At 38.7% G+C, this 119216-nt stretch overlaps 3 protein-coding genes across 6 annotated transcripts; 1 reads left to right on the plus strand and 2 right to left on the minus strand.

Moving 5' to 3' along the window:
• Positions 1-5210: 5210 nt before the first annotated feature.
• Positions 5211-12767, minus strand: ntpcr (nucleoside-triphosphatase, cancer-related). Its single transcript, XM_079473712.1, has 6 exons — positions 12543-12767; positions 8511-8646; positions 7939-8101; positions 7752-7848; positions 7398-7598; positions 5211-6912 (listed from the first exon to the last, which is right to left on the minus strand). Exons 2-6 carry the CDS (start codon positions 8539-8541, stop codon positions 6844-6846), a joined length of 561 nt encoding a protein of 186 aa, XP_079329838.1. The 5' UTR covers positions 8542-8646; positions 12543-12767; the 3' UTR covers positions 5211-6843.
• map10 (microtubule associated protein 10) lies at positions 9171-12097 on the minus strand. Its single transcript, XM_079473711.1, has one exon. The coding sequence runs from the start codon at positions 11964-11966 to the stop codon at positions 9558-9560; it is 2409 nt and encodes an 802-aa protein (XP_079329837.1). The 5' UTR covers positions 11967-12097; the 3' UTR covers positions 9171-9557.
• Positions 12768-12859: 92 nt separating the features above from the next.
• Positions 12860-93138, plus strand: LOC306903728 (signal-induced proliferation-associated 1-like protein 2). Of its 4 annotated transcripts, none has more exons than XM_079473153.1 (21): positions 12860-13002; positions 42107-43873; positions 49179-49312; positions 50921-51109; positions 55740-55914; positions 56375-56478; positions 57408-57565; positions 58202-58778; positions 65732-66006; positions 70517-70762; positions 72740-72892; positions 73782-73891; positions 74027-74109; positions 75785-76191; positions 77948-78097; positions 81572-81722; positions 85997-86216; positions 88981-89112; positions 90266-90383; positions 91040-91121; positions 91915-93138. In XM_079473153.1, the coding sequence occupies exons 2-21, from the start codon at positions 42496-42498 to the stop codon at positions 92059-92061; spliced, it is 4989 nt and encodes a 1662-aa protein (XP_079329279.1). In that variant the 5' UTR covers positions 12860-13002; positions 42107-42495; the 3' UTR covers positions 92062-93138. The 4 variants fall into 4 exon arrangements, with proteins under 4 accessions (XP_079329279.1, XP_079329280.1, XP_079329281.1 ...); XM_079473154.1 differs by having other exon boundaries at positions 75788-76191; XM_079473155.1 differs by lacking the exon at positions 77948-78097.
• The last annotated feature ends 26078 nt before the right edge of the window (positions 93139-119216 follow it).

Here is a 119216-nt window from a genome sequence, read left to right on the forward strand (position 1 = left end):
CTGCTACAAATCAATGACTGCAACGGTGAAGAAATAAACTGCTTGTGTTTGATGTTTGTTTCAATGATCCGGAGGTCAGGGTCACCTCCAGATGACTTTCTCTGCCTCTCAGACGGGATTTCAGAAGCGCTGATACAGCAACTGAAGATAAACTTCCATAATAATCATTAAAGCCCAGAGGAGGAGATCTGAGCTCAAATCCTGTGGGGTTTGTGCTTTTGCATATGAAAAGCTGGAAGCGAGATGCTCCTCCAATCCCTTTAAGCTTTCAAAGAGTCTGTGCATACGTAATTGGTGGATGTTTCGTGTTGAAGAGATAATAAGATGCTGTACAGTCGCTACTCAAATGAACCGAGGCAAAACAAAAGAGAATCCCTGATAAATCCTAATGCTCCGGACCAGCTTCAATTCAAAAGAGCTGATGCCAGGGGGTGAAAGGGTGCTAAACAATAGCATACACCACATAGTGCGTGTAGGATTAGTATGAGTGAAGCACTCAAAATGTGCCGAGTCCTGAGGGACAGACTGACTTTATTACGACTGCGATATACCAAAATCGAATTTCTGCAGGTCTGTGTTCATGCCATCTCTACAGATCACTTGAAATAAAATAAGATTCTGATACAAAAAGAGTTTAATGAAATGTATTAATGCAGCATCTTTAATATACGTATATTGTACGTGTAAGCTAATTTTATTGTAACTTAATGTAAGTAGGCTAATGTACGAACATGCTGGCATGACTTATTGATCACATCAGACTCATTTTTACATTGATCTTATGCACAAGATTAGATTTTTGTCTTGAGGTTGGACGTGATGGACCGTTGACAGGACCGATGGAGGGTACAGGGTCAGGTCATGACCTCCGTGATTCAAGCACTGGAAGTGACACGTTTGGCCCACCATCGACCATTGACACCATTCAGACCACCAGAACCTTGTGAGAGAGAAAGAACCGATTGTTCATTTTCATTGGCGTAATTGACTCGTGACTCGACCCGATGACGTTTTGAAACACGCTTGCCTCATTTATCAATGTCATGATGTGAGTCATTAGAAAAAGACCACCGGAGAGAAGAACTACTTCATGTGGAGAGCAGAGATCACATCATCTGCTTCTGAAAGAGTTTCATGTGCATGTTTTGATATATTGGTGAATCGTTGAGATCTGTTGAGTAAAACAACAACAGAGAAACAACAATTTCATCTCATTTCTGTGGACACTGTAAATAAATCCTGTAAAAAACAGAAATATACTATAAAATAATGTTTTCCATGGGTTTTCTTGTAAATTTGCAGTTTTCCATTGTTTTTCAAAAGATATGTGAAAAGTCTGTAAAAAACTGTAAATTTACTGTTTTTTCGCGGAGAAGCATTTGAAAGAGTTCTCATGTGTGATTTGTCATGAGCACAGACAAATGATGTGTTGCTTGAGAAACTCAACAGTGTTTTTCATTAATTCATCATGAAATCCTGGAAAATCAAACTGGGGTGAGACGTGACATTGAGTGAGTGTTATAAATGTTCTGTCTCACTGCTTAAAATGTATGTCTTAAGACAACTTAATACATTACGTTGTTTGTATGTGTTGTAAATGAAGTGAATGCCAACTTTCAAAAGATTCCTCTTTCAATGTTCATGTGTTCTTGTTTTCTAGCTCCGAGCTGAAGGATGTGACCCCGTGTCATGGGAATTTCTCTTTCCAAATGTGTCCCCGAGGGGTGTCTCTAACAATCCCTTTGTTATTGTCAGCTCTGACCATCAGCCTTAGGTTATGACCTCTCTCAGTATTCATAGATCCTGTTACAGGGCAATGGGGATGTGTTTGTAAGATGGAAGAGAGAGAGTTGGAAATGACCTGAGATGAATGACGGCCTTGGGCTGAATATCTGCCTTCATGTCTGTCCTCTACACACGAGCAGGTGAGATTCACGATGAACAACAAAAGCACTTTGTTAAAGCTTTAACATATAAATAGCACATGATTAAAACTATTTAAACTCAATGGCAGCATATGTGTAATACAGATTTTAGTTTTTACAGTTTTACTGTATTATGTATTTTTAAAATGTAAAATTACAGGAAAAGACTGCAAATTTACAACACACATGGAAAAAAACGTTATTTTGCTGTTTATTACTGGCACCCCTCCTGCCAGAACATTTCCATTTCTTTATAAATAGGATTTTACTTTTTACAGTTTCTTTTTGAAATACATCAAAAACTGTAAAATTACAGAAAAATACAGCAAATCTACAAGAAAACTAGGAAAACAATATATCCTTACATACTGTAATTTTACAGGAAAATAACTATTATTATACGGTATATTTCTGTCGCTCCAGTAGCTTCACAGTGTATAGCGCAAAATAATCCAGACGGTTTAAATGCAAAATTATTGACTATATGGAAAACAGCTTTGTAGTGCCGTTAACAAGATGGCCACCAATTGAACTTTGTTTGGTCTTCTTTTGCGAAGTTACTTCACATTTACCTGCTCATAGCATGATTTAAGAAGATAACAGACAACCTCATGTTAACAAATAATGCTTAAATCTAGTTTGTGTGTATTTGAGTCTTATATGTCCTTGGCTGTAGACGTTTATTGTAAATGCATGCGAGACAAACGGAAATATTTGTCCTTCAAACCCTCTTTCATAATCTTACAGCTTTAATGTATTGAATTGATGTATTAGTTGCGTGTGTATGGAGTGTGTCTGAACTCATGAACAGGTGTCTGAAATAAAGATGAATGTGTGTTTGTTTGGTCTCTATCTCTTATCTGTGATGCGATGTGTGGTCTACATCAGCAGCTTTGATCCGTCACGCTTCAAAGCTGAAACCTTACACGTCTGTTTTTCAAGGATGTCATGATGTAAACTCTGCTTGAGTCACCGCTGTATTTCAAAAGCGATGTTCTGTTCGTGTGTGCAGTGTAATATATCTTTGATCTAAAAACTTTTATGGCCACTTATTTCTACAGATACGTGTAGCTAATAAAGCTCAATGTCATGCGTTCTTCATTCTCAATGTTAACCCACGGATGGATCAATTGAAATAAAATAGAATGTAGGGCGGTGCCAGTTTTTGTTAAGCCTTTTTATTAAGGGCAGTTTTTGTCCCATGAATGGACTTTATCAAAGGCCAAAGGCTTAAGAACTGAATATTATGAAATATATCAAACTTCATAAAAAGGGAAAATAAAATAATTAGAGGAAATAACCTGATGTGGTTTATTTCTGATGTAGAATGTGATGAAATAATATAACCTCCAAAGTGATTTAATCTGATCGGTCAGCCCCTGACTTCTATCTCTTTTCTACTCTTTCTATCCTTCAGAAAAACATATGTATACTGTGGTAGGCTATATATGAGACCAGCTCTACTGCACTTATGCTTTTTGTTATTCCAATTGCTTCTAACTAATTTGTAAATTGCTTTGGATAAAAGCGTCCGCTAAATGACTAAATGTCTATATGACAGTAAGTCGGAGAAGTCGGGTGAAAGAAACTGTGACATCAGAAAAACAGGAAAGTCGTTTCAGAAATGTTTTTTTCATTTCAAAAAGAGACATGCATTAATAAATAGTTGACATTAGACCATAACGTTGACTCTAGAAGTCTCTTTATTTATGCATTCGTACTGATTTAAATACAGTGTCTCAGACTAATGCATGCAGTCTGTCTGAACGCTGTCGTGTGTTGTGCGCTTGTCAGCTGTGATTCATCTCCATGAGCAGAGAAGCTTGTTGTGGTGTTTATTGTACAGACAAAAGATTTTCCTCTCCTTCTCCACATGGCTCAGACTGTATAAGCCCCCCCGGGGCTTTATTTACATGTTTGTAAAGAGGGGTCGGACACTAAGCGTCTGTCCATGAATGCATGTCAGCTATATTGACATGAAAGCCATTTCAAAGGCGTCCAAATGTTCTTCAGTAAGAATCTGTACTGCTGCTTTGATAAGAACGATCCGGCTGTATGTGTGTGCTGGGAGCTCTTATTGGATACATGACGGGTTATACAAACGTTCAGTGAGCTATAAGATAACATAGACTCGTGGAAATCGAAGTGAATCTCCAGTGCACTCATGGGTTATGCCACTGAAAACAGTTCTGTGGGGGTTAATAACTTTTTTAGTTTAAGAAAGGAATGACCAATTCAAATGGACATCTAGTGATCTTCGTCAAAAGGTACAATAAGAATCACAGTTACCATCACTGATCACATCCTAGTATACTAATATTAGTGTACTAGTATTTGTAAGTGTACTATTTTGATGTTTCTAAATTGGCCCGCTTCTTATAAAAAGTATACTACCGTACATACTAACTTAAGATAACAGTAGTAAACGTGGAATACACTTGTTTACAACTAAATTTTTCATTTTTCTGTAACTACAGTATACTAAAAGTGAACATAAAGGTATGCTGATCAATGCAGCATGTTTTTTGTAGGGCCTATATGAAAGTACACTTTGAAGTACTCTCAGACAGTAGTTTTAAAAGTTGACTAAAAGACTAGTTTGTATGATTTTATGCTGGAAGTACACTTGTATGTTGTGAATGAATATTTAGGTATTAATTTTTAAACTTAATATACCGTAACTGTACTTTTTTATAGTTGACTCGTGATAACAAAATGTTGAGATGTTATAAATTGTAAATATTAGGATCGCTTTTACATATTAACAATGATAATGATAATAATAAGAGAGGGAAAGAAAAGAAGATATAAAATAAATTAAAAAAGCAAAAGTAGTTTGTTTTATTTAAAGTATGTTTGAAGTACATTCTTGTTATCACTGCGTACAAAGATCAGCTTCAGTTCCACACATGTTTTATTTACTCAAAGTTCTTAAGAATGCAAAACTACGAGAAAAAGTGTTTAACAGCTGCTCGATTCAAAGAATGAACGCATCTACAAGCCATGTATACTTAAGATATGCTTGAAAGTATAATGATGTATTTTAAGATACTTCAAAATATTGTTGCTTTGGATAAAAGAGTCTGCTAAATGACTAAATGTAAATGATAAGTACACAAAAACTAGACTTATACCGAGTTATAATAATAAGTAATATCCTAACCATATGGTCACATGCTGACAACATCTCAGACCACTGTTAGCACATAGCAACCCCTCAAAACTGCCCAGCATTGCCATTTTGTTCAGAAAAATATACAAATAAACAAGACCAAAACATCCTTTAAAAAGAAACTTTTTTTATTGCACCAAATTCAGTTGTAATGGAATTGACAGAAACATTTCCAAAGGCAAATGTCGTTCATCCTTTAGTTATAGAAGATGACATGAGATGTACAGTCTTGAAGGACAAACACATAAATGTCATCTTCAAGCGATGACGTAATCTGGAGGGTTTGGCAAGCCTGCTGGACAGAGATCCCCGCCACAGTTGGTGGGACAGGAGTTGGCCTGGCCCCCGTCATCACTGTTATGTAATCCATCTGTTTTGGCGCCGCGGGCCCCTGGCAGCACCTTTAAGAGAACAGCAGCAGGGTGACCCACAACAGTCCCCTGACAGACACAGCTCTACCCACAATCCTCTTCACAATCTGTGCTGCTCGACACCTTCAAATGACCCGGAACAAACACACACACAATGTGACTACAGACACACGAAAAGCCATAAACGTGACTTCATTTCTACACATGATTTTGATTCTTGACATGTCATTCACTTGGTGGAACACAAAAGAAGATATTTTGAGAAATGAATTGTGTTCATAAAACGGAAGTCGATGTAGGTCAGTGTTGTTTGGTCACCTACGTTCTGCAAAGGGAAGAAGGTCATACATGTTTGGAATGACATGAGGATGGATAAATGATAAAAGTATCATTGCTCTACATGTTGAGATTGATTCAGTTACTCGTTTTTTATCTGCTTTGGATGGTGCAGAGATGTAGAGGTAAACCATACGTTCCAAACTCAAAGGAAGGAGAATGTTACAGTGTCAGGCATAATATGCATCACAGGATTCTGAGCCAAATCTGCTATGGATGGACAATCTGTGGAAGCTTTAAATCAAGTCTTTTTGTCTTTGTAAACATAGTTTAGTTCTTTCATCATCTACTCACAGATGACAGCGTTTTGATTTTTGGGTCGCGTTAACTCTAAACACAGCATATTCCATGACTTGCATAAACACAGATCAAATATCATTTAGATGTTTTAATATGTTGACAAACAAGCGTAAAACAGGATGAACATTATAGAGAACATGTGGAACATTCAGGAGGCTTCTGTAAACACAGCTGTCGAGTTTAGATTAACAGCACTGCATCTGCCATCTGGATGCATGACAAATCATTTTTTTAGACTTAAACATTGTGCATTGTGCGTTCATGTGTTTATGTATAGCGACTCGCACCAAAAAAAGCTACGTATTCAATCTGATGTGACCTTAAATAGCCTACGGTACAAATATAAAACATTAAAGTCCAATTTTCCATATTTATGGTGACAAAATAAAACATCTGGAAGCCTGTCAGCATTGTCTCTTTAAATCTGAATGTATTTTCTGCCAGTGAGAACTGTACACACAGGAAACACTTGTCACTGCGAACGGAACAGTCGACAAACTCACAGACTATTTGTCCAACTAAAGACGGATGAAAACATTTAAGGTTCTCAGTCATTTCTCCAGGATATCTTTATCCACATGGCCCTCGCGCTCTCTTTCTCCAATGATCTCGCTCTGAATCAATAATGTTGAGGTCGATTCATCGGAAGCAACATTTTACCGTGTGAGGGAATGAACAGATGTGGTTTACTGAACAAAAAACTGAAACATATGTTAAGAGTTCTGTTTTGTTTTCTTGTTTATTTGAGGCACTCCTGAAGAGCAGAAACAATGTCATCGCACAGCGAGTCTCTGTTTTCTTTTGTGACCTGTGAATGAACAGACGACAGCACATTTCAGATTTGTTGTTCTTGCCTATGCATGAGGCACCACAATGATGATTGAATGTTGTGAAAGGTTGCCTGAATGTTGATATGCGGTTGCTAAAGTTTGAGTCCGTTCTAATGTGAGATTTTTTTCTATCGGCTTTACAGTCCACCTTCAAGCACCACATCCGCATTGAGCTCCACATGGACTCCAACAGAACTCTAAACTTACACTCATGCCTTAAAGCAGACGTCTGTGTTCATCACATGCTGGTCTAGACATACCATCTGAGTCATGGACCAAAGGCCAAATGCATATTGCTTCCTATTTCTGTGGAGCCCAGCGTGAATCATATTTGAAGGGCACTGCATTTATGGTGAAAAAATTCATTGATAAGCAAAAAGCATCCAAATGTAAAGCTAATAGAACGTGTCATTGTTTTCAACAGTAAAAAGTATTTGTGCGTGTAGTATGTATGTTTTATTACCATAAAGATCATGACATCTTGTCGGCCACGCACTTCTTCCACCAGCGCCAGAGGTTTTCCTTTAGGAACAGGGATGGTGCCCAGGATAGAACAGCTGGAGGCGTCTAGAGTCTGTCTCACTGCCCGGATAAACGCTTGACTGAACAGCTCCATCTTTCCGATCTCATCGATGACAAACACCCTTCTGCTTCCCTCCCGTGTCTGTCATGATAAAGACACCTGATGAGAAAACTCTGAGTCAAGATGAGTTTTTTAAGCAGGATGATTCATCTGTATACCTGTCATGTACCAGAACTACACAAACCATACGCTGCTTAAAATAGTAAAAATATGACTGAATTGTGGTTGTCATACATCTCTGAAAAGAGGGAGCACAAGACTTTCAAATGACTGAAGATCAACGGCGTACTGGCCGACTCTGTATTCATGTCTTCCAGCGGCCGGTTCAGAGCTACGATCAAAGAGAGAGAGAGCTTGTGATTTACAGGAAGAGCATAAGAACACGAGCGATGACTGATTCGTCGAGAGACAGAGACGATACCTGACCCTGGACAGACGTCCTCTATCACCTGTGACCGTGACCACATCAAAGCCCACTCTCCTCCCTCTCTCTCTCACCTCCTCTGTGAAAAAGCCATTCACCGTGACCCCAGAGGAGACCAAAGCTTCACACACTTTCTTCACCAGGGTCGTCTTACCCACACCTTATTCACAAAACAGAGGTGGGGTGTGTTTCCATCTTGCAACATGGTTACCAATTCACACAAAATGCCCCCAAACACAATACAATATAAAGTGAAATATTGTGGCATATTTGACAGCCATGTCTGTGCCAACAACTTCCCTAAATATACACTTGTAATATACTAGACCATTTATTTTTCATACTTTGTTATTACTTATTTCACAATTTGAAGTCTCTAAAGAAACCGTTTCACACATGTCAATCACACAACATCACGGTATTATTATCCGATTCTATTATGATGCTGTTTTGTAACGATTGACAACACAAGATCCCGTTGATTTACTTTACGATTCGTCCTGGAAACCAATAGAATGACATTTAAAGTAGTAAACGCTTTAATAATGTGTGTATTTTGCGAAATTTACCAGGTGGGCCTGTCAAAAACACGTGCTTCATGGTTAAAGGTGATGCTTGTTGTTGCTGTACGTCAGGATGCCAGCATGTGCACTGCGTAGAATTACTTCCGGCAGCGGGATGATGACGCAACGCGGAAGGCGTGACCTGTAGACGCAACATAAATAAACATGATAACGCCAAAAGATTATTTAAGGAAAGAACAGCCCACATTCACTGTATTTTTCCACCACAAGGAATGATGATGAAATGTATTTAACACAAAATAATTTGAGTGAATAGAATATTTAAATGGTTAAAAAACATGTGATATAATTAGCTACTAATTATTTTGTTTATATGGATTTATATATTTGTTTATGTATTACTTTTTTTCTGGTGACGTACACATAATAAATGTGACATAGTCACTGAAATCTCAGCTCAGGTCATTTTTGTGATATAAAATCATTTAATATAGAAGAGCATAAAGAACATTCTAGGAAATATAATATTGATATTATTTATATTGACTGAGTAAGCCCATTAAAAGTAGGGTAATTAATGGTTTATATCAATCTTTTTTTGTTGTTTGCTTGTTGTTCCAGAATAATAAATAAACAAATAAAGGGGGAAAAGGGAAAACAGATACTGTTTAACTTACATTGAAGGTAGTGCGGTCAGTTGTATCAAGAATGATGTTTTTATTTGAACTAGACAGAACAGACAGCTGCTATGCAACAGAACAAAAGCAGATGTTCTTACTGAATGATAATGTTTATTTTCTACCGGATATACAACAGAACACTTGCTTCTGTCAAACTCAGCGTTCTCATTGTATGCACAGCATAGTTTTAGATCTAAATTAGACTTATGTTAAAAAAACATTTATTTTACATTAAAAAAGGTAATGAACATTGCTATGCTGTTATTATTATATACGCAAAAACAAAATTGTTGCTAATTGTAGTCCTGTCAAAATTCAACAAATTCACATTTCAATTGTACATATGTGGTTTTAACAACATTTGCTGGTTTTCCTGTGAATCTATAAATATTTTTAGATGAACATCATCTACTCATAGTGTATATCCTGGAAGCTTATTGATCATCAGTTCTGAAACATGCTGGTAATTCTTGTCCAAACCCAAAGAACCAAGTTCATCCCGTTCCTCGGCAGACTGATCTAAAGATGAGACAGACTCCAGCACAGAGTTATTGTTGGGCCCAACCGAGTCCGAAGAAACCCGACTTAGAGTCATGTCCCCATCAGCGGGGTCAGTGTCAACGCTCTCCGACCTCCCAAACGTCCGGCGGACAGATGGAGTTTTTCGTCCACTGCTCTGAGATACAGATCTCTGCTTACTGGAGGACGCTGTGGGAGATCCGTCCTCGCTATCATCTGAAGATAGACTTAAAGCAGAGGTCTGGGGTCGTGGACGGATGACGTGTGTGCTTTTGAGAGAACGATGTGGTAAGCTCTCGGCTTTGAGAGGAACAGGTAGAACTTTACCTTTATTGGATCCATCTGAGTTGGAATGCTGACTTGAACCTCTGTTTCTCTGACGTTTGTACGGCTCCGGACTGCTCAGTGGCTCGGGTGAGAAACTGTCTAGGCTTGTGAAATCATCCTTGTACTCTTGTTCGGGGGAACTTTTTCTATTTTCTCTGCTTTCTGCCCGGCCACATTCACTGTATTTCTGAGCAGCATTGGTTTTATGTGAACTGTGGTGGACGCTCCGGTCAGATGAGGCTGAACGCTGGTCACTGCGGTCTGAGTAATGACTGAGTACACTTGGAATACGGACTCGAATTCTTCTGCCTGGTTCAGTAGCCAAAATGTTGTCTTTTGTCATGGATGTCACGTTTTTTGTACGGCTTTCATATATGGACTTTATTTGTGATTTTGATGATGTGCTTTGAATAGGTGTTTTGTCCATGTCAACAATGCTCAGTAACGTTTCAACAGTTTCATCTAAGTGAACACTTCTGCTTACTGACTTACCAGCATGTTTGTGCTCAGGTAATGTTTGTCTTTGTGACGTGACCTGTTGTACATCCTGGTATGCGATGCAGTGGCGTTTCGTACCGGCGGTTTTAGCGCGCTGGAGTCTGAGACGAAACGTATGTGTTAATCCATATTGAAGTTTCTTCTTCGACTGCAACTTTTCTTGGCATATCTTTGCACTACTTCCCTTCTTTCCTGAAGGAGACATGGGCGGTATTATGCATCCCCTTATCTTAGACTGACCAGATCTACGTTTAGGGCTCACATGTTGGAACGTTTTCTTACACTTAGATTTGTGGTTTTCCCCTGCGTCTGGTGCTCTATGAGGTTCTGTTGCTGATGTATACAACCAGGCCAGGTTTGGATGAACGGAGACTGGCTGCTGGTGTTGTGTCTGGCTAGTAAGCTGCGTAAGTTCAATAAGTAAAGCATTCAGCAGGGGAAGCTGTCTCAAAACATCTCCAGGTGGAGCTGGGTCAGCCATTCCTTGCTGTTGCTTTGCTGCTGTGATCTCTGGAACATCATGCATGTCAGCTGATCCTTCTTTATTATTTTCCTCCGCTGGGTCTTCGATATTAAGACTCTCCAATTCCACGTTTAGCATTCCGCATGTCTCAGCAAACCTCTCCCGTTGGTTCTTCACACTGGAACTGTAAAACAGCGGCGGAGGGCAGAACGTTGTATTTTCCTGTGCGTCATTACCCTCGGACACAGACCATGAGACTTTCTGTTTTGTGGGTTCGGTTTGAGTAGAAGCAGCGATGCCTGGTTGCTTGGCTTCAGATTTTACTACATCAGCAGGTTGTACATCAGGGCTGACTGGAGAGAGGACATCCGCGTGGTGCATTTCAGTCTTATCTGTATCAATATTTAGCACACCTGCGCATTCTGTATGTTGTCCTTTTCTATGAGTCATACCGACTTTAAAGACTCTGTCACAAGGGATATGTGGAATTAAATTTGCTCCTAGACTTATGATTTTATATGCAAGTGAAACAGTACCTATGTTGTTGCCCATCAAATTGCAGAGTGGGTTGACCGTTTTCTCCCCATAAGAACTTAGGGTGCCTATACCGTGTTCGTCCACATCAATCTTTATTTTTTCGGTCACATTAGCAAGAGATATAACGGCGCTCCCTATAAGTCTGGGAACCTCGTCTTTCATATCCATCACCATGGCGTACAAAGGGGTGTTTGACAGATGGTTGTGAAGGGAATCCAAGTTCATTTTAAAAAGACACGACTTGCCTTTGTGGAAGAAATACTTGTCTCGTTCATCTGCATAAGATGAAGATTCAGCTGGTAGATCAGCAAATGCTGAATGCAATAAAACATCTTCTTTTCTTGATATCAGCAGTGTTGGGAAGTCCAAGAAGCGCAAACCTACTGCTGGATTCAAAACGTTTCCACGCGCACAGTTAAAGCGAACATAATCGATTACGAGCTCCAACGAAAAGAGAGTTTCGTGCGTAGACGACATCGTCCTTAATGTAAGATTACAGTTTTATTAATTCAGCTGTAACATATGTAAAGAAAAACGGTTAAAAATACTGGATGCAGCGAAGATCGAGAGGTGGAGCGTCGCGTCACCTAGCAACGACACGGTCGCTTGTTTCTGACGTCACGATCGCCCGTGGGTTTTTGGGAGTTGTGGTAGATTTGTCTTTCGGTTATTTACTTTTATTTTAAGCGCTATTTTACAGTCTTTTGATGATTGCAAGATGTTATTTCAGCGTGTGGTGTTATGACTAAGTACAAAATTGATAAAAATATTCACTATTTTAACTGCGTTTTCTTTATTTTTTAGCATTATTAGGCCATCGTATTGTTTTATTATAAGACAGTATTAATAGAGAAACAACAACATTCATGCTAAAATAAAAAGGGCCACCATATTAATTCATTTAAATTATTTGATTCCCATAACTACACTTCACAAGACAATTGTAAATGTACAATTGCTATGCACAATACATTTAAAGCACCTTATCAAGCTTTACGTGAACTTAAATATGTCGTTTTAATTTGTAATAAAGTTACGTTTGTCTTTCCTCACCTTTCCAGCTGGGGCCACTCTTACTCTAGGTTCGCATTTTCTCAACCGTGCTAAAATAATAGCCACCTGCAATAACACTTCGTGGTTAAATATACCAAAGCTCCATTCTCTGGTTTTAAATGACCTATTGTAAAAACAATGAAGATATGTGATAAAACTTCGTAAAAACGTAACGTCTATTTATGGCTGTTTGTTCGTGCACGACCTCCCCGTGAACAAGTGAGCGGGCGGGGTTTGGAAGCCCACCGACCAATCATCTGTTCCCGTGGGCGGAGCCACAGACCGGCTTGAAAGCAGCAGATGAAACGGCAGTATTTGGAGGCAGTGAGAGGATGAGGAGGACTGTGAGGAATCCTTTTATATTTTATTAACGGAATATAATCATCTACAAGCTGTATTTTTGAGATTAACTGTCACATCTGCGCATTATGGGACTTTCTCTTTCTTCTGGACGCTGAGGGTAAGATTGTGTTCGTTCACTTTTGAGATAAACACTTTTTTTGCTTGCATCCCGACAGAGCTGGTTTTGTGCAGTGATTTTTGTCAAATAAAAACAGTTAAGATTGTCAAATAATAAAATAAAGTGAACATTTTCAGATTTTAGTCACGTACCGTGTCCGTACCTCAGTTTTCTCTACATAGACATTGTTGTTATTTTACCTCAGTCGCGTGCTGCGGTCTCAGACATCCTATGTGTGACATTTTAGGGTCCTTTTGAAGCGCTTTTGATTTACTTTTATATAGGTAGATTGTAAAATGATTATATGTTTACAGAGCATTATTGCTGTGTAGCTTTGTTATTTGCTCACCTTAAGGTCCTTCACACACCCGTCTGGTTTATGACCTCAGTGGGGACAGTCCATAGGCGCAATGCTTTTTGTACCGTACAAACTGGATATTTTATCCCACACCACCATCATAGAAAACTTTTAGCAATTGTATTGTTTTATATGATTTATAAGCTTTTTTTGCCCATTGGGACCTCAATTTTGGCACGACTCCCCATGAGTTGGTGTGTTGTCAGGTTTAGGTCCCCATCGGGATATAAAAACAAGGCCACATACACGTCACACCACACAGTCACATCTCTTTTTGTATATTTTTTACTTTTTTAACCTTTGTGTAAATTTAAGATGTAGCCTAAGGGGCTGGTAGAACTGTACAGTCCAAAAATACATCCACCAGAGGGCTCTTTCATATTCGTATTGAGTAGCAACCCACTTAAATGTAGATCTGACAAACCAGGAGGAACCAAGGTTATTTCAAGCAGTTGTTTTATTTCTTAAATGTGTTAGATGACCTTATTTGTGATGGTAGCTCTTTTAAGACAACATTAAAAAAAATTATTTTCATCCATCTGGCATTTTGGCTTTCCTCTTAAAGACAAAGCACATAACAAAAGCTTCCACCGTATTGTTTTGAATTACATTGGAGAATCATGTAAATGATATATGGATATGGCTGTCATTCAGTACAATAGGAAAGGTTAAATATTTGATACCATCAATATATTGCTGTCGTGTCTTATGCTTATATAGGAAGGATGTAGACCTACATATTGGTATTATTACAGACATCTGTGTCATTCATGAGTTGATGGATCTCACTAAACAGATCCGATTCTTGTTATAAATGCACATGTGGTGGGACATGTTACACAATCTAGTCTATGTGAATACATAAGGTCCTTTCTTTAATGCAGCGGCGTTTTGCTGGAAAAAGTCATTATTTAATAATCTCATATTCAAGAAATGCACGATGGACAGGGTAAAAAAGCAGTCCTTAGTCATTTCATGATGGTGAATTAAATTGCATCACTTTCTTCAAGGCTGTTAAACGAAAAACACCTGCATACAGCATTTAAAGGAGACTTGAGAAGACTATTTAAACGATAAGCCTACATACATGTGTTTAATAGAGCTGTTGTCTTTTGTTTTAGATTGCTTATTGGAGAGTTTTTATTATTTCTGCTATTATAGTGTATACGTTTCTCTGGGAAAGACGACGAGTTTAGATGGCACAGTCAAAGTAGAAGGATGTTTCTCTTACATAACGTTGCACAACAGATTCATAACATAATGACAGGAAAAAAAAAATCTTGTGAAGTCTGATCTTGAAAATAACAGCTGTTACGACAGGTGGACCGCCATGCAGAGGGCTTCCCGTCAAAGCAAGGAATTGTTTAATGTTACTTTAGCAAAGATCATCCGAGCGACACGTTAGTCACTCAAACATATGAACCAAAAAAGGTTCTGATCTGTTCGATGTAGAAGATCTTGAGATGTTATGATAGCTGGACCAAAGAATGTTAAGACATCACGGTTATTACTGTTGTTACTCTCAATGAGCGCTATTACAAAGAACGGTAACAGTAACTACAGAAGACGAAATCGACATTAGTTTATTGTGATTTACTTTTAAACAAACTTTTGTTCCATGTATGTCTCTACATTTTAAGGACTGGCAATATTAAAAACCTTGTTCTTGTATGTGTATTGTTCAGATTTATCCATTTAAAATATGCTTATTTTGAAATCAGTGTCCAGTCTGTGTCATTCTGATGGTATTTGTTGAGCGAGAACAGTTGTAACTGGCATCATCGGAGAGAATCTTTGCCAAGGGACAGTATAACACGCTGCTCTGTTTATTTGAACTGTATTTGTGTCATCATTGGCTTGGTTTTGGTTTTGTAAAAGTCTACAAAACATCTAAATTCACCCTGTTGACTTTTCTATACACATTTTTGCTCTTATTGTTCATGGATAATGAGTTAAAAGTGATTTTGTTTTAAACAAATTTGGTATCGCCAGATGTCACTTAGGCTGCATATTGAATAATGTCAGCCGAAGAGCAATCACATGGATTACAAATGCCATTTCAATAGATTTTGTTGTTTTTACGAACAGAAAGAAATCTAAGGAAAAAGAAAAATCAAATGCAGCTTGCCGCCAATGGTCTCTTAAGATTTAGTTTGACACTGCTGTTTATGCAGAAAATGCTTTGAATCCTTTTGTTAAAGGATCATTTTGTCTGCTTTTGCTGTTTATCATTCAGATTCAATAATGATTTAGTAAATAGTTCCATGTCGGATTTAGTCTTTTGAAATGTAGGTGAATTTTGGTTGCTGTTCGCCGTTTTAAATTTCACTTTGTTTGTGCATTGGTGTTTTTGTTTACCACATTTAAAAGCGTTTGAGTGATAGCACTGGGATTCGCTTTCCGTGCGTTATGTAGCTTTTGTGTTGTTCGCTCTGCTGGGATGTGTGTTTTATTTGTCTTTAACAGCATCTCTGACCTTTGGCTGAATTCTGCATTCTGTTCTTGGACTTGTGACATTGTTTTGAGCTGAAGAAGGTGAATATACACATGAAATTTGAGCAGCAGAAATGAATCAATCATTCAGTGAATTATTTTTGGACACACACACACACGTTCACTCCAAACACAATGTAATCTTGCTCTTGGGTAAAAAAAGACGCCCTGGTAGAGTTACTTAAGGATTCTTGTATTTCACGCAGTCGTGCTTCTGCATTGATATCAGTAAAATAATGTTTCGCATCCAGGCGATGTCTGTTTGCTTCTAATTTTGCTGTTGTCACTGAAGATGATCGACCCTTTTGGGTATAGCTGGGTATTTGCAGTATAGTATGTGAAGTTGGATACTAGTGTGGATTCAGTCCCACGATGCATCTGTGTGGTATGCAGTGTTGATGGACTTGTGTATTGTGTACGTAAGAGAAGTAAAACCTTATTTTGTGGACATGCAGTTGACTAAAAGATTGAATCTCACAAATTGTGTGTTTGTTCCTGTAACATCTGAAAGGAAAGTGTATATTTATCAATGGCATGGGCCCTGTGATGGAATGGCGTCCTGTCCAGTGTATTTCCCACCTCGGCTCAAGATTGTTGGGATGAGCTCCAGCACTCCCTGTGACCCCAGTTCGGACACGGATTAATTGGATTGTGTAGATGGCATAATTACAATACAGCCTCATGTAAAGATTAGGGATGCAGTGATATGTCATTTAGAGCGATAACCAGTAATCCTTTAACATTGGATGCCGATAACCGATCTATAGGCCGATATATATAGTACCTAAATATAACATTTTTTGAGGCTGAAACAAAAGGCAAAAAGTGGACATCTGCTTTCTTTTGAAAACATTCACTGCAGAAAACAAGGTAACCATTCTTTCTCTATTTTTCTAACAAGCTTTACACTAGTTAAAGGCGGGTGTCCGATTTATTTTAGCCATTGTTGATGTTCAAATCACCAAAACAAACACACCCCTACCCCTATCTTTCACTTTAGTCAGCGCTCAACTAATGTCCGTCCTGTGCGGCTTATTGCTGATCGGCTACAAGTTTGTTTTGGTACTTGGCCCGACTTTGTCTAAACAATCGTAATTCGGAAATCGGACACCACGCCTTTAAAGGTTCTTTAAACTTTTAAACTTTTCTGATATCATTTTTATTTAATAAACAAATTAAAGATGGTCTTCCAGAGCAACCCAGAAAAAGTGTTCTCAAAAGCCACAAGTCTAACAGGTCTCAAGTCAGAAAGCATTCAGACAGCACAGCAGTCGGCTTCAAACAATATGCCTTTTTTTGATTCTATAATTTACACATTCATAAATATCTACATCATGTACCTACATCAACAATGCTATGCTAATAGCGGTAAGTGAATAATCATGACTGAAAGTCAAGTCAAAGTTTAACTGTGACAAGCGTGCACCTGAAATTCATAATTAATCGGCTACAATTTACAGGCCTGATTTTCTTAATGACCATTTATCGGCTGATACCGATTTAGCCAGTAATTTACCATGCATCCCTAGTAAAGATCATATTGCCATTCATACTATACAGTACATCACATTGTATCTGTAATTGAATAAGAAAAGCTTCATCAAAGAAGTTTAAGTCATCCGACCTCAAACTCTGTCTGGTAAATGTAGTGCCACAGTTCAGAGGATGATGTGATGTATTTATGATTTACTAGCAATTCACCTTGTACTGCACTCTATATAGTGAACTGTGGAACTAAAGGAATGTGTCATTGAAAACATCACAATCTTTAGTCTGTTTTGGCCTTAGAGAGTCTGATAAATGCATAATTGTAAAATGTTCTTTGTAAATGTCTGTATTTGTGTCCTGTATCTTGGTTGATTTGTATTATTTTGAGCTCATTGTGTCTGCCAGTCTTGTAAGTTTATGTGCCTGCATGTATCTGCTGCAGTATTTGTGTAAACTGATGTAATCCTTCCACTGACGCATGTTATCTGGTGTAGGTTGATGGGTGGATGATGTGACTGCTGGGGTTCAGTATTATGAGTAAGTGTGCTACGCTATTCTCCTTATGTATGAGGTGCAGTGAGATGCTTCTTTGTTCTTTGTCTGACAGTAGATTTAGGTACATTGTTTATACCGTAGTAGTGAATTTGTTTCCGAACAGGAATGATTCATGTTGCCTAAATGTAAAATCTAAACTACTTCTTTGTAGTTCTTACTGTACACGTAAAATAGATTTGTAAGAAAATACACAGTGGGACGATCCCTAAACAAGCTAAGGTGAGGAAGAGCTTGCCTGCATTTGCCTGATGTGTTTCAAATCCAAACATCATTTACAACACACATCACTTTATAATTTTAGCTTCATTGTTACTAGTTTTTGGTGTTTACGTTAGTTTTAATTGCCACATGTAATTTGTAAGTATTCATTTTTACCATTTATGGTTTTGCATCCATCTAAAAAGAGAATATAACTATAAAAATATAAATATAGCATTTTTTTGAGGCTGAAACAAAAGGCAAAAAGTGGACATCTGCTTTTATTTGGAAACATTCACTGCAGAAAACAAGGAAACCATTCGTTCTCTATTTTTCTAACAAGCTTTACACTAGTTAAAGGCGGGGTGTCCGATTTCTCTTAGCCGTTGTTGATGTTAAAATCACCAAAACACACACACCCCTACCCCTATGTTTCGCTTTCGTCAGCGCTCGGCTCGACTAATGTCCGTCCTGTGCACTATGCACCTTACTGCTGATCGGCTACAAGTTTGTTTTGGTACTCGGCCTTACTTTGTCTAAACAATCGTAATTCGGAAATCGAACACCACGCCTTTAAATAGTCTTAAGAAATGTCTTGAATAAAATGAGATAACGCACCTTGCAGTGCAAAGGTTGTTAGTTGATTCCCGGAATCTCAGGGGACACACACTGATAGCAGTACCTTGAATTAAACTTACAGTGCCGCTTCGGATAAAAACGTCTGCCAAATGATTCACTGTAAACGACATTTTTGTTTCTCTCAGTAAGGTTAAAATTCATTTAATCCCGTGCTGTTTAGCACAGATTGCTTCAAGCAGAGAGGATTTTTTCCGGAATTAGGTTTTGGCAAAAAGGAGCGATGTTACTATTTTTCGTTTACAAAATACAGTAACTATAGATCATATCTGTGTGTGAAGTAAATAATATTTCATGACAGTAATGTATAAAAACATTAATATTATTAATGGCTATTTATTAAAGAGCATCATATCATTTATTTATTGTTGCTGTATATGCGTTGCTAGGGTGATCTGGGTGGTTGCTACGTTGTTGTTTGATGCCCTAAGATAAATGAGCCCAATCCCAGGTCTGACATATTGGCAACTTGTTATGGCTTTTATATTATGACTCTTTTCCAATCTAAGTTTTAATGTACACATGGGATCACTAATGTCTAGAAGCTGTGCTGTAGCCTATTCACACAGCTTGCTGCCTCAGTCAAATTGTTCTGACGTAACAATTTGCAGTCACAGGGACATCATATCTTCTGGTTATAGCACCTTTGAATGTTGCTCATTCAGAGTTTAGACCTGGATATAATCTTTCTCATCTGAAGACTTCACTGAATCCACTGGATGGATCTGAGTGTTCAGTGTAAGAATAATAAAGTTTGAGTTAAGATGGAGCGAGTCGCAGGTTTGACTGTTGACTCACAGTAGACGCAGTAAAAGTGGATCAATATTTGACCTAGGGCTGGGTATTGATTCTGATGTTCTGATTCGATTCGAGTCAATGATTATAGATTCAATTCAATTCAGAACAGTAGATATTTAGAACAGTAAATATTAATTAAAAAATGAAATGGAGAGCCACAAAGCTGTATATTAAACTTTAAACACACTTGGGTATATTGAAACCTAACAGGTTAGTTTACATTGAAGATACAGTATAACAAACAAAATTTTACAAAATTAGCTGTAAAGAGGGGCTGCAATCGTATGAACCGCTGCCTTTTGTGTGAAGGTGATTTTAAAATCGACCCGCATCTGCCATGTTCACCCTGTTGGACGTTGGCTCAGGGGCTGTGGACGTCCAGGGGTTAACCCGCTCTGATTACTCCAGTGGCTCCAGATATTTCAGACACTGACCCTGATGTTGTTGACCTCAGATTTGAGATAAGAGTGGATTTAGAGCGCATACCTCTGCTCTATTGTGACAAGCAGAAGAGAGAGAAAGGGTTATCTGGCTGTTCATTTTAACTGCCATCAGTCTTCCAATTTTCACAGTCGATATAAGATATGGTAAACTGTATGTACAGTTGGTAAAATCCACCGAAGAGAAACCCACGAGATTTGGGAATTGTGTTTCATCTATTTATGCCTGTTTATCCTTTTGGGATTCCAATTTTCCTTAACCACTGCCAGCTAATAAGAATGCACAATACCATCTTAGATATTTATTCTGTAATGCCTTTGCAGCCATTATGTTGGGAATTCTGTTATTTATTAATATTTACTCATGTGAACAGCGTACATTATCATGATGATACCAGTTTAATACTTATTGAATATTTCCCATAATATTCGTATTAATTTTAAAATATGTTCATCATCGAGTACTGTCTCACGTCATCACTGAATGCTGTCACGGTACTTTTTGTAAGACACACAAAAGCCCAGTATTTGCTTATAGTGGAATAAAAGACTCAATAACTCAATGAAACTGCTGACGTGCTGTTGTTTTTTTTCAGCACACAGCAATTTATTCTAAGTATAGCTTAATTGCTTAAACATGTATCACAAAAAGACAGACATTGTACTATGGGAAATGTCATTCTCGGCTAAAGATGTTGAATATTTCTTTCTAAAATTGGCATAGTAAACCTCTGTTTGATTTTCAGCAAATGGCCATGTAGCCATACGCAAAAAAACATTTACACGGTCACACACTTGTAGTAAAATGTTTAAGGCTGTCGTCGGTTTCATTTACTGCTGTTTCTGTTCTTTGTAGGGTTGTTTTCACAAGCGTTTGTTTCCCTTTTCCTGTTCAACTAATAAAAGCCAATTAACCCTCATTAGAGAGTCACTTATCAAACAGTCCTCCTGTATTTAACCTTCTCTGTCAGAAGAGCGACTATTTAGCATCTATCAGTGTCTCAGGTCAAACTTGATTTACAGATGCATGAAGAATAGACATACAGTACAACTTGTTAGGCAGGTTTACATTTGCTCTTGCGATCTATGGTCTATGATCCTGATTTTTCCTTGGCAACAGGATTTTTATTATTTTCTTTTGTGCAGTGCTTCTAGCTTTATTGCTGTTCCCACTTGTAATCATAGCTTTGTGATTTTTATGCTGCTTATATTGTTGGTTCTTAAGACAAAATGTTTCCTCATTTGCAAGTTATTTAAGAAAAAAGCATCTGCCAAATGAGTAAATGTAAATGTGTCTTCAAACAACTTTTTAGAGAACAGCGCTCGTTCTGCTCCGAAGGCTAATCTTATCTTCTCCTGCCCCAGAAGTTTCCTGAAGTCCTGTGTAATTGCTGACGACCGTTTCGTGAATACAAGTCTTTTGATAAAGTCTGTAGTTTTTGCTTCCAACTTCTTTTCCTCCGGTTTGGACTAAAAGTGACTGTTCCAACTTTGTGATGTGCGGTTGTGTGATTTGCGTTTCCAGTTCTTGCAGAGATGTTGGCAACTCGCAAGTGCTTTGATAATCTTTCTCGAAGTAGGCTATGGTTTTGGTAAAGAGGATATCTGAACGCGACAGTGCTCGGTGCTTTGATGTAAAAGAATAAAAATAAATCCTCTTCTTGAATGTGGATTAGAGAAGGCTCCGCCTGAGCTTGGCAATACATTATTTCACACTTTTAAGATCTTACAGGCTGTGAAGTTATAATATATATTGTATTTTTTTCTATATTCAACTGGCTCAGTTGAATTTTTTTAAATTGAAAGTATTTTTTGCCTTAAGTGATTCATTTATGAAACCTCAAAGAGGTTTAGATCAGTCACTTGATGATATTGCGTTGAGCTCTGGTTTTGGTTGGATTGTTGTGTTTTTTTATATTAATTTCAAAATATGTTTTTTTATTTTATTAATGTTTTCCCAGACTGCCTCTTTCTGACATCACCGGTGGCACTTGTTTACAGGATACAAGCCATTTAACAGGAAGAATCTGTCGCTCTGTGAAACGGCCTTTTATCTGTCGTGTGAAGGAAATTGGCCTTTATTTCCTGTTGCCTTGTTCCTCTGTATTGTTCTCACATAACTTCTGCTTATGGGCACATAATGTTATTGTAATGCAACATGCACAAAACAAATAATTTTTTTACATTAAATTGAAAATGTAAAGCAACTATACATTTACACATTCACAGCTGGAGCATTTGATCCGAAGTCAATATGTCAGCTAGATGCTGTTATTTACATCACATTAATCGCTGTCGATGTCATGTACATTGTTTCCTTCCATGAAGTATTAATGTATTAATGTATTATGGGCTTTTCTCTTAATCCTAATATTCTCATGCCTGGAAGCTTTCAATCTGTGATATTGTCAGGCAGATGGTTTTTCATGTGCATGAGCTGGTTTCTTTTGTTTAATATCCTGCTCTTAAAGATGATATGCGTGTAAGTTTTTGAATAAAATAAACAAAAATAGAAGATTATTAGTCCATTAAAAAAAATCGATATTTTCCAAAAAATGGAAAAGCTGTGAATCCATTGTGTGACCCATTGTTTTGACTCACAAGGGTGATCCCGACTTTAAAGTCTATGCTTTTGTAGTGAAGGGTGTCATTTCAGAACATCCATCTTCCTACTGGTAATGCAATGCTAAGCTCTGATTCCAAACCAGCGGTCTCAGCTCTTTCTCTTTTAGACACATGACTGACCCCTCTGCTTCTGTCAAACCGCTTCATGTAGCATGTGATCTGAGGCTTATAAGAGCTGCTCAAGAAAACCCATGTGAATATGAGAGAGTGGTCAGAGGAAGTCTGTTCATATGGTCTAGAGATGTGCTGATAAGATTTTTGTCAACAATACCAATTTTAGCAACTGTTGACTGATTCAGTACTTGCTCGGCTATTTGAACCTTTGTTAATAAAACAAATCCCTTTTGATCATGTTTTGATTTAGCGAAGAGTCAAAAAACACGTGCCACACTTTTTACTGAACATGGATTGGGTCGATTTATACAAGACAACATTTAATGAAATCTATATTTTGTACCATTTTCGTTATGTTTTGGCAAGTATTTATGTGCCTTTCTTTGTTATTAAATAAAAGTAAATAAATGTTTTTTATTTGATATTTTTTTACTATAACTGATGGTTTTAAAAGGATATAAATGGATGGAACAGCTTATATATGTTGCCGCATCTCTGGTGTGGATGCATTAAGACTATTAAGTTATGTGAGAACATCTTCAATGCAGCGATTAAAGCAAATCTTCTGAGGACAATTAGTTTGATTAAAAACACACAATGCCCCTTTGGGGTCAACAAATCTGAAGTCTCCAGGTTTCTTCGCTGTAAAATTAAGTATCGCATTTACTTGTCTGCAGGCGCGCATCTCTGAAACTTCAATCAGAAACGCTGCAGTGAGGCGATAAGAGAGTGATGTCTGCGGTTCAGCTCGGTTGTGAGGACGAGCACCTTCCTGTGTTCATTTTTTAATCTGCTGACGGATCTCTCCTTGGGGACACTTGGAAATTCTTTGAATGTAGTTCTGAGTTATATAAACATTTATGCTGATGCATGAAGTGAACAGGTGCTGCAAATGCATATTTTCAATAATGCTCTCCGGAATCTGTTTGTTTTGCATTTCCTGGTGCAGCGGAAAGCGCAAGCACTCCAGAGAAAAATATTTATTATATTGCTCAATATATTTACTCAAATGTTGCATTTTAGCTCTGGATATTTGAAGGAGTTGGCAGTTGTGTTTCATTGAAGTGTCCACTTTAGTTTTTATAACATGAGACGATTGTTAAAACACATGAAGAGTATGGTAGTGTAAAATGAATGTAGATAGTAAAAGTTCATAATTTTGAGATCTTCAATAATATTGACTTTTGATTGCAGACGTAACAAATCCGAGCTCAGTTTGAGACATTGTTGAGATCTCTTCTGAAACCATTTTTTAATATGAAATATGTGAGACATACACAAGTTTAATGTCTCATGTTTGCTCTCCATTTAATCTGTTTAATGTCCAAGGAGAAATAATAGAGAGACTTTTTTTGTTATGGGATGTCCAGATTTGGTCTAGGGATGTGACATTTGATGGCTGCAGTGGTGAACGGTATTGCCAAAATCCTTTCTGAGAAAGCTGTCTCTTTCAGTACAGTGAAGTAAATCTAGATTCCCATAATGCATCTTTGTGTCTCTGTTTTGCCTTCTGTTCAGCACTGTGACTCATTAGATTAGTAGCAGGAATGCTTCTGAAGGTCAGAGTTGGTTTCATCACTGGGGTCTGATGTCAGGTCGCATCAGCACCTGGTTGAAAGGGAACCTGCCATGAACACATCCCTTCATCAGATGCTTACATTCAGAATGAAGGATGACACATCAGCGCATAACACTATCAGACCGGATGAGAATTTACCTCCACGATTCACCTAGCTCATCTCAGTTCTTAGTATTGGACAGTAATGCAAGATACGTTGCTAACTAGATGAGTATTTATGTGTTTTATTTTTCTTTGTTATGGCATTGTTGTGATATGGTGTATTGATACATATTGATGCTTTCTTTTGATAAATGTCTTCTGGAAAAATCCACAGAGAATGGTAATTTGGCCTCGTTTTATATGTAGCTTCTAATTTTTTGCATTTCTGCCAGCATACACATATTTATTTACACAAATCTCTCTTCAAACCGGTGTCGAGAGCAGAACGTAGTATCACATCTTGGCCTGTCGCGATAGTCAATATATCGACTTATCGCACAATATATGGAAATGAATGCGATAATTATTGCTGCTGCGATATATTGCGATTGATTTTTAAAATAATTTATAAAGAAAATAAATTATTCTTTACATAAATTTTCACCAACATTTTACTTTATTGCACTGCATCGTCTGCTCTCTGTGGCGGAGGCGGGGCTTCAGGCAGCACGTCTATCCACACACACGTGAGAGGCGGAGTCAGCGGAAAGCGACAGGTGAAGAGAAGTGAAGCCACTGCGTTGTAAAGTTTTTCATGGCAACTACAGACAGTTAGGAAGAACAAGTCAGCTGTGGTTAGAGCGTTGGGCTTGAGATCAGAAGGTTGCCGGTTCTAATCTCAGTGCCAGCAGGTCATGACTGAAGGGCCCTTGAGCAAGGCACCTTACCCCTGATTGCTCTGCAGTAATGTGCCACTGCATAAAACTACTTGTAAGTCGCTTTGGATAAAAGCGTCTGCCAAATGAATAAATGTAAATGTAAATGTAAGTCCCAATGGATTTGATTTTAAAGCCGCAATCTTCAGCCTTTTCCCGTCATTACACTTTAAAAGTCTAGACCGACTTTGTTAAACATTTAACTTTGTGTTGTTCTAGTTTGTGTTGTTTTTGTTAACTGCACTACACTTTATTTTAAATAGGGTGTATTTATTATTATATATTTGGGTTTTATTAACTAATTTTTTTAGACAATGTCTAAATATTCTTAAGAATAAAACGTTCTTTGAAAGAGTACTTGCATTTGTATGTAATTATATTGTAATACTGTCATTATATAATCGGTAGCATTAAACAGTCTTATAAATTGCAGTAATATCGCATATCGCAATTCATTTTGGTGCAATATATCGCACAACAAAAAGTAGTTATCGCGACAGGCCTAATCACATCCACTCAGGAATTGCTCATGATGCTTGTTTCTCAGGCATCCTTTATCCACTGAGTTTGTGAATTTTTCCAAAGAAATGCAAATATTTCAGCTTTGCTTTTCTCCCGTCATTAGAAATGATCCCATTCTAAAGCACCCACAGCAATGAGATCAGGAGAAAAGCCATGCCACCTCTATATGTGACTACTGTCTGATTCTTTAGCTCTTTTCTAACCGCTACAAGCTCTCCGTGTGAATAAATGGGGTTTTAGTGGACTGAGCTTGTGGGAAGACATCACAATAAAGAACGCACACTGCGAGGGTCTTTACAGAAGAAAAAAAATGACTTGAACAGTTACAACTGCTCTCTCGTTTTATTTCTTTATCTGTTTCTTTCTCCTTTTTCTTTTCTTCTCTCTCTCTCTCTCTTTCTTTCGCTCAGTCTCTCTATAAGAATTTCCTCAAATGTTTCCATCCCAGCCCACATGACATCAGGGTGAGAGAATGGAAATATTCTATTGCGTTTCTCTTTATGGGGTGTTTAACAGAGCTCCATTCTGCTTGTTTCAATAAGGGTTTTATTCACGTTTGGAGAATATATTAACCTTAGCTGATGTTTGGTGGGTTTTCATCATGTAACTGGTCTCTTTGTCCAAAAGAGTTGAAATCGTTTTCAAAAGATCCAGCGATTGTGTGCATGTAAACACATTTTCAGGACATTAATAGTACTTTGTGACATTTATTTGTTTTTTAAACATGTAACATGCTTTTGGGGTTTTATGGAGTTCTTTAAAGGCCTTTGATGAATCAAGTAAATACCACGGTGCATGAAAATGTATCTTTCAGGATGTTGTATAGAGTCAGTGTTTTAAAGTACGAGACCATCACTATATCAAGGTAACACTGCAGTACTTTTGTTTTCCATCCTTGTTTAGTCCCTGTCTATTTCTCCTTTAGGACATTCTGGTTTTGGTCGTTGCGGCTGGTTTTGGTTTGTGTGGCCGTTTACATGTGATTTGGATTCATCTGCTGCTCATCTTGTCAGAATCGAGACCACGTCTCGCGGCTGATGCCCACAGAACAGATGTTTTCAATGGCAGAGCGGCTTTGAACGTGACTCGACAGCGAGCAGTCAGAGTTTTGTGGAAACCCGCGGGTGCGCTGGAGCTCTGGAGAATTATTTAGCGGTTTTGGTTAATCAAGTTTCTGTGTGAGTTTCTCTTTTAATTGATGGCAGTTCCTGCTGATAAATGACAGATGTTCCAGACAGAGATCGTTTCCATATTGACGTTGTTTATTTACTACGTTGCTTGTGTTTGGTCCCCAGCTGTTTCGACCTTGAGGTGTTGAACTGTTAGAATCATTATAAAAAAACACTGAAGTGCCTTGAAATGTGCACATTTGTTCGATGCGTTGGCATAATTTCCATGAAAACAGGAGGTGAAGGCAGAACATTGGGTCCTCATTTTTACATAACCAATAGTATTTACTTTACCCACTAGCTGGGATTTCATGAGAATCCTAAGTGCAGAATGATGTCATAAAAATTGTCAATCTATACTGTATTGGTGTGAGAGAATGGAAGTCTAGAATGCTTATATTCTAAATGCAAATTTCGCGAATGGGATATCTGTAAACTAGTGCGCTCCAAAACAAAGTTAGCATATTCATAATAGACTAAAAAACTTAAATTGTGATGGGAAGTCCTGCAGGTTGCCGTTCCTCCACATTTTTTTACGCCACGTCCCCCTGCACACACCCTAGTGGTTTAGCTGCTCTCAAAACAGAAGATCTACTGTATGTAATCCTCCACCGAAGCCATTTCTTGCGCTAGATTTAGAGATGAGGGTGTCAACAGTTCCAGTCTTCCATATGAAAATCAAGTCACAATCCCCAAGATGTCTGCACGATCTGTGTTCTGTTTAACTGCTGTGTGGATTTCTCATAGGAATGGGTCAGGATGCTCGACTAGCCCATACAATAAGTGAGGTCGCCTGGTCTTATTTTTGAAGCTTTAATCATGTTTAGCAGCAGTTCTTTATAGGGATGAATTTAGAAACTTCTCCGAGCTTTTTACAGTGCTGACCGACTAATAGGTTCAGCTGCTGTTTTTTTTCAACTGTGGCCACAATATAACAGGCAGAAAACTCAGAAATGCATTTTTATTTCCTGTACTTTTGTTTGACTTTCTCTCTTCTGCTGCGCACAAAAGAAGATATTAAAAAATTGGATACTTAAAAACACTGGCCCCCATTGACTGCCATTATATGGACACAAAACCACGGAGACATTTTTCAAAATATATTTGTGTTCCCCAGGTTTTGAATTGAAATGAGGGTAAATACATCATGACAGAATTTGTGTTTTTGGAGTCGGCACGTGCAGATAGATGCTTTTGGCCCCTTGCATTGTTTGTGTGTATATACTTTGAGTATATAAAATGTTTTGTTATATTCACCCTGTTCACAAATTAAGCATATATTTGAACATGTAAAGCCATCAGATTGTCATGATATATCTCAGTATGTCTGCCATTAAGCTGCAGCTAAACCCTTATGCATCACCTCCTCATTGTCTATACCAGTCAATCACTGTTGATGTTCTCGACGTGTTTTGCTTGAGCGGTTCGGTCCTTAGAGACTGCCTGCTGTCTGCCGTGACCAAACAAAGCTGCCTGATGAACATCTTCAGACAGTCCGAAAAGATTTGTTAATGTTCAGTCAGAGATCTTCTCCATTACCCTGTTCAGCATGTCACCTGGTAAATGTTTGAATATTTTTAACTTTTGAAGAGTATTTGTTTTCATATATGAAAATGTGAGTAAATCGAGGGTTGTTTAGATTGACTGCCAATTGACATCTGAGTGAAAGACCCCCTGAGATGTTGGCTGCTGGTAGAACTCACCAGCTGCTGGAGATACGTCTCTCGTCTGTGTTTACTGGAACATCAAACTCTGCAGTTTTGCAAGGATTCTTGAATAAAATGGCAAAATATCCTAGTTGTTACAATTCCATATAGGCTAGTTCTGTTCTAAAACGTAGCTACCGTTATTAGACGTCACAGACACGCTGTCATAATGTTTTTTTTCTGAACAATAAGCAGCAAAGATGCCTGCTTAAAAACCTCATTTTAGCAGATTGCCACCTTGGAACTATGAGGTTCTATCTGCATTCTGAGCCGTTTTAAGATATGAGCTTTAACATGTTTTCATTACGTTTGACTTCGTAGATAAAACCTTTTTGTTTTCTAAAAAAGTCCCAAAATACACACAGCGTTAAATAACATTGCATGATGTAAATAAGTTGTCACAGATTTAGAATATGTGATCTCAATTTTGATAAAAATGTCAGATAGAACCTTATAATTTGACGAAAAGACAACGATATCTTTGATGGTCCTGATTGGATGAGGTAATCTCGCAATGACAGGTGGTTAGGCGTGTGACGAGACGCTCACATGAGCATGATCAGCATATCACACCGTCAGTCCTCCTTCCTCCACTGACCCAACCCTCATAGCCTTCAGAGAAACCGTTAAAACTACATAAATACATGAGGTTTTATGCTTACATTGCACATATGTACAATAAGAGACAGATGATCCGTTTCTGAAGAGGTGGCGAATGTATTTAAAATAACATAATGTGAAATTGCAATTGCTGTACTGTACTTGTGGTACAATCGCTCAGCTGCTGTTCAGCCGCACGCTTACATAGGAAAGCGGTGGGAAGTAGAACCGCGAGATGGAAAATCACATTGTCAGTGAATGGCCGGGCCAGTCACTGTAGCTCACAGCACGCACTCAAATATATTCAGTGAAATAAAGGGAGCATATGCAACTTAAATGGTCGCAATTTCGAGCCCAGCACTCCATCATGCCAATTGTGTTCTTGCGAGACCAGTCGGATCTCGTGAGACACATCGGGTCTCGTCACACCCTTACAGGTGGTGTACACAACAAGGCTGTTGTGATAGATACATTTCTTCTAACTTTTTGTTTGTTAAAATGTCGTTTTTTTGTACCTGTTTTTCTAGTTAATTGATTGGAACACTAATGTTCCTTCCAATGAAAGCATGGACTTAATGTTCCTAGTGAACAAAATCTCATCAAACAAACTTTGTTCTGGTTATCAAGGGAGTCATGATGGCCTTTAAACGGCTTCCGTGTTTTTAGTCAATTCTAAGCATGGTAGCCATGCAGTCATTTGTTGGAAGCTCAATTTGTGCGTTTGTGTAATTGGATATAAATGGTTTGTGATGTAAGGACCGAGGAGCCTGTGACTCATGCAGGTGTGTTTTCTCACCCATGTGCCCCAGTTTCATCATGTAGCTGAAGGGCATTTGCTATCATAAAGGGCTAAGATGAGCTAACCCATCAATCAGTGCTCCGTTTTAGATTTTAGTGAGCCATACACTGTAAAAAGAATCCTGTTAAAAACGGATAAAGTACTGGCGGAAAACGACAAGTTTATTTTAATTTATTTCCGTTATTGCTAAAATGTATTTTAATGCAGTGCAAAATGTAAAGTACAGGTAAAACAACTGTAAAAATATGAATATGGAAAATTCCTTTATATTAATGTAGTATGTTATGCACCATTTTTACGGATTTCTTTTATGCCAAAGTGTGTATATACACCCCTGACCCTGTGAAGGTTTTGAAGTATGTGTGCCATCCGAACGCTCATCCATGTCTCAAAAGCTTCACTGTTGTGTGATTTATGCCCTGCTCCTATGCCCGCTACTCTAGTCTTTTCCAAACGTCCCCCGAACTGAAACCAAAACGAGGTCTTGTCCTCGACCCCCTCCCGGACACAGGGATCAAAGTGGGACCCTCTGAAAGGAAGACCACACTTATGGGTATTCATAGAAATTAAACTCTTCAATTTCCTTCCACTCAAATAGTCCTTTCTTAGAAAGGCACAGCAGTCTGCGAGAGGTTCGCTGGCGCAGAGGGAGAGGGAAGGTAGATGTGGAAAGATTGCACTTGAGTGTTCTGATGTAGACTAAATCATTACACACGCACACACACACACACACACTGGAAGTCATTGTGCAGACTGCAAGTAAAACCAGCTGTGTTTGATAGCATGTGCACAATTGTCAGAGCACCACTGACTGTAACCAGCCGACCATCAATAAACATGCGCCACAGCAACACAAATCTACAACAGTACACACATCTTACATTATAGAAACTAACAACAGAAAACATCAATTCATTTGATATTCTTGTCACATTATGTTGTTCTTTTATAGTTTAGGAGATTTGATGGAGTTTTCAGTTTTGCCTCATTTAAGGACCAACTTAGTCTCAGATGTTTTTTTGCTTAGGGTGAATAAAAGCAGAAACAATCAAAACAATTGTTAAAATACACGAAGAGTATTGAGGTGTAAAATGAATGTAGGTTTCGGGGTGAACGCAAACATTTTCGGCTGCTGTTTGTTTTATCTCACTGATGTCTAGGGGAAATAACTGAGCTGAAGAGATCTCATCTGTGATTGTTCTTATTGGAAAAGTTAAGTGATCAAATTCAGAAACCGCGGGGAAGATTCTTTCTTTCTTTTAACTCTTAACTGTCAGTCTGTCAGTGATCACGGCAAGTTTTATCTGCACAACGGTTCCATGCAGAATTGTCGATGGAGCTTAATCTGTAAGTGGATTCATTAGGCTTTTCCCTCGGCAGCAAATCCATCCGTCTCTCGGCATCTACAAGGTCACGTATTGAGCTGCATACTGCTGCGATGGAACAATAGCAGGGATTTTATTCAATCTTTTTGTCATTCTTTTATTTTGGCTGTGAGGTTGAATGTCACCGTCTAACGCCCCCCTCGCCAGCCCTTTACATATGATAATGAGGTCATCCCTCGCAGCGGTTGGTGCTTGTGTGCTGGGATGGGTGGCAGATTAGCAAGACAGCTGTGAGCGTTCTCCTTTTCTCTTTAACTTTCTCCTTCTTTCGCTTTCTCGTCGTCTTTATTTCACAATTGAGTGAAGAAGTTCTAACCAAGTGTTTTGGAGGATGTTCCAGAATAGTGCATTTGGAGACATGTGTCCAGGGAGGACTTTGAATCGACATCAATTGGATTTAGAAGTTAGAGGTGAATGTTGGGTACGTTGGCAATTGTCAATGATCCTCATGGAGTAAATTAATTAAACTTGTTTGTGTGTTGAACCTGTCAAAAGCTACAATCATTTTTTTGTTTGATAGCCTTGAATGTTGTCATTGTTTATAATAGATTGCAAAGAATTGCGTTGATTTGAATTGCATTGTGTTGGAAGTAAAATATGTGTTACCACTATGCATGTGCACTACGATCAGCTAGTCTATATATTTTAGATGGGTAGTATTGTCTCAAATGGAACACTGCGTAGAGTTTTAGTAAACAGAGAATAAGCGGTTTCCCAGACAAAAGGGAGATGATGTCACAATGCATGTCAGTGAAATCTATTTTTTCATTGTAATTGTGATGTCATTGGTACTTGTTTTGCTCAACGTGACCTCAGTCACCATCATATTGATAGCCCCGCCTCTTGTTACGTAACCAAAACTGTGACTGTTGAGTATCCAGTGTTACACACTCCATTTCTTGTATATATATATATATATATATACTACAAAAGGGTGTAAAATAGTGCACAAGTATGCAATTTGACAATGCAACTTTTTCAGACAGAAGTCAATATCTCTATCTTTCTGTGCATAAGTCATTTTAGTGAAGCTTCACAAGAATAGCATCATATTGCTGTTTTTAAACATATACTTCTCTTGTTAGTCTTTAACTATCTAGAAACAGTACATCCTAGTCTCATGCATACTTTACTTGCACTCTCAGCACTTTTCCAAACCCTCTGTGCTTCAGATGTCCACCTCTTTCTTCCGCTGTGTCAGTGGCAGGTTGTTATTAGTGAAAGCTGTGGGCTGCAGTGGGTTGGTCCGCATGTTAATGGCTGACGAGCAGCGGTGCCGTATTGTCACAGCCTGCCGAGGCACATCGGCTCTCCAGCCACCCTGTGACGGAGCCGGGCCATCCGCCGCTTTCCAACACTACCGCAACAGATGGTCCATTTGGAAGAGGCCCACCGAGGAGCTTGAGCCATCAGATGTCTCCTTTAGAATGGCCAAGAACAAACACGAGCCCCTCAAAGACTTGGCTGGATTTGTTGAACCGTTGAACCAGCTGCGCAAGATTAAAGTCAAGAGTATAAGAACCTCAAATGAATAATTTTCTGGCACAATGATGATTTGGATAGTTTTCTTACCATGGGTGCTTCTGAAATATAGACATGGTTTGGAAATTATATATATATATTTTTTTTTTTGGGGGGGGGAAATAACTTCAGCACAGATTTTACATCAGTCTTATTGTCTTTATTCTTTTTTAAACATTGTACCTCGGTAATACCTTTTTCTTGTTGGCATGTGCAATGGTAGTTTTTTTGGAGCGCCATTTTAAGACACAATTATGTGAATAAGGGAGTCTTTTCGTGGCATATTTCAGATCTTTTTAAATTTTGTGTTGGCTGTAAATGAGCACAGCATTGAATTACTCACTACATATGGCTGTTATTAACCCTGAGGTTTGAGTTTGAAGAACCTTGCTGTTAGATTTCTCATTTCAAGATGTGTCCTTCTGCATTGAATAACTACAGAACCGTGTGTTTTAGAAATAAGGGTTGTTGCTGTCAGTCTGTATCTTTATAAATTTATATTTTCAATGGAGGAGGATCTAGAAACTAGAACTGTGAGAGTGTGAGCCATAGATGTGCTAATGCATCATGGGGATCCAAAGATGCACATTGATGTCTTGGCACCTTCCTTTTTATTTGTAAAGAACAACGAGGTAATTTACTCCGTTGGAATATGTAAAGTGATTTGGCATTAAACTGCAGTGTTTCTAATGGAAATCACACTTTCTCTCGGGTTTGGTTGCACATAACCTGGAGCAAAAAGCAAACCTGTCTGTTGTCTCTTTTGGGTTCTGTCACTTTCTTGACCTGATCTGTCTGTTTGTTTGTTTGAATTCTAACACAACAACGAAATAAACAAAGTGTTGTAAAATCTTCAAAACTTTTCAATAGATTCCAGTCTGTAATATGTGTATCTGTAATGATAGTCATGTAAACCAGGAAAGGGAGCATGGGACGAGTTCAGGGACGAGTGCTTTTAAATGGGCTACTGGTCAGCTATTTCATTAAGGCAGAGGAAAGATGGCTCTGCTAACAGCCCATTTCTATTTTCTGGGTGTCTGGGGGGTGAGAATGGGTTGTGCCAGCTGCTCGGGGGTAAGATGTCATGTGTGTGTGATGTCTGCTTTAGTTCTTAAAAGTGAACTTTCTCATTACAAACTTCTTACCTCGCCTCAGTTAAAGTACAAGTACTTTGCACTCCTAAATGACATTGTTGTGCTCATAAATGTGTTATAAGCAGCTCCGTTGTCATAAGGGTTTTAGTTTGAAGATAACATGCGTGAGTTAAAGTTGTATGCATACAACATGACTGCATGCTTGTGTAACGGAGAAAATAATGTCTGTTGCCTTTTCTCAGATTGAATGATACGCTTTCTTCGCTCACTGTCTTTTTTTTAATTCAATTTTTTGAACACGATCAGTAACGCAGCTCTCTGTGGTCTCGTCTAGTCAAGTAAAATGTGTTCGAGACCTAAACCCTCTCATCGCCCAAAGCTCTTAGGTGAGCACGCAATGAACATTTCACACAAAGATGTTTCACTCTTCTGCAGCACCAACTGTTGATCATCCAAAGGGTTTGATCTGGTACAAAAACTCCTATTAAATTCTCAGCGGTATTCCTCAAAGGCCCCAGCTGATGGAGGGGCCAGTCTTATAACACGGGAGGTTATAAACTCATAACATCCAGACCGGCACGCTGGTGCTAATTTGAGTGTCAGCTTGTGGTGGATGCCTCCCTGTTGAGAACCGTGAGTTATGAGCCGCAGATGAAAGCGAGGGAGTGTCCCGAGCCTCTTTGAATCCGTAAAGCTACACATCATCTACTGCTGTTGCCATGTTTGAGAGGATTGGATGTTAATACTCGGCCCATACAAACACACGCATTGAAAGTAGCTCCATCTACAGTAAGTTTATGTATCTATTATACAGCCACAAACATATTGAAGACACCATTCCTAATGTTCATTCAATCAGCATTTCTAGATGTTTTGTGGCCATTCCAGACCAGCGTCTCACATAAAAAAGAATGTTTGAACTTTTTCTAAATCCATGTACAAATAGGACTGTTGTATTGCTTAAAAGTGAATATGAACTTGTTTTCTTTGCAGTATTTGAGGTGACAGATAAAGCTTCCTCTTGTTTTCACATGTTTTCACATGTTTCACAAGTGCAGATAGAAACTGTTTTTATTTAGAAATTTGGGAAAAATATTACGTACCTATAGATAGTAAATTATAATTTGAAATGGTCTCTTAATTGAGTTACATAATATACATATGTAAATATTAGGGCTGCAACAACTAATCGTTGTCAACGAATTTCATTATCGAATTGTTTGTCTGTGACGTCACTTGCGAGCCACACAGTTCTAAATCAAGCTCGTCTTCTTCCCTTTTAAAATGACCGTTTTGGACATGTCTCTCCGTGCAGCATGAGCTGCGCAGTTTTTAAGTCAGACGAAAAAGTTGCACAAATTTCATACGTGTTTTGCATGCACCTCTTCAAGCTGCGCAGTTTTAAAGTTTAAAGGGGAGAAGTTTTAACTTATGTTTGTTTATATGTATGATATGCTTATGTGTATATTGTTGTTACAGTTGGAAGGCATGTTTGCATAATATATGCTTTTATTGACACTTTGATTATTCCATTAAAACAATTATGTGTTTGCTCTAAAATACGTATTTATTCCTTCTGTATATTCTATATATTTAATAGTATATCAATAGACCTTGCATGTCGAATTAAGCGAATGTCATGCTGTCATCTCCTGGTTCTCTTGCAGTTTTATTAGATATCATGTATTATATATTATTATCATCAGATACGGCATTTTATGCTGCACATTGTGTACTTTACATTTTAGAAATGGCTCAAGTTGTTACTTAAGAACTCTCTTTGCTAGACATCAATAACTTTCAGTACAGTACAAGAGCAATATATAAATAGTTTTAAACAAACCTTTTAATTTGTGGATTAGATTTGGCCCGATTCCACACATTACATCTTTCAAGGCTCCGGTGAAGCAGAAATGCATGCGTTTATATCGTTGAAGATGCCGGTGTCTGGTTACCGTCTCTCATTTGCTCTTTTTTGGCTGTGAGTGTGAGGAATTTAATAATCGCCATCCCTAAAATTACTGCCCTCACCTCAAGGTTAAAATAACTACCCCTGAAGTTTGATTGAAACCAGAACGTTTGTTTGAAGTCTGTTATATCCCTTAACATACGTGAACTTCAGCGTGGCGTAAGTTGTGTTTCGTACTCGCATAAGAGGCTTCTTTGTTTCAAATGTTTTTAGTTCAAGTGTTTGATCATTTTTCTTTCCCTTTATTTCACTAATAAATTGTTTGTCTGATGAACGGCAAAATAGTTTGTTGGTTTGAACCGTAAGGCCTGATATCTTTATTATAGCTTCTTTTATGTGCTCGTAAATGATTTATGAGAGCTGTTTGCTTGTTTTAATGGCGTAAAGTGTCAGGTTTTACAGTTGTGTAGTGTCAGATAAACCTGAATGCACTTATTGTTAGTGGTGTTTGCTGAGTCAAGCATCATTATGGCTGAGGGTTTGCCTTTCTGCAAATCTCTCAGACTAAGTATTGAACCTTGGCTTACAACTCTTCCCACCTTACCAACCACATACTGTAACAATGCACTAAAAACAAACCATTAAACAACGCATTGACATTTACATTTAGTCATTTAGCAGACGCTTTTTTCCAAAGCGACTTACAAATGAGGTAAACAATAGAAGCAATTGGAACAACAAAATGCAGGAAAAACTGGTCTCACAAAGCCCAGCACAGTATACAAAGCTATGTTTTTTTTTTGATAGACAGAGTAGAAAATAAATAAAATCTGTACTAATCGTTCAGGTGCTGATGGAAGGGATGTGTTTTCAGTTCACAAATGTGGAACCGATCCAGAGAAGGTACGCGAGAGTGAATTCTTTCCTGTTTGGGATGGCAGCACAAGACGTTGTTCGTTTGCAGAGCGCAGGGATCTGGTGGGTACATAAGTCTGTATTAGCGAGTGAAGATATGGGGGTGCCGAACCAATGGTGGTCTTGAAAGCCAAGAGCAGAGCTTTGAATTTGATGCGAGCGAGTATAATGTAATCTAATGAAGAGAGGAGTGACGTGAGTGGTATTGACAACCATCAAAGGACCATTCAGGTTTATAATGATTTGCGTACTTTACAAAGAAAAAGCAATCCTTCTGTTTTGTGTTGGTAATGATAAGATTCTTGACCTTTTTAGATCCGCCACTTGTGTTTGGTGGTTTCATTGAGCGATGATCAGATTTAGTTTGATTCAGATAATGTTATCGGACTATCACTTTAACTCCAGTATTTTGGGACTGTGCATCGTGGCTAGGCATGGGCCGGTACCGGTATGATGTTTTGGCGGTATAATAACCTTAATAAACAAATACCACAGTTTCATGGTGTTGCGCTTTTATTATTACAACTCTAAAATGTGTTACTTCCAAATGTCTGCTTGTCCAAAAAACTACTTTTCAACTGGACACGATACATTTCATTTTGAACCAACATATACAACGTGTGTCAGGTAAAATTAAAGCCTTAAAATTACAATATTCTTTCAAGAAAAATATTTTTGTCAAATATATTGAGACTTAAATATCAAATATTGAATTACATTTAGTTCTGTAAACACAGCTCATACCTTAGAAACGGTTTCACAGAAAATATTTGTGGTTTTGGACATTTAAACCTCGGTATACCTTGGAGACGGTATTCGACCCATACCCAATCGTGGCTGTCGTGTCAGGGATGGTTTGGATGATCCGTCAGCTGTCTTTTCCTCTCGCTGTTCAGGTATATCTGGAGTAAATGCATTCACACGCCACTTTTGGGTTTCTAAATATATTACATCGAAAGTTAGTTTGGTATAATGAATGCTTCCTGGGCAAAAAAGAATACAACAGTTACTTATGTTATCTGTGCCTGGCATTTGATTTTATAATGATATAGCTTAGAGAAAGGTTCAGGCGTCATTTAAAATATGCCAGATTTATTTGATATTCCTAGCTAATTTTATGTCATTAGCGGCAGTTGATGTGAGTTTTCAGAATTCGAGTTTTATCGATATTGCCAAGTAGACCTTGTAGCACTTTTTGTAATTTGGAAACCTTAATGAATGTCTCCTTCCAGCGCTTTGGTTCTAATCTTCTCTTCGAGCGCTCTCTGTAGCAGATAATAGTGGAAGATGATTTTAAAGGTGCAGGCTTTCATCCTCCGACTGCATATTAATACTCTCGCAGCCCTAATCAGGCCACCATGTCAAAAGATTATTTTAAGACCTGGCGATAAAGCTCCGCTCTGCACAGAGAAACAGAAAACCAGTCATCCAAAGACCGAAAATGAGTTCATTGCCATAATTAGTCTCGAAACCTCCCCCTTCCCCAATCCTATTTCTTTGGCCTTGGAGGTTGACCAGAGATAATGATTGCTGAGTTTCTCTTGTTAAACACCCGTGTGTGTGTGTGTGTGTGTGTGTGTGTGTGTTTGTGTCAGCCTTTTATCATCACTGTGGCTTTCTTCTCCGTCACACACACAGACAGAAGGCCCGGTCAGATAATGAACCCCGTGCAGGTCAGGGGTCATGAGGAAGGTATATTTTTTGCTGACTAAGGAGCTGCACTGGAATAAAGGACCCTTCTGGAGAAAGAAATGGCCGATTGAAAACATTTATCAATGTCTTTGTTTACATATAAGTAAGATAAGTGTGCAACCAACGTGAGGTCTAGTTTATCTTTAGTTTGTCTGCTACAGTTCAGAGTTTGTTTTTACATGGAAGCAGAAAGTGTTTTGACATTAAAGCATCATCAACAGTCATTTGAATGTAGTTTGTATAGATAAATGTGTGCTTAAAGATTTGTAATGGTTTGTAAAGACACCATTGAATGAGACTCTTTTAGTCACAGTTCACTAGTCCTCAAGTTCATCTCGAGCTGTGTTTTGTAGATGGAGTTTTTCTCTGTGAGTCTGCTCTGTGTGTGTGTGTTTTAATCATTGTGTCGTTGTGAAAAGAGATTACGTAATCCCAGTCTCTGGGTTTTGTCCTTGTTCATCCTTTTAAAACAGCCTCTCTCATTTAATGAAGTTATTTCAGGAAGTGCTTTTGCCGCTTCAGCATTCCAGTGAACGCGGACGGTCAGGTTAGAGGATTGGAGATCCAAAATCTTGCTGTCTGTTGATGAACACTAATGAATTCTTGTATATTAAAATGCTGTCATGTTATCGTTTTACATAGATCTAAAAATGTTAACGCTATAAAAAGCAGAAACATTCAACATTAAATGACTCCAGAGGGTTAATAAATGTCCTTTGAAGCGACGCAATACTTTTGAGAGAAAGCAAATAATATACAGAGATCAGCGTGATAAATCCGGATGACGGCACATGGATAACTGAATCGTGTCTTGTGACAATTTTTTGCATGTCTCGTGAGTATATATCACAAGATATGTAAATATTGACAGGATTCGTTTTTCAGTGACATACTTTGTGGGTTTGTTTAAAGCCACAATATGGAATAATTTTGTTATGAGATATCCAAAAATCACTTGCACAGTGTCAGTGTGATACATTCTATGCAGTTGTGTACTTGCGTTATCCCAAATGTTCCCAAGAATCTGCAAACCCAGAGAAATTCCTATTTAAAAAAATGGCCCGTCCCTTATCTCGCTTGTACAGTATTTGTCGCATATCAGTGACGTAATATCCGCTGCTCCACACTACCCTCAGTTTTCCGGTTGTAGAAACTACGGCATCACGCAAATGCGGAAGTGGTTATACAGCATCTGGGACGCAGCATCTGTTGTTCTGTTATTATGGATCACGATTACTCTTTGGCGAGTAAAGTAAACCCAAAAAAGTGTAAACGTAGTTTACTGTTTAAACAACGACTGTATGTTTTAAACACTAAAAACTGTGTAGCATTACGCTACCAAATCAATTAACAAAGTCCGATATCATTCGCGGCAAGCTCATTCATTACGATGACATAAAATAAAATTCATTCATTACTTCATCCGTGAACATAATGGCGATTTCCATACACCTCTGGATGGTGAAAACGACATTTCCCATAATTCCACACTACTACATAACGTCATTTTGCTTTGCCTTTTGTTTTTAAAAGTGCACAATTTAGCGGTCATAAAACATTTACATATTGTGGCTTTAAATTCCTAATGTGCCTTAATGTGCAAACATTACTAACCAGAAACAATAACACTTATAATTTTCAATAACATCATTCAATAACAATTTGGGCCTCTTAATGAGTGCATGTCACCTCTCTCACTATTGGCTTAAAGTCTCAGTGTGTTATATGTTATCATCAGGACTGTAGCCAGCACAAATCACATCCCAGCACTAGCTACACTATATGAAAAGATGCCAGCTGTGCATTGATGTCAAACCATCTTGTCAGGGTCAAACCTGTGCATAATGAACCTGTAATAATACTCAGTGCAAGTCTATGTAATCGCAATATATGGTCACTGTTTTGCCCCCGGCTGCTCTTTAACCCCCCACACACACACATACATACGTTGTGTTACAGGCGATGGCATATACGTACAGACTAATCTTTGTGTGGCCCACATTCACCCTGCAGATGTTGTTTGTCCTGCAAATCTAAATGTTTGACACCAGATTGGAATCATGGGATAGTGTCAACATGTTAAAGACAGGCTGGTTAGCCCTTTCTTCATGTTTTCATAGGCCTTGTGAAAATAGAAAGAGAGATTAGCGGTTATGTTCAGAAAACACATATTTTTGTTATAGGTCAAGCAGTATGATACATTTAGCAGATTTTGTCATGTTACAGGATTCTATACGGCACGCTATGCCACTATTTCTGGATGCACAAATATGGGATTTACACTTGTGAACATGAAAAAGCCATTTAGGTCCTCAGAGTCACCTTCCCAACCTTTTTTTTTGTTCAATGAAGCATGAAAAAATGCTTTCGGTAACACTTTACAATACGGTGTTTTTTGTTAAGAACCTTGTTGTTTTTCCATTTTAGCTTTTTGTCCTTCAGCTCTTGTCAACAGTCACAACTTTTGATTGTAAAAATATCAGTAATTGGTAAAATGAACATGAACAAGGATTAAGAAATACTGTAGAAGTGTAAACATGTTTATTGTTATAGATCATAGTAGCTAATGCGTTTACTATTGTTAACAAATACAGTATTTTTGTTGCCAGTTGTCTTTTTCTTTAACACCTACGTGTTTTCTAATTGATTCAGAGGTTATAGCAAAATAATAGAGTATTAGTTGATGTGCTATATGTTGTTTAAAGTGCCGGGAAACATCATATGTGACTTTATATACTGTATATTATATAGCACAGCTAGGAATGCACAATATTGAAGGACATTATGTGATATGTGACAACTTGCTAAATTATGAGAAGTGCTTTAACAATGATTTTAAATTGTAAAATTAAAAACATTTAACATTGTTTCTGGATAAAGAAATGGTATATAAAGGCAACTTTTTCAATGTTATTGCAAAACCTTGCAGTTTTTTATAATTTTAATGATTATTGGTTTTACATGAAATGTACAATAATGCTTTATTTTGTTAAACAAATTCATAAAGTTGAAGATTCAATCCCTGAAATGTAAACTTGCATGTTAACAGTTGGTCTCTTTGGGTGCTGTGCAATGAGAATGACCTGATATATGAACATGTGTTTCACATCATAAAAAATACATATTTACCAATCATCATCCAGGAACAGCATTTCGCATTTGTTGTTCTAGGTAAAACAGGCTGCCACACAATGGGTTAATTATAAATCATATTTACATGTAATACTGCAATGGTGCACTTGAATGAGGGAATTCGTATTGCATAAAGATAAAGACGTTTTATATTAAGCTCTGTTCCCTTTGCCTGATATAAAAATGCAGTCTAAATTCTACTTTAGTCGTTCTGTACGGGTTAGCAAGAACGGTTTGATCCACTTTTAGCCTATAAGAGTAAGGAATGAACTAGCCGTTTATATTTCTAAATGATCTCTTTGTTAGATGTTTGGAAAGGAGTCATCATGCCTATCCTGTGGTACACACCCTACTGCTTATCTAACAGTCTTACATTGTTCTGTGGTCATAAGAACGTTTCAAGAAAGACACCCCACTGTTCTTGTAAAAGTCTCGAAAGTATGTGAATAAATATATTCTGTCGTCCTCTGTGCGAAGCATTAATGTGCTTTTGTCTTTCTCTCTCTTTGCTCCTGACAGATCTCTCTCCTCCAGCTGTCACCCTAAATTAGCTGAGCTCTGTGAAAGGAGAGCCGGTTCAACTGACCCCTTCTGCCCCTTGAAGCTCCAGCCGTCCGTGACACCCAAATGCTGCCTGTCTTTCGTCAAACTGGTCGCCCCAGAAGAAAAATGGACTTGTAGTGAAGGTCAACCCTTCGAGCGGGGTAACTCCCTCTGGGACGTCTCTTGAACTTCTTGAGAAAGCTGGTCCAGAGACTCTGATGGGTGATCTATGACAATGTCACCCATAAGGGGACCGGAGTTCTCTCTTTCCCAAGCAGCTGAATGTAGGATATGTGCTTGAGCCGTGGCCATCAACGATAAACCAAATCCTCCGCCTTCAGTTAGTTAGAGGCTCCTGTTGCGTCATGCAGTCATCTGAGGAATTGTTTAGCAGGAAGCTGAAAGCATTGAATGGGAGTATGGGACATCCAGCAACCAACACACAGGGAAAGTTGGAAGGGGCCGGTAAAGCCAACGGGACGCCCGCCATGCCTAAAATGGGGGTGCGAGCCAGAGTGACAGAATGGCCCCCGAAAAAGGAGAGCTGGGGAGTCAACTACGAAAGTGCAGTGACTTCGTTTCAAAACGGCCAGCCGGATCAAAGTGTAGACATTTCTGAATTGGGTGATGTACAGTTGGAGCCTGATTATTCAGATCCGAAATATTCCCTGAGCGACCTTCTTAGTCGATCTCCGTTTAAGGGGCTTCATCCCATTCGACAGCGGAGTAACAGCGATGTGACAATCAGCGACATCGACGCGGAGGACATAATGGACCAGAACGCCGTCAACCCGAACACGGGCGCATCGCTGCATCGAGAGTACGGCAGCACGTCCTCTATCGACCGGCAGGGTCTCGGCAATGACGGTTTCTTTTCCATGCTACGTGGATATCGGATTGATGCTTCGGACCATCGTAGTGCCCCACCTGTAGGCTTTCCGGAGCTCCTACGGTACGACACGACCCTCTCCCCTAGCTTGCAAACGGCTACTCAGATAGCCCGTGGTGAGATCGTCCACGTCTCGGGCTATGACTACGTGGACAGCTCCCTCCTCTACAGCCGAGAAAGAGAGAAGTCCTTTATGCATCGTCTCAAGTCAGATTCATCCGAGACGTCGCTGTTCAGAAAATTGAGGACTATTAAAAGCGAACACGACGGTTTCCGCCTCTCCACCGAGCAGGATGACCGCCGACCCCTCAGCTTTCAAAAGTGCTTTGCTCACTATGATGTCCAAAGCGTTCTCTTCAACATCAGCGAGGCGGTGGCCAGTCGGGTCATTCTCAGTCAGAGGAAGAACATCACTACCGGAGCTTCTGCAGCATCTCAGTATCAAGTCACAGGAGCTGGTCAAACCAGTGGAAATACAGCCGGGATGGCGTCTATGTTAGATTCTCCGCTGGGCAGTCGAGAGGACCTGAACCCAAAGGAGAACTTGGATGCTGATGAAGGCGATGGGAAAAGCAACGGATTGGTGCTAAGTTGCCAGCATTTTCGTAATGAGATTGGTGGAGAGGCTGAGAGGAGAATCTCACTGTCCAGGGCCAACAGTGCCGGTTATAATGGAGGAGGAGAAAACTGTTCTTTTGAGTCGTCTTTAAGCTCTCACTGTACCAACGCCGGTGTGTCTGTGCTGGAGGTTCCACGAGAAAACCAACCCATCCACCGTGAAAAGGTCAAGCGCTACATTATCGAGCACATCGACTTGGGGGCGTATTATTACCACAAATATTTCTATGGAAGAGGTAAAACATGTCATTGTGTGTCTGTTTAAAAAAATCACTGACTAAAAATCTTGGCATTGCCATTTGTTGAAATGGAACCTTGTGAAGGACCAACTTTATATTGGCATGTAAAGTCCCAGTGAAATGAAAAATTACAATTCCTATTTTCTTTATGAAATATTGCAGTGTTTATTGTAATTAGCTTATCAGTTTGGATCATTTTCTTTTTAAAATTCATGTGCCCTCATAATCTTTAGTTAAAATGCACTTCGATCCATCTCAAATGACATCAGTTAGACGACTTGGGCGGAGCTTCTGTTAACCCCTCCCCTTCAACTGTCAGACTGCTCCCAGTTCCATTTCAAATACATTTATACATCCAATCGAATCGCAGTGCGCAAACAAGCCACGGTTACTAATTTTTTCATTGTAAATTCCATTTAACTTGGAAATGCCTCAGAACACAGAAGTGAAAACAATCACAACATGCATTTCACGGGGACTTTAAAGGGAAAGTTCACTGAAAAATGAAAATTATTTCATCAATTATTTATCCTCAAGTCGTTTAAAACATGTGTGACTTTCTTCCTTCTGCAGAACACGAAAAAAAGTATATTTAGGAAACTGTTGGTAGCCAAACAACATTGACCCCCCAATCGACATCCATTGTAAGGACACAAAACCACTAAGGCTTTCCTCAAAATATCGACTTTTCTGTTGCACAGAAGAAAGAATCTTAAATTTGAGAACCGTTTTAGCATCATTCAAATGCTAACTGCAATTTGCTAAATAATTTTTTTGTACTTGTTTGTTTTTCATTCAGCGATTCCAAGAATGTCTTTCTTCGAAACGTAGTTAAATCATTACATATCGAAGTGTAAACACCATATTTCTTTGGCATGATGATGGGTGTTACACATTCGATGCAGTGAAACACTTGCGCCGGGGATGGAGGTGTGAAAATGTTCTCCTGTCTTTGTGCTGTGATTTGTCATGTGAGACAGGACAGGGTGAGGTGCAGCTGTTCCTCTCAGGGGAACAGTGATACGGGTGAGGCTCTGAGAGGGCAGACGGGAATCTCTCCTCACACAGCCGCGCCTCTGCTCCTCATTAAAACACCTCCTTGTGTCTGGGAATGTAAAAGGCAAACGATACCTCGACGGCACAATGTCATCCGTGTTTGAGTGAGAGAGAAGGTGTCCGTGGCTGTCGGACTGTTATTTTATTCTGCATGTCTGCACATCTGCACGGTCCTGAAGGATTGAGTTACCCGTTCCTACAGTGTGAAAAACAGCTGCTCAACCTCTCGCCATGCAGAAATTCATCTTATTTTTGTGACCGTGCTGAATAATGAGCGTCGGACTGAAAGCCGCGATTGTATCCTGCACGTTCACAGGCTTCCCAGCATAGCGAATGAGCCAATTACAGCCCTTCTCAAATGACGATAAATCACGTTATGTTGGGAAATAGATAATCATTCGCCGTGCCGTCGCTGGGCTCCCATCCGGCAGAATAGCTCAATTTCCTCTGAGCGATCCACTGCCTTTATTTATGTGGGTTTATATTTGAGATGGTGATTAGTATTGTGTGTTTAATGCTTGACTTTAAGTGCTGCCCAAAGAGGAGAGACTCTAAAGTCTTTCTAATAAAACTTTTAGCATGATTCATCAGTGATTGCTGTTCACGAGTAGAAAGAAATTTGTCTTCGTAATCTTTCATAATGTTATAACCCTAGAAATTTTCCTTTTTTGCTTTATTCTTTATCTAGGCCGTAGACCTATTTCTATCTATTATTTTAGCGCATATGAAAAAATACTGTAGTATACTATAAAATTACACTAGTATTTACTATAAACCACATACTGTAAGCTGTAAAGTATTCCATAGTATTTATTGATGTGGGTGGAAATACTTCAAATTACTTTATATATGAAGCTGTAGTGTTTGTGAATACTACATCACTTAGCGCAGAACTACATTTTTTACTTGTATACTGTAATGTTGACTACTTTAAATGTGTCATATACTGTATTGAGGATTGAATTATAAAATGGAAAAGTTTTTTTCCGTATTTGTTAGAATGTATTATGATTTTTTATTATGGTTGGAGGCTGTTGACCTTTCATATCTCATGCTCAGCCCATCAGCATCTCTACAGGGACGAGGAAAGGACAGACCTGTCAACACCTTCTTCCCCGGAGTCTCAATCTCCTTTCACACCCTTTACTCCATGATGCTTTTATCACCTGGGGATAAACATTGATTCCATTAACTTTCACTTCCATTTTCCATTTCCTCTTTGTTACAGAGATGCTATGGGATCTGAGGATGCAAGATGTGACATGCCTATTTGAAGTCACATTACTGCATGAATATTTGTTGGTGCCTTGATAGCTTTTTTTAATTCACGTAATTTCATTTTAATTCACTTTAATCATTAATTACAGGCTATACAAGATGCTGTCAACAAACTTAGTTTTTACCTTGTGTTGAATGTTTATTAGGTTTCACAGTAGGCCTGAGAGAAATCTGTTGAGCATTTAGCAAACAACATGATTTTTTTATGCAATCACAGTCAAAAAGACTGGTGACCTTCGTGTCGTTCCAAACATGCATGACTTTCTTCTTCAGAACACAAATATATATATTTTAAAGTATATTGGTAAACAACACATCTATGTCTATCTCTGCAAGCCTGTGAGAAAACGAGCCGTTCAGATTTCGCTCCCTCTCTGACGTAGGTAGCCGTCCTTATTCTAATATTACCATCCCTTTTTCAGAACGTGTCCAACCATGGTGCTGCCTTTCGCATATAGATAACGTGAAGCGTTTGTTAGGAGTCTGTTCGCTTATAAACATACTTGTCAGCACTCCCGTTAGAATCTCCCGTTTTTCACACCCATCTCCCGCAACCCTCCCGTGTTGTTATTTCACCCGTGAAACACCGGAACGCAATCACGGGTCTCCCTCCCGAATGGGTCGTGCCCGGGTCAATGAAGAGACGTATTCATTTCTCATTTGCTTTATGTGACCCTTCCTTCTTGGGTAACTGTAAGGCTACTTTCACTTATATAAGAGTGCGTATGGTTTGTCATGTGTGCTTTTGCGTATATAAAACGTGACGACTTTGTTCGAAGTCTGTTCGCTTATAGAAAACGATGTGTTTGGTGTTTAAAGACGAGACATAGCCATGGCTGCGTTTTCTGATGAAAAGGGCCTAGCAGATACTAGCAGCTCATTTGCACTTAAGGACACACCAAAACACAGCGTTTCTCCTCGCATGCAAAACTGGACACCTACAGTAGAGCATAAAAGATCTGTGGTGTATCTTGAGCTGAAGCTTCAGACAAATTCTGTGGACCCCTATGATTTATATTACATTTGTTTAAAAGTAGAAAGAAATCTCTCCTTTGCAAAGAAGAAAGAGTCAGATACCGGTTTTAAATGACATGCTGGTGAACAAATTATGACCGTTCTTACAGAAATAAAAATGCTATCACAACTCCAAAACAATAACACCTTGGTGTAGGTTAGGTGTTGGCATTTGTCATTCTGGAAAGCTGACAAGTGTGGAAAATCTAGAAACCACCAGAAGCTGGATTTTACAGCAGTGTTCAAATAAAGTGAAGCTTGGAGGACAAGTGGGTCTAAAGTCATCATGTGTTTTTTTTTTGCTTTAACCTTGAGAATTTGTCACAAGCTCTATAGAGTAGAAGAGATAAAGTGGATGACATATGAGGGTGTCTCCTGCTGCTTCTGTTCTTCACTTATGGCTTTGAGCTGGATTAAGGGCTGTTTGCAGATGATATTGTCAAATGTCACCTCCTGTGTGGATGTAAATCACATCTTTGCTGTAGGAAGCCACAGATAGGCTGCTCTTTTTTTCATGAATACAATTTGTGTCATAACACATCCCTTCAATGCCTGTTGTTCCCATTGACAATCATATTGCACAATTTTGGCCTGAGCTTTTTGACGTGGTGTAAACTGGGGCTCCAGACTGCAACTAAAATGGCATTTTGCGACCAGTTTTCTTCTAGTTTTTTACTGTGTGTGATAGTCAACTAGGTGTCATTCCGGTGTCACGGTTTCCCCCTTTCGTGGACGCCCACAATCCAGGTCGTCATTGACAAGTTTACACACACAACGTGAGCGCACTACGACGAGTCGCTGTTTGCTGTGACGGATTTCTTGAGGACGAATGATTTGATATTTGTTTAAAAGTAAACTCACCGCAGAGGAGTTCAGGAAACTGATTTATCTATAATAAATAGAGCTAAGTGGTCAGAGCATGGTGCTAGCAACGCCAAGGTCATGGGTTCTATCCCTGGGGATTGCACATAGTCAGAAACAAAAGTATAATTCAATTACATTTTATCCAAAGCGACTTAAATTTAAATGTCAATAATACTTCAAACAGTGCTGGATCACTTTTAAATCCGTTCACAGTAATAACGAATGACTCATGTTAAGTTTTATTTGTCGTTATATTTACATGTCTTGTGTGAACATGAGGAAAAGTGTCCTCGCGCATTAAAACCATCGTAAGAACATAATAACACAAGACCTTCCATTTTGCTTTAATGTGTAACACTGTAAACAATGAAATATGTTGTTTTTGACAAGCACAATTTCTGTTGGTTCAAATGATTTCAGATTACAGTCTCTCTATTTAGCACCAATAAATAACAAATTTTGTCTCCAGTCTCTGCCCCTTTTAAATAAGCAGAAGCAAATCTGCTGTCATCCAGTAACTTATTTGTCAGTATCAGTCACTTTTTGCTTGTGCTCCTAAAATTTTAAGTCAGGGGCTTCGGTGCTCCTTTTAAAAAAAGTTAGTCTGAAATTAGTCTCAAAGAGAAAGATGTTAAGTCCTGTCTGCTGCTGTGTGTTTTTTTTCTGTTTATAATCTACAATGGACTCATATGAACCATAATCTCCGATTTCACTGCTCGCTGTATATTGTGGATGTCTGTGGAGACGTGCCCTAGATCAGTTGCCACGTTACTGTCATGTGGAAGAAGGCAAAAAAACCTTTTCCCACTTTCATTCATTTTGCACAGAATTAGCATTTCACATGTGCCACTTCGTCTTTTCATCGTCATCAAATGTAATGTCTATTTACTTAGTAAATAGTCAAACCCAGACATGTTTAAATTTATTCATTGATGTTATATATTTTATGAGAACTGTGATGCAATTTGCTGACACGTGAATGTTAGGAATGCAAAACATGATTAATTTCTGTATATTTGATCTGTCCATTAACCGTTTCTTAGATGTATGATACTTTGTAACCTTATATCTCTTTTTCTTTCTTTCTCAGAACACCAGAACTATTTTGGGGTGGATGAGAACTTGGGTCCGGTGGCCATCAGTGTGAGGAGAGAGAAGTTAGATGATGGGAAGGATAAGGAGGGTTCACAGTATAACTATCGAATCACCTTCAGAACAAGTCAGGTAAAAACGGAAAGGATCTTCGTCACCATAGTTCATAGTGATAGTTCACCCCAAAATTAAAATTCTGTCATCATTTACTCGCCCGCTTGTCATTTCAGACCTATATGACTTTCTTTCTTTTGCAGAAAACAAAAGAAGATATTTTGAAGAATGTTGTTATCTGGCCCCCATTCACTTGCATTTGTTTGTGTTCATACAATGGAAGTGAGTTGGAGCCAGTGCTGTTCGGTTGCCAAAGTTCTTCAAAATATCTTCTTTTGTAATCTGTGGAAAAAAGAAAGTCATACAGGTTTGAAATGGCAAGAGGGTGAGTAAATCATGACAGATTTGTTGTTTTTGGGTCAATTTAACAATCAATATCCGGTGCCAATATGATATTTTGCTGTACAACATTTAATAAAATTGATTTCATGACCTTTCATTTTTGAAAATATATATTTTTATATTATTTCTATGTAAAAGGGATATTTCACCCAAAAATTTTAGATATTTGGAAGAATACCAGTAACCAAACTGATCTCATCCCTCATTGACTCCAACAGTAATTATTTTCCTTACTATGGCAGTAAATGAGGGATGAGATCGGTTTGGTTACTGATATTCTTTCATATCTCTTTAAGACCAAGGGGCGATTTCCAGGTTTTTACTTGAAATTGCCAATTGTTTTATATTTACAGACAATATCTGTGTTGTTTTCTGTCCAACCAAATGATGAAAATGTAAAATGAAAATAATTGGCCTTTGTATTTGAGGACAATAAAATCAATGATCCGAAGGCAGATTCTTATTAGTTGGATCAATGCTAATGAAACTCAAGCAAACGCAGGCTTTGATCTTCAGCTTCTTACAGTCTTTATTCTCAATTCAACACATAAACTACATTCTCAAAACACAGGAATCAACGTCTAGAAATGATGTTGTTGCTCTGAATTGTATAATTGTGTACAAGTTGTAAAAAGAAAACGTTAATATGTGTACGCTTCATGTCAAATGTGGCCGATTAGTTTGTATATGAATGATTGCTCAAGCTTTATACATGTGTATATATATATGTACAGTATATTAATCAGTGTTATATAAGTCTGTTGGCATTGTTGCTATGTAGGTGTAATAAATCTCTGCTCTCGGTTTGACTCCAGGGGTTTATGGGTTTTCATTTTTCAGCTAAGACAGATGGTTTAAAGCAGGATAATGTCCAGTCTGGTAAATTACTCTGTTGATGTGTGGCTGGTCCATATTTACCTCACCAGAGGCTTGTATTTGGGTCACGGCACAAACAGTGTTTGCTCTGTCATTATAAACAGGACATCGGTTTATTTCACCCGCCATCAGCGTGAAACATCAATAAAACAAGTTCATATCAAGTTGAGAACCGGGTTGATAACAGGACTTTATATAATTCATTTCTCATACATCAATTTTTTTAAGATCTGCTTTAGATTTCTTAAAGAGTCGACAAATTGAAACATAACTGCTTGATGTTACAATAAAAAAATCTAAAATGATTAAAGTATTTTCAAGTCAATTTATCTACAGTACCTGTATATTAAAGTAGTAAAGGTTAATATTGCGATTCTTCTCTTTCTCTCCCTGTCTGGCCTTTATCAGTTAACTACCCTGCGAGGGGCGATTCTGGAGGATGCTGTGCCGTCCACAGCGAGGCACGGGATGGCCCGTGGTCTGCCTCTAAAGGAAGTTCTGGAGTACGTGATGCCTGACCTGAACATCCAGTGCCTGAGGCTGGCCGTCAACTCACCGAAAATCCCCGACCAGCTCCTTAAACTGGACGAGCAGGGGGTGAGTCGCTGTTTATAACTATAAAATCTCACCAAAAACACAATCAGAAAAAGAGTCAAAGCCATTTATATGAAAAGTCAAAGCCAAAGAGTTCAAAGTTGAACATGTGTTGTATATGGTCTTCTCCAAAATGTGACTATATGGGACTATTTAAAAGACTTTGCACATAAAAAAAATTTGATTTTTCCCATGAGAGTGAACCAACAACACTTGACATCTGTAAACATGGCATTAGATGATTTCTGAAGAAGAAAATCAGCCAATATCATGCTAAGCGTCGATCAATAACATCTCCAGTCTTGCATTGATTTTCCAAGCTTCAGTGGAAATGCGAATGAGGATGGACTAATGTACCAAAATAACATTTGATTGTATAGTTGGAGACGTTCCATTAGCGCCCTCTTAATAACCACTGTTTCATTATTGCTCCATGAGGGAGTGTTTATTGGAGATATTGTTTACCTCTTCTAAATAAACACCACATTCTGTGTGTAGTGTATAATTTCACCTTTGCTTCGAGTGTGTTAAAGATATTTAGGAAAAACGTGCAAGGGGATGTTGTTGTTGTGGAAACGGTGAGTTACCATTACCATGTGTAGTGAGCGTGTTGTTTCTCTATGAGAATCACTCTGAAAGTTCCCAGGTTATTTTGGTCATAATGTTTGTGCTACGAACGAAAGGCTGCCACGACCCTTCGCCACAGCAAAAATAGAAATAGCCCTAAGAAATTTCCCTTAATGGACGCGAGAGCACTTTATTGACGATATTTTTATGTCTCTCTGCAGGGGTATGTATGGGTTTGTCCCAAAAGAGTTTTAAGAAGGAAAATCCATTGCGTTTAGTCAGGGGAAGCACTTAACCGTCTTTATTGCCTCTTGACACACTTCCTTCATTAAATCTGAGTATGTGTGTTGAACTGTTAACAAGTGGAAAAGTATTGTGCAGGCCGTAAGCGTAATGAATTTGGGTGTGCAGTGCATTTCTTTGTTTTGGTTGTTTAAATCTCTATGAAATCAAAGTGTTTTCTGGCTTTTAGTATGAATATGTTCGTCTTAAAGGGACGCTTCAACATGAGGGCGAATACATTAACATGATGATTTTATTGTCTCTCATATTATAATTTTTATGACATCATTCAGCACTTTAGCCTCTCATCAGAATAGCTTTGCGTGAAGAACAGACCCGACTTTCTCTCTAGCCCATGTGTGCTTGTGCATATTTATGCATTGTATGTGAAGACTCGTCTCGAATGAGAGGAGAGGAAGATGACCCGTAAACCACGCTATATGATATCAGCTTTATTAGATTAGGTTTTAGTCAACAGCGATATTTGATGTGCTGTTTACCACAACAATATATCTTGAGAGGAGAACTACTGCTACTAGATGGCTGCACGTTCAACACGTTTGTTTCTTCGGGAAGGAACAGTGGTCTTGGCCTCCAGGGAGGCAGGTGCGATAAACAACACCTATGTAACGTAATGCGCTAATGACCTGCCGTCTGCCACCCACGCGGCCCGGAGGGAAACGCTCAAAAGAGCAGATATCATATCACGTTACCCTGGACTGCAGCAGGACACGTTTACTGCCCGCTTGATGATAATGGATCATGAAAAGTGTACTTTATTTCCTATTTTATCTCTGGCTTCTCTTGCAAAATGACAGATTGATGGACCGCTTTGCAGCGGAAATCTTTTCGCTAGGGCACGACGGTAGCGTTCTAGAGGCAAATATACCAATTGTTGTTTTTCATAGATGGGAAAATGAAACGTAAAATACATCTGAAACCAAAGTCGGATAGGCACTCTTCCCCCTGATCACTGAATCTGTTTTATAGTAACAGGAGACCTGGCCTTAGCTTTAAAGTTGTGAGAAGTCAACAGGAGATAAACAGGCACATTACTGTCCCGAGGGCTGATGGGTGCAACAGAGCTCAACGATGATGTCACAATGGAGTTATGTAAAGGATTGGGCTTAAATCAGGATACGTCTGCATTTGCCTCCATCTTTGCTCTTCGTTTTCTGTCTTGTGGCATCCATGTCAATGTGAGGGTCAGGCTGGGCCTAGAGCCGTGCTTGACTTTTGAGATATAGAGAGAATGTGCTCGTCTCAGCACACAGAATTGAAATGAATGATCTGTGTCATAAAGAGTGTCTTAGTATGTTAAAATGTAGTCGACTGTGCTATTTTTTCAGAATGTTTGTAGTGTATTTTTCAGATGACCAGCTGCTCTTGTTTTGAAAAGTTCACATTATCTTTATTTTGAAATGTTCAACATTTTAGATTCAAAATTACGAATGACAAAAGTGTTGGGAAAATAAATCTAAACTGTTATGCGTTATCATCTTCAAAGCATGCCAGCCAGACCAAATATTTATTAGCAACAAGAACAACTTTTTACATGAAATTGTTTGTACGTGAATTAGGCAACATGACCTTTTCTAAATGCATTGCTGTGGGTTTATGTGATGGAAATGAAATCTAGACCGTTTTGCGAGATGTAAAGACCGTTTCAGTTTTTTTGTTTTGATTTAATTTCACATATAAAATAAGGTCTTAAAGATTGATGAAGTCTTAATGATTGACATTGTGATTAAGTTCTATGTGCTCTGTTGGTTTTAACATTTGTGTAGTGTTAAAAAACTGAAACGGAAAGCGGTCTGATGTTGTTTACATCTTGCAATATGTTCTACATATGCTTACTTTACATCTTTCTTTATTTAAGAAAACAAATGTGCTGATTACAGTATATACGCTATTGTTTTCATTATGAACATACCCAGGTGCGAGTTCTGTTAAATGGAAAACATTAACAAGATGAATGACATCACAATATTTCTTAAGTTGAATTTGACCGCTGTGTTTTCGAAACCAGTGATAGTTTGTTTTCCCGCCTGTTCTATAATAATTTAATAATTACATCTTCACATTCTGACACATTGAGGCGTGCTGCTGATGCAGGAAACATGAGTTTAAGCATCACTTCTCTGTTTATCTGTTTGTAAATAAATGAGTTTATGGGGTTAAGAGGTCTGCGTTTACCCCCTTTTTAACCCAAGCCCGCTATTTGACTGCTCTTCTCCCAGTAAATGTGTCTTTTCTAAAGCCAAGCCGGGCTGTTTCTCCTATGTACCACATTAGCTCTGCCCGAACAAACGCTATGGCTGCTCCATAATCCAAAACAGTCGGATGAAGGTTTCAGAGAGCAAGGTTGTCATGACAACAGCATGCTTCCATGCTGGGAATGCTTGACCTGCGTTCAAACTCTAGTCTGATCCCGGAGAACTGAAATATCAACTCAGTCATGCCGAGAAGCCATTTCTCCTGCCTCATTGGCCCCGCTCACTGTGTTAAAACTGGCTTAGTTTTGTAGGTAGGGTCTGTATTTACTGACAGCTCAATGCTGGACTGCAACTGACGTGGTTATCTTTTGTGTTTGTACTCAAGTGAAGAAACAAGAGTTTTAATCCGCTTTAAATGGTTTACTGGTTTTACTGGCCACCACGCTGGTTAAACTGGTCTGTTTTAGTGGTTTTAGAGGGCTTTTATGTACTTGTCAGACTAGAAGACTAAACTAAACCAGACCATTTAACCATGTTATGAAAATTATAACTGTACTTGAAATGTTGTTTATTTGTGGTTTTATTGAAATAACATTATAATAAGTTGAACACAATCCTTCAATTTCCATTATAATCATTAAACCCTCATAAATGGCCAATCTAACAAGCATCTCATTTGTAGTCCTTGTTCATGCTATTGAACTATATTGTTTATAATCAAGTTTTCTGTCTGTCCTTTTTTATTAACACCTCCAGGTCCAACAAATAAACTTTCAACTGAACACTTAATTAAAAGAACATGATCTTTTTTACTAACATCATCTAGAACACAACCCTTCTGAAAAAAACATAGAAACCATCACAAACATTATAATGGTTTCCATTAAAATACCAGTAGAACCATAACAGTTTCTAAAACCAATACAAATCCCTTTAAAAACATTTAACTTTTGGAAAAATGCCCAAAACACACTACAAAAAATACATTTGTAATGATTTCAATGGAAAAAGCTAATGGTTTGTAATGGTATTTTAAAGGAAACCATTATAATTTTTGTATTGGTTTCTTTTGGCTTTCTATTGTTTTTTATTTTCACCAGGGCTAGTGACTACATTTTCGTACATCCCTGCTGAAAAGACAACAGAATCCTGCCCAAAACAATTTAATAAAAAGAAAATGTAATTGATTTAATGGTTATAATGAGAATTGTATTGGGTTTAGTGGAAACTATAATGGTGTAAATGGTATGTGAAGGATTCTGTTGGTCCTATTGGAATAACGAAAAACACACTACAAAATGAAATAGTTTAATAGTTTAATGGAATGGTTCATAATGGTATTTTAATCGAAAACTTAAGCATTGTTGTGATGGGTTTTTATTGGTTGTTTTGTCAGCACGTGTAATAGATTTTTCTGTTGTTGTATTTAACCTGGAAAATTTCTAATGCAGTTCTTGCAGATGTCCCATTTTTATGTACCGTATTGTTTTTGCATTTCATTTGAGTTAAATGAGTGGATAGATGCTCAGTCGCTGTATGTAATCTGTGATTTTTATGATTCTTTGCAGCTCAGTTTCCAGCACAAAGTGGGCATCTTGTACTGTAAAGCGGGTCAGAGCACAGAAGAAGAGATGTATAATAATGAGAATGCCGGGCCGGCGCTGGACGAGTTCTTGGATCTGCTCGGTCATAGAGTTCGTCTGAAAGGATTCACAAAGTACAGAGCACAGCTGGACAACAAGAGTATGTGCTATGAACAAATTCTACACTAACATCCTCTCGCTTTAAAAGATTTAACATTTTTGTCACACCCTGGTTACTATTGGTAATATATGTAGTACTTTACTATTATTTTTACCATTCCAGAAACATACATTGTCAAAATCATTTTATTTAACTATTTTTACATAGACGGATTCACAAAACACACTAATGTCTGAAGCCAATGGCACTTTGAGTCCAAAATTTGTTTCTGAAATTTCAGCACGTTAAAAAATTAATATGGATTTTTCCGCATCCTTAGCAAGCATTTTGAGAGGATTTTTTAACAATTCAGAGACACCGTACAAACGAGTGCCAAATAGAAAAAAACACATACGACATTTCGGACCGTATGAACCTACTGACATTTAATATGAAGATTTTGTAAATGACAACTCTACTGTCTTATTGTTGACAATTCTACACATGTTTCCTTTTCCAGCGGACTCCACCGGCAGCCACTCGCTTTACACAACCTACAAAGACTACGAGCTGATGTTCCACGTGTCCACGCTTCTCCCCTACACACCTAATAACAGGCAACAGGTCTGCATCTGTCTGTATTATTACTTTGTCATGCTCCCTCCATTTCTGAAATGACTCTTTTATAACATAACTCATTCCTGATGAAAAACATGAAAAACATTAAACATAATTTGATCCCATTTAACCTAAATCGTTGAGTAATTCTCACAGGCATTTTTGTCTATATCGACCTTTGTGTCTTTAAAAGCCACTAGGTTTGAAGGTTTTGTTGTCATAGCAACAGTCTTTCATGTCGGTGGATTAATAAAAAATTATTAATTTGTGACAAAGTATACACGCAGAATATTTTACTGTCCGTTGGTCTTTACTGCCAAAGAAACCCATTCGGGTGTGATACAAGATCAAATGATCAACCATTTTTGTTTTGTTTTGAAATTTAATCTGTCCTAAATAGTATTCAAAAATAGAACTAGTATGTCCCAAATCATAGAATGCTGAAATGTTTGTTTTGCTTATTTTGATTTTGTAAACAAATATTTTATGTTTAAATATAATGTGGCTGAATTTGATTGGCAGGATTTTTTTTCTCCGTCTTTAATTTGAATTGTGCAGGATTAGCCTACGAATCCCTGACCGTAAGATTTTAGAAGATTCATCTTCTTATCCACCCTGTCTCAACCTTAATCATGTTTGTTCAGGGCAAGACAAGATTAAGGTTCAGGTGTGGGTATTGAAATGTGAAGTTTCTAACACTGTCGCTAAAGACTGTTATCAAATATCTGACTCTTCTAAAAATGTATTAAAGGGATCTTTAGCCAAAAAAATGTAATTCTCTGTCAGAGAATAAAAATCATGTTGTATATCATACTATAAACAACAAAGATCATTTTAGGCGTCTATAACCTTCTATTTCTCTACTTATCCAAAGGTGATTGAAGCGTATTTAAATGTAGATCTCATTTTTGTTCCCGCTTTCTTTCTCTCACCAGTTGCTCAGAAAAAGACACATTGGAAATGACATTGTGACCATCGTGTTTCAGGAGCCCGGTGCTCTGCCCTTCACACCCAAAAACATTCGATCTCATTTCCAACATGTGTTTGTCATTGTTAAAGTTCACAATCCCTGCACAGAGAACGTCTGCTACAGGCAAGTACAGCCCACCATTATTCTCATCAAAGCATCGTTTCTAGAATGAGAATTACATTTACAGTAAATTATGAAACCTACTCAGATTTACGCTCTTCAGCTTGAGAAATTGTGTGGCACTTACAGGGGTTTCATTTATCTTTGATGTCTTTTACCTTTGAAGAAGAAAGTATCAGTTAAATTAAAGTACCTTTATTAGATCCCGAAGAAGCTAAAAGGAAAGAATCAGTGTGTTCATCTTCCAGTTCTCTGTCATTTTGTGATAAAAGTTAAAAAGTCACGATTCATCTTCTGGTTAAAAGGGGTGCCAATAGTTTTTGAGGGGCTTTTTATTATTGTAATTAAAGGTTTAGTTCACCAAAAAAATGTATCATTTAAATGGCAATGTGTTGTTTCATGTATATTACTTTAAGGAGTAGATAAGGTAACAAAATGTAGTGGTCAGTATGTCTGTTAAACTCTGAACGACAAATCTGGTGTTTCATGAAAGGAAGTTAAGAAGTTTTAAAGAAAACGTGTATGTAAATTATACCAGAATGTTCATATAAACTTTTATTTGGTCTGTAAAATGCACTTTACATTGGTTACATTGGTTTCCGTTAAGCTTCGCAAACATCTCTTTCTTGGCCTTTCCAGTGTGGCGGTATCCAGATCGAAAGACGTGCCTCCATTTGGACCTCCCATTCCTAAAGGCGTGACCTTTCCCAAGTCCGCAGTCTTCAGGGACTTCCTTCTGGCCAAAGTGATAAATGCAGAAAACGCGGCTCATAAATCTGAAAAGTTTCGTGCCATGGCGACCCGTACACGTCAGGAGTATCTCAAAGACCTCGCTGAAAACTTCGCAAGCACGACGACGATGGACTCCGCTGTAAAATTCAGCTTCATCACGCTGGGTGCTAAGAAGAAAGAGAGAGTTAAACCGCGGAAGGATGCCCATCTATTTAGCGTCGGTGCCATTACCTGGAGCGTGGTGGCACGGGATTTCGGACAGTCAGCGGATGTGGAGTGCCTGTTGGGTATTTCTAATGAGTTCATCGTGCTCATTGAGGAAGAGTCCAAGAATGTGATTTTTAACTGTTCGTGTCGGGATGTCATTGGTTGGTCCTCTGGCGTCATGAGTATCAAGATCTTTTATGAACGTGGGGAATGTGTGATGTTCACTGCGCATGACAACTGTGGAGAAGACATTCGAGAGATCGTACAAAGACTCGAGGTAAGACATTAAAATCCAAATGAAAACATGCTAATTATTTTCCTTCATGAGTTGAGAACAATAGTTGGCCTCCAGTTTTTGCTGTGTTTTCTTGGGTAACAAAGTGATTATTTCTTACATGACTAACCTTTAGGGATTGGTTGGCTTAGTTTGAGATATGTTTTCATTTTAATTGAAAGGATCTGTGATTTAACATTTTCCCCATCTTCTATACATATACTGTTCATCCACCTGCTACCTGTGAGGAGTCTTAAAGATCACTTCAATAAAATCTATGTGTTCTTGCTGGCTCACTGTAAGCCTCATAATCGTCTTACAAGATTTCCCTAGAGGTTTAAGTAGTATCGGTGCTCAAGATTTGGCCAGTGCTGGTATAATATTAAACTTGGCTGTAGTCCTGATATTCATGGATCTTGTGGATGCCCACGCCAGTAAGACTCATTTGGGTCTATAAGAATTTGGTTTACAAAACTGTCTAGACTGTAGACTCTTAGGCTGTGTCCCAAATCATAGCATCTTCACACTTCATGCTCTTTTACAAACGTGTTCTGCAAAATACTTTTTCTAGATGGCTAGTTTAGTTCTGTACGCCTGCTTTATGTAAGAGAAGCTCTTGTTCTGCTGGTTTGGGAATGGTGGTCTGGATGTGGTCATGGGGGTTAAGTTAAACCCTTCAGAATAATTTGTGTACAGCATGACATTTAATTCAAATTTTATTATGGAGTGAAGTTTTAAGGAGTCTTCTACATCAAGTTCTTTTTTTTCTACTTATGTTGATTGAAATGGTTCAGTAAACAGCACATTTCCAGCTGTGAGACTCAAATAAAAGTCAATTCACCACCTGTAGAGGACGTTCACAATCAATTCAGAGTGTACTGGCTGAATCGTTCAATTTTTCTTTTTGTATTTTAACTTAATCCTAACCAATGTATTTTCATCATTTGCTCAATATGTCTTTAAAACCCCTTATGGCTTTCTTTGTTCTTCTGAATAAAAATGCGGATGTTTGTAAAAGGCGTTGTTTTGTGTTAACAGCTGGAGTGCATTGTGACCGCTTCTTCAAGCTTCAAAAAGATGAGAACTCCATTTGACCCGTGCTGTACATTTATCTTCATAATATGTGAACGGGTCTGTAAGAAACAAACTAAATATAAACCATTTTTGACCATCTCTTTCCTGCATTCCTCCTGCCTATACGGCCCGTTTGATGCATATTATTATGTTTGATGACGATGAGGTAGACGAGTAAAGTGTTCCATTTCAAACTTGGGAAGCCACAGGCACCATACATTCCCTGAAAACCACCTGTTTTGGTTCCAGCAAACAAATAAATTGTGCGCTTAACCGACATGCGGTTGAGTAAATAATCATATTTTCATTTTTGGGTAAACTAACCCATTAATCGTGTGTTTATGATGTGATGCTTCCTCAGCTGCGTCTACAGAAAAAGAAGGCGTTGGTGGAAGTTTTAAAATGCGTAGGTAGACAGCTCAATGGATTTCAGAAGAGGTTGATTCACCTTGAGGTAGGGCTGGGCGATATGGCTTAAAAAAAAATCTCCGATTTTTTCACAACAAACCCGATTTTCGATTTTAATCGATTTATGTTTTCTATTTAAAAACAAACTACAACTGACAAAGAAATTGCTCAAAACAAATGTACTCTTTATTTTGTTCTGATTTTCCTTTATGCAGTTTAATCTAAATTTCCCATTGGGGCATAAGTGTAACAGGAAACAAGCCTTAAAACATGCTTATTAACGAGATGGCAGGCCCTGCCATTGTAAACAGTGAAAATGTAGCTTATCAGTTTTCTAATAACCTCAAACTTACAGTGACACAATGCACCTTCAAAATAACTTAAAATATGAAAAAATAATTTAATTGTGTCCCTTTTTGGTCAAATAAATGTGGCAAAAATGACTAAATTAGATTGTACAAAAATACATACAGCAGTGGTATTCATAAAGTGCAAACAAAACTTTAAACAGTTTTCCTGAATCCCTGAAATTGTAAACAAAATGAAACATCTACATCCATTACTTTAGTTTCAACATTCTTCATTTACACATTTTTAGCCAGGAAGACAAGCCTGTCTACTACCTCTGGCTTGAGGCATGCCCGCTTACATGTAACAATGCCCTCTCCCAGACTGAAAAGCCTATCTGATGGGGCACTTGTAGCAGGGACAGACAAGTGTTTTTTGGCCAGATTACTGAGCCTTGGGAAGTTTGGTTCGTGACGCTTCCACCACTGCAGTGGATCAGTGTCTGGGTGTGCCGCTACCCTCTCAACAAAATCCATGTCGCAATTAGACGCGAGCCGCTTGCCAGAAGCCCCTCCCATGATGCGTATTTCACTTACGAATGGCGCGAATTACACTCGCAAATGGCGCGAATTACACGCGTGAAAGAAGCGAGTAAACTCAAAATGTTCAAGCGTCCAACTACTCGCGAATAGCGCGTTTTATTCGCGCAACTCGCGTGTGGTGTGAACACTCGAGAGCGTCGGTCGTAGAAGTTAAAGAGAAAACCGATTTTCATGAAAAAAAATCGCCCTAAACGTCAAATTCGAGTTAATCGATAAAATCGATTTATCGCCCAGCCCTACCTTGAGGCTGTTTTATTATTGACAGCCACTAGAAAGAAAGCTGTGAGAAGCTGTGAGTGATGACCTCAGCGGGGCTACCTGGATGCTCTTGGGACCGAAAGCTCTCCGGGGATTACAGTCGTGCTCAGGGTGCAAGCAGGATTAGCGTCACTCTGGTGTTTGGCCTCTTTTTCCCAAAGGCATTTTTTGTACCAGACCTTTGTCAGGAGGGATGCTCTCCGAACAGATGTTTCTCATTCGATAGCCTCTCTAATTCATCACAAAACAAACCTTGTGTGTCACCAGTCTGACTGCTCAGTTGATCTGATGATGGAGATAAGATTTACTTTGGACGGTGACACAATGTGATTGAGTTCATGGGAGGATGCTGTTTCAATTTTTTGGAATTTTCATATTTTGTTTATAAAATTACTTTGAGTCAACTCTGTTTTAACAACAGCTGTATTTTAAAGCATTCAGGCCTTTAAATGTTTTGGGAATTAAAACCTTTTGTTTGGAATAATTTAATGATGGATGTGCTTTTTGGATCTATATATTTACGTAAGTGTTAAATATTTGCATAAAAATGTGTGTTCGGCTAAAGATAAGAAATCATTTACAACCAGTATTGCATGAGGTTGTGTAAATTAAGAGTGAATATTCATTTTAGTGTGACTATTTATTGAACTTCTAATGATGCAGGGCTGTCATTGGTCTCTGAGGCGTGCTTGCGTTGGGTGTAAAAACAGAGACCGTGCTGCTTTGTAAACATTATAGTGAGCTTCAATGAATGAAACATTTCTCACTAACATCCCCTTCGTCAGTGTGGTTTTAAACTGGAAACCCTCTGTTCACTCGGCACCTCCAAAGTCAAAGCTCGGCAGGTCACCGCTCATGCTGAGTCTGCCAGCAACTTGCCGCTCGCCATGCATCACGAACTGCGACAGACATGCCAAACGGTCTCACCTCAGGGGCTCCCGGAGCTGTGACTCTGTGAGTGTGTGTGTGTTTTGAGATCTGAGCGATTGGATGACACGCTGTACCTGTACAGCATCCAGCTCTGCTCCTGCAGGACGGGATACATTAGCATACGTAATGAGCCAGCGAGTATCAAGGACGAGGTTCAGGTCTGCCTATGCTGATCCTGATGTATGCTTTCCCATGTCCATAAGCTGTGCAAAGATGGGAAAGTTTGTGAATGCGTTTCGTTTTTTGGACAGTCTATTCTTGATGCTGGTACAGAGTCAGGTGTGGGTTTTTTCTATTAATATCTGTCCTGTAGTGAGTGCAATTTCTAAATAAATAATATCCAGAACTTCCAAGCTTACTTACTGCACCTGTGGTAATCTATTGTGGATGAGATTCTGCCTGATGCTTGGCCCAGAATCTGTCAAAGGCACAGATCTGATCTTTGGGCCATCTGGACCGACACTGGCATCACGGTACACCATCCAAATTCGCATCATCCAAACCCTGCGCTTCTCACTGCGAACCAAACATAAATGATTCAAAACAGAAGTTTCAAATCACACATCATTTCCTAATACATAAGTTGATCAAACAGCATTTTAATGCTTAAAGTCTATTTCGTGTAAATCGAGTTGTTTTCTGCCATTTTGTCCATACAGTACACATATATGTGCCACAATGGCAACTGTAATGTATGCCAACATTGCCTCCATATTGGGAAGGACAAAACTGCACTACAGACCCTTTCAGTGGTAACAACATAAACGTTATGTGGCCCAAACTTAACTTCCGCTACCCCACCAGCTACCAGCTGGGTCACTTGCACTCTCATAGCATTAAGGGGATTTTTTACCTAGTGAAAACAAGAAATCGTGAAAATTTCAGAGAACCGACAACACTACGGATGAGCATTGTTAAGTGCCTCTGTGATCTTGCCTGCTTTTTTCATAATTGTTTATGTACTTTGAAACGGTAAGCCTGAAGTGCTTGTCTTTTTTGGTTGCCGACGTATGGCGAAGTGTTTAAATAATTAGTCTCGAATCGATCATAATCCTATGCACGTCCTGAAGCAAAACGCCATGGTTCCCTAGGTCCTGGATGTAAAAAAGCTGGCAGTATGGACGTCATCACTCCATCTGCATATACCCCATCGAATGGTGGCACCATTGACATATAAAAGCAACTGGCCAAGCATTTAATGCAACGTCTGTATATCTATGGTTTTGTCTCTGGTAGGTGTTTTCCGTTGCTGGTTGCCATATAAACCGTTACGATCCACGTTTACACACACCACAGAAATTGACAGGCACATCTGGTCACATGATCTTACCGTCTCCACTATGGTTGGCCTTGACTTGCATAAAGTTTAACTGACTTCAAACGTACTTTTTTTAAAGTGGTGTTAATGACGCCATGTAAGCTAAAACCAGGTGCTAGAGTCAGAGGCGAAATCTCGGCCAAACTGACAACACATTCCACATCATGTATAGCTCCTCGGCGAGGTTGGGTCTGTTGTGCTATGCTGGGCTGCTGTGGTGTTGAGTTTCAGAGGTGATTTTAAAAGCCTGTGATGTAATGTGAACCAGTCCAGCAGACGGCCAGAACAGATTGCCCTCTTTAAAGCACTTTAACAGAGAGAATGACACTGTGTGGGAAATAATGCGGAGAGTTCAGCTTCTCCATGAGGATTCACTCTTTTCATTCACAGATCACTTGACGGTTTGATTTGAGTTTGTCTTCACACTCAGAGTTATTGCGTGTGATGTGGGTTGCTCTTGTTTAATTATAGATTCAGGCAAAGTAAAAAACGTTTTTTACACATAGTTACATTTGTGTCATTCTGTAGTTTTGATGAGGTTACGGTTATTATTAAAAGTGTGAAACTATAATGAAAGATTCGGGTTAAATAAGGGATTAAAATTTATGGTTTTGCATTCGTGAAATAAATCTAATACTTGCCTGGAACTGAGTATTTCGTTATAACAACACAAAATGTCTTGATAACAAACGGTAGAACCAGATTTACAGTGACTCACTCTCACTTGCTGATCTCATTACAGGAAAGCTTTAAAGAAGGATCAGACTCTTATCTGAGGTCTGTGCTCCCTGTCACTTATTGGACCACCTTGATGTGTTTGCGCGGTGAAAAATGATTTCTCCATTGTAGTTTTACCTGCTCTCTCTCTGGTTTAACATAGCGTCTACTGATGCGATCTGAAGTTTTTGACATCTTGAATGAGATTGTGTTTTGCCGTCGTGCTAAAAGTGGAAGTCAGATATTACGCTTATGTACCGTAGTGATATTTATAAAATTAAATGTATTAATGAATAAGCAAGTCATTGGTGTTTAGTGCATTGCTTTGCAGTTTCTAGGGTCCTCAAGTCTCTGATATTCTGGTATATAGATATACACACAATTATTAGAGCTGTCAATAGATTACCATTTTAATCGCGATTAATCGCTACCTTTTCCTGTGATTAACTGCGATTAATCACAAACGTATAGTGAAATTAAACATACACTAAGCCCTTCCTACCTGTTAGACGGGTCGTAAATATACAGAAAATAAAGTTCTCAAACACTTTACAGTATTTACTGGTAAATATGAAATGCAGAAGAAACCTCATTAAAGCGACAATATCGATTTATTTTCTTTTGTTGTTTGATTAAAGGGGTCGTGTGGCACAAATGTTGTGTTTTCCTGTATCTTTGGTGTATTATAAGTTGCCCATGCCTGTATTATACACGTAAAATTGCAGAAATGTATGTGTCGGAAAACAAAAGATGTATTTTATCTAGAAGCGAATGCTCACCCTGACCTCGCATAACCACACCCCCACAAATCTACGTCAGTGTGTGGTATGATTTGACTAAGACTGCCCAAATATATACGCAAGAATGGTGGGCACACCTGTCAGTACAATTGCTTTGGAACCTGATGCCCTGATGTATTTGTTTGCTATCCGGATAGTAAAGTTTTTATGGTTACTGAAGGCTTTATTGTTACTGCTACATGCTAGTTAACTAGCCAGCTTCAGCAGTGCGCTCGGTTCTTTTTGGCATTAGAAAGCTGTCATGCGTTTGGATTTAAATATCTCCTAGGAGTGTGGTTTCATTGGGGGTACCTCTGTCGTTGTTGAACACGGGACAGGAGAATGAGTCGACCTTTCACCTCTGCGTCTCATTTCACATTCCCACTGGAGTTCTCAGTGAAGATGCACTGAACCTTCACGACACCATCAAACCTCTTTTCATTTTCACGAAATGATAAATTATGTCCTTTTGCATATTCGTAGCACACTTCGATCGTTGTGAAAAGGTTTGAAAACAACAATGTCACACAATTATCTTTGCTCATGCTGTCTCTCTCTCTCTCTCTTTGTGTGTTGATGCAGATGGTGTCCCGGGGATGTGAGACCACAGAAATGACCCTGCGCCGGAACGGTCTGGGCCAGCTCGGATTCCACGTCAACTTCGAAGGAATCATAGCCGATGTGGAACCCTTCGGTTACGCCTGGAAGGCTGGTTTGCGTCAGGGCAGCCGACTGGTGGAGATCTGCAAAGTGGCGGTGGCGACTCTGACCCACGAGCAGATGATCGACCTCCTGAGAACATCTGTCTCCGTCAAGGTGGTCATTATTCAACCGTACGAGGACGGAGCCCCCAGAAGGTATCGGCACCCTTCTTATTTCTCTTCTCATTTACGTGAATTCACGAACACGTGCACACATTATTATCCAGCGTTTACACCAGGAAGCTGTTTAGAGTAAATACGATGTGTCAGTAGTAACAGAAGGATATTGGAGCAGTGACATCACACCATGAGAGGAAACTGGCAGACGGTCGTTTGTGTTGTGATGTGGCTGAGAGAGATGGCCAGCTGGGCTCAGATGTGGATGCTCAGGCCTTTTGTCCTAACGCTAGCCCCGCACACTGGGGGGCTCGATTATTGATGTAACACATCCCAGCGCTGTCAGATGAGTCACACCACACCAGATTGTGCTTTAATGCTTCAGTTACCTGTCTGATCAATTACAACAGGACACAACCACATACCATCAGTCAGCTGGATTTAAACAAATTCTAGATGTTTTGTGGGTATTTCAGTCCAGCGTCTGTTGAATTTCAACAAAATCAAACCCCAGGAGTGACATAAAGTCATCCAACAGCAATGTGAAAAACTGACAGCACCACATGGAAACTGTGATAAAAATCCAGGTTATCACAAAAACAAATAGCTTTTGAAGTTTTCCTAAATAGTATATAAATATTACTGTTGTATCGCTTAAAGTGAGTATGAACTTGTTTTCTTTGCTGCATTTGAGGTGTGATATTATGCAGAGCAGCTTTTCTGTTGTTTTCATCTGTTTCTTTTCATTTTTGGAAATAAATGCAATTAAAAACAATATTTTTAAATTTGGAAGAAATATTGTTAGTAGTTCATTTTACATAAACGCATACCTATAAAAACTGACTTTAAAATGGTCTCTAAATCTGTGGCTATATGTTACAATGTAAAGGTTTTATAAAGATTATTAGTCTATGGATATTATTTTAATTTTGTTAATTTGAAAACTTTTCTTCGGTTTCTTTTAAAGGTGTAAGTTGCAGTGAAACTTTTGTTATTGTAAGCGTGTCACTTTTACTATAGTAAAACCATGGTTAACTTTCGTATGGGTCCTTTAACTGTAGATGTTTTTTCTTACAGAATGAACACATGATTTTCACATGTGATCCCATGGAAGTCACGTGAAAATGTTGCGCAACCACATGTTTTACGTGTCAAATGTTTGCGTTTTTTCTTTCTGTAATGGTTTGTACTGTTTGTATTACTCTGAAGAAATTAAATCGGAAATCATTTTAATCTACTTTATTTTTGCCTTGAAAGTAGAAAGAGAAGTTTATCAGAAAAATAAATATGCTAATGATACATCATATGTCTAAAGAAACAAATATTTAGAGGAAAGGTTCAGTAAAAGCATTAACCTGGATCAAAATACAGTCATCCACAGTATTAAACGCTGTATAAACATGTTCAGAATCAGACAGGTTCTCATATACATCACAGTCCTCAAGTTTCAATTGTAAATCTGAGCCGTGCAGTGCTACACATGCTCTCTGACTGATCTGTCCGGTGCCAAATATTTACCCGTTGTTGACATTTTCAGCCTATAAATGAGTTTGCAGTATAGACCGAGTTGAAATGTTTCCCTGTTTCCATCATTAGTTGGATGTATGTGTGGCGTGTTTAAAGGCTTCCAATAAAGATGATGGAAAAGGATCTTGGACTATACAGGTTACGGCCGTATCCTGCAGCGCTTGTGTAAATAAATAGATTTTCTGGGTTAGGCGAATATTAAACCCATATTTCACAAGACCTGACTGGATTCTGCACAACCTTAAAAAAACCTTATATAGGGTCTTCAAATAAAGAGTTTTTTATGGAAGAGTGCTAATTTGTAGTTATTTAAGATGAGAAGTGGTATAATAACCCATATGGTGTTTATGAAAATATATATGTATATAATGTTGGTTATAACTTCTCCTTATTGCATTTTGTAATGTCTGCAATATCTCATAGCACAACTATAGCACATAATTCTGTTTTCCACGAAGACGGCAATATTGTCAGAGGTGTGCATTGTGGAAAATACTGTTTAAAGATTTCCTTTATAGAAAGTAATGTTAGGAATGACTGTCGTGATTTGCTTTGCGTACATTTGAGATCGGGTGCATTGAAAACAGCACATACTGGAGATTATTCTGGATCGTGTAAACGTGTTTCTCCTGCGATTAAAAAGATAAAACCAACAGAAAGTCATGTTAACCCTGCCTAACATATATACTGACGTTAATGACTTGTGGAAAAGGTGCTTGAGGGAAACGCACGTTTGCAGAATCTTTAGAAATGCTATTAGTTTGTGTAACACTCCATTACACTGCAGTATGGTTCTTCACTTTTTTTTCTGCTTTTTGCCACACAAGATATGAACCGAATTAAGATTCTAGTCATTGCAGAAGCAGTTTCAATGTGTTAACTAAAGACAACATTAAATCAAAATGGGCCTTTCTGTTTTATCTTTCCTTTCTAATTCTCCCTTTTATGATCCAGTCATCTCTGAATGTAAACAATTCCTAAACCTGGCTTGCTGTTCTTTTAAAATGCTTGCGTATGCACAAACTGGAAGGGTTGCTTCACAACTGGTTCTCATTATATTGCGTTTGTGTAAGCACTTGTGTTGACTTGCTTTTTAAACACACGAGTCACCGACACTGTTAGAAGCATCTAAAGTTTCAAAGGTCTTTCAAAGGCCCTACAGATTCAATGCATTTACATTACATGTGTGCTTTTGTGTTCCGTTTCTGGTCATTTATCTTCACTTTCCCAGATTGAGCTGAATGGCACTTTGTTATAAGCGTATAATGAAATTTTGAGAATCGTCGTCATATGATATCTGTATAGTACTCCCTATGACCTATGTTGTAAAATTCCTCATTTTGTGATTTCTATCTGTGGTGTTTTAAGTGAAAAGCTCAGGAAAGGAGCAAATTGCGCTTGTGAAAGCCCTGACGCCAGAAAGCGCCAAGAAAGAACGGTAATGCGTTGGCAGTGTAGAAATGGATAGGTGGTGTTCTGGCGCTTCATCCCTCTTTAGATCAGATGTACAAACAGCCCTAATCCAAGCGTTCATTTGATAGCAAGACCCTTGATAAGAAAACAGGTCATGAGTCATGTAAAACAAAATCAGAAATAAAGTCATGTTTGCCTGAGCTATTCCTTTAAAATGATATTTTACAGGTAGTGATTAAATTGAGACTTAAACTAATCTAGAACGACCCCCAGAGAGCCCGAGGTACTTAAAATTCCTCCATTAAATCCTTTTCCTCCGTTCTTCCACCCAGAAAGCCTTGATGTGAGGGCTCTTCAGTGACACAGGACTCTGTTCTCGGCTGCCCGTCGAGGGCTTGAGATGCTCAAGTGGAGATTTCAGGCTCTCCGCTGAGCGACGATATTTTCACCTGCATCTTAAACTCCCTCGTGTCCCAGCAAGTGCAGCATCTTTGACCCACATGTGTTATATCTGTGAGAGAATGGTTACTATGATAAAAGTGGTTAAATTGTGCTAAGTATAGTGAAATTGTGCTTAGTAAATTGTGCTTAGTATAGTGAGAAACAGGTGAAAATAACAGGAAAGCTGCTCTTTATTTTTAAGACCTCAAATACGTCAAAGATCACAAGTTTATATTCGCTTTTAAGCAATACAACAGTCATATTTCTACAGTACGAAAAGATCAGAAATGATTAAGATAACCTGGATTTTATCACAGTGTTCATGCGTCTTGCCTTATGCTGTCAGTCTTTCACATTGCTGTTGGATGACTTTGTCACTCCTGAGGTTAGATGTAGATGTAGTTAAAACGGACACGACAGACACTGGACTAGAATGGCCACATACATCTAGAAAAGCTGATTAAATGGACGTCTCTAATGCTCTCGATTTTGTTTGCCGCGACTGTATATCTGCATGCTTTCCACATAAAAAAACGACAAATACGTTTTAAAATGTTGAGCACTGGCATATTGCCGCCGCACTGCTCGTGGCAAGAGATTCTGGCAGAAATCGTAGCGTCTAGCGTTTGAGCCTCTGGAGAACAGCGAGGTCAGTGATATCCAGAGGGCAGTGAGAAGAAACTGATGAATGTGGCTCAATTTTAAACACATTGCAGTTCATGTAGGAGGAGATTGTATTCTATGATGTTACGGGCCTTTCTTTTGCATCTAATTGATACGAGTGGCCCGTGGCCTTATGTAAATCGAAAAAGAGAACGTGACCCCTCCGTGCTTTGCAGATATAACTCCAGAGTTGGGTACATTTTTGGGTACCCAAGATGTCACCTCACCATCTTTCCGTTTTGCGTGGATCTTCTCTTCTTCAGCACTCTAGATTTGTGTTTTTGTACATGTGTATATTCATATATTCTATCTGTCTATCCATTTGTATCCGTGTATCGTCTGTCTGTCGGTCTTTAATATCTAAAAAACGTGTCCGTCAAAACTTGTGTCTGTCAGGAATCAATGAGATGGTGAAAAATGATCTCTGTCCTATCGGAGACGCTTAAATATATTTGAATAAAGATTATAAACAGAAATATTTTCACTATTCCCCTTTGTCTCGCAGGGGCTGCTCAGAACTCTACAGAATCCCCATGGTCGAGTATAAACTGGACAGTGAAGGAACTCCCTGCGAATACAAGACTCCTTTCAAAAGAAACACCACCTGGCACCGGGTGCCCACCAGCAGCCAGCCCCGCGGATCCCCCACCCAGGGTCAGGACCGCATGCCGTGCCAACAGCTCCTCCAACATGCTCAGACCGCTATCCCACGCAGCACCTCATTCGACAGAAAGCTGCCGGACGGACCCAGGTACCTCCGCTATTAGATTTATGAGATGACGTGTTACTTGATGACAGTTGTTGGAGATTTCAAGAGTCTGTCTAATATGTAGGGCATCGCTCCGTATCTAACCGGTCAGATTATGTTGTTGAAAAGCGTTTCCATCATATTTTATGGGTAGTTACTTGTTTGATGGCTAACGGAGTGGTTCTTTAAGGGATTACAAGCTTGTGTGCTTCACATGGCAAACAGACAACTGTGGCATCTCTTCATCACTTTGTCCATCTGAAAAATCATCCCAAACTCTCTTTCCTAAGTCATGTTCTCTGTACATGAGCGCACCCCTCCTGCGAAGGCGCCAGGTATGAATGAACCAGATTCTGTGCTTTCAGATTCTCTGAGCCCTACACACAAAAGTCGGACCGAACTCTGTGTCTTAAAATGCATTAAAAGTCCAGGTTGATGGAGGAAGTGTGACAGCCACCGACAAGCCTTTTTATTGTGTGTATTCTGACGTTTGTATATCAGCGTTCTCTCATGTAATTTGATTTTATATTTGGTTGGGTGCATAAATTGGACAGGAAGACCCATTTGAACTTGTTTAACATGTTGCATATCATATCATTCTTCATGATTTATTCCATGAAATGATTTAGCGTCAGCTAGATACTGTATCGACATCTAGATACACAATAAGTGACAGACCATTGATTTCTCACAGTCTGGTTTCAGTCACCTTGAATGAATTCCATACCGAGTCCATACTGACTGACTTTGCTGTTTTGTTTTTTCCTTCTTTCTTTCTTTTTATGCCGTATAAAACTGCAAACTTCTTCCTTCCCCATTATATGTCACATGGCGCCTAGCTATGAGACAGTGTTATGTTGTTTATTCGCTGCGGGTATTGTGTTTGCTGTATATTTACATACTCATCATGAACTCCTGCACCTGCTCTTGTGTTTGGTATGCAGGAGATATTTCTTGCAGTTATGGTTTATTATAATGTGGTCATTTGTTCAAATTAAGAAGCCCCTCGTGGTGATGATGACCTTTCATGCCTCTTTTCTGAGACCCCATGTGGAGAACTCTCGCTCTGGCTCTATCTCTCTCTCTCAATCTCTCTCTCGCTCTGGCTCTATCTCTCTCTCTCAATCTCGCTCTCAATCTCTCTCTCACTCACTCTCGCTTTGGCTCTCTCTAGTTCGCTCTCTCTCTCTCCTTTTCTTGCTGTCTTTCTCGCTCGTTCTGGCTCTGGCGCTCTCGTTCTGGCTCTCTCGCTCTTTCTGGCTCTCTCTCTCTGTTTTCAGTCCCTTTGTCTTTCTCTCTTATTAGTGGTGCTTGATTGATTAGGGCTCACCCCAAACTCCTTAGCAACAGCATAGCAACACACTAAAATCCACTCCAAACATCTTAGAAACCACATAGTATCACAGGACCAGAGACTCATTGAAAGCAGTGCCTTGGATTGAAATGCATCTCACGCGGTCGTATTTTAAAAGGTTAATGTCGTTTTTAAAAGAACAGAAGTTGTATTATTGTACATGTTGTTAATATTTTATGTTTGTATTATGCATCATGTGAGAAAACACCGGTGTTAAAGTAAATACAGAGATATAGACGGACAATTCCATCGGCCGGGAGGAAAGGCAACACTTGTGAAATGTATTCCTGCGTTTTCTTCGTCCGGCACTTTTGCGAGGTGTTTGTTGATTGGATAACTGATGGTCTGGTAGAGAGATTACGTGCACGCTGCCATTACATGTGGACTGTCTAGTTCAGTGATCTCTGACCCCTTTATGCACATCATTTTTCTCACTCTGAATCTTATTTCGCCCGTTTGGTCAATAATAGAAGTTTAGGTTTATACTGGTGCACGTCTGAAATAAGGAGGAAAGGCGATACAGAGAGGATAAATCAAGTGTTCTTGGAAACAACTTGATTTTCCCAGAAGTCAGAATCATCTAATGGATCCATCTGTATTCTCTCCGTTTCTCACATTCACTACAGGAGCGTACAGGATATAGAGAACCCTCAGATCTCTTCCTGCAGTAAAGGAGATGCGTCTCAACACTACCGCAGCTCACCCAGTAACCAATCATCATCAAGTGACCCGGGACCCTGCGGAAGTGCCACCTGGAACCAGCAGCCGGCGTACGACGGGTAACAACACATCGTCACACTCGTATACAAATATTTTGTGGTATTACATAATTACATTTACATTCATGCATTTGACAGATTATTTTATTCAGTGCGACTTACACTTAACGCTTAAATATATATTTTTTCTACTATTCTTTTCTTTATATTTTGAATTTGTCTTGTTATTTTCACTTCAATAATTATCTTCAGATTTTGGGGTATTTACATTTTGATTCAATAATTACAGAAATAATTTGTGGTCAATATTTCAGCGTAATTATGTATAACCTAGTAAGTTAAAATAATGTTTTTTTATTTATTTAGTTTATAATTTCTATGATTTATTTAGGATTTAAGTTAAGTAAAGAAAGTATTTCAGCAATAATATTTATAAAAACATATGTATAAATTCATATATTTAATGACTGCATTTATACATACCGTATATATGCACACACAAAATACTTTACCAGAACCATTTAAATGTTTAAAATGAACATTCAAGATGTCACTCAACAGCCCGCGGTTATCTTCAACCTAACACAAAGTTAAACATTTGCAATATCACTCATTGAAAAGAACCTGACGATCTTCTTTATCAAAGCTCTCCTCTAAACATCTGCGGACATGATCCGGTACCCTTGACATGAGCGTTTCCTTGTGCCAGAGGAAGTGAACGACTCTGTGTAATAGCTTCATCTCTACCATACTCGCACATAAAGATATTCACACCTGGCCAGGAAACTGTTAAAATACTCCCCCTTTTTAAGTATAGACATAAACTGTTGATATTAGTCACGACAGCCAATACATCAAACATACAACAGAGAGAGAGTTTATGTCAATACATTAAAAAGAAAGGTCCCCCAAAAAACTTGGGATGCTGAACTGCGTGTTCCTCTCACAGCTGTCATTCACCCGTCCACCATGACCGCTCCATCGAAGCCCAGGGCATGCCGGGAGATGGTGAGATGCTGAGTGAAAAGGAGCCCACTCTGGAGAGAACACAGTCTGCAGGTGAGGTTCACGCGCAGCCGTTCAATAGCGGTCAAATCGCTTTGTAGTTCAGCTAGACTGGATTGCGCCAGCTAGAAAACCCCTTAAACCAACTATCATCTGAAATCAATGTTTAACTGGAATCCTTCTCAACAGAGGCCAAATGGCACGTCCCGTCCACAAAGATCCTCAACTCTTTGAAGGAAAGGGGCAAGGATTCGCCTAACAAGTTGACGCGGGTAAGGCCTCACACCCTCACATCATATGGAGAGGCTGTACATGAGGTTGTGGCTTCAGGTTCATTTAAAGGACAACCGTAAATATTTCGGTTTTAAATGATGTGGTTTATTTATAATTCCATCGGTGACTTGGCCAGCCAGCAGAAGATATTTGCTTGTATATAATTGTATGTTTATAAATGCCGGACTGATTTATAATAGAGGGAAACTCCCACAGGGAACATCGCAGTGGGAATGTCAGAATGTTTTTCCTGACTGTTGCGTTATTTTTTACTTCCCCAGCTTAATTTGAAAAGACGTCTATAACCTGTCCTTCCTCGGTTCTATAGCATGAGTTTGTTTGTCTTCCATCTGTTTGTCCAAACAATGGAGGACAGACATGAATAATGATGTTTCCTAAATATACTCATTCACTTCTGGAGTGTCATTTTTGGGTGGTGACTATGTGCGTAAAAAAACCTCCCAAACGCAGACAGAGCCGTCGCCAGGCCGCTGGTTATACTGTCAGTGTGCGTGTACGTCAGACTGATGAATGAATGGAGATAAGGTCAGGCCGCCCTTGGTGCTGTTATTCTGCGATGTTATCTGCGACGTGCTCATGTTGGTCTGTCCGTCTCTCTCACCTTGAATGTTAAATTTGCCCGATATCACGCTCGCCCTGTTCCCGAGATGCACCCGACCGCCGCCGCCCCGGTTCAGACTGAATTACAGCTGATTTATGCAGAGCAGTGGGAGTCCAGAGAGAGACGACAGACTCCTGCAGTGAAGCTGTATTGATATAACTCCGTTCCTAAACTACATAGACAGCTGGCTTCTAAAACAGCATCCTGAACAGACCCTTAAAGCAGCATGTGCGTAGCTAGCTGTAAAACTGATAGTGTACACAAATACAAGTCAGTCAAAATGATGCAATTTTATCAGTTCGGTGATTCTCGATTGATTTTGGTTAAAACACTTCATTCTTTACTCCACAACATGCATACAGCATTTTTACAACATCTCTTTATTAAAGAAATAGTTCACAGAAAAATACACCCGCCATCATTTATTCACCCTCATGTGGTTTAAAAACATGTATGTGATTCTTTCCTCTGTCAAACACAAAAGACAAAATAAATGATAACGGAATTTTATAATCTTAGGTTAACTATCCCTTTAATATATTGGAGGAAAAATGTAGGTTTTCGTCCTCCTGTATTCAAAGACCTCAACGTTGGACGTCACTTTTTGGACTTCGCATCATATACGTATCGTACATGCCAAAACTATCTTTATATGATAATAATGTTTTTATAGTCTGTTGCAGTGGGTAATTCTCTAGGTTATGTCCGCTGGGGGATGAACACGTCTCATTCCCATCAGCCTCTGCTTTCTTAATTTATTACGTCTTGTTGTCTGCACACTAGTTAATGAATACAGAAGACATTTGCATATATTAGCAGTCACCAAATTATTCATTAGCTCCGAGTAATTAGTTCTTCTGCTCTCACAGTGCGCATTAAATCTGATGCGATGTCACGTGATGAAGTATGACAGGCAGCCGATAAGAGACAAATGTACCGGCCGACACCGTGTCAACAATACGCGTTCGTTTGTATACTTTTGTTGAAATGCAACCGTATTTGGTTTTGCGCAATGTTAAAGTAATTTTTTTATTCGATTGTTTTTCCTCCAGCAGGGCGGCGATAAAAACTCCAGTCACTCCAGCAGTAACACACTGTCCAGTAACGCCTCCAGCAGTAACAGTGACGAAAAGCACTTCGGCTCCGGGGACCTGATGGATCCAGAGATGTTGGGTCTCACCTACATTAAAGGAGCTTCGACGGACAGCGGCATCGATACAGCCCCCTGCAGCATGACCCCCGGGGTGGCCAGCGTGTCCATGGCCCGCGTCATGCTCCAGGCCCGTGGGGTGTCTGATCCGGGTCACCCGTGGACTCCAGAACTGACGGAGGAAGGCTCTGTAGAGGAGGAACACAACAGGCTGTACTTGCCTCAGGGTTACGCCGCAGCGCTGTCGGCCGGACACGTGCCTGTGGACGGGAGCATGGGCGACCTGAGCAAGATCTCATCTCATTCCAGGTGAGTGAAGAGATTTCTGGTTGTTTGTTTGGTCCAAACAAAGGCCTCTAAAACCGACTATTGATTCACCTTTCAGATGAAATTCCACTCAGACCGGGTGGAATGCTAACAGGAAAGAATGTGCTCTTGGTCTGCTTTAGTTATTGTTTACAAATATGCACATATTCTTCCAATTACAGACAAACAAACACACATCCAGCTGTCTAAATACTTTGTCTGTCTGGATGTTTTGCATACACAGCTGTGTGGAAAGATGGCCACGGTTTTTGCGTTCCGCCTTTGGACACATTGCCCACAATGAGGATTTTGTAAATGACGGAAAAGCAACTACTTAGTTCACTTGGCATATTCCAGTGTTTGATGCACAGGAATGTCATGCAATTCCTTACAACAGTACAGAACACATTTTTGTTTTGAAGGGGAAAAATTAATCTTGTGAAGACCATTCTTGTTTTGCTGTGTTATTCACTGTAAACCATAGGTCGTTTATACTATACATGTACTTTATATGCTTATATATAACTATACAGCCGCGGAAAACAATTAAGAGAACATTTCAACATATACTGTATTAAGTTTTTTCCTAATTTACTTTTGATAGGTTTGTTTTTAGGTAAAATAAAAAAAATCATTTCTGTGAACCGCTAACAATATTTCTCCCAAATTTGAAATATAAACCGAGATTTGTATTTGCAGAAAATGAAAACGGGAGAAACAGGTGAAAATGACAGAAAAGATGCTCTGTAATTTTTCAGAGCTCAAATACGGCAAAGAAAACAAGTTCAGATTCACTTTTAAGTCGTGATGCACCGATATAACGTTAACCGATCATTCTTGAATATTGGAAGCCGATAACCGATACATGGCCAATATACAGTGCTTAAATATTAATATAACATTTCTGTGACTGAAAGTAAATTGCCGATAACATTAAAATGAGCTACTATATTTGTAGATGTATTTAGGAAAAGTTTAAGAAGTATTTTTTATCTGGTAAACTGGATTTTTTTGTCTCAGTTTTCATGTTTCTTGTGATGCTGTCAGTTTTTCAGATAGCTGTTGAATGACTTTGTCACCCCCCAGGTTTGATTTTGTTGAAATTCAACAGACACTGGACTGGATAAACTACAATACATCTAGAAATGCAGAATAGGTGAACATGTGGAATGGTCTCTTGATTTATTTCGTGGCTGTATTTTCAGAACTCATTTAGTTTTGGTATTTAGTTTTTTAACCCAGAGAAACAACTTGGATTATTCAACAGAAATGATTCAACTAAGTGCCTTCACGTTGCGTATTAATAAACCATTGGGTCCATATATCTGGCTATGCAGAAATCACACAATATACTCTTGCATCTCTATATTCAATTTTAACCGGTTCCGTACGCTCGCTTGAATCTTACACATAAGGGCAGAAAGAAAGATGAGTTGACTTTGAGAAAACAGGAGAGACAGACAGCCATCATCTTGTGGAAAGGTCAGGGTCCAGCTCCGGGCACGCTGTGTCGCGGTCTCTTCTCATGTGTGTGTTTTGGAATTTGTGTCCGATTGCAGATGCCGAACAGAATGCTGTCAATATACCTACCCACAGCTCTATTGAAACCCCGTAAATCAAATCTCTCGCAATGGGAAACGCTCTGTTTTCCTCTTTCATCTGAATGCTGAAGGTCTTTGCAGCTGTACTGTCATGTTGCTGTGATGATTCGGTCTCATTTTATCTCATGTGTGCCGGCTGCTGGTTCACATCACCGCAGCAGTCCGCTGCCCCACAGCTCCAAGCTCACATCGTCTCCAGAGCGTTCCAGAGCCCACGGTAGCCAGGAGCCGAGGCCCAGCACCGAGACACGCAAGCGGGCCGACGACAGATCCGTCTCTGATGAGCCCCCAAATCTGTCCGAGTGTGGGTGAGTGCGTGTGATGTGTGGAAGACGCCGGCAGGGTCAATTTAAAAGTTAATGATGGTCACTAAAAGCAATCTCGCACCATATGAGCAAGAGGTAATTTGTTATATAATTTAATTTACTTTCGGGCATGTTCTCAGACCTCAACGTCTCCTGAGCATGTAAACGTTAAAATAAAACCACAGGCTGTTTTAATTCTTAATGAGAGCTGTCGGGATGGGCTCTTGCCCTTCAAGCTTGCGCCACCATGTCTCATTTAGTTGAAAAGAGTCTTCTCTCTCTATTCTGAGACGGATTTAGCCACAGGCCGAGGTCTCTCACCTCTTTTTATCCAATTAGTCTCTCCTCCCGCACGGTCGTCCAGCATTCTACGCGTTCAAGGACAAAAACTAGATCCTTCCTCTATCGATCCTGCGGTAGATCAGCGAACCATGGATTTGATGAAAGCGTGCGGTTAGGGACTAAATCTTGCAAAAGTAATTCACTTGGCATGTGTCTCTTCTCATTATTGATCTGTAGAGCGACGTAAAGTCCCCACGCCCTGGCCTGTTTTGTGTGGGAATTGTGTGTTACAAAAAAATCTGCTGGGTTGCGCGGAAGACGTTACTGTTTTTAGGGAAAAATTGTGTTAGCTTTTCTTTAATGACATAGTTTTGTGGATTACGCGTCGCTGTACATTCAAAGCGAGCACCGTGTTGATATTCCTTAACATAAAGTAAGCTTATCTTAAAGCTGCCCTGCAACGGTGCTGTTCTTCCGGAGACTCAGATCGAGTTTATAGGAGTTAACCGTGACTAACAGACGACATCAAATGTCCGGGCAGCGTTCATGGTGAACAGACTGGTATGTCTCATTCTGTTTCAGCAGCATGTGTTTGTGAACAAAAGCAAACACTGACCCAATAACGTGCTTCGGTCTTTAAAAACGTACCTCTTAAACACCGTGATCGATGATGTGACACGGGTGCTTTTCCTCAGCGGTTATGAAAGAAGCCTTGTAATGTAGTTAGCGTCTCCATCCTGCGGTTATTCCACTTCAAGGCTTTATTTCATGTTATGTAACGCTGCCTCTAGACAAACCGTACAGAATAGTTTCAGCCAATGAAGCTTTGGGTGTCTCGAAGCAGCTGCTAACTTTCTTCTCTGTTTCTTCTGTCAGTGGGGCTGAAGGCTTGTTGTCCTTTCTTCTCACAGCTTTAACCGAGCGCTCCAGGTATCTACGGTACATGTGACTCCACGTGTTAGTGAACTTTAACCTTTGACCTCTCTGTCCCTCTCCCTTCAGTTGTTCTCCTCACACCGACAGCTTTTGATAAACACACACACCGGCTGAGGTCAGCGGGTCAGTGAGTGTGTTGACGCCACGGCTCTAGCGGCAGACGGCTGTGAGGACACTGCTCAACGCATGCAACAGCCTCTTTATTACTGCACTTTTAAGCCGTGAAAGAATTATGCGTATTTTACGAAGTTTATTTATTTTAGGCTTAAAAAAACACCGCCTTTAGGGGTTGTAGTCACGTGCTGTATCAGGACCGAAAACAAGAATGTTAACAACAACAGACAGTTTCATTGGACTGAAACGCCTGACCTGAAGTTATGTTTGTCATACAACAAATGATTTTATAATTCTTTTATAATTAAACTACTCTGCAGTTATAGATTCTTTACAGAGGTCTACCGGTAGTTAAGGTTTGGCCACATAATGTTTATTTATGTGTCTACAAAGATGAGTATTTGCATCCACACCACCATACATTTTATCTTTAACAGCAAATCGTACATGATATCATCTGTGACACGCTTTTGTCGTTTTATCGGTTTTAATTCTTATTCATCCTTTTTTAAAAGCACTTTTTTATCCTTTTTTTTACGAAAATGTTGATTTATGTGAGCATAGGACGAGTAACCGATTTTCGTGTTCTGTGTGCGCAGAAATAATTTTTTGTCTATTTTCTTTAAGTTGAATATAAACTATAAATACTAACTGTAAACAAATATAAAAGAAGATGAGAATTGATGTTTTCACTCTTTATTGAAATATATTAATAAAGATTTTTTTATTTGGTGTGCATGATGTTATTATTTATTATTAAAATAACAAGCACAAGTTTAAAACAAAGCTCAGTAGAATGACTACGAAATATTAGCGAGGATCAACAAACATGAATAACAGTTAATAACTATTAATAGTGATAATAATCACATCAATAAAAATTAACAACCTAGATCGAAATTATGTTAATATGATCTGTAGTCAATGTATATTTCCTTTATAGCTTTTTTTGTATATCTGATAAAACCCATATTACTTGATATGCTGTAATTTGCCTTTTTCCCGAAGATTTTTGTCCGTTAATGTACATGCCTCATATTTTTGATGGTTTCATTGAACCTGAGGCAGCATTAAAAGAAAATACTGTGCAAAATATCCAACTACCTCCGTAAATCACATTTGGTCACTAATGTATATTTAAGTACACCACAATAATAATAGATGGATTACACACATGGATTAAAAGGCACTGAAGGTTTATTTTGGATGTCATGCAGTTATTTAGATTCTGTGTGTGCGTGCGTGATATCAGGGCTGTTACGATATATCATGAATTACTCAATGAATTACGGTTAAATGTCGCCACATCCGAAAGCCAAATAGCATCTCGTGCACAACCTCCGATTTGGGATGGGACACAGAACAAGAACGATTTACACACGCAGTTTCAGGAAACGCCAATGGTCATATTCCAACTCTGTTCTTCAAACCTTTTCAGTTATTTTCGTGATGATAAAGTATATTTATAATCATGATGTTTGACGAGTGTTGCTTTTACAAATGCATGTCACAAACGAGTCAATCTCTCAGTGGTTTTAGATCGAGCTGTAGTTTGCGAGAGAGCTGCGCATAAAACACAGTATTGATTTCAGAATCGCACTAGACAAGTAAAATGAGTGTAAATCGCGATATATATATCGTCACAGCCCTGTGTATTTGTGTGTGCCTCTGCCGCTATGTGAGTCCCCCACACTGAGCACAACCAATCACAGCCAGAGAATCATCAAGGTCACGTCACCCGGAACTCTTAACATATCCATTTTCCTCCCTCTCAACTGCTCCCCATTCCTCCTGTTTGCCCCATCGACGTCTGTGTTATAAACACACCAAAATTACTGTTATATGTTACTCATATATTCATAGATTCTTCATGTTAAACTACTTAGGCTTTCTTTAAACGGTCAGACGGGCTCTTCCTGGCTGCTCCCTTTCTACCAGACTAGTAGTGTGAATGTGCGAATCATTTAAATGAATTGGTTTGTTTGGATGCCCGCCTCATAGCGTCTGTACCCCTGACACGCATGAGTAACCTTTACACCTGTAATCTCACTCCTCAAACAAACTCAGGACCTCCCGCGTTCGACTCAAGCAGGTTACATCCAAATGCACTCAAGGTGTACGTCTGGTTCTGTGTTTTCTCACCAGGCAGCTGTATGCGGCAGAGGGAGCGTGTCGACTAAAGGAGAGGGGAAGGGACACATTTAAAGAAGGAGGTCTTCAGCCCAGCAGGTCGAAAGAAGAATATCAAAAGATGAAGGTGCCCGAAAGCCCACCGGCAGAGAGCGGCCACAGAAAGGTATTCGTTGTTGATTTTAAAGGGACAGTACACCCAAAAATAACATTTCTGTCATGATTTACTCACCATCGAGTTGTTTCAAATCTGTATAAATGTCTTTGTTCTGACGAATACAGAGAAAGATATTTGGAAGAATGCTTGTAAACAGATCCATTCTGATAATAGTAGGAAAAATGTCTTTATGGAGAATGTGAAGCTGACGTCAAGCCCTATGTTTTATACTGCGGTGGTGCGCCGCCATCTTGGGAGGATCTTACTCCGCTGCTATTATTGTTTTGATACTTGTTTTAGATGATATATGGAGAAATCAAATGTGAAAGAACAAGGGGTTTTTTCTGAACGACAACTGTATTGAACACACTAGTCAGCTCGTCGTGACGTCGATCAACAAGCTTTGTTCGGTTGAACATTAAAAATGATATTTTGAAGAATGTTGAAAAACGGCTCCGGGACACTTTCATTTTTCCTACTATGGTAGTAGTAATGGTCAACCATTTGTGCACGCATATCCCATAATATATCAGGTTATTGATATATTGCATTTGAAATCAGTTTTTTTACAATGCAATGATTTGAAATGTCACTAAATTCACAGTTTTGCATTAAGAAGAAACATTGCGATCGCAATGTATCGCAATCGTATAGCATTCTGTGGTCTCGACAGCAATACAAACTCCACGTGATCCCTACAAAGGGCTCTGGTGCTGATAACCTCATAGTGTGAAATGAATAAAGCCCGAGCAAACGTGTGCCTTATCAGACCGAGCCAGTACTGGACACATACACATGGATCCCAGCATCAGGCAGATTCTGTTTTCCTAATCAGATTTACGAGCGCTCGCTGGGTTTGTGTTCCCTTCATGTTGTGGATTAAAGAGCGGAAGTCGTTGGTGCTGTGTGTGTTTTGGAAGTCGCATGGAGACGTCTTAATTGCATTCACTGTAGAGTTCCCTCCGTCCCTCCTGCAGCCGGTTATCTAGCAGGAAAGGCCGCGGTTGATACACAATGGCCTATTTTTGGTGCCTGTGTAATGTTGCCGTGTCCTCCGAGGCAGACGGCTCATTGTGCTCCTACAGGGAGGTGAGGCGCAGAGAGAAACACGGCGTGTTTTATACCGTCCCGACCCGCTGAGATGACAGCGTGATATCCTACACGTTACAGCACCCTGGGCTCTTCCTGTTCTTCTGCTCAAGCCTGATTTTTGCACAGTGCCTGCAGTTTCGTAAGAGCTTTGTTATCGGGGAGACGACAGAGTTCATCCTGATTTGGATTTCTGGAGGTTTTTCAAAAGGGATTAAGGATTTCGTCCTATATTCAATATTGTGTTGTGTAATATAGGTTCGATTAGTCGAGGTTGACAAGCAACTGTGTTTTTATTTACCCGTGACAGATTTCGCCGGTCCGTGACCTCAGATTTATTTGAAATGCCACAGATCCGCACACCAGCACCTCAGAGACAGAACTGCCGTCGTGGAGTTTGAGTCGTAATGGAAAACATTGTCAATCTGGTTTTTCTTTCCCAGAGGAAACTCTTGACCGAAACTCGCTGTCCTTTTATACTCACAATGGATAGAAATACACAGAAAGAAATTCAAGAAATAATTTCTAAGGGTGATAGTTACAATTTTCTAAATATGTTTTCATAGCTTAAAGGGATGGTTCACCCAAAAATCATCATTTACTACAACCTTCCAGTTGTTACAAATCTGTATAAATGTGTCTGTTCTGAAGAACACAGAGAAAGATATTTGGAACAATGCTCATAACCAAACAGATCGAATAAATGATGACAGAATATTCATTTTTTGGTGAACAATTCCTTCACAGGGTCAATTCTGTGTGATCTAGGGCCGTCACAATATCAGCTTTTCTATAAACTGTTATCGTGTTCTGAAACCCGCATACAGATATTATCACGATACCAAAACCCTTTTTAGTAATTAGATGATGCTATCAGTTAAATTCATCTTTAATCTGGTTTATTTTGTCTTTTATTTGGTCAAAGAATCGCACCGGAAATACAACTGTAGGAAGGCAGAGAGAGGGTTTGGGCCTCATTGTGGCTCTTAAACTTTATACTCTACACAATATGGATAATCGTGGTTATGTAATGTATAATGTGCCGGTATAATGTGACACCCCTAGTGTGATCAAAATATAAGGATTTTGCTGTTCTCTTTAAGAACTTTGCATCAATTTCATCTGTGAAGTCTGCGTACACATGGTCAAACGTGACTGCTGCAGGGTGTCTTGAGTTTATTTTTTGGAAATCTTATTATGTGCAAGAACATCATTTTGTACATCAGGCCTTGTTGGCTCTGGAATGTAACAAAGCGTTATTTGCACATTATGTAAATATTAAAGCAATAATCTATCCTAATCTCGATTTATTTCTGTGGGCTCAAATCCTGTTTGAAGCTGTTTTGAAACAAAAGGTCTAAACAGGGATTTAGCCTTATAAAGTTAGACGTTGAAAAGGAAATGGAGAAGAATTTGATGGAAATGTGTTGTCGTGACAGCGAGAGAGGTCTGGTTCACGGTTCAGCGATGGGATTGGAGAGGGATTTTAGAATAAAGGATGTGAAAACAGAGGGTGGGTGTGGGGCCTGCAGGCTTTTAGCTTTGTTGAGTCCCGCGAGCCACGATGTCTGCCTTCTCGCCTATTGATGGTAGCTCAGCAAACTGACATCAGTTTTGATCAAGTTTTAAGTAGTGGAGGATGTATTGTGTACTATAAATAAAACAAGCAGGATCCAATGACTTCATTTGGGACTAAACCAACTTCGGGCTCATGCTCTGAGTTTAGCTCTGGTAGTATTTTGGCACATTTTCACTCCAACTCTGGTTCAAGGCACAACTCTGTCTTCAAGCCATGTTTAAGATATTTTTGATATACTGCATGCCTCTGAACAGTATTTAAATGACAAAGTTATGATTTCATGAGGGTTAGAATGCCGGACTTGAAGACGTTTTACAACCAAGCTACTGTCTGTCTAGCTTTGACTGTAAGACGTTCGACATGTGATTTTGTATGAAGTAGGTGCCCCGGGCCCCCGCTGACCCCTCTCATCCAGCTGACTAAATATGGATATGCTTTATTGAACTAACACAAGCGGAAGAGAAGCGACACACTGGAGTCATTCCTCAATAGTGTACAGCTGCAGATAAAGCGCAGACCTTATTTATAGCATCCTGCTATTTAACAACATAAGACAGTGTGGATTTTTCTTTCATTCAGTCCAATACAAACCTCCCATCCACTTCCTGCCCTGAGAGAGAGCACAGAATAACTGTGCTCTTTTAAGACACGTGTGTGTGTGTGTGTGTGTGTTCATAAAATGAAATGGCTAAAATCCTTGTCAAATCTGCACCACGTGCATCTTCATTGCATACGGCTGTTTTGATCGACTTGTGCATCAAACTCTTCCATTGAAATCACTTTAATCAACCAGTTTCCTGTGCTTTTGTTCCAAAAACACACACAAATGTGTGTCTCAAAAATACGCAGAAAGCCTCATTGCCGGTGTACGTGTTGGTTTCAGATGCACCTCCTTTGACCTCTTGATTTTAGATCTTGACATCCTTGTGTACCTGTTTGTTCGTTTTTTTTAATTCAATTGAAATGGCTTCCATTGTTGAAAAGCAGCTTAAAGCAGCACTATAGAGCTAACGGCTCCCCCATTTGGTTGATAAGCACAATTGTCTGTTACCAGTGTTGGAAATAATGTCGCTGTATAAGCTTCCCCTCAAATGTAGTTTGGAAACTGTAGCGCACTCTTCCACAGGCAGGGGATGGGCGGGGATGTGTGTACCGACCAGCACACAGAACTTCAAAAAACTACATAGTGTTGCTTTAACATAAAATACAGTAGACATGAATAGAAAAGGGCATGATATGGCAACAGGATTTAAAGCAACACTATGTAGTTTTTTGACCTTAAACTAATGTCTCTAGTTATTTATAGCACAAATGAGCGCTTGCTGTAATCTCTGTGTGCAATGCATTTTTTCTAGTCTTTGACTGGTATCATGTTAATTGTAATAAAATACAGATTTTACTTTTAGTTCACGTAAGCTTATGCATTGACTGATGTAATGTGTAACCGATTATTCTATCACATCCTGCCTTTCTTGTATTTTATTAGTATGTACTTCGATTTTTCTGTGAATTGATGTCAATCTGTGCATATATTTGTTCTGTTAGGTAACACTATGCTATATAATTTAAGCATCGTTGAAGCTTTAAGTTTGCGTTGTTGTGTCTTTTCTGCCAGGCATCGACAGCGGGCAGTCTGTCACCGCGGCGGTCTCTTTATCGGACCCTTTCTGATGAGAGCGTGTGCAGTAATAGAAAGGGCTCGTCCTACGCCAGCTCGCGGAGCTCCATGTTGGACCAGGCCATGCCCAATGACATCTTGTTCAGCAGCACTCCACCCTACCACAGCACACTGCCCCCTCGCATCAGCCTCAGTCAGACCGCATCCAACCTCAAGAGTGAGTAAGACACTCTTATATATGAAACACAACACCGAACTGGCACTGCATTATTTATGAAATCGTGTTTGTAATATTGTCACGGTCCAAAAGTAAGTGAAATATTTATCCGAAGCCGTTCTCCTGAGGTCAGTAACCATCTGAATGTTTTATGATATACATCAGCACCTGAACGTTCTGTCGGGAGCCTTTCTTCATCGAGTTCTCTCAGTTTCAGCCTCATTATTAGAGGTATTCCTGGGGATAACTGAGACGTGTGTTCTTTAATGTGGCATGATTAATTAACAGGAGGAAGAAGAAAAAGTCACAAGCTCTTCTTTAGCGTGTGGCGCGTCAGTCTCCTCCCGACAGAACTCAGACGTTTTTATTAGCATCCTCAAATAGGAATGCTGTTGGAAGAAATGGGAAGTACAGCATCCTCAAAATGTGTTGGGTCACTTAAAAATGTCTGAATGACATGTTCTCATCCAATGCAATGAGGTTCACACATTTGTACCACAAAACCATAAGTTGCACTGGTATATTTTTTGCATCGCATGGGTCAAATTAATCTATTTTTCTCTTATGCCAAAAGTCATTAGGATTATAAAGGAAAGATCATGACGATACTTTGTAAATATCCTACCATAAATATATAAAAACTTTGAATGCGGAAAATGGCGGAAATGTGCCTACAAACTAGGCAAGGCAAGTTTATTTATATAGCACATTTCATACACAATGGTAATTCAAAGGGTTTTACATAGAAGAAATTAAAATATCCATTTGATAGAACAGTGAAGATTAAAGCCTAAAAAGAATTAAAAAAATAAAACTAGGACTGCTCGGTTATGACGCAAATCATAATCACGGTGATTTTGGCTGATATTGAGATCACGATCATTTAACACAATTACTCTTTAAAATTAAAAAACTGAATGTAAAATAATAGATGTAAAGAAATAGGACAGCTGAATCACTATAAAGGAAAGGTGTTCGCTGTCGATTTACACCTCAAGAAAAGAGCGGACCCTTGAAAATGAAATGCGGCACACTAATAGTTTTACCTGGTTTTGTAAGTGTTGAAGGCCAATATTGACGATTCATTTAGATTAATTTGAAAGCCTTTCTAAACACTTGAGTTTGGTATCTATGTTACGTTTCGATTTTCCATTTTCGGGTTCATCTAATCTCCACAACGTCATTACAGCCGTATGCCAATAGGGACGATAAAACAAACATGTTTCTTCTTATCACCAGCCTGCTACAGGATGGACAACTTTAAAAGAGATTTCTTTTTAATATTTCGATCCCTCAGATTCCAGAATTGTATTTTTTCAGCTTTCAGATGATCTGAATTCTTCCAAAATTGGACTGGTTTTGTGGTCCAGGGTCACATGTGTTCCAAAAGATGCTGTGCACACTGTGAGCCCCGATTCAAGATGCAGATAGTCTACCCAAGCAACACATGAAATATATGATGAAGACATTAAAGTCAGCGTAAGCACAACACAATAAGCAAACGATCACATCTAGTTCCGTGTCAAATAAACACATTAAACAGTCTTATTAAAGGTGTGAGTCTGTTCATTACTGCCGGGTTTATCACAGGGCCTGCGGTGCTTGAGACGGGCAGATCGCTGTCTGCCGTGATGAGTGTCTGATTATTTCGACAGGTCGTGTTTTTTCTCTCACTAGTGCTCATCTTAGTGTATAGTCTAATTTGACGGATTGCATCCCTCTGAGGCTTAGAGAAAGAGAGAGAGGGGGGAATTAGATGAGAGGCATTAGATCCACCTCAAGCAGAACCTTTTTCCCCTCGCATCATTTCAAGAGCTTTGTATGATGGGATAAAGTTTACGGCGTCTTCTGTCTATCAGGTCGAGGAGAATGAGATAACCACGGCGAGAAGTTAGGAGCTACGCTATTGATTGAAACACGAGGCCGCGTTTAGAGTTCCCTTGATGCCTGTCAAGGGGGAATAGATTTACTCCAGAACCAAGTCGGCTGCCTACCTGCACTACTTTTCTAAGGCATTTGTTGACTATTTTATACCACATTAGTGTGCCTTGTGTATTCATAGTTCATTTTACATTTGTTAATCAAGGTCATTTCAAAATTACACAAGGAAACATTAAAGAAACAGTTCTCCAAAAAATGAAAATTCAGTAATCATTTACTCGACCACAAAAACAAATCTGTATAAATGTCTTTTTACAGAAAGATGACTTCTTTTAAACAGTTCTTGGCCACCATTGAGTACCATAGTAGGAAAGAAATCTTGATTCATTTCTTTGTTCAACACAAAAGCAGATATTTTGAAGAATGTAGGACAGCAAACAGTTCTGGGCCACTTTTGACGTCCATTGTCATTTTTCCTACGATGGGAGTCAACGGGGTCAAAGAACTGTTTGCTTACAAGCATTCGTCCAAATATCTTTCTCTTAGTTTAACCAAACAAAGAAATGTATACAGAACAACTTGAGGATGAGTAAATGATGTCAGAATTTTTATCTTTAAGCAGGTGACCGATTCAGGTGCCCTTTATGCATGGTCACTCCCACAGTCTTCATTCTGTGACCCTCCTGACCTGCCGACAGATGGCCTGAATCGGACGCCAGACTGCCACACTATCTCCGTTTCTATCAGTCACCATCACCTCTCTGCCGTTTCAAATAAAAACCCAGAGAAGCTTGTTGTGAAGGTGTTAGATTAACGGTGAGAATCTGTTTGTATGTATGTCACTCATCCCTCCGTCTGCGTCTGTGTGTTTGTGTCTCCCCAGATGAGTTCTGGTTTTCTGACGGATCCCTGGCGGACAGGTCGAAGTTCAGTGACCCGGGTCTTATGCCTCTACCAGACACGGCTACAGGCTTGGACTGGTCTCACCTCGTGGATGCAGCCAGGGCTTTTGAAGGTAGGCGAAGAAACCGCCTTTGCCTTTCTCTATCTCACCCGTGCATCATTTAACAGAGAAAGCCGGCGGCCTCGTTCATGCTAGACGATGCTGTAGACCAAACAGCCGAACGCTGCCACCTACAATTAAACACTCAGGCTGGCTAATTGTCGCCCCGTTCTGCCCCCGGGCCATTTCCATCTGAAAACATGGCTCTGTTAGTCCTGTGTGTGCCTCACACGTGTGGTCCTGGGCTTTTTTTTCTTTGTCATTTCTGTAAATGGATTGGTAAGATGTCCATCATCATTTTGTTAATGGCGCTCTTATTTATTCAAGTCATTTAAACTGTTTGTTAATGTTGTAGTGGGTCACATGACCTGGAGGGGGGCTTTTCAGGTTTTTTCAAGAGCGTCTCTCATTTTGTTTTACTGGTTCGTATGGATAATTGAAGGCATGTCTGGATAATAGATAAAGAGCGCCATACACAAAGACAAACCCTCAGTGACAGAGGACACAACAGAACAGGATTGACATCAACAACAGCTCTAGTTATTCTATTCATATTTGTATTCGCAATTCATGACAAATAGAGCTCATCTTAACTTTACAAACCCTGTCCATATTGTGGTTTATGATTTAAGAAAATGTTGAAAGATGACGAAAATATGTTGAAGCATGATGAACATATACATTAAAATGTAGATTTTTTGGTTTGTTTGACTAACGTTAAATTCACATTTGCCTCTATGTGTGTAATTTTGGTCATATGTGGGATGGTTTGGTTTTCACAAAGCAGATGATAAACAAAACCAAATTAAATTTGCAAAGATATTGAGGTATATACTGTAGATATTGCCCAGCCCTACAGTCAACAGGGTTGAAGCAAATTTTGCCAACAAATATATTATCGCACCACATTATTTACAGCTAATTCTCATTATTTGTGGCATGAACAGTATTTTCTCTTTTTTTTAAATGAGCTCACAACAGGTTTGAACACTCTGAGATCACACCGCTGTATATAGTCCACTCATCATACACTATCCAAATACTCTCCTAGCACAGTCATTTACTATTGTTATGCTCTTGTTTATGTTTTATTGTGATATTAATAACTCATACAATATGTGTGTAAAGTGTAACCCTCACATCTGACCTGTTTTCTCTTCTACAGACCAGCGCGTGGCATCTTTCTGCACCATGACGGACACACAGCGAGCCGAAGCCCTGCAGATCTCCCGCGAGCTCGCCCGACGTGTGGCGGCTGCGGAGGGAGCCGCCCTGGAGGCGGGGTGAGTTTAGCATGGGGCTGTTATCGTATGTAAGAAATGGCATCATTAAGTGCTGTTAAAAGAGCGCTAGTGTAGCACATGACTGTCAGGGTTGTGTGCACAAACAGATGTGAATGCTTATTGATGGTGATGCAAATCCTTTCTATTACACTTTGTGCATTTGGAGACACTTTTATCTAAAGCAACTCACTGTGCATTCAAGTTCTAGATATATTCGAGGTTATGTGTTAAATTGTTTTTTTTTTCCTATTTACAACGATTATTTGCGATTAATCGCATCCAGAATATAAGTTTGTGCTTACAAAATATATGTCTATGTACTGCATAATAACTTTGTATAAATTAATTTTCATACACATACATGTATGTATAGTTACAACATATCTTATATTGTATTTGTTTATATATATTTACATGTAATTAAAATTATATATGATCGTTTATGCATTTTTATATTTTCATTTTTTCTTATAATACATACATACATGTGTTTATAAATACAAAGCTATTATGCAAAGTGCATAGACACATATTATATAAACACAACGTTTTATTCTGGATGTGATTAATCGCTCTTAATTGCGATTAATCGATAAACAGCCTAATATTTGGAGTTTAATATTTCTTTCTTTTCTCTTCCATGCTTCCTACTTTAGAAATTCCTCTCCGTCCACACTGACGGGCAAAGTCAATCAACTGGAGGTCATTCTGAGACAGCTGCAGAACGACCTGAAGAGGGTAATCGCTCTTTCTATCTCCAGCATTTTCCTCCACGTCTGTAGCTTTCCAGCAGTCATAGATGTTTCTGTCAGCTTGCCCAACGGCATTTTCTCACACATGCACTCCGTCCGAGTTTTACATGCGAGGAAATGCGTCAGTTGCGATTCTCACTTTACTAGAGGAAGCGTTCTGAAGGGAAGGATGACCGAACAATGCTGTAATGGGCACCCAGAACACTGAACTGCCACCCTGTCAGGCTGATTTAATATCCTGCTTCCTGACATTTGAAACACACAGAGCAACCCATGGCTAGAAATACATCGCTCTGAATGTGACTGTGAATTTTCAGCATTTAATATACTAATAAGTAAATTTGTGAATGTCATGCGGCAGCCTCATGTATCACTATTTTGTCATTTGTATTCCAAAACCTCTTCAAGGAAGCATTGAGTTGACGCGTTGTTACATTTTTAGAATAGGTGCGCGACAGGCTACGCGGCTCTGCGTAGGCTACGCCGTAAGTCCTACGCACAAGTATAAACTGAGCTTTAGAATGAGCTATTTCTATCTACATACATCGCGGGTCCCCTTCAATGGAATTCGCCATGTTGTATCTTTATCGACAAAGACGCTATCGAAATGACATCTTTGTTCTGTGTCAGCCACCGTAGTGACGGGGTAGTGAGCCGTTGGTTGCAATTTGCAACTTCACCTCTAGATGCCGCTAAACTTCATACGCTTTACCTTCAGAGCAGACACTTTCAACTTAATGGCTGCACTCCTGATTTATTTTTTTCATTTCTGTCACCAGGAGAAGGAGGACAAGGCTATTCTCCAGGTGGAGGTCCAGCACCTGAGACAGGACAACATGCGACTGCAGGAGGAGAGTCAGACTGCTGCCGCACAGCTCAGGAAATTCACAGAGTGGTTCTTTCACAGCGTCGACAAGAAACCTTGATTGGGACTCTATCTGCCCAGAGAGAGAGAGTTAAAACTGGACCCCGGACTCTCCGTCCTGGGGACTAAAGGTAATCAGGAGATCCTCAAGGGGCGAAAACCACTGGAGAAATCTGTCGCTGAAGCATCGAGATACTGTTCAAGCAAACAGATGCTTCAGCGACATTGATTTACCTGCGGCCAATTCACATTCGAATGTAAGTATAAACTTGACTGGAGGACACTTTGTTGGTGCTACTTAGAGTAGACGTGTAGGTCGACCTACTAATCCTTCACATCAGGTGGTAAAACTGGGATGGACGAAGCACTGAGAATGTACTTAGTGGATAACATCACCCGAATCTGACTCTTTAAAACAAATGTAGGTGGATTATGAATGTAACACATCAAGACTTGACGGCTGGACGTCTTGAAGAACCCAGTTTTCATTCTTCGCCTGCGGTTTTGGACGGTTACGCAAACTGAAGTTCGAGAAGTCAAGGTTTCAAATGAATCTTGAAGTCGTCTTTTGAATTATTTCCAGTAACCCTCATCCATTTCTGGCAATAAACACGGAGTCACTCAACTTTGTTCCTAGACTGATTCAACCGTGTTTCTGATTCATTCTGTTTGTTTGGATTGTGCCTCAAAGGGAATCAGAAATAAGCAGGTGTATGCAGCATTTTTGATCCTTTTAAACATGCCTTCAGCTCGCCGAATCCTCATGTGTGTGATGACAGCGGTGTCAAATCTGAGGTTCCTCCTCACAGCTCTGAGCCACATGCCAAAATGTTAATCTCTGTACAGATCCTTCAATTCACTGTCTAGTATTTAACACTGTTATTTAAGCCTATTTAACCCAAATTAGTTTATTTTAATAAATCAAATCAAAGGAAAGGTTACGTGAAGGCTGTCAGCTGTAGCTTTGTCTAGGCTGTCTGTTATGGTAGATATATCACTCGATTTGTCTTTTCATTCCAACATTTGGATGCTGCTAGGAAACACTGTTGGTTTCTTTGCTTTTACAAATGTGTTTCTTTGTAAATCTGTTTCATGGACGAAGGGACATTTGTTGCTTTTTTTAAATAAATGTAGCTGTAAAAGATATTTGCTTCTTTTATTGTTTGCCGTGTACGGTATGAATGAACAAGATACGGGATGATCTCAAACCACTCGATGAATCATAGAAAACATTTGAAGAATTCAAATTGAACTCCATTTGAAATCTCCCCCTTCCAAATCGATAATACATTAACCGTGATTATATTATATAAATGTTTAGAATACATTTTATTATGTATTCATATGTTATGTCATATACAAATATAATTGATTATATTAAATATATCTTTATTATATTACATAGTATTATTAATATATTATATCTTTATATAAGATATTATTATGAAATGATGCCATATTATTATATTTCTTAGAGAGGAAATGTATTTTCTCAAAGACTTAACATCTATTGACTTGATGATTAGATCAATGTATTAACCTTAATGATATTATATAATTATTATTGTTATTTTATATTCTATTCTATATATAATATAATTGTATTATTTATTATCTTATATTATATAGTGATGTAAGAATATTTCATGGTATCTCAATATTATCGTGGTCTTCCAGGCCTAACATAAAGAATGTTCGAAAAATAATAGATGTTCCCTTTGTCAAGGTCCGGCTAGAGCTATTATTTAATTTCATAATTGGGAGTTTTGGATCATTTCACCCAAAGCAACCGTTATGATTAGAGGATAAATCATTTGCACACCATTGTAATGTTCAATAATTGTTTAAAAACACAAATGGCATGTTTAAAATAATGAAATAAATACGGTACCGTGGACTTTACCGTACCGTGAGATGTTAATATTGTTACATCACTAATATTATATTAATATATAAATGATATGATAATATTTCTAAGTCTTTACATTGATTGACTTGTTGATGACATGAACATTTTTCCTCTTCAGTGGATGCAGAATTATTGTTGCCATGGGTTTTGTTGCCATGGAAGCAGCATATTCCGTTAAGGACCCCCTTGGGAATACCTGTCTGAGAATACATCCATGTCTAATGGCCTCTTATCTGTGCTTCCACAGATGGACCACCTCTCCGCTGTGTACCACTCGTGATGCTTTTTATCAAATGGGCTTTTAGTTTGTCTGTCCCAGCATTTTTAAAGGAATTTACTCACATATACAGTAAATCATTTAACCCTTTGCATTGTAAGAGAATGAATTAAGAATAGTAAAGACTGATTATGTTTGATTCTCGCTCTTTAATATTCATCAATATTTTCACAATAATACAGGTTTGAATGCGCATGATGAAAATGAGCTTGTTTTTTGTGAACTGTACCTTTAAGAAACATGCAGCTCGACTCTACAGTCTGTTTGATCCGCTCTCAGTGATTCCTGTAAATGACTTTTTTGTGTTCTGTCTGTTTTTATGTCAAGTTTTCTGCAAGCTTCAAAGAGGCCAAACTCCTAAATCACATTAAGATTAAAGAATCTCCTTTTCATTTACACACGCTATAAATCTCCCAAGAATTTCTTTACAACATCAGAGATGTCGCACGATTGAAGTGGTAGTCGTGGTGGGAAAGGCGTGGAATTCACAGAACACACATGTACAGTCTTCGAGAATTCCCACAGGAACTGAATGACATGAAGTAAGGAAAATGTTTCTGTTTTCCACGTGTAAGCAGGACGGGCATACGAGGGCAAGATTTACATGTCAGTCCCTGCAGAAGTTTGTGTTCTGAGGATAATAGAAAGTCACAGAAGTTTGAAACAACATGAGAGTAAATGACATTGAGCTGCTCTTTCAACAAGACTAGACACCGTACATAATAAAAGTCCTTTGTGGTCCAGGGTCACATATAAAAACACACAAGGAGGGAAAGCATCCCGACTGGTGATCTGGAGCCAGCGGGAGACGTCTTTGGAACGCACGACAGATGCTGCGTTCTCTACAGGGACGTCTTTTCGGGGACCAATCGAATAATTAATTTTGTATGTTGGTCTATTTTAGGAGTGGGATCATTTCTTTTTTGGATTGGTTTTCTGCCTCTCTTAGAAAGCTTGCGGTGAGCACAGCTGTTCGGTTATGGTGCTGTCCAATGCTCCTGTGCAAAGGATTCTGGGTACTGGAGCTCAGCCAGACACCAGCTATTGTCAAATATGATGACTTCATACGCCTTCATACACATCACAGCTTGTCCAGCAAACATTGAGTTCATGTGGTTTTGGCTTGCTCATGAAGTTTGCATTTGCTTATTGAAAGCACCCCGAAGTTGATGTAAAGCTATAGAGAAGCTGAAGCGACACTTCACCCAAAAATCCTTAGTTTTTATTTCATTTATTCGCTCTCATGTCATTTTAAACCTGTATGACTTTCTTTCTTCTGCAGAACGCAAAAGACAACGTCTTGACGTTGGTAACCAAAAGACGAACTAAACCCAGTTGACTTCTTTAATTGACCCATTTCTCAGAAAATCTTCTGTTGTGTTACACATACTTAAATTCGGTATGATGGTAAATAAACGATAATTTTTTGGTTAAGCAACACAATAAGACAATTTAGCCACACGTGGATCCATGTTTGCCCTATGAGTCTGCTTGTGTGATATTTTTCTTTCCTGGCAGACGAACAAAAGCCACGGCACACAGAAGAATTGCATTAGTGCAGCCAACCAGATTACAGTCTACCGATCATGAAAGCATTTGTCATTTTTGTGTGTGATATGAAGATCCATCTGAGTCTAAGACCGCTGCTTACCAGCCAAACACCTGAGCTCACAGCCGCACGGCTCCTGTGGTCCTCTGAGAGCTTCTTCTGACAGTCATCAAATATCTAAGATGAAGAGGCGTCGCACATCATGCCAGTAAAAGTCAATAATCAGAGTCTTGGCTGGAGCCCCGGCGTGTCTGTGCGTTTTGTCTTTATTATGTGGCTCACTGTGTGCTGGACAGTTTAGGCAAATCCATCCTGCCAACGCGCCTGTGTGTACAAAACATGGCGCGAGTCGGGGTCTGTAAGAATCTCGCCTAATGGAGATATTTCATCTTTGTCTGAAATGTCTGCCAGTAAAGCAGATGGGCTGTCGTACTGAGAAAGACCCGACTGCTGGAGGCTTCGGGGTGATTTCTCCGGGTATGTTTGTTATTCTGGGGTATATGTGTTTGAAGGCAGACCGGCGGGAGTTTAAATAAAGAGAAAAGCAGCAGAGCGGAGGTTTTGGCATGCGGTTTAAAGGGACATTTGGATTTCATGCAATGGACATTCTTATGTCCATCACAGTTATGTGAGTGTATAATCTGTAAGAGAGAAGAGCTGAGTGGTTGTGAGTGTTCTTACTGTCGTCTGCTGAAGGGACCATGTTTTGGGTTGTAATTGTTTCTCCTGGACCGTAATGATTTATTCTTAGATTCACAGAAGTCCGAGGTTTCTCTCATCAAGTTCCTCCAGGACCAATTTGTCTGTGATGGATCTGTTCACATGAACTGTGTAGTTTTGTAGTCGTATCACACAGTATATCCACAGTTATTTGAGAAACATTATTAATAGTCAGCTTTAAGCTATAAAATGACAAAAAAATCTTTAGTTTCCTCTCTCTCTCTCTCTCTCTCTCTCTCTCTCTCTCTCTGTCTCTCTGTCTCTCTGTCTCTCTGTCTCTCTCAGCCATTGGAAGCAATTGCGTATGGCAATGGAGGAAGATGGACATCCAGAGGTCAGTGTTTAAATCCAGAGAACTGTTGTCCAGTGGCGCATGAGACGCATGGTGATGTTGTACCTCCAGATGCAGGTGATTCTGTCCCAGTGTTGTACATCGACAACCTTACTGCATCTACTCAATAACAAAACTGAACTTTTCAAAAAACAGAATTGAGAAAATCAGAAAGAGAGGTTTGTGTAAAACTGCTGTTTTAAATCTGGCCCATGAAAATCGGCAGTGAGGTTTGTGACACTGTCCTGACCCCCATCTGAGCTGAAACTCGAGACATTACTGAATAAACAAAACTGAACTAAATTTAAAGCACAAAGGTGAAGTCGATATACTTTAAAACCTGCTAACTTTACCCTACCAGCTGTATTGAGATGATGGAGACGCATCTAAATAGTTGCATTCTGGAACGATACGGTCTACAAGAGACAGCAAGTAAATATGTAAAATATATTTATATTGTATTTAACGTTACGCCGTTGAGTGTTACGATAGCTATATACGCTGCTATACGTATAAGAACAATGTAAAAATCATTATAGAACCTCGCTATGTACGCGGACAATATCAAAACAGTCTTCTGCATCCCACAATGTAATGCACTCAACTTGACCTTCCGTTCTCAATGTGATAATTAGACTGAAAGTAATTCCAATCACCATTTTTCTCATCTCTTTCTTTGACTCATTATTTCATTGAACCGCCAGCGTCGCAATTAGTTCCAGGATGATAATTGGATGCCAATTGTTCAAATAAACATTCATCACGCCGAGTCTCGTTCTCAGCAAAGACGACAACTAAAACGATCGATCTCAATTCAATTCTGGTGATACGCCATAACCTTTGCCTTTCTGTCGCCACCCCGTGAAACATAAAGGTTATGTTATATGTATCAAACATCTTCTGTGAAATTTCCTTTGTCTTCCGTTTCTGGGAAAGATGATGGGTGACATTGATTTTCAATCGTCTGAAGCTGGAGTCATCAGCTCAGATTACTGGAGCTTTTATAACTCAAACTTCACTTCAATGAAGTTAAAGAGCAGACACGCTTCTGCAGGTGAGGTTGCATGTTGTTGTGCTTTAATGAGGAGTCGGGGGAAAACATGTGCCCTTCAACACACGAAAAGCACGTTTAATGCATCACGTGGCCGATGGTAACTTGATCAGCTCAGTTCGAGTTTGCGATGGCTATAAATCAAACAATAGTTCAATTGAAAAGCGCTACAGAAAAACTCATACCTGATGCCTAATGACTGTTGTTGTGTTTATTGTGAAGCGTTTCATACCTGGAGGACTTGAAAATATTGGCAGCAATCCAGTTCAGATATTCGAGGCTCATTCTACAAGCACAGACTTGGAGAATTTGTAAATGTCATTTAAATGTTTCATGAAAGAAAAGATTGCTCATGAGAATGCACAGTTCTTTATTAAATATTAAATTCGACCAAAACCTGCTATAGCATTTACTGGCCTTTGCTTTTCTAAGTTACGTCCAAAACATTTTTATGTGTGAATACTAGCAAAATAATAAATAAAATGTGGATGGTTCTCCAAAAATGGTCCTTCTATGGCATTGATGCGACGAACCCTTTAGAGCACGTTTATTTTAAAGCTTTGAAGTTAAGACGTTATAAGAGTTGAATCACTTAATAAATTAATAAATCTGTGCTGTTTTTATCCATTTTGTATGGATCATTAAGTGTGTACATATATATTGATATTAATATTACTCCGACTTTATGATGTCAGACGTCAAAAACCTTCAGCATGAATCTCGAACTCACGATCATGCGGCTCGTTGAGGAAAGATGGGAAATTCTAAGCTATTCAATGTACAATTTTCCTCGTCAACCACCCTAGCAACTGCAGAGTAATGCCTTAGCAACCACCCACATCACCTGCATGTGCACGGACAAACACAACACTCGCATCTCAGAGTGTCTATTAATGTTGTGATGCCTTTGTTAATGATCTAAATCATAGTTTAATATTCATATGCAGAATTATGAGGACTCTTCCAAACACATTAATTTCGCATGTCAAGACGGTTCAATAGTGAATGTTCATGTCAACTCTTGTTTTCTCTTTCTCTGATGCTTTATTATTCGGCTAGATTTAAAGTGCCATGTGTGAGAGGAATTAAACACAGTTTAAACATCAGTTTAAATGCAGTATTAACTTAATATTGTATGTCAATGCCAGAGATTAAAATGCTTTAAATGTTAATTTCAGCCACATGTGATGATGTGATACAGACGGATTAATCACAGCCAGATCAATGAGATACCAAACTGCTATTAACTCGTGATAAACATTTCTGTTATACAGAAAAGGAAAATGTACACTGAAATATTGAAACTTGTTGTTTGCTCCTTTGGGTATTTGTTTCTTGTTTTAGGAATAAACTCACCTACTTTTCATTTTTTTAGGAAATATTCTTTGGTCACTTTGCTTTCCAAGTGTCTCTTGATTTAAGAATGCTTAGATATTTGTACTGGAAAACGATTATTCCTGATATATCATCCCTTTCTTTTTCTGTTTTTTGAGTTTTGCTTTGGGCAACTTCTTTATCAAGTCTCTCTGCTTATATGATCTTTTAGTGTTAAAACACTGTGTGTTTCTCTGAGGATTGGTACAGTATCTCTTTGCATCACAAACAGTGGTCAGTGTATGAAAGCTTCTCTATAAACCCTGTTATCTTTCACATTTCATCAACACAAACACACACACATCCCGATTTTCTTTCATTCTTTGTTTCATATCATGATTTCAGTTTTAGTGTAGGACTACAGTCCTGTCTCCTTCATGTATAAGGACTCGCAATAATACAGTAAATAAACTGCATTTGAATTGAACTGTTTAGGTTCTGTGTTTCATCACACAGACACTTGAGCGTCACGTGAAATACCTCACGAGGATACTCGCTGTCTCGTCCTTAAGCAACAGTGACAAACAACTTCTTTCTTTGCAGTGGAAACGGCATCTCGTCCGTATAAATGAATGCACACTGTAGGAGAAAGATTAAAAAGATATAGAGATGGGTTTATTGTTAGTACTTATAAACTGAGTTTTAGTTTACCAAAACGAAACATTTGACTCTCATTTGGATACAAATTTGTAAAATGCAGAATCTTATAACCAGAAGCTGACAAAACGGTCTAGGACTGTCGGCGTGAGCTCATTAATATTCATGAGCTCAGTCTTTGCCCGATGCTAAAACTGAAGGAGAACCCTGATAAATGAACCTCTTTAGCCGTGAGAAACAGCTGAGTTCATAGAATTACGTCGCATCTTGGCATCAGTTAGAAATTGAAAGCAGATTTGTTCAAGAGCAGATCAAGAATGATGATGGTTTGTTAGAGGACTGGAACACAATGGCGATGTGGTGTTTGCTGGAGATGTGGATGATAACAGTCGCAATCATCTCTTACAAAAGCCTTGTGGAAGAATTACGTCTTAGCCAATTTATATCAGTAGGTGTTTTGTAGCCCACCATTGGGTCTTCTGAGGGTATGTGACCTCTGAAAATATCACATCAGATGTTGTTTAAGCAGGATCAGGATCATTTCATGCACCTGTGAATTCCGACAGGCCGATTTATTAGTAAATTCTTGCCCCGGCTTAGCATCGCGTCAATGCTACACTGCTAAAGGTGATGGCAAATGTTTGGGCTTTCATCCAGCACAATAATCCACATTTAATTGTGTTACGCTGTTCGGTGTCACACCTCAGTATTACTGGCAAATTACCTCTGTACTTTGGTCTCGTGACATGGTGCCAAATTCCATGTACATATCAACTTTGTCCCAAATGTTTCTCCTTAACGTCCTTATGAGAAATACAAGTAGACACAAATGAGATAATTGTTGGCACACAGCGAGAGTGTCTGGTTGAGATGTTATAAATCTGGAAGTACTTCTCATTTAATCTTTTTTTGTCTTCATGAGTGTATTATGATATTCAATCCACCTCTGGCTCAGTTGCCCTTGGCAACACCACAGTATCTCACCATCATCTATAGTATTGGAGGTCATGAGAAATACAATGAAGTGAAGAGCACAGCTACATCTAGACAGCATAGAAAGAGACGAGACATATATATATATATATAATGTGCACAGTCAGAGATATGAGTCTAGATCTAGATCTGTCAGGTTTCGAGAAGTCACCTGAGACATTCTGACACAGTACAGGTAAAAAATAAATCATATTAATGAATACAAATAAAAAATAAATACAAAGCATCCTCATGAACTCTCTAAACATCCAGCATATGACTGCAGCTACAGTTTTCCTTTCACACTTTTCTATGGTTGTCGGGCGAAAAAATCATTCCTGAATTTCAAATATTTAGGTGGACGTTTCAGCAAGATCCCAAACACACAGCCAAAGAAACTCAATTGGTTTCAGAGAAAGAGAATAAAGCTGCGAGAATGGCCCAGCCAATCACCTGAATTCAATCCAATAGAAAATCTATGGAAAGAACTAAAGATCATAGTACATAGAAGAGGCCCACGGGACCTTCAAGATTTGAAGACTGTTTGTGTGGAAGAATGGGACAAAATCACACCCGAGCAATGCATGCGACTAATTTACCCATACAGGAAGCTGTCATTACCAACGAAGGCTTTTGTACAAAGTATTAAATTGATTTCAGTAAGCTTGTTGAATACATTTCCCTTGTGTCATTCTATTTTATCACATAAAACTTAATTTGTTAACCAATTTGTTTTGTTTTCTGTGTATGTATGGAGTATTTGGGATGTTAATGATATCTGTTGAACATTTTATGTCAACAGCACCTTGAGAAATATACTTAGTGAGGAAAATGACGTGTTCAATATATATTTTACCCCTGCACTCTTAATCTTACTGGGTCACTTCACTGAATGTAAAATCTGAAGACTTGGTATGACATTTTGGCTTATCAACTTACAAATAATAGCTCAAAAAATCTAGCATGAATATGTTTGAAAAATTACTTTTGTTTTCTTTTAACTTGGACTTGGTTTATAAGTAAGACTTGCACTCAAAAGAAACATTCTCAAACCTTTCATTGCATGTATTTTTACTATGGTCTCAGACTTGTGTATTGCTTGTACAGTAGTATATAAAAATATCTCGGTAACAGTCTCCTGATCTCAGAGTATAGAGAAGATGTCATGACTGGGAGCATTTAATGAGAGGAGTCTCTTTACTTAGTGTGAGCCTGAGCCTCCAGCACTCCATCACATCATCTGGACGACTATTAGATTGATTTCAACCGAAGACCGCTCGTGAATGTGTGTGATGTGTGACTGACAGCACAGATGCGGCTGCTCGATTCAATGAGTCTGATCTTACCAAACCACATCAACCCAGATGATGATTAGTGACAAAAATATGTCAAGAAGCTCTATTTTAATGTTAAAATGTATAAATAAAGCCGTTTGCACAAGGCCCGTTGTGTCAGACCCTACAGAAGTAAAATGTAATTCACGCGTAAAATACATTCCTTAAACAACGTAAAGCAACTTTTCTGCTTAAATTTGGATTTTCAATGTGGTCTCACTAAATCCCACCATTTACATGTTCAAACATGTGGTCCAAGCAAGGTCTCTAACATCTAAAATGTAAAATCATGAAGGGCTGCATGGTGTTAAGGACAAATGTAATTTGCATTAACTTGTCAAAAAATACAATATCCAGCATGCAAAACCTTTTAATTTAAGGATTAAAGTCCCCCTGGGGTCAATAATGTTATCACTTAAAACTAATCTTTGACCATCACAATTGCATATTAAAAATTGTTTCCCTGTGAAAATATTTTTTCCTGCCTTAAAAGAGCTTGAATATGTAAAATAGCCCCGCCTACACTATAAAGCACTTGGCAGTTCCAGACAGTCTTGCAAACTTGGCGGCGGCCTTGCCGCTAGATTTAGCGACTTTTCAGACCCTGTTAGAACCAGGAACACTTCCAATAACAACTGATGTATTTGTTGCATCAAAGAGTGCAGAACAGTCCTCTACTCTCATTGTTCCAAGGTTACTAGAGCGGGCAGGATGCAGTCCATGCCCAGACCTGACAAAAGCTGAGAGGACGCTGCGACTTGACACGTCTTCACTACAAAATTTTAATAATAATCTTAAATCAAATGTATTTTATTTGGTCTTGTTGTGCGCGCACTGTTGAGCTTGTGCAGAGGCTGCAGCTTTTGTCAGAGGGGAACTGGAATCCCCTGGTTAGGCCTGCTTTCCCTCTGAGGTTTTTTTCTCCTCCAATGGAGTTTTGGGTTCCTCGCCACCGTTTGATACTGTTTTGCCTGACCGGGGGGCTGCTGGAATTTTAAAGTTTTATTTAATTTACACTACACATATGAATTGATAGTGTTTTTAGTATTTGACCTGTGTTTCTCTCTCCTTATCTTAGGTGTGTGGTTCTAGGTGATGGCCGCTGTGCGTGTCTCTGCGTGTCTGTCGGTGTGCCGTTTGTATGTGTGTCTTTGTGTGTTGTGTTTTTTGTGTGGGTGTGTCTGAATCTGTGTGTCTGTGTCTGTCTTCTGTGTTTTCACCTTTTTGTTTTGACTTGTATAACCTTATATGTTTTGCTTATAGTCAATGTTTTCTTGTACAGCTGCTTTGTAACAATGAAAATTGTAAAAAAAGCGCTATATAAATTAAGCTGACTTTACTATTTGACCCTCAGCTTTGACTACACACAACTTTCCTTTTGAAGTTTTACAGTCAATTTGTTATTTGCAAACCGTTGCGAAATACACCTTCGAAAATATTTGGAAATGTTGGTGTGTTTTGTATCCCTACCATCATGTACATATCTAAAATATGTTATGATAACAAAAGTCACTTTTCAAACCCTAATTCATGATACTAAAGGCAACATTACCGGAACAAAAAAAACACCAAATAAAACCAACATAAAAATCTCTGTGCCATTAAACCAGTTGCGTTGTTCTGTCTGACTTTCTTATTATATTGACATGCAAACGGTAGTGTGCAATATTAAGTGGCTTGTGAAAGTGAGTTCTTGCTCTCCGATGTGTTTAAAGAGAGCATCGCTCAACATAACACGACAGCCACAGTTTGCCTATTCACTCCCCGCACAAATGTTTTCTTTAACACCCTGGCATTCGTTCTCCTCCAGAATGATTTTTTAAATGCCGACACTGAGATTAGTTGTGTTTACCCTCTTCAGCTGGAGAAACACAGACGTCTGGAGTGCTTGTGGTCTGAGCCAACTGATTCATTAGCAGTTTTGGACAGCTGAAGCGGACGGTTCCCAGAGCCCCTGCGTTTGTTTGGGTTAAAAAGGTCTCTGTCCTTCCTCTGCGTGGGATGAGATGAGTTTCCTGTTAACACACAAAAGAAAACATATTAGCTGTTGGCTTTTGTTCGAAGGCTGAAGAACATTGTTAAGCACAGTGAGAGGTGGTTTGTTTGCAGTCTGTACGCCTGGTTTCCATCACAAAACCATTAAAACCATTGCAAGATTACTTCATGAACATCGATATCTGTCTGTATGTCTGTCTGTCTGTCTCATAAGCGCTATTATGGGATCACAGGAAAAAATAAGCAGAGAAAATTGAGCGCAGAGGAAACCTGGAGTAATTATTTCAGCTGTGGTTTAGTCATTAATGAAAGTTTAATGCTTGTCTTCTGTGTGGGCTGATGAAGCCAACTGCAGCGACCCAAACACAATTTCCATTTCAGCACTCATTATTTTTGTCAATAATACAATTTTAATTACAGTCCGTGGGCTAATATTATTTGTTAATGAAGGATTTTGGTATTAGGTTCGGATGAATTCAATGAAATACAATTTATGGCAATTCATTGTGACCCTGGACAACAAACCAATCTTTTATGCCAAAAATCATTAAGATATTAAGTAAAGATTATGTTCCATGAACATACATGTATTTTGTGAATGTCCTACTGGAAATATATCAAATTTGTATTTTTCTGAGCGGATGCTGTAAAATGGCTAACAAAAATGTCCAGAAACACGCCTACAGACTTTGCTGCTACCCACTCAAGTTTGTTATCTACAGCCCTATTCGCACAAGATTTGTATTATCTGGGACCTCCTGTGATTTAGAAATCACCCCACATCTGTATTTTATGAGGCGCATTCACACGGGATAAGTGAAGCCAGTTATTCCACCCAAAGTTACAGAATTATTTCCAGGATTTGAAGAAATGGCTTTGCATATAGTTTGCATGTATAGTTGTATGGTGTGTAATGATATGATTGTACCTGTCAGCATTTCAGACCCGCGTTTCGGCAACTTTACAGGAGAAATAACAAAACTGAGGTATGGATACGCCCGCAATACTATCAAAACACTTCAACACAGCCTCCTTTATATATTTGGTTGCTTTTTATGTAAATTTATCGTAATTTAAGACATTTTTTATATTTTGACTAGAAAACTTTTATTAAAGCAAAGTTTTAAACAAGTACTAATAGGAAAGCAATTAAATCTACAATAAGTTACTAGCAAGTTTGTAAAGTGAAGTATAACAGTGTGGTAGGTCATTTGTAGGGGAATAGATTTGGCGCAGGATTAAGATCACAGACAACCTCCACAATTTTTTACAAATGACTAGAGGTCACCGGATAATACTAATGCTCATGTGAATAGGGTTTTTATCACAGAATTTCAGCTGTACCGAGTTTCTATTCTCTACAACGTCATTACAGCGGTAAACCAAGAGCGTTAAAACAAACCTGTTTCTTCTTCGCAAGTGCCTGCCTCTGATGGACAACTTTAAAGGCCATTTTCTCAATATTTTTATTTATTTTGAAATATTTCTCAATGTTTTGAACTATTCAAGAATAGCTTATCTATTCAGCTTTCAGATGACGTATAAATCTCAATTTCGAAACCCAATGTTGTCCATGGTCACAGTTTAAAATAAAAGTAAATAAGTTGTTCCAAATAATAAGTCGATGTTTTTCTCTAAAGATGATTTTAGTAACTTTACTCTTCCATCCTTTGGAAAATGAGCTCTATATTGACTTCACATTGTATTCATTCACTACGGTCACAGTCTTATTGAATAATAAAGTCATTGGTCAGGTGCTCTTCAAGTACTTTTCAATTCATTCTGGCTTTTACTGGCTATTTATGTTGTCTACCCTACATTTTCTTGGCTATGATAGCAACATCATTTATTGTGAAGGCGATGCAAAGGCTCCGTGTTTGCCAGTGCAACACTTAACAACCCAACAGCTTATGTGGTTCCTACGGGGCTTTGAGCTGTCGCTTGCTGGCTAGCATGCCTGGGATATTCTGGTTTCTCGAAGTGACTGATTCCTCTTTCAATGCTAGAAAAACCTGCCAGATTTTTTATCGGTCATGAAAACAGCAAGTAACAGAAGAAACAGCACACCACTTCTCTACAAGTCACACAATTTGAGATTGCATTGATGTCGGTAGCGCAGAAGTCAGATACCCCATTGTTAAATGCCAGCACAGTGCTCGTTAGAGTTACAGGGGACTTTTGAACCGCCTTCAAAGCTCAACTCGATAAGGATCATCCATCTCAGATACACCCGTATGAGGACCCCGTCCTCTCAAAAATCATCTCAACAAAATGTGTGATTCTCAACACACTCGTGTGGGTCAAGACCTTATGTAGGATAATGTTGTGACATGATGAATCTTTAAGATGCTGCAGCTCATTTTGATTTATTCACTCAACCCGAGCAGAACGTCAGACACAAGATTTAATTCTGTATGTTGTGTGGGTCTCGCTGGAGGAGACGTACTAGGATGGAAGATCGTTTGGAGGTCAAGCTTTTCTGGAAATACTTGATCTTTTTGACAGTGAGGAAGTGTAGAGTCAGCAACACATATTCAAGAATCGAGTTTACAGCCGTCCTCATGTGCCAGATGTCAATGAGGATCATGACAATTCTGCGTAACTTATATTTTCAAATGCTATTAAAGTCCAGTTTATCAACATACGGACATACGGTACCTAAACGTGTTTTCTGACGTAAATACTTCATCACATCATTTATACCCTTACAAAAAATGATTCTTTTAGTATACTTTTAAACAAAATCAATCGGAAAGTACACGTTTAGTCAACTTTATACAGCACGTGTGTCTCAGACATTTCTGTAAGTATACAATAAGTATACTTAATAAGTATATACTTCATTTTAAAGTATATTTGGTCTGTAATATGGATTAACAGTTAAAGGTATATTTTAAGTGTGAAAATATTCCCTAAATATAACCATAATAGCGTACCCTAAGATCACTAAAAGAAAACTTTAACTAGAAAACTATTTCAAAGTCTTTCGTAAACTAATAAAACGCGCTAGTGAAGTATTGACTTATTAGAAAACTATCAGTACACCTGTACGCTCACATGTAGGATAGTTAGATTACAAATAAAAACTGTATACTAGTCGCACTTAAAGTATACTTTACTATACTAAATAGGATTAGTTTTTTGTATATAGTGTTAAAGTAGTATTGAAAATGTAGGCTACACTTACTAGTATACTGCTACATTGATATTAGTATACTTATTACACAAAGTATCATTACCATATACTTGTACATTTACACTTAAGTACACTTAATAAAATAAAGTTAACAAAACATTAAATCTGCCTCCCCGCAGGTGGATTACGAAGACACGACGCATGACATAACCACCCTAGGTTTAGTGATATTCCATCGTAGACAAGGGTTTGAACAGCAGCACATTGACACAGATTGATGGATATGATGCATCTCTGGATGGCTTTGATGGCAAGTCTTTGTCTCTTTTCTCTAGCGATCACGATGGACTGCTGATGGAGGCATTTCCAGAGAGTAATGGTGATTCATGTACGGATTCATTCTCTTAGGTGATTGGATGCGGTTGCGGGACGAGACGCTGGGCGGACGTCTGGTGATGAGCACACATTCACTCTCATTATCCTTTGAAATTAACCGCAAATGAATACAACGTATTCCAACCGAGGGAGAGAGAGAGATGAAGACAAAGAACACTAGATATTTGGTCACTTTTTTTTATTAAAAATGGCAGGGAAAATAAGATTTACCAATAATATTGCATGCTTGATTCAGTCTAATGGTTCAGACCTACATTACACAATACAAATGCGGACAATACAGTATAAATGGTTGTCAATAATTGGTTATATGAGAACACTTTTCGTCTCATTTCTTACGTGGTGTAGAATAGATGTAAAATCTTTAATATCAGATATCCAAAGAACGGGTGTGTTTAGCAGTGGTGTCTCAGTGACCCCTTCTGGTCTGGAGTCTAAAGCATCAACAACACCGGGGTTAAATTATTCACATTTAGTTCATATTAATAGTTTACTGCAGTGTTTTTTTATTCACTTTGCGTTTTGATGTCCATTGAGCTTGTATCAAATCACAGCCTTCATCTTTCAACTTTTCGTGTTCAAAAAACGTCAGCTCTTCACTTTATAAAGCATTGTATCTGTGTAGTACCGCTCTCTCATCTCAAAAGGCTGCTCGCTGTGTTTCTCTCTGTGAAAAGATGAAATAACAACAACATTTATATCCCAGAGAATTATGGGAATCACATTGTCTTGTTTAAACTTGAACTTTATTAAATACAAAACCTTCATCTGCTACCAACATCATTACCCTGCTGCCGGGTTATTGTTTAATACTCTCACACTAAATGTTGATTTTTGCAAAATTATGTTTTTTAATTATGTAATTATTGTAATTTCATGTCATTAATCATGTTTGATAGAGAAACAAAACATATGTAAAACAAATTCATTTTAAAAGTTACAGTGAAACACAAGATGTCTACAGTACTTGATGCGACATCACGTATAACATCAACTTAAATAAATATTGTTTCATCATAAATAAAACACACAACAGCTTTTGGACATAACGTTAAAATGGCTACTAAAGATATGTTCACTTATATTTAACCGTTCAAATTCCGTGCCAATTTCCTGAATACTTTGTGAATTGCTGATGACTTTCTTGGTTATTCTCTCAATCTCCCTATTCCACAAGCAACCTAAAGATGACCAACATCCTCCATCTGAAGATGGCACACACACACGTGCTCAGTTTAATGGATTTCACACTCACCGAGCAACTAATTCATCATTGATTTACACCTTGGCCTCTTGTAATGTGATTGACATAACGCTCTCCATCTTAAATAGGAAAAATCCAATCATTTCAAACCGAGCTGAAATGAATACATGTCGCTTTATGGGGTGTGACCTCTGTCATCACACTGTATTTCCGGGCTATGTGCAAATCTATTGCTGCCATAAATACTCAGACGTTTGGATTCTTGTATTGACTGCTGGTGGCCTTTGGACCGTTGGGTGATTTTATTTTTGCTCACAGATCGGTCACGCGGTGACATCGTTTATCAGCAGAGGATCTCATCAATTTTGGGGTCAAAGTGTATGTCAAGAATTTGTAGAAAGGGAAGTTTAAAACTGCTGTGGGTACGTTCAGCCGTCTAAATACGGTTGTGTGTATGGGTGCATTTAAAAGAACATGTCCGCACCCCATTTCACCACTTCATCTTAAGAAAGATAACAAAATGCATTGCCAATAGAGCCTGCAATGTGCCATTGAGAATATTTATCATTTAAATTCTCATTTCCATGAACATATCTTGTTGACTATCTTTCAAACAAAAAAAGTAATATGTAGTATATCAAGCCTGGAATATATTACCCAACATGTTGATTTAAATGATTGATACAAATATTGGATATCAGGATATGTAAACGGTTACAGAATAAAAACCTAACACACCAAACACCCCGCATAGACTGTGAATGAAATCTCTAATATACAATCTAATTAAAAAACATTTTGGGTTGAAGTTTGAAGCCAAGCGCAGCCCGAGTCGAATGTTTAAATGATTTATTATTGATCAGCCCTCGAGCAGAAGACATTCACACGAAGCTGCTGGCTGACTGCGGCGTTGACAGATTCCAATTAGTTCGCTTTTATTTTTCCAGCCACACCAACAACCCGGAATTGTGCAAAGTGGCACCTGAGGAAAAATAAAGCACCCTAAAAATAAACGTCCCTCTGGAAATACTGACACAGGAGATTTGCGGCCACCCGTCAAACGTGTCAAAGCTCCATCTGGGAGCATTTTGAGCTCAGCGGGACGGCTGCACCACCCGCCCTCCGTTTCTGCCTGCGTTTGGTGGCTTCCTGCCAGGGCAGATCCCATGTTGAGCGCCAACAATCTCACACACTTTCTCTACAAAAACTATGAACATTGAGAGGAAGTAATAAATGATTTGAGGGTTAAACTCAACAAGAAATCCAAATTGTTTAATCATTTGTCATAAAAATGTCACATATGTTATGAAAACATATATTTTATTTGTCAAATCAAAATGATTTTTGAGAGGTTGTTATCTGGGAATAACAAACATATGTCGCGACTGGCCAATCAGAATCAAGCATCCCAAAGAGCCGTGTAATAAATATTAATAAAACTATAAAACAGATCAATTTGAATCTACTTGTGTGTTCTGATGATCGTAAATCAGATAATAATCTGACACACTACCTTCTGTATTTTATGATTTTAAAACCGAATAATTAATTAGTTACTTAATGTTATTAATTCTGGTTTGTGTGATAAAGGTTACAGCACTAATACAAAACAACAATAGATTATGAAACCACGACGAGATGCTCTTGGCTTGCTCTCGACCTTCAGCCTCAACTCAAATGTGGATGAATAAAATCAGCTCCTGTTATACTGATATTCTAATGTGTTAAAATAATTACATTATGCTTCAGGACTTGCCTATTCGACAAAATGCTTATCCTGGTCACCATGAACAGAATGCCTGAAACCTCATGCTCCAAAAACAATCCAGTGCATTAACATAGCGCACATGCATTTCTGATGAACTCATTTCCCTAAAGATAAACCTCTATCATTTCAACTGATGCCAGACGTCTCTGGCCCTGAGCTGTCTCACCGTCTTCAATGCTAAACGCTTTTCATACATGAATACAGCTGCTACAAAGAGGGCTTTGCAAATGAGTTTCTCTTTTGCTCTATCCAACGCACCTAACCTGAAATAATTTTTTCCATATTTTTTTAATGCGGGATTGATATCGTAAATGATGCATAATCTATCAAATCTAACAGTAGAGCCGTTATTTGCATTACTGAAGAACATATGATTGGTACCCAGGTTCATAGGGGGCACGTGCCCCCTCAGATCTTTGAATAGTCAGTTTTGCACGCAATCTCCAAAGGACAAGTTAGACATCTACTCAACAGTTACACTATATGATCAGTTACGAGCTGCACCCATGTCCTCTTTTGGAGATGTTTGCCGTTTTGATCACATACAGGAGATTAACATTTATCAATCCGTCGATAGAAGCAACAGCTCTGGCTAATGATGTAATCTACGCGCAGTCGGGAGCTCGGCTCATGGAAACACCTGCGTCCCCGAAACAAGACTTTCAAACTCATTCTATGCTAGTATGCGACGTGGTTTGGGCAAAATATTTGTCACCGACTTTCGTTTAGACCCCAAACGATGTGAGAGAACAGGACCCATGAACTGGGTTTTTGATTTAAAGTGGTCCAGACCGATCCCAGTATGTCACAAACTACTGTTTGAACAGACTGCTCCGGATGCTTTCAAATGGTTGCATCGTATAAAGTGAATAACTTTTATGTTACAGTTCAATTTCAGGGTGCATCGACTGATAATACTCTTAAAGAAAACATATTTTCCTCTAAATAAACCATCAATAATATATTAAATCATTAGTGTGGTATATTAGTAAAAATAACATACACAATATTTTAAATAATACATAAAGAAATATTGAAATATAAATATTTCAAATATTAAGATGCACTTAAATTAATGTATGATGTAATATATTGCATTATATATTTTCGTTTAATAAAGGAAGGAATTTCGTAATGGATTATAAATCTGTATTTATGCAGGTTAACAAAGGGTAACCATTTTGCTTCATTTTTATTAACAAACAATGACTCTTTAACTACTATAGCACACAATTGTAAACAACATATACAAACCACACCAGACGCATTTACCTATGTAAAAAATGTTACGGGGAAGAAGATTCATGTATAAATCAGATAGTGTTTAAAATGTAATTCTCGCAAGGATTTTTTCTCTATAATATTACTTTAAATGTTTGTGTGCATAGGACATGTTTCTGTGTGTTGTGCAACTGTGCCCCCTTAAAAAAAATAGGTGCATGACGCCCCTGCTCAGGTTACCGTGGTATTACTACAGTATGTGGTTGCTAGGGATTTCTGTGCATTTTGCATGATGACATGTGGTTGCCAAGGTTAAATAAACGCTACCTGCAAGTCGACGAATGCTCAAGTGATATTTTGGTCTCCTGGTACATCACGGCACCATCATTGAATGTCGATCTATGGGGATTATTAGACTGTGTTGTTCTCCACCTGGATTGTAAGAAAAAAGATTGTAAGTTGAAATGTTCAGCGCATATTTTTCTCATGATTTAAAGTTTTCACTGGCAAACACTGCTGCCATTTTATTGATGTCTGTGTTGTTTCTACAAGGGCTATAGATCTGGCCATAATGGATTCAGCAGGAGTAACGCTGAACAACGTCTTCTATTAGTCTCTAGTGTGCATGAAGTGGAACCAGACATGGTGATGCTCTCCCGTCTCATTCATGTGAGTTTGCTCTAATTATCCATCTCTCTCTCTCTCTTTCCCCTCCAGCAATTTCACATGACAGTGGTGTTATTAGTGTAGCCTGAAGCGTGCGGCCGTACAGAGAGGCGTTGGCGGGAGGTGGCCATGGGAAAGTGGAGCACCATCTGCTTGTCAGGGGTTTTGTAATATTGAGAGTGGTGTGAGGAAAGTGTCTTTCGTTGTGTGTGTGTGTGCGTGTGTGTGCTTTTATTGCGCTGGGAAATGTGAGAGGAGACCATTATTATGATTTTACCTCAAAGCCATATGATGTACAAATCGGCCTCAAACTTTTCCTCAAAAACATTGCTCATATTGTGAATGATTTGTTCTCTTTTAACATTGTAATATTTGATCACAATGTTTTATTTTCTACAAGAAACCACACCTACAGTATACGACATCTCTCTGAAGCTATTATAACATTAAAGAATTTTAAGAACGAATTTGAAATGATACCCTAGTAATGTAGTCGACAACTCAACGTCTCGCTAGTTCAAATGAGAACAGGCACGTGTGATTCTCAAGACGAGACTGAGAAAGATATTAAAAGCATTCTTAAATGAGACTGCGATGAGGTAAATTATACATAGCACTTTTCCTACTTCAAGACTTACCTTTCAAAAATTGAATAATTGAATAAAACCTTGAGTAGATCTTTCAAAAGAATGAAACAGCTCAGATAATGTACAGAGACAATTATAGTTGCCATTAAAACCAACACAAGTTACATTACGGCCATTAAATCCGTTAGATTTTCTCTTATAGATTGTAGTGATGTCTCAGGTTGGTTCATTAATGATGTTTAGGTCACGCATCAGTATCGCTAATTCTCAAGCTTTTCATTTGTATGTACGAATCGCAAAAGTAATAACTTCAATCAAACTCTCCAACGCTGTAGTTATGCAGCTCATTGCCAGTAACTTACTGAAGTTTTATATGTATCTCATTTATTGGCAACAGTTAATAAATCAACATCAAACATTAACAAGTCTGTATCGTTACAAAAATAACAGACTCATGCAAAGCATTCTGGGAACCAGAAATCCTCGTCAAACTTTTTCTGTTTTTTGGTTAAAGCTTTGCGTGAGGCGGTTATTTTATATTTTTCTGTAAAGATAAAGACTTAATGTTAATTTATCTTTGAACAAACAGTTGCCAGTAAATGACATAAATGTAAATCTACAGTAAGTTACTGGCAAACTGCTGTTTTCTTTACAGTGAGCGTAACGGATGATGTACCTTCAGTTGAATGGCTCGTAGTTTATGTTGATCTGTATTTTAAACTACATCCACTATAAAATATTAAATAATGGTGAATGTTCTGCATCAGGTGTTCACCCCGCCAGCCAAGAATTCTCATTTTTAACTCTGGAAACAAGTTTCCAAACACAGTCAGACCAGCAGACTCAACGTTTGAAACCTTTTTGACAGACCTACAGTTGTCACAAACACTTTCAAGAAATTGCTAGCAAATGAAAAGTTCAATGTTATGAGAATAACTGTTCATTCGTTCTCTTTGGGTGGTCGACCATCATCACTCAAACTTCATTTCTCAGTCTGACTTTGTGGTGTAAATCAGTCACTCCGAACTGGGATTTTCCCATCAATTGAGGAACTCAAAACTATCCGACGGGATCTCTGGTAAAGACTTTGAGACTGAAAATGAGACTGAAAATGTTCAAAGTGTTTGTAGATCGCAGAGTGTGAATAATCTGGATTTGTGCAAATGAAAAACATGTTTGGGTTCATATTGAGATCTTCAATAACATTAAATGCCGATTTTACAAATGCAACTCACTCACCCATTGACACACAACAGCACGATCTCCTTTAACCTCAAAACATTCATATCCGAAGCTTAAACGAAATAAATACGTATTATTTTAAACAATTATATAACGTGGCCGAAAGAGAAAATAATTCTGTCTTTTTTAACCCCACAGGTCACCAGCACAGACATGTTTGTAGCCTAAAGACAGAAGCTCAATTTATTCAGTGTCTACATTCGAAAGCCTTTTAGTAAAAGTTGAATGTGCGATGCGCTGGTGTCGACTGACATTGAGACCAACTGACCTCTTAAATGACAAAAACTCAAACGCAATAATTGGTGAGCGGAATGGTTTAGTCCTTTATACCCATATTATATTCATTTTATAATATATCATTTTTTACTTTGGGGTGAAATGTGACCTCAACATGTTATGTAAGAATTACAAATCTGTATCACCGTACCATTTATAAATGACCTCACGCATCTTTATTTGACTACTTTAACTTCACAACAGACAACATAAGACAAAGTTGTGTTTCTAAACTGGGCAGATCATTTAATGTTCTCATTTACAGGACTCTGATCTCTGTCATTGCTATCTCCCTTTGCTCTTATTCTCTTAGTCTGGATTTTTTTCTCTCTCACTGAGCTGTGCAGTTTTGTTTACTATGACTTCAAATGGCAGAGCAGCAACCTTTTGATATTTCAGAAATGATGTAATTATACGGCATCTTAATTACGGCAGAAACTCAAATGGCTTGTTATTTAACATTTAATGGCCGTCAGGATGAAACACATTGGCTGTCAACAGGGTGTGATTCATCTTTAACACTTGATCGCTCGTGATGTTTACATCAGTAATACGCTTGCTCATCTGTAGGGTTAAAGGTTTGTTCACATCATTAACCTCATAGTGTCAAGGTGTTATATAACTTGTCGAAGTGGTAAAACAGTTACTAATTCAAGGATCAACACTGTATTTAAATTGCTCGCTAATTATTATAATCTGTCTAAAAAGTGACTGCATAACTAATTACTTCCTAAATCCATAGCAACCGCATTGACACTGTTTTTGTTGAAGTGTTTAATTTAATTCAATTTTAATTGTTGCAAAGCAGCTTTACATTAATTAAAAACATTAGAACGATCAAAATAAAAATAGATTTGTAAAACAAAGACATTATATGTAAATAAAAGTAAAATAAAAGACATTCAAATACTAGGTATTATGGAGAGTTCTTCGCAAAATACATTCATTAAACGAAAGTGAAAAAAGTACTTTGTAAGATTTTATGAAACTGAAACATGTCATCCTCATGTTCTTCAAAACCTGTATATGAAAGAAGATATTTAGAGAAATGTCTCTGTGGTTTTGTGTCCGTATAAAGGAATTCAATGGAGACCAATATTGTTGTGTTACCACCGTTCCTTAAAATATCTTCATTGATGAATTAGGTTCGAATACATTTCTTACTTATTTTTAATGCCAATATATTCACTATTGTTTTTACTGAATTGGTAGAAGTATGCACACTGCAAGTCCGTCAAAAGATACTTCAATTAAAAAAACGATAAGTAAAATCAATTGAAATAGAATATATAGACACAATATTGGCTATAAAACAGGTAGACGTACATTAAAGGAGGAAACGGCAAATGTGGCAGCGACTTGTGGCAGAACCATGTAGAAGTGTGATGTGTTGAAAACTGAAGTTTACTGTCTCTTATTCTCCTGCTGAAGAGGATCAAAATATCTATCAGGCAAGTGCCATGAGATACTTTGTCATGTGCCATAAACCATGTGAGAGAGATGACCATTCTGAATGGACTAACAATAACTGATACAGTAAAGTTTACTGTACATCACGCAACAAAACAAACATCAGGACATGAAGAAAATGCCTCTAGTGTTTAAACAATCTTCACTTCAGATTAATTCATTTCTCTGCTGAGGATGACAGGCAGACGCTGGGGAAGAACTTCCTTATGGCAACTAGGGCGACCCTGAGGCCTGTGCATGGTGTGTGTGTGTGTGTGTGTGTTTGTGTGTGTTGGCAGGACACACTGTGACCTGCCGGGCAGCAGTAATAAGACATCTATCCCTGAGCACCTGCTTTCCACATCAGAATGCCAGAGGCTCGGCGACACCTGCAGCAGCCGTAATCGCTCCTGACGCTCACTGCATACATATGCGCATATTCTCAACGCTGATGCAAAAGTCAATCATCATTCCTATGGATGAAACAGACCTGATGTCCCGGCGGGTTCAGCCCCATCCTAGAACGATGGAGAAAAGACATTTAGCTTGTGAAAAATAGAAAAAAAAGATTACCGTAAACACACATTGTGGAAACACTGTTCTTTATGAATACTCTTCCGTCAACACCTGACGGATTAGTATTGACTTCTTTTTCTTTTCTACTCTTTCTATTAAAAGAAATTAGCTTTGTATAATGTGCTGGGCTATATGATATACATTATTTATATATATATATATATATATATATATATATATATATATATATATATTGTGCATTTAGTTGTCCTTATGTTGTTCCAATTGCTTCTATTGTTTCCCTCGTATGTAAGTCGCTTTGGATAAAAGCGTCTGCTAAATGACAAAAAGTAGATGCAAGGCAGTTAAAACATCTGCTAGATAAAAGAAGAGCGTGTTATTTAAATCTATGGACTTAGCAGATATGCATTAGAATCTGTGTTTAGTGGGAATCAAACCCACAACATCGAACATGCAAAGCAATGCTTTACAAAATGGTCAGAAACGACTAATAGCTCTCATTTAAATACTATTACAAATCATTCAAGACAACAACACATCAGGAGAGATACAGTATACTGGTATATTACAGCGCAAAAGATCTGTGATATAGCAAATACAGAAGTTCATTCGAGTATCATGACCTCGGAGTCACTGTGAGGAGAGAATCATTGCCTCTTCTTTCTTGTCATACAGATCTGTTTCCGGCTCGGACAGATTGAGCCGGTTGACCTCATGACCTGACAGACTGTGAGAGGAATATTGATGTGAACTTCCTCCTATTCTTACACAACAATCGGGGCCGGAGATTGTCTTTGTGTCTGCTCACTAATTTCAAGGTCTGAAATCGATCTTCAACGTAGAAGAATCATTTTGGGTTCTCCAAAGACATTTCTTTCTCATATTTTAAACCCTGATAAACCTGTTTTTCACTGTCAAGAACATTTAGCGCAACAAATGGTTCTGCATATCCATTTAGCCAAACGGTTCATCTATGGGATTGTTAAGCACTTTAGAGCGTTCATAAGGTCAAGTCAAGTCAGCTTTATTTTTTTACAAATGTCATTGTTACAAAGAAGCTAAACAAGAAAAACACATAAGGTTATGGAAGTCAATACACAGGTCAAGTATCAGACAGACTATAAATTCCTATATGTAGTGTTAATTAAATAAAACTATAAATTCTAGCAGCCCCCCCGGTCAGGCAAACCCAAAAACCTCAGAGCGAAAGCAGGCCTAACCAGGGGATTCCAGTTCTCCTCTGGCAAAAGCTGCAGCATCTGCACAAGCTCGACAGTGCGCGCACAACAAGGCCAAATAAAAAGATTATCATTAATTATCTAGTCGCAGCTGAAATTTTGTAGAGTCGCCACATCCTTTGTCCAGCTCTATAATCACAGCATTTGTCAGGTCTGGGCATGGACTGCGTCCTGATCGCTCTAGTAACTTTGGAACAATGAGACAAGACTGGCTGAGAGTAGAGGACTGTTCTGCACTCTTTGATGCAACAAATCATCAGTTGTTATTGGAAGTGTTCCTGGTTCCGGTTGATCTAACTAGTGCAGCCTAAACCTTCGGAATATATTTATTATGAAAGTGCAGCGTATCCAAGATTAAAAAGATGCGTCTTTAGTCTAGATTTAAACTGACAGAGTGTGTCTGCCTCCCGGACAGTGAGGGGAAGACTGTTCCAAAGTTTAGGCGCTAGATAGGAAAATGATCTGCCGCCTGCACTTGATTTTCACTTGATAAGGGTGAATCTTATAAAAAATGCACAGGTCCATATTTCACGACAAAAGCGATCACATCAAGGTGGTTTGCATTGTACCGCCGTGGCTAAAAATAGCCGTCTGGAGACGTTTCCAAACCGGCTACTGAGAGGAGTGACTTGCCTTACTTGGTGACATCTTTGTGAGAAAATAATACAGAAATGTATATTATTCATTTATAATTGGTAATAAACAAAGATAACCAAAAAAGCAGTGTGGCATTTTCACTATAGAGAAAACTACTGTGATATTGTTCAAAAACTGTTCTTCCGATCATCATGAGGGACATTCAAATATTTGACACGCACGGTTCTGAAATATTGGAGATGTATTGCGGTATTTCACAGAACACACACAGAACCACAAAGACTCATTGGTTTTGAAGCCCTCGAGTCATTCTGTCATGAGACAGTGATGCATCAGCAGATTTCAGCACAGAAAACCAGGTCAGTGAAAAAACGCTGCTTTAAATTCATAAAGCATCTATAGCCACAAGCCAAACCACAAAGCTAGAAACATCTCCTGTGCTTAACACTGACACCATACAGCGCTCTGTCAATAACATTAAAGACATCCTGCAGGTTCTTCTTGTAAACTAATGGACAGATTACCTCGTATGTCATTCAGTGATGGGCTAAGATCCTCGAGTCCTCCGAGCCTTCAGGACCAGATGAAAGAGTAATAATCTAGAAGAGAAACACGCAGGAGATGGAGATAAGCAAGTGCACTTTACATTTTGTATTATGCAAAAGCTGTTGTTGTTATGCTTTGAACGTGCAAAAACAATATAAAAAACAATGAGATATTACACAAGATGCACTCACAGAAATGGCGAAACTGTAAAAAAACTCAGGTCATGGGAATACATCACGCAAAA

Source organism: Barbatula barbatula (assembly GCF_947034865.1).
Source record: "Barbatula barbatula genome assembly, chromosome: 14".
NCBI classification, from domain to species: domain Eukaryota; kingdom Metazoa; phylum Chordata; class Actinopteri; order Cypriniformes; family Nemacheilidae; genus Barbatula; species Barbatula barbatula.

Coding starts and splice junctions, on each gene's coding strand:
- ntpcr (XM_079473712.1), bottom strand. CDS start 8,541: ATGAAGCACGTGTTTTTGACAGGCCCACCTG. Junction 8,102..8,510: donor GTTTTTGACAGGCCCACCTG/GTAAATTTCGCA, acceptor TTTGTGAATAAG/GTGTGGGTAAGACGACCCTG. Junction 7,599..7,751: donor TGCTCCCTCTTTTCAGAGAT/GTATGACAACCA, acceptor TTATCATGACAG/ACACGGGAGGGAAGCAGAAG.
- map10 (XM_079473711.1), bottom strand. CDS start 11,966: ATGTCGTCTACGCACGAAACTCTCTTTTCGTTGGAGCTCGTAATCGAT.
- LOC306903728 (XM_079473153.1), top strand. CDS start 42,496: ATGCAGTCATCTGAGGAATTGTTTAGCAGGAAGCTGAAAGCATTGAAT. Junction 51,110..55,739: donor TTAAACTGGACGAGCAGGGG/GTGAGTCGCTGT, acceptor GATTCTTTGCAG/CTCAGTTTCCAGCACAAAGT. Junction 81,723..85,996: donor CAGAGAGCGGCCACAGAAAG/GTATTCGTTGTT, acceptor CTTTTCTGCCAG/GCATCGACAGCGGGCAGTCT.